General features: G+C 46.9%; 1 protein-coding gene across 1 annotated transcript; it reads right to left on the bottom strand.

Moving 5' to 3' along the window:
• Window positions 1-28,848: 28,848 nt before the first annotated feature.
• LOC144757370 (glutathione S-transferase P 1-like) lies at window positions 28,849-88,946 on the bottom strand. Its single transcript, XM_078646375.1, has 5 exons — window positions 88,794-88,946; window positions 84,778-84,865; window positions 84,276-84,379; window positions 47,341-47,442; window positions 28,849-29,104 (listed from the first exon to the last, which is right to left on the bottom strand). Exons 1-5 carry the CDS (start codon window positions 88,944-88,946, stop codon window positions 28,916-28,918), a joined length of 636 nt encoding a protein of 211 aa, XP_078502501.1. The 3' UTR covers window positions 28,849-28,915.
• Window positions 88,947-144,179: the final 55,233 nt, after the last annotated feature.

Raw genomic sequence — 144,179 nt, 5'->3', positions numbered from 1 at the left:
GAGAGCAGAGGCTGAGCTCAAGGCTCTCAGAGATGACGGAGAGCGGAGGCTGAGCTCAAGGCTCTCAGAGATGACAGAGAGCGGAGGCTGAGCTCAAGGCTCTCAGAGATGACAGAGAGCGGAGGCTGAGCTCAAGGCTCTCAGAGATGACAGAGAGCAGAGACTGAGCTCAAGGCTGTCAGTGATGACAGAGAGCAGAGACTGAGCTCAAGGCTCTCAGAGATGAGAGAGCGGAGGCTGAGCTCAAGGCTGTCAGTGATGACAGAGAGCGGAGGCTGAGCTCAAGGCTCTCAGAGATGACAGAGAGCAGAGACTGAGCTCAAGGCTGTCAGTGATGACAGAGAGCAGAGGCTGAGTTCAAGGCTCTCAGAGATGAGAGAGCAGAGGCTGAGCTCAAGGCTCTCAGAGAGCGGAGAGCAGAGGCAGAGCTCAAGGCTCTCAGAGATGACAGAGAGCGGAGGCTGAGCGCAAGGCTCTCAGAGATGAGAGAGCAGAGGCTGAGCTCAAGGTTCTCAGAGATGACAGAGCAGAGGCTGAGCTCAAGGCTCTCAGAGATGACAGAGAGCAGAGGCTGAGCTCAAGGTTCTCAGAGATGACAGAGCAGAGGCTGAGCTCAAGGCTCTCAGAGATGAGAGAGCAGAGGCTGAGCTCAAGGCTCTCAGAGATGACAGAGAGCAGAGGCTGAGCTCAAGGTTCTCAGAGATGACAGAGAGCAGAGGCTGAGCTCAAGGCTCTCCGATGACAGAGGCTGAGCTCAAGGCTCTCCGATGACAGAGGCTGAGCTCAAGGCTCTCAGAGATGTCAGAGAGCGGAGGCTGAGCTCAAGGCTCTCAGAGATGACAGAGAGCAGAGGCTGAGCTCAAGGTTCTCAGAAATGACAGAGAGCAGAGGCTGAGCTCAAGGCTCTCAGAGATGACAGAGAGCAGAGGCTGAGCTCAAGGTTTTCAGAGATGACAGAGCAGAGGCTGAGCTCAAGGCTCTCAGAGATGACAGAGAGCAGAGGCTGAGCTCAAGGTTCTCAGAGATGACAGAGCAGAGGCTGAGCTCAAGGCTCTCAGAGAGCAGAGGCTGAGCTCAAGGCTCTCAGAGATGAGAGAGCAGAGGCTGAGCTCAAGGCTCTCAGAGATGACAGAGAGCAGAGGCTGAGCTCAAGGTTCTCAGAGATGACAGAGAGCAGAGGCTGAGCTCAAGGCTCTCCGATGACAGAGGCTGAGCTCAAGGCTCTCCGATGACAGAGGCTGAGCTCAAGGCTCTCGGAGATGACGGAGAGTGGAGGCTGAGCTCAAGGCTCTCAGAGACGACAGAGCAGAGGCAGAGCTCAAGGCTCTCAGAGATGACAGAGGCTGAGCTCAAGGCTCACGGAGATGACAGAGAGCGGAGGCTGAGCTCAAGGCTCTCAGAGATGACAGAGAGCAGAGGCTGAGCTCAAGGCTCTCAGAGACGACAGAGAGCAGAGACTGAGCTCAAGACTCTCAGAGATGACAGAGAGCAGAGGCTGAGCTCAAGGCTCTCAGAGATGACAGAGAGCAGAGGCTGAGCTCAAGGCTCTCAGAGATGACGGAGAGCGGAGGCTGAGCTCAAGGCTCTCAGAGATGACAGAGAGCAGAGGCAGAGCTCAAGGCTCTTAGAGAGCAGAGGCTGAGCTCAAGGCTCTCAGAGATGACAGAGAGCAGAGGCTGAGCTCAAGGCTCTCAGAGATGACAGAGAGCAGAGGCTGAGCTCAAGGCTCTCAGAGATGACAGAGAGCGGAGGCTGAGCTCAAGACTCTCAGAGATGAGAGAGAGCAGAGGCAGAGCTCAAGGCTCTTAGAGAGCAGAGGCTGAGCTCAAGGCTCTCAGAGATGACAGAGAGCAGAGGCTGAGCTCAAGGCTCTCAGAGATGACAGAGAGCGGAGGCTGAGCTCAAGGCTCTCAGAGATGACAGAGAGCAGAGGCTGAGCTCAAGGCTCTCAGAGATGACAGAGAGCAGAGGCTGAGCTCAAGGCTCTCAGAGATGACTGAGAGCGGAGGCTGAGCTCAAGGCTCTCAGACGACAGAGAGCAGAGGCTCAGCTCAAGGCTCTCAGAGACGACAGAGCAGAGGCTCAGCTCAAGGCTCTCAGAGATGACAGAGCAGAGGCCGAGCTCAAGGCTCTCAGAGATGAGACAGAGAGCGGAGGCTGAGCTCAAGGCTCTCAGAGACGACAGAGAGCAGAGGCTGAGCTCAAGGCTCTCAGAGATGACAGAGAGCAGAGGCTGAGCTCAAGGCTCTCAGAGATGACAGAGAGCGGAGGCTGAGCTCAAGGCTCTCAGAGATGACAGAGAGCAAAGGCTGAGCTCAAGGCTCTCAGAGATGACAGAGAGCGGAGGCTGAGCTCAAGGCTCTCAGAGATGACAGAGAGCGGAGGCTGAGCTCAAGGCTCTCAGAGATGACAGAGAGCAGAGACTGAGCTCAAGGCTGTCAGTGATGACAGAGAGCAGAGACTGAGCTCAAGGCTCTCAGAGATGAGAGAGCGGAGGCTGAGCTCAAGGCTGTCAGTGATGACAGAGAGCGGAGGCTGAGCTCAAGGCTCTCAGAGATGACAGAGAGCAGAGACTGAGCTCAAGGCTGTCAGTGATGACAGAGAGCAGAGGCTGAGTTCAAGGCTCTCAGAGATGAGAGAGCAGAGGCTGAGCTCAAGGCTCTCAGAGAGCGGAGAGCAGAGGCAGAGCTCAAGGCTCTCAGAGATGACAGAGAGCGGAGGCTGAGCGCAAGGCTCTCAGAGATGAGAGAGCGGAGGCTGAGCTCAAGGCTGTCAGTGATGACAGAGCAGAGGCTGAGCTCAAGGCTCTCAGAGATGAGAGAGCGGAGGCTGAGCTCAAGGCTGTCAGTGATGACAGAGAGCGGAGGCTGAGCTCAAGGCTCTTAGAGAGCAGAGGCTGAGCTCAAGGCTCTCAGAGATGACAGAGAGCAGAGGCTGAGCTCAAGGCTCTCAGAGATGACAGAGAGCGGAGGCTGAGCTCAAGGCTCTCAGAGATGACAGAGAGCAGAGGCTGAGCTCAAGGCTCTCAGAGATGACAGAGAGCAGAGGCTGAGCTCAAGGCTCTCAGAGATGACTGAGAGCGGAGGCTGAGCTCAAGGCTCTCAGACGACAGAGAGCAGAGGCTCAGCTCAAGGCTCTTAGAGACGACAGAGCAGAGGCTCAGCTCAAGGCTCTCAGAGATGACAGAGCAGAGGCCGAGCTCAAGGCTCTCAGAGATGAGACAGAGAGCGGAGGCTGAGCTCAAGGCTCTCAGAGACGACAGAGAGCAGAGGCTGAGCTCAAGGCTCTCAGAGAGCGGAGAGCAGAGCTCAAGGCTCTCAGAGATGACAGAGAGCGGAGGCTGAGCGCAAGGCTCTCAGAGATGAGAGAGCGGAGGCTGAGCTCAAGGCTGTCAGTGATGACAGAGCAGAGGCTGAGCTCAAGGCTCTCAGAGACGACAGAGAGCAGAGGCTGAGCTCAAGGCTCTCAGAGATGACAGAGAGCAGAGGCTGAGCTCAAGGCTCTCAGAGATGAGAGAGCAGAGGCTGAGCTCAAGGCTCTCAGAGATGACAGAGAGCAGAGGCTGAGCTCAAGGCTCTCAGAGATGACAGAGAGCAGAGGCTGAGCTCAGGGCTCTCAGAGATGACAGAGAGCAGAGGCTGAGCTCAGGGCTCTCAGAGATGACAGAGAGCAGAGGCTGAGCTCAAGGCTCTCAGAGATGACGGAGAGCGGAGGCTGAGCTCAAGGCTCTCAGTGATGACAGAGAGCGGAGGCTGAGCTCAAGGCTCTCAGAGATGACAGAGAGCAGAGGCTGAGCTCAAGGCTCTCAGAGACGACAGAGCAGAGGCTGAGCTCAAGGCTCTCAGAGTTGACAGAGAGCAGATTCTGAGCTCAAGGCTCTCAGAGATGACAGAGAGCAGAGGCTGAGCTCAAGGCTCTCAGAGATGACAGAGAGCGGAGGCTGAGCTCAAGGCTCTCAGAGATGACAGAGAGCAGAGGCTGAGCTCAAGGCTCTCAGAGATGACAGAGAGCAGAGGCTGAGCTCAAGGCTCTCAGAGATGACAGAGAGCAGAGGCTGAGCTCAAGGCTCTCAGAGAGTAGAGGCTGAGCTCAAGGCTCCCAGAGATGACAGAGAGCAGAGGCTGAGCTCAAGGCTCTCAGAGATGACAGAGAGCGGAGGCTGAGCTCAAGGCTCAGAGATGACGGAGAGCGGAGGCTGAGCTCAAGGCTCTCAGAGATGACAGAGAGCGGAGGCTGAGCTCAAGGCTCTCAGAGACGACAGAGAGCAGAGGCTGAGTCAAGGCTCTCAGAGATGACAGAGAGCAGAGGCTGAGCTCAAGGCTCTCAGTGATGACGGAGAGCAGAGGCTGAGCTCAAGGCTCTCAGAGATGACAGAGCAGAGGCTGAGCTCAAGGCTCTCAGAGATGACGGAGAGCGGAGGCTGAGCTCAAGGCTCTCAGAGATGACAGAGAGCGGAGGCTGAGCTCAAGGCTCTCAGAGATGACAGAGAGCGGAGGCTGAGCTCAAGGCTCTCAGAGAGCAGAGGCTGAGTTCAAGGCTCTCAGAGATGACAGAGAGCAGAGGCTGAGTCAAGGCTCTCAGAGATGACAGAGAGCAGAGGCTGAGCTCAAGGCTCTCAGAGATGACAGAGAGCAGAGGCTGAGCTCAAGGCTCTCAGAGATGACAGAGAGCGGAGGCTGAGCTCAAGGCTCTCAGAGAGCAGAGGCTGAGCTCAAGGCTCTCAGAGAGCAGAGGCTGAGCTCAAGGCTCTCAGAGATGACAGAGAGCGGAGGCTGAGCTCAAGGCTCTCAGAGATGACAGAGAGCAGAGGTTGAGCTCAAGGCTCTCAGAGATGACAGAGAGCAGAGGTTGAGCTCAAGGCTCTCAGAGATGACAGAGAGCAGAGGCTGAGCTCAAGGCTCCCAGAGATGAGAGAGAGCAGAGGCTGAGCTCAAGGCTCTCAGAGATGACAGAGAGCAGAGGCTGAGTCAAGGCTCTCAGAGATGACAGAGAGCAGAGGCTGAGCTCAAGGCTCTCAGAGATGACAGAGAGCAGAGGCTGAGCTCAAGGCTCCCAGAGATGAGAGAGAGCAGAGGCTGAGCTCAAGGCTCTCAGAGATGACAGAGAGCAGAGGCTGAGCTCAAGGCTCTCAGAGAGCAGAGGCTGAGCTCAAGGCTCTCAGAGATGACAGAGAGCAGAGGCTGAGCTCAAGGCTCTTAGAGATGACGGAGAGCAGAGGCTGAGCTCAAGGCTCTCAGAGACGACAGAGCAGAGGCTGAGCTCAAGGCTCTCGGAGATGACGGAGAGCAGAGGCTGAGCTCAAGCCTCTCAGAGACGACAGAGAGCAGAGGCTGAGCTCAAGGCTCTCAGAGAGCAGAGGCTGAGCTCAAGCCTCTCAGAGATGACAGAGAGCAGAGGCTGAGCTCAAGGCTCTCAGAGACGACAGAGCAGAGGCTGAGCTCAAGGCTCTCAGAGATGACAGAGAGCAGAGGTTGAGCTCAAGGCTCTCAGAGATGACAGAGAGCAGAGGCTGAGCTCAAGGCTCTCAGAGATGACAGAGAGCAGAGGCTGAGATCAAGGTTCTCAGAGATGACAGAGAGCAGAGGCTGAGCTCAAGGCTCTCAGAGATGACAGAGAGCAGAGGCTGAGCTCAAGGCTATCAGAGATGAGAGAGCAGAGGCTGAGCTCAAGGCTCTCAGAGATGACAGAGAGCAGAGGCTGAGCTCAAGGCTCTCAGAGATGACAGAGAGCGGAGGCTGAGCTCAAGGTTCTCAGAGATGACAGAGAGCAGAGGCTGAGCTCAAGGCTCTCAGAGATGACAGAGAGCAGAGGCTGAGCTCAAGGCTCTCAGAGATGACAGAGCAGAGGCTGAGCTCAAGGCTCTCAGAGATGACAGAGAGCGGAGGCTGAGCTCAAGGTTCTCAGAGATGACAGAGCAGAGGCTGAGCTCAAGGCTCTCAGAGATGACAGAGCAGAGGCTGAGCTCAAGGCTCTCAGAGACGACAGAGAGCGGAGGCTGAGCTCAAGGCTCTCAGAGACGACAGAGAGCAGAGGCTGAGCTCAAGGATCTCAGGACAGAGAGCAGAGGCTGAGCTCAAGGATCTCAGAGAGCAGAGGCTGAGCTCAAGGATCTCAGAGAGCAGAGGCTGAGCTCAAGGCTCTCAGAGAGCAGAGGCTGAGCTCAAGGCTCTCAGAGCAGAGGCTGAGCTCAAGGCTCTCAGAGAGCAGAGGCTGAGCTCAAGGATCTCAGAGAGCAGAGGCTGAGCTCAAGGATCTCAGAGAGCAGAGGCTGAGCTCAAGGCTCTCAGAGAGCAGAGGCTGAGCTCGAGGCTCTCAGAGACGACGGAGGCGGAGCTCTAGGTTCTCAGCGAGTGGGGAGCAAAGGCTGAGCTCAAGGCTGTCAGATATAGCAGTGTACCCCGACAGTCTCTTGACATCGGGTGGGTTCCCTGAGAGATCCACAACATTACACAGGGGAAAGGAAGCTCACTGAGGGGCACAACAATCTGACTGGACAAAAAAGTGAACCTTCCTCAGGTTAGTTTGTCATTGCTGGGGTTCACAGAGCCCTGCAGAAATACTTTTAATCACAGATTATTCACCTTAGATTATTCCCCAAAGTAGATGCTGAGATATTTTGCAGCAGTGCTCCTTCACACCGCTTGTAGTGTAGTGTAACTCTACATTTGCTTCACACCATCACAGAAGTGATGGACCAGAGCTGCATAGAAGTGCCATCCTTGAGTGCTGATGCCAGCTCAAGTCTTTCCACTCCTGACTTCCTCCCAAAGTTTTCTGCACTGTGCTAGGAATTATGAACCCATCGAAAATGATAAGATTCAAGCCAAGCCAAGACTACATGAAACCGATGTCAGTCACAGATCTCCACCAGGTGTATCTTTCGAGCCTAAGGATATGACTCCTAGTATTGGACAAGTGACCCAATGCACCCAAATGGTATTCAAAACTGCGAGGTGACGTTGCATGTCACTGAACACTAGAAGTCATGGCCTTCATGCAGATCCTGCTCCCACTCCAAGCTGAAGATCCAGTCTTGGCCCTTGGGCCATTCCTGTGACCAGTCCACGCCAGCTCAGAGTCCTGCGATAAGTCAAACATAAGCTTAAAAAAAGGGGAAGTGGGTCTCAACCACATCTAGCCATTCTGACTCCAAAAAGGAGGCACACAGGTGTTGAGGTGTCAGTCTCACTCCGTCGAGGTCCGCAGAGCCACTTCCTTAGTTGATTCTGATGCACCCAGAGTGTTCCCGACGGATGTATGACATTACAACGCATGGTTTTACCACGCATGCCTTTACATCGCAGTTTTTACAATGCATGCTGTTACAACGCATAGCGTTAAGGGGTGCTGGATAGTGAATAGTTTAATTTACTATTCGAACTCCAGTCCCCGTGGATAGTAGGGAAGGTGTTGGATAGTAAATTAAATCTATTCCCTATCCTAGAGCGTCCCCCAGCGCTATGCGTTGTAATAACATGCTGTTTATGTTTCACCCTTAGCCCTGAAGAAGTCTCAATGTGTGAGACAAAACGCGTCGGCTAAGAAGAGAATCCAAATGTGATCTTGGATTTTTTCCTGACTTTGTATTATCACAATAAAGAACTTTGTAAAAAGCAAACTTCACTGAAATCCGGACTTATTTTTACAAGACTATATACTTTGGCTTGTGTTATGGACTTTTGAAATTATTTAAGAAAACACTTTCGGATGGGTGCTGATTCCTTATCGCTCATTGTAATAACATGCGTTGTAATAGTTGCGTCCTAAAGGCACTGCGTGGTAAAAGTTGCGTTGAAAAGGATGTTCCCCGTTCCCGACTATCATCGATCCCGCAGTTCATTGCGATCTTCAGATAAGTTATGCTGCAAATTTGCAGTACACTTCCAGCTTCCTCTGGTGTGCCCTCGGGCCCCATGGCACCACAGGTTCCTGCTGTTAGGCCAGTAAGTCTCTCCCTGGCACCATCACTGCCCCCTTTGTACTCATTATTGAGTCAATACAGACTCTGCTCAGATTACTACTCTGATACAATGATCCACACGGGTTCCTGGCCCCCCAACGGTGGTGCTTGTGCCGGTGAATGTTCCAGATATAGCGCCTATGACAGATCCCTAATCTATGTGCGTGCAAGCATGAATGCTGAGCGCTTTGAGAGATAAAGGTGCCATTTACTGTCTTTGACTCAAATCCTGTAACTCTACTGTATAGCAGCTGTCAACAAAGGCTTCATTATATTTTTGGCTTTGCCGCTCATCTGGGGCCAGAGTGGGGCGTTCCCCAGTATATTGTTGATGAGAGGGGAGGATGGTTGCTCCACCCTCATTGCACTGATGGTGCCTTTTGCCTTAATTTAATGCCATTCGGTTTGATACCTCCCCTGAGACAGGGCTTGAGGCGCCAGATGGGCCACGAATGGACACACGTGCCTTTTTTGCAGTGGTGGTTAGAAGGGCATCCGAAGTGCTAGAATTACAGATGCCTCCACTGAGACTAAAATAAATATTGTGACAGAAATTCTGCAGCATGGGCCGGGACGAACCGAGCCCCTACTTCCATTTAATGATCTCCTCATGCATACTCAAGGATACTGTGAAAAAATGCACCTTTTATGTGTGGTCACCACATTTTTAGCTGCCTTTTATTGCTAGGTTTTAGAGTCTCCACACTGGGTCACCTCTGTTCAGCACCCAGTATGTGTGCTCTGAAACCTAGAACATGTAGCAATTGGTGAATCCCTGAATGGCTTATTTACACTTACTACAAGGCCATAGTATTTGGTGCAGAAATACACCCATGGCTTGAACAGTTAAATACCACTTGTGCATTGCAGCATTTATTGTGCTGTCTACTATGGTGACAAAGGACAACATGGCTTTGGGCATGCCATTGTAGCCTGACTGCTGAAGTGTAAAAACTAAGCTTGGGCGGAGTTTGCTCTGCGAAGTGCAAAAAAAACTCCACTTGGCTACGCAGAGCTCCACAAGTGGCAGAGTGCATTAGATAAATGCCGTTCGCAGTGATTTTCAGTGACTGATGTTTTTCCGCACTGTGCAATCATCGCGAACGGCACCATGCACAGCGCAAGAGGGTTCTGCTTCCTTTCTGTAGATTTTTTACTCGAGTGGCAGCTTTCTCAACACAAACGGACGGTTTCTCAGCGCGAGCGGTCACGAGCACATGTGTCCACTCGCAATGAGACATCCGACCACCCGTGCTGAGAAACCTAGCCGGGCGGTTGATTTTCCACGCTCGCCAACTTGACATTTACAGTTACGAATGAGGAAATATCTTGCCGGTAGGTAGACTTTCCTCGCTCGCCAACTTGATGTTGACGATCGAGGAGTTCTTCGGAACTCCGCAAGCTCCGCATAACTCAGAGTGCGGAAAACTCCACAAACTTTGTGAGCGGAGCAGAGTTCACAGCCCAGGGTTAGTAAAAGCCTGCAGTGCAAACTGTTAAAATAACCTACCAAACTTGATACAGCAAGTCAAAAGAAGTACACCACTGTGTGCTTCTGACGCACGTCCCCAAAGAGCAATCCCCCAAAAGAGCCCAAAACTGTGAGTCTTTATGCTCAAACGGTAGAAACCTCCCTTTTATATTCTAAGTCACCCCAGTGTAGGGTTTGTTGCCCACAAGGTAGTGTGAATGATAATTAAAATTGGGACATGTAGAAAATTAATATCTTCATGTTTCTACAATGACAAGGTCTAAAAAGCTATTTTTACTGTGACAGCCCTGGCTATCCTGTGTAGAAAACCACAGCATGGATAAAAATACTAATACTGCTAAGTCTGGAAGAGGACCAGCTAGCAAAGTAAATAAACTACTATTAATACTTATTCAAATCAAATTCAATGGTGAAGTCGGATTTTTCATAAATATTAATGAAAAGTTACTTTTAGGAAGTTATCCTTTACCTGCGTGAACTCCAAGAAGGCTTATTATCATAAGGCTCTGCCAGTTCCAAGCCTGTGCTTGAACCCTGGAATAGGTGTAAAAGAGGTATGAAATGCCTGCCTGAGCAAACAATAGGACGGCCTGAATGGCCAGAGAAGACTCCTTTGAACACCTCAGGATGTTCAGAGTGGAGGCACTTGGGGCGCTCTTGACAATTCTTGTGTATCTCTTGTCTGGTTGCAGAAGATTCTGTGTTTGTCCTATCAGACGTCTGTCTCTGGGTTTGTGGGTGGCAAAGTGCCTGCTTCTTGCTAGATTTTAGTGTTAGATGTGGCAGGACAGTGGTGATTTCCTGTGACACTCCCACGTACACCCCAAAATCTCAGAGTCCCTCTTCAGTGTGGCTGAAGGGAGGATTTGGTCTCTTGAAAATGCAATTGAACATGGCATTGTGGGCTGGTTTGAGGTAAGGCAAAAAGGAAATACTGAAAAAGCAGCTAGGGTCGACAGCACAAAGCGCTGCATACCTTTCTCTGTTTCAAGTAGGTGTTCCATGGGTGTTAAGGTGGGTGTTCCCAACTCAACACCCATGGATTTTGACTCTGCCCTAGATTTACAGTCACAAAAACCTGGGTCAGTGCCAAAACCTTACCCCTCCCCAGAGCAGGCGTATTAAGGAGAAATATTTCCATTTCTCCTAGTTTTTTTCTCTTTCCATGTGTGCTGCATTCTGCAGCACCCGTGCAGCAATGACAACGCCTCAATGGGTTATTTTTCTGCAGGAAGCTGTCCATTCACAAAAACAATCAGGCCAACAACCCAGAACAAGGTTGCCTGTGTTGGCGCTAGGCACCAAATTGTGTGCTGGCTAAAAGGACAGGAATGCACCGTATCTTGTAGATAGGGTGCGTTCCTGCTCTTTTGATTTGGCTTCTGGCAGCAGTACATCAAAAAGACTTGCAGCGCTGCCCTACGCCAAATCTTTGTAAATGAGGCCCTTAGTGCAAGAAAGAGTGAGAGAACCCTTCAAGAAGAAGCTCATTGGAATTCAACCAAGGATTACACTCACCACTTTTAAAGGTCACCAGCCGCCACTGTATGCAGGTAAGTGCAAATCTGCAGTGTGCAGCTCCATATATGTATATGGGCGCTATATAGTTCATGTTTATTACCACAGTATAGCAAAATAGACATGAGAAACACAGGTTTACTGCCTCACAGATGGCATATAACAATTACTTTACACTTGGAAACGACTCTGATAGCCACAATGTTTCTTCACTGTGATTTTACGATGCCGCACAAGCTTAACCCCCCGCATTCCGGTTGCAGTAAAATACCTTTTGTTAATACAAGTGCACATGAACAAAATGCCATGGCATAAACCATATTTGAAAGTGCACAGACAATAAAATTCAAGTTATTACTACTGTTAAGAGGGGAAGGCCCATCATGAGTCACTTGAGGCATCGACTGACATGTATAATAAGCATTTGCAGTGGAATCGGTCTCGCATTTGCGAGATTTAAAGCTATTGGTGTTGTAATTGACAATGTCTTTTACCTGTGTATTTTGGAGTGGAGGTGTGTGGTTTGGAGTGAAATGACAGGAGTTGAATTGGAATGGTTAGTGGCAAAGTTTTGTGGGGTGGGATTGTGAGGTGTATAATGTATTTGTGTAGTGGAATTATGTGGCATCGTAAATAGACCGGGGTGAGGGTAGACAGAATAGATAGAAAGGAAGACTGAGAGGGGTAGGTAGTTAGTGCATGAAGTGGTGAATGAATTCCAGACACAGGAGCAAAAAGAGCCTGTGAGAAAGAGAGAAAGAAGGGGAGAGTAGGCCATAGAGACATAAAGAGGTCGTGCACTGTGTTGCGCGGGCCACATTTTACGTTACAACCCCTTGTTTGTGTGGCAGAATGAATGAAAAGAGTGTATTCATCGCCAGTCTTTTTTTGTGCATCTCTTGTTTCTAAGGTTAGTTGCTTCAACTTTCCAGAGCCAAGCCTGAGACGAGGCTTTCCTGTTTTTGTTTTTATGCTTTTTTTGTAATACATCCTTAAATGCAAGGATAAAGAGCGTTCATCTGTGTCCAAGCAGTGGGATGAGCAGGGGGGAGCCCTGTTTGCACCCCTGTTCTTTGCCTGTTTCTGATTTTGTAGCTCAAGGTGATGGTTTGGATTTTTAGGACAACAGTCATCTGTCTGTGAGCAGGAAACTGCTTGTCAGTCTTTATTACAGCGCACAAAATCAGTGGTCAAAGTGGGGAAAAAATAAGGGAACTGTGGACAGACAATCAGAGGGCGGGAATAACCAGAGAACTGGATCATTGGGCGGAGTCTGAGGTGTGGCTAGAAAAAGCAAAGCATCCCACTTTTTAGTATTTGTTTGGCATTTCACTGACCAGTTACATCGTATTACGTTATTCATTTAACCAGTGGATACACCTGTTTATTTAAAGTTTAATATGAGTTATTGACATTAAAATACATTCACAAGATGGGTAGGTTTCCAATCACAGAATGTCTGAAATATGCTTAAATGTGGAACCACAAGCCATTTCTCTCTGAGCCATGCAGTTTCTGTCATCAGCAGTTCCCCACTGAAGCAGTTCAAACAATGATGGCAAAATATCCTAGTTAGCAAATGTTTTCCATATAATTATGGATCTGCCATACTTACCACATAATACATCATCCACTGCATGTAACTAAAAAATAGTTTGTAGCTCAAATATTTCAAACGTTACTTAAAAAATGTGACTTATGTTGCTGTGAAGTGGACGGGCCTTTGCAAAGGTTGTCTGATCACCTTTCTCACTGCTGCATTTGCATATTACACCGGTTCTAATGAGGCAAACTCTTTGCATAGACTGTGATCATGTATAAAAATGTAAAAATAATCAAGTATCAGAAAATGCACCGCATTACACTGCAGCCTTTTTTTGCTGCATAATTTAGTCAAGATGCGTCATCATTTTGTCCTCCATTGCTGCATAATGAACGTGATAGGAGGTTTGGATTTTATTAAAAACACAGAGGTGAAGATTATGACTTACCTTCTTTACTTACAGCTCTAGCAGAAAAGTGAAACATAACATGACATGGAAGAAAATTCTAAGCAAAAGTATGGAGGCGGTCACCTGTCTAGATCAACTGTGACCTTGTGCAATCCGCAAAAACAACAGGTGATGGACAGAATGCAGAACAATGTCATACATTCACCCCAGTACAGAGATCTGGGCCTAAATCCATCGTTTTTTAGTTCACCATGCCATTCCAGTTTGAACCCAGCTATATGCAAATCAGTCTTGACTCTGTGACTCATGGGAACAGTCCAGCCCGAACTGCCAAGCCATGTCTTTCCTGGACCGGAATCAAGCATCCAAGGACCGGTTTCTGGCTTTCACCCCTCATCAGCCAGGATAGCTTGACTCCAGTGGCATGGAGAGCACAGGACCCACGTCTGGGCACACCATGCAGTCCACCACTCAGTGAACAGTCTGGTACAATTAATCCTGCTGAGCAGCACCCGTCCTCTTCTTTTCCATAATAGCAGAGCAAGCCAAAAAAACAAATGATGCCCCCTGTGGAGAAAATGATTTATTAACAACATTAAGGGCCAGATGTAGGTGAGGGACATTTACCGATTCGAAAATTCCGAATTTTACCGATTCGGTATTTTCGAATCGGTAAATGCTATGTAGCAAATTATTCGCTAAAAATTACCGAATCGTTAAGATTCGGTATTTACCAAATCGGTAAATACAGATTCAGTAAAAGGGGGAAAACATTGAAGGGTGGCAGGGTGTTACTTTGACACCCTGTTGCACCCCTCATTTGTGTATGGGTGCACATGTGGCACACACACATGCCCTAAGGGCTTGTATGTCTGCAACATGGCACTGAAGTAATTTGCTTGAAAATGCTTTTTTGGGTTTTTTCGTTATTTACCACCAACTTGTTGTTGGTGGTAAATAACGAATCCTAACATGGGATAAGCACTCATTTAAGTGCTCTCTACATTAGGAATTCGGTAATTTACCGAATCGGTATTTAAGAATTCAGTAATTTACAGATTCCTTAAATTACCGATTTGGTAAATTACCAAATACTTAATTATGGCCCTTACATCAGAAAAGCCTATTACCCGTCAGGAACGGACAAAATTCGTTAATTTCGGGCGTTTCCGACCGGTAATAGGCTTTTTACATCTGGCCCTAAGTGCTTTAATATCAGAAACTCTTCTAAAAGATAACAAACATAAGAGAATTGTTAATGTTGTAGACAATTGTTTCAAAGAAAGTAATTAATGATGAGGCCAAGGAAGAAAGAGATCCAATACCACCTTTACACACCAAGGAGTTGAACATTTCGATTTTGGGGGAATTTTGAGTCTAAGTGAATTTAGATCTCTGCATACTAAAAAATGTTCTCCTTTCACAAGGACATGTCCTGCAGAAATAGCCGAGCTGTAAGGATTGCTGGTTCTGCAGACTTTTCAGCCCCAGAAAGGGTAACAAGGAAATTCACTATATCTACAGGAGATACAGATATGGGCTCAATCTCGCTCTCCACACACCAGCTAACCGAGGAAGCCCAGGCGTATTTATAACTCAATTGAGTGGAAGGAGCCAAGGAATCGTTCAAAACTGACAATGCGTCTGACGAAAGTCCTGAGACATGCCAGGCTGACCTGGAATCTTCTAGGTCATCCGATCCAATTGCCTTTTTTGATCAAATCGTGAGGATGACCTTGTAGGTTCAAGACTAACTTGGAAAATGTGGGAATTCTTCTTGCAAAGTCCACTGCGAGTTCTAGAAGTTGATGGAACCACACTTGTGAGGACCAGAAGGGACGTACTGTTATTATTGTGGCCCAGTCCTTTCTGACATGAAGGAGTGTTCGAAGAATCATTGAAAAAGGAGGAAAGGTGTATGCTTGGAGAGAGTGCCAGGGTTGAAGAAAAGCATCCACCGCTTCTGCTGCTGGATCGAGGAAGCTTGTGGTTGAGCCGGGATGCAAATGGATCTACTTGTAGGGGGCCCAAATATGGAGAATTTTGTGGGAAACCTGAGGATGAAGGTTACCAGTCGCTGTTGTCTACAAGGAATCTGGAACCCCAATATGCCACTGCATTGGAAAGTCCTGGAATGTAATCTGCTTTGAGGGAAATTCATTTTTCTAGGCAATAGTGCCAAAAATAAATCTTTATCAATATCTGCCAGACCCTTGGACTTTACTCCGCTCAGTTTGTTTATGATACGTACCACTGAGACATTGTCCACCCGCAGAAGAATACAACAATGTGCTTTTGATGGAGCTAGGCTTTTTACAGCAGAGGAACGTGCAAGCAGCTCTGAGCAGTTTATTTGCTATTGCATTTCTTCTGGGGACTATTTCCCTCCTGCTACAACATTTCCGCATCGTGTTCTCCTGCCTGATCGTCTGGCGTCTGATTCTAACGTGATATCTAGGGCTTGGCCGAAAATGGATCTTCCATTCCAGGCTTCCATCTGGGCGAGCCACCACTTCAACTCCTCCTCTGCCGAGAGGGAAACTTACACAGAGTTAGTGAGGCCCCATTGAAGACGAGGAGCTTTGAGGCGTTGGAGCGCTCGATATTGAGGAGGAGCCGGAAAAGTTGCTTGAATGGATGCCGAAAGAAGGTCCACAATTCTTGCCAGTCTGCAGGGAGAAAGTGTGTTTAGTTTTAGAACAGAAGAACTCTCTTTTTTGATTACTTTGATCTTCAGAGGGAGAAAGAGAGCTGATTTATTGGAATCTATTTAGAAACCTAAGACCTGAATTGTATGAGATGGAATAAGAATTGATTTCTTTTGATTTATTACAAACCCTAGATTCTGGAGAAGAGATACTGCCCCCATGGTCTGTGTTTGTAGGAATTTTCTTGAGTTGACCATTATTAACATATCTTCCAGATATATAATTAATCCTACTCCATGAAGGCTACCAGTGGCTTGAGAAGTTTGGAGAAATAGTAGGGGGCTGAAGACAGGCCGAAACATAATGAGAGGAATTGGAACTTGCAGCCTTGCCAAATGAATTGTAGGTAACGTGATTGTAAATGATGAATGGGAACGGATAGATAAGCATCCATGAGATCTATTTGGATCATCCAATAGTTCTGCTGAAGAGAATCTCTTAGGCAATGTATCCCCTTCATCTTGAAATGCCTGTACAAAACAAAATCGTTCAGGGATCTGAGGTCTATTACCCATCGAAACTCTTTGTCTGCTTTCTTTACGAGCAAGAGATTGCTGGAAATACCTGGTAGTGGGATGGGACTTCTTGCATTTCTCCCTTGGATAACAAATCTAGAACCTCCTGAGATATTGGATCAGTTTCTTGGGAACTGAACTTCATGGGACGAGGAGGGACCAGTTGGATTGGAGTGTAATAAAATTCTATCTGATACCCCTGAATTGTTTGTAAAACCTACTGGTGTGAACGTAATTTGTCTCCAGTTGTTGACAGAGAGAGTGAGTCTGCTACCCAGCTTTCTTGGGGGGAAAAAGATTTAAAACAACATGACCTACCTGTATTTGCACGGAATCTTCCTCTACCCCATTGGAAACGGCTTCTGTAGTGGTTTCCTTTTTGAGATAGAACGGAGCAGATCCTGTTTTTTTCACTGAATCCAGGTGTGTGCCCACCTCTGGGCACATAAAAGAATGGACTGTATGAGCTCTGTTGGGAATTGGCGGGGGAGCGATCTCTTCCTCATCTGGCTCTGTCAACAACACGAGGGGTAAAGACTTTCTTGGGATTTTGTTGCGACTTTTCCAGAGAGGTGAAGGTTTGTTCGTAGGCAGATATGTCCTTGACAAAGTGATCACCAAAGAGATGACCTTCTGCTTCCGAATCAAGTTACTTCTGTGACATGTCCGCCAGCTTAGGGTACAATCTCATGAGGATAGTTTTCCTTCTCCCTGCTGATAGAGCAGCATTGGCATTGCCCAAGAGACAGATAGACCGTTGGCTCCAATCTTTCAGAATCTTTGAGAATAGGCAAATTAACAGGACTGCCTGTAAGCACAGAACCTTCTGATATCTCTAAAATGTTAGTCATGATGGCTAATAATGTATCCTGGCAGTGTCTAAACACTTTATCAATTTCTTTTTGGGATCTTTACTGTTACCTTTTTTTAATTTTTATTATTTTTTAGAATGAAAGGCGACCATAGCTGGGTCAATGTCTTGAGTAGATGCCAATTTATTAGGGAGAATAGGTCTGAGACGCTCTGCATGCAGTTTACTGCAATATGATTTTTCCATAGGCTTTCGAATCCAGTGGGCAAGGAATGCAGCGTAAGGAGTAGAAGGGGTCCATTCTTTTTTGACTGTTATAACTTATGAGGCCTACTTCTCGCATAGGCTAGCATTGCAAATTCCCTTATATACTTTTAAGTGGCAATTCTTGATCAGAAAGAAGTGGGGTTGCCATGCTTGGTATGTTTAGAATAGTGGTGATAAATTCGACTTACTAGTGTATTTGGATTTTACATTCGTATTTTAGAAATGCCACTTTTAGAAAGTATTTTGGGTACAAAGAGGGGTGTGGCCCTGTTGCACTCAGCTAGAATGGGCCTATAATTCTAAAAAACACAAAGGATCTAGCTGTCATTTATTGCCACGTCTGGTGCTTTCACGCTAAGGGTAGTAAGTGTTCCCCGCCCGCCACTTGTTTAAAGATAAGAAGTTTAGGAGAGAGACTTGCCACAGCCATGGCCCCCCTGGGATGTGGTGGGTGTCGAGTCGGTGGACTTCTCTCCTCGAAGACACCCGGCGTTGGAGGCACTGGTATTGCAGTTCAGAAAAGGGCAGTGTCGAGTCTTCCGCTCCTTGACTTGCGTCCTTGTCTCTGCTCCTGGCTCTCCCGGTGCTCCGTGTTGGTTCCTCACCCTCCTCAATGCTGTTGTCTTCCTCATCTCTGTTCGCGCCTCCTCCCGTGCCCCACGTTGGTTCCTCTGCCTTCTCAGCGTTGTCGTCTGGTCTCTCTCTCCCTTTCGGCGTTTTCAACACTGACGAGACGCTGCCTCCGGTGACTGCTGCCGTTTTTAGGTCTCGCATAGCGTTGCAGTGCGAATGCGCTGCTATCGCTTTGCGAGGCATGTAGAATACACTATAGTATGGAAGCTTCGTGGAAGCTCCGCCCACACTCTGGCACATCTTCATTGGCTTAGGCTTTAAATCTGCCTTCCTATTGGTTGTAGGCTTCTAAGTCCCTCCTTATGACGACCATGTGGTCATTGGTGTCCTTCCATGGCTACTGGCTCCTTTACTGGACAGACTACTTTCTAAACGTGCCCCCTCCTCTCTCAGCCCAATGCCTTCTCGTGGCCGCCCCCCTCCGTGCCTTGTTTCACGCACGCTGAGCACTCCGTTTGCAATGCAATAGGTCTCACGTAAAAATCGAGTCCTGTTGCATTGCCAATGCTTGTTATATCTTGGTATCGCATTCGACTGACTTTGTAGCTACTTCCTGCGCTGGTTTTATAGAATACTCCATTTCGGCTTCCACATTATGCATGACGTCCAGAACATGCGCACTCGGAGCTCTCAAGAGTAGACTTGGGAGAGCAGACTGCCTAATGTAATTTTGAATTCTTAAACAAAGCCCTTACGTTTTGTAAAAATGTTTTATTTTATTTTATTTTGTTCCACACAAGCAATGCAATGCTAGTGTAGCTCCAGAGTCGGTGAACATTGTGTATGCCTGCATATTCACACAATGCCAGGGGCGGCTCTAGGCTCATGGCGGCCCTGGGCAGGGAGCGTATGTAGGGGGCCCCCGGAGGAGGGACCATGGAAGAGGAGGCCCTGGAAGAGGCACGGAGGCCAGTAAAGAGGGGAGGGGGTCAGGGTGTTTGGAAGTGGAACAGAGCCGGAGGCTGCCAAATCCCTGCCATCGGGCCGCCACGCAAATATGTATCCATCGTCAGAGGATTTTTATATTAAGGATATATATAAGGATATATATTGGCGTGGTGGCCCCTGGGGTTTGGCGGCCCTGTGCAGGTGCACAGCTTGCACATGCCTAAGGCCGGCCCTGACAATGCTTCCAATTTGTCAGTGAAACGAAGTGACTTGAATGCGCGCACTACAAGCTTCTTTGTCATTGAGGCATCGCGCTCATTTTAAGGCAAAGATATGGGCTGTGGTGTATATGGTAAAGAAAAAATGTACAATAGCCCATGGGCTTCCAGCGGCGTGCGGAGATTTATCAGTGCACAGGCGAGATAGAGTGGTGGCTTTATGTTACTGCGTTGCAAGCTGACAAAGAGCTCACGCCTGCGCCATTGTGGGAGCTCGGAGGCCCCGAGTGCGGCCCTTTCCAGCTGCAGGGACCCAGCCCGGCTCAGCTGCACTCCCGGCCGGGCCTGTCAATTCCTATTCACCAAGGAGCGTTTTCATGCCTGTGTATACATTGTTATTCCGCATCTTGAGAAAGGGACTGTATGCCGAGGTTGAGTCCCAAGTCGAGGGGAGAGGAGATGGTCCGCCAGCTAAGAGTGACGACTTTGGTGCAGGAAACCAGGGTTCGAGCCTCGGAGTTGTGTCCACATTCGGTAATTCTGGGCAAATCATTTACTCTCCCCGGGCCTGTAGGTGTAAGGAAAATACAATACTGTACTCATGTAAAGCGCTCTTATACATTCAGGTCAAGTTCCCGCTATATAAATATGATTCCACTGCTGCTCTCCAGTATGGGGTGAACTGAGTTATATCCTAATAGAGAATTTAGTGGAGGCTGGTGGGTGATTAACAACATGGTATTGGAACATATTGCCAGTCAGAGGAATTTTAAGCCTCATTGAAAGCGGTTGGCCAGAATATATCATGAGCTTCTGGTCAGCTTGATTAAATATAATAGGGCAAGAATTATCACATGTGCTTGGCTAACATGTGTTTACTTCCTGGAGGTGTCTTGCAATGTCATTCACGCTTATAAGGATTGGGCGATGCACACGCTGGAACGGGACTGGGGGACAACGACGACAACGCAGCAGCGGTCAAGGGATCAGAAACACAGGGCTCGGCCGGGAGCACTTTAAAACTTGTCTTTCTTTTTACAGGACGAAGAGTCAATCGCTATTGAGGGAAGGACGCAGGCGGTCGTGCAAATAAAGGGATAAACAGCGGGGTTTAATAGCAGGTATGGGTCATGGGGCGGCAGGAAGAGGGGTGCAAGGGAGATAGCATCTGGCCCACAGTTGGGGTACCAGAAGCATAATGAGGAAGTACTCTGATGGTATATGGTATAATGTATGTTTTCTCATCCTAGCCCCCTCTCCATCCTCGCACGCAGAGGACTAACCGCACCGATTCTTGAGCACGTTGCACCCCACATCCACTTACGCAACACACGATAAGTAAGTATAAGGGAAGGTGGGGGTCACGGAACGTCTGCAACAACAGGGGACTTAGAGATTCTCCCTAGGAGAACAACACCGTGAATCCATTTTGCTGATCCAAATATTTTCTCCTCAGATTGATGTTCTGTGTGACGGCAGAACTCAGCATGGACAGCTAGTGCTTCCTCCCCCCCCTTTTCTTGGAGACCTCCCAGGTGGAGGACTTGATGCCGGGCACTTCACAAGATGCACAATGGGCGTATTTTTTCGAGATGGCCAAGGTTAAAGGCCCAGCGTGGGCGAGCAGCATTATGAACACCCCTGAGCAGGAAGACTCTGGGATCGTCGGCGATTCACCCCTCCAGAGCAGCAGCCCAGCGAAGAGGCAGGTCCGCAAGCCCGCGATCAGGGATTTCCCGCAAGACCCGCTGCCACCACCTAGAAGCAGAACAGTGATGACCCCCAAGGAGGTCACAGCACCGTTGGTTGTTCCCCCGCCCCAGGGGCCGCCCACCCCGACGGACAGTCCCGCTGTCCAAGGTAACTAAGCTACTAGGAATGATCTGGCTAAACTCATGGACACTATGAACAATTTCGTGTCACGGTTACAAGCAGGCACTGTTGGCTCCAGCCCTGCGCATTTGGGCAACAGCGTAAGGGTTAAAGAGGGGGCCACGTTAGCAACAGCAAGTGTATGGTCAGCAGGCGAGCCAGTGGGACAGTTGGGGGTCACAGTGGCTGTGGGTATTCCAGAAACTACTACCACCGGGGGGCAAATCACGGTGACAGCACCTGTCTCACTCCTCCCTCAAACATCCAGCCTGGTTCCGCCCCCTGTGAACAGTAGTGCGGGGGTCACTTCAGTAATGTCCACCATCACACCCGCACCCACACCCCCCATGGTCCAACAAGTCACCACCGCCCGCTGCTGTGTTGTTTTCACGAAGGCTTTAAGATCACCTACATGGGCGCCCTGGGCAGCAGAGAGGCCGTCAACCTCCAATCGGCGAGCGAACAACCAGAGGTAGTCAGGGCAAAGATAGAGAAGGAGAGGTCATTGGGCCGGGTGGCGGGTCCATTCTTGCAACCCCCGCTGGAAAACTTTGTGGTCTCGCCCCTGAGGGTGGTGCCCAAGAAAGAACCGGGTGTGTTTAGATTAATTCACCATCTCTCAAACCCAGAAGGGGCTTCTGTTAACCATGGGCTAGAGGAGGGCACCTGCTCTGTGTCTTATTGTACTCTGGAGGTGGCATTGGACCTAGTCAGAAGGGCGGGCAGAGGGGCCTGGTTAGCTAAGGCGGACATCGAATCTGCTTTTCGCTTGCTACCAGTCCACCCGAGCAGCCATCACCTGCTGGGTTTCAAGCTGGAGGACAGGTACTTTTATGACAAATGCATGCCTATGGGTTGCGCTGTGTCATGCGCATATTTCGAGGCGTTCAGTTGCTTCCTATAATGGGCCCTCCAGGACACCTACAGGGTGGAGGGGGTGACACATTACCTTGATGACTTCTTGTTCATAGGGAGTTAAGGCACGCAGGACTGTAAGCAGGCCCTTGTAGATTCTGAACAATTAGTTTGTCATTTAGGGGTCCCTCTCGTGCCAGGTACAACGGGGGGTCCAGTGCAGGTCTTAACTTTCCTGGGGATCGAGATTGATTCCATTGCAGGGGAGTCCAGATTGCCGACAGAAACAGTTTGTGACCTAGTACAACACATACAGTCCATGGCTGGGCAGGACAGGGCCACCTTGGAATGCATCCAAAGCCTACTGGGGAAATTGAATTTTGCAGCCAGGGTCACCCCTGCGGGCAGGGTGTTTGCCAGAAGGTTGGCCAGGGCACCTGCCAAGGTCACTAAGAAACACCACATGGTTAAACTGAGTAAAGGCTTGCAACAAGACCTGGCCATGTGGGCAGAGTTCCTGGCCAACTTTAACGGCTCAGTAATTTGGAGGGCTCCCTGGGCAGGCAGCCCTGACCTAGCTTTATACACAAAAGCATCAGGTAGGGAAGGATTTGGGGCCACTTTAGACAGGGAATGGTGCACGGAGAAATGGCCCAACGCCCGGCACAAGTAAAAGATCACGGTGTTATAGTTGTTCCCGATTGTGGTGGCATTCCACTTGTGGCCTGCAGTGCTGGCAGCTAATTGGGTCCTCTTGTGGTCGGACAACCTGGCGGTAGTTCAGGCCATTAACTCCCAGTCTGCGAGTTGCCCCCTGGTTTTGTGCCTCCTGAGGGAGTTGGTGCAGGTGTGTCTGTACAGTAATGTTGAATTCAGGGTGCAACACATTCAGGGCGTGCCGAACACAGCGGCTGATGCTCTCTCTCGTTTTCAGTGGTGCCGATTCTGGGAGGCGTGGCCGAGAGCGAGAGAGGAGGAGACCCCTTTCCCGGCACATCTTTTCCATAAGTGGAAAATCGAATGAGGGGGCTGGGTGAGCTTTCCCTAGCACCAAGGACAAACAAGAGATACAAGGCCTGCGTTCAAAAAAATTTTTCAGTGGTGGGAGCATGAGAAGAAGGCGGGTCCTCCTTATAAATATGAGTACAGTCATTCATATTGTGGGCAAAAGACAGAGTCACTCTTGGATCTCAGGTCATCTGGCAGCAATCAGCCACCACGCTAGACTAAGGAGCCAATCAGATCCCACCAAATCCTTTGTGATTAGAGCAGCATTAAAAGGGTGGGCCAGGAGCGAATCAAGGGCCCCGGACAATAATCCCCCATAGACTTTGAGACACTGCAGGGGATGCTAGATTGGGTGCACAAGGCTAGTCACTCGGCTTTTGAGGCGGCATTGTTTGCTGCCACGTTCAGCATGGCTTTCTTTGGGGCATTTAGGATTAGTGAGTTGGTGGCCAGAGCCAATAATGACATGTCTGGGGTGGCTTTGAAAATACAAGTTGTGTTGCACTCAGGCAATTCCCTCAAAATAACATTAAGAAGGTCAAAGACGGATCAGCGTGGGGAAGGGAGGGTGTTTTGGCTGCACAGCCTGGGAGAAGGCAGGTATTGGCCAGTCAGTCTAGTCCCCGCCTATCTGGCCCTGCACCCGGCAGCAGACGGTTACCTTTTTCTCCACGCAGACAGCAGTCTGGCAACAATGACCCTAGCAAGCGTTTCTGCAGCCATTCATTTCGCATAGGGGCAGCAACTGCAGTGTTTAAGGAAGGCTTGCCAGCAGAGGGTATCAAACAGGTGGGGCATTGGGAATCCCATTGTTTCAAAAGATACATACGGCCATGAGCCCATGAACTATCATATTTGTCAACAGCTGTTTCCTGGCGACTAGCCAAAGTGGGTTTTGAAGTGAACATTGCTTTTGCAATTTTGTATGGCCTGTAGCCACTAACGTTAATTGGCTGGCAGAAACCGGTTCACTGTTACTAACAGCAGTGTGTTGTGTGGTGTATATTACGGTTTGTATTGTGGTGTTTTGTTTTGTCAATAAACGTTTTGCAACATCACATCTCTTTATTTGCCAGGAACAAAGGTCTGGGTGATGGGCCACTCGGGTGTCTCCAGGTTGGCACAGTGGGCGGAAAGCAGGAAGTGAAGGCATGGTTTTTCCAACCCCGAAATAACTTGGCTGGGATACCCGGGCATGCGATGGAATGGGTTGTTGGGCACGCTACAGCAGGAACTGGGTAGAGTCTCCCCTCCCCCAGATGTGTTAGTTATACACCTGTGGGGGAACGACCTGACGGCCCTGGGGAAAAGGACACTGCTTCAGAACATGAAGGCCACACTTTGCAAACTAAGCAACCTGTTAGGGGCATGTGATCTGTGGTGGTCCGAGTAGCACTCCACGGATCTTGTGGCAAGGAGCACGATCTGGGCAAGCAATGGAGGCTGCGTGCAAGAGAGTTAACTGCGCAATGCGAAAATTCACAGAGCAAATGGGATTTGGATTCATAGGACACGGGCTGCTGCAGGCCAAATCCACAGGGTGTTTTGAGGACAATGGAGTACATCTTTCCAGAGTAGGCATGGATTTGTTCCTCCTAGATCTAGGGGAGGCACTGGAAGTAGCGGGATGTAAGTAAGAGAGCCGGCCTTGGTGGGGGGCCCTGGTTGCGACGGTCTCCACACCCAGGGCTGTGGTGGAGTTACGGGATGATCCAGAGGCGGAAAGGTACTCAGGGGTACCCTCTTCAGGAGCACAAAGGATGCTAAGGCCTAATATCCCCAGGAAGTCTGTGCAGTGGACCCTGGGGTGCGTCGGCGCCCCATCTGTCCTACGGGCGGTTGGAAACCTTTACAACCGGGGGTCGCTTGAATGCTACGCCCCGCGTAGGGGGGGTTGTGAGTAAGAGGGTGGCCCGATGGTTCACCAGAGGTGGGAGGGTCTATCCCCTCACCACAACCGCTAAGCACCGATTGGCTAAGGCCACGATGCAAGTTGGCCCATCAGGTGGTAGGCCGCGAGGGGGCCGATTGCCTTTGGATCGTCTGTAGGATAACCTACCATGTTGGCATATTTGGTATGCTAATAAACCCGCAGCAATTTTTTCCCATCAAAAGGTGTCTTGTCTGCTTATTTATATGACATGTATATTGCTGCGTGAAGGCTGGTTTGTGGCCGATATTGGCACTATGTGGGCTGACCCACACATCCCCGCAGGGGACCCTCATAAGAGGGTGGCCCCCATAGTGCCACAAGATGGCACACTGGACAACCTAGTGTCCAGGGACCCCTCAGGGTCAGGCGCGTCATTTCTGGCTGGGGTGGGGGTAGGGGGAGGTATATATGCCTCCCCCTCCCACCTGGCGGCCTCTTTTGTCTTCCCCCTGACACAGTTTCCCTCCCTACCGCTTACCTGGCGTTATCAGGGTGGGGTTCTCCTAATCCTCTTTATTTGTGTTGCAGGCGGAGTTACAGGGCAATCTAGAGGTGGAAAGGTACTCAGGGGTACCCTCTTCAGGAGCACAAAGGGTGCTGAGGCCTAATATCTCCAGGAAGTCTGTGCGGTGGACCCTGGGGTGCGACGGCGCCCGTCTGTCCTACGGGCAGTTGGAAACCTGTACAAAGTTGTCTTGTCTGCTTATTTATGTTTGTTTGTTTGTTTTTGTACTTGTATAGCGCACAGCTACCCGCAGTGGGTTTCCCAGCGCTTGTACAAATACCGCAAGGGAACCTTTCCTGGCTTTCCCTGTGAAGTGTCCACTCCTGGGCACCCCCATGGTGCAGACCAGGCATCCCTCGCATTGTGGGGGCCGTTGTGGAGACTAAGCAAGCTATTGCCCAGAGTTGCAGCGCGGGACCCATGATCAGAATAGGCACCGAGGCGAGAATATCCGGTCAAGGGAATTAATGAGCCCGAGACCTGCCGAGGCGGGAATCGAACCCTGGTCCCTGGCCAGAGCTCTGCATCGAGGTCTGCCTGCTCTAACCATTGAGCCACACTTCTCCACACTTCTTTATGTGACATGTATATTGCTGCCTGAGGGCTGGTGAGTGTGGCCGATATTGGCACTATGTACGTGAGACAATGATTTAGCTTTTGTCTGGAGTATAATACATTCTCTTGGGCTGTAGCCGTGTATGGGTTTGTTTTCTTTCATATATTCAGGCGTCGTAACTGGGAAACAACCTTTATTTCTTATTTTTTGCAATTTTTTTCCAGCGCACAGTAGTCTACACTGTATAACTCTAAATAGAGGAAAGCGTCGGGAAACCTTCGGGTAGCTGTTGCTCTGTATAAATGTAATAAATAAATAAAATAAATAAAAGTCAGATCGTTGTACAAATGCACATTATATTCGCCTTTTTTTTTCTTCTTGAAGAAAAATATTTTCTCAAGGCAAACCACGTCTACACTCGCTCCCAACCCCTTGCGTTTAGTTTACTACTGCACAGTTGGAAGCAGTCATGGCCTAAAATTGCACAGCAATAAACTATACGCAATTTCCTTTCATGTAGGTCGTCCACCTTCTCATGGGACGAGATGATGGTCTTAGCTGTGCTCCAGTGCACAACCCTCTGCTGCCTGGTGGGGCATCCCTGCTTCCTGATAGACACACTCAGAGTGGGGGGGGGGGGGCGGTTCACAAAAAACACCGAAGTCAGATAGACTTCAGCAGTCCGCCGGTCTGTTATGCGGTGGACCATGGACTTTATCCAAAACGAGCTGAATAATATTGTATGACTCACAAGAGATTCTTTATCAGGCAGTGCCCTCGGACGTATCTGGCCCATACCTAACGCATAGAAGCCACAGAGATGCGCCTATGTAAATGTCTCCACTCCATATGGGTTAGCTGTTGTGAACCGCAGTGGCTTCAGGGTGTTGGAGGCCGATTGGGGCGGGGTGTCACAGTATTCTTATGAATATGCACATCCCGTAGGGGTGTTGTTCGGCCTGCCCTGTACTCTTAGGGGCAGATTAGCAAGGGCATTATCGCCGCTTTAGCAGGACTTTCACCCCCTAAAGAAGCGATAATTTTATCACCCTATTAGCAAGCTGTCGCTTACAGCATTTAGCGACAGCTTTTAGGCAAAAGCAACCGGTTTGGGGCCCGCTTTGCATGTCATTAGCGATATTTATCGCTAATGACATGCAAAGTGGGCGTACCCAACCTATTAGCGACTGAAAGCAGACGCTAACACAGCTATCGCCTATTAGCAAGGCAGGCGAAGCAATAAAAAAATGTGCGCTAAGCGTGAATATCGCCAAAACCTAACGCCTGCTCAGACCACTTCTTAACCTGTATATCCAATGGGAGGTGGATATTCAGGTTAAGTCCCTTTTAGCGTTAATGCCTGAATATCGCTGGATATTCACGCATTGAGCCGCTATCACCGGATATTTTATCGCTTTAGAGATAAACGTTGCTAATAGCACGTTATCTCAGTGATAATATCCGGCGATGCGCAGCGATAAAAAAATGCGCTAAGCTCATTTAGCGATAAATATCGCTATTTGTGCCTAATATGACCCTTAATGTCCTGTACGCATCTGTGTGCTGTATTCGTCATCCGCAGAGTCTGGTGGGTCCATTTGTCTTACAGCGGCCCCTTTATTTGATGAAATCTGGGCATCCCGCCTCAGAGTCCGCTACGCCATTCGCCTGATTTCTTGACTTTGTTCTTCGTAGGATTCAATCTCTTTAAAACTTGCCAACTTTATATTGGAAAATTCATAGAGGATTTATTTGGGGTCTCCTAGATTTATAGTGGGGGCTGCTAACTTTGATTGTGGAATAACCGAGAAACGGTCTGCCACATTTCAGAAACCTTCAGGTCTCAGTTGGAGCAAACTGAGCTTTTAAAGGGACCGAAATATGATGAGTTGTAAGTTGTTTATCAAACACATTCTCATGCACCCAATTTATACTCACACACACCTGTCTCTTGCACATGCTTTCACACACCCCTCCTTTTTATCACACGCACAGTTTCACCCTCACAGACACACACTCTCGCTAAAGCTCTCTCACGCACACTCGCAGCTCGCCCTATCTGAACATTCCATCACCGGTGACCCTCGACATTTTGAACAGGTGAAAGAAAACAATACTTTTTTCCAATCTTCATTCTCCCCTTAAATATGTTGCTTCAGGCAACCCTCAACTTTGGAAAGAATTCAATGTTAAAGAACAGTAGATGTTGCAGTGCCCAAAATAATGTGCTGCACTGCTAAATACTTATAAGATCCCAAAGGCGAGACCGATTGCATTGCAAAAGCTTGTTCTGATATGCGCCTGTCATACACTGGAACGCTGACATCACACTCCCTGGTCTACCGTTCTGGCTAGGTTGGACTACTGCAATGCGCTGCTCCTCTGCTCTAACAAGTCGGTGATTAAAAGGCTCCAGCGAGCCCAGAATGCAGCGGCACGTACCCTCTTCACGCTCCCCAAGTACTCCCATGTGTCTGGCCTCCTTCACCGGCTGCACTGGTTGCCAGTAGAGCAAAGAATCCATTTTAAGGCTCAATTTTTGTCACTCCTAAAATTATCATGGGCTTTTGCCCTGCAATTTTGAGTGATCTGTGTCTTCCTGCCCGGGCCCTGCGTTGGGCTGATCTCTACGTTGCCCGCGTGCCCGGGTTCGTAGGACCAGAGCCGGCATGCGCTCCTTCAGGGCCATGGCTCCCACTCTCTGGAATTCCATGTCTCCTGCCACCATGTCTTCTGGCACTCTCGACAATGGGGCTTTTAGTAGGGCCGGGTAGACCTGGCTATTCTTTGATCACAAGCCGCCCCCATTTCACCCGACTCCACTCTGCAGGTTTTAGCACTGGGACGCCCCATTGCGGGGCAGCCATGCGCTTTACAAGAATTTTAACATAACATTGTAACATATGTGATATAATCTATGTATTATGTCTGTACACACTAACTATTCCATAACATCACTTCTACATGTAACTACCAATATTCCTTTGTTCCACAATTTACAAAGTGCATTTCTTCTTTTTAAAGAGCTTTGCTTTGAATAAATGCAAATAAAATTAAAGATGCATATGGAAAGACAACACTCTTTGACAAATCTTTTTATTTTCAGTATCTTCCTATGAGGCCAGAGTTTGCACACACTTTTCCCTGGATGGGCCAGGTGGGCTCATCTTTCTGTTGAGGTGGTAGAGAGGTTTGATGAGGTGGCACATTAGATGATAGTCCGACTACAGCTTCTTGGTGACGAGGAAGGGGCGATTCTTGTGATCATCCGACTGCAGGTAGATCTTGAGTTTGGGACGAGATTCCATCTTTCCCTTGAAGGCCTTCAGATGGGGGAAGCTGCTCAGGCAGTCTGGGTCAAGGAACAGCTGGTTATGGATAATGTCCAGAAGATTGTAATCAGCAAAGGAGACCTGTCCAGAGCAAAAGACATCCGAGTTATGAAGGGATCCCTCATGGGATAAGAGAGAGTAAGAGGGGATCAGCAAAGGAGACCTTTCCAGAGGAGAAGAGGGAGAGAAGAAGGAACCCCCTGTGTGACCAGGGTGAGTAATAAGAGGAAAAACAAAGGAGATCTGTTTATTTGTCATCAGAAAAGCCAGGTCTTGTAGGTTAATTAAATGAGTAGTAATGAACGTTCCTTTCTCATATGGAGAACAAGAGTAGCCAAGGGATATCCCATCTGCCAAATTGTAAATCTGAATGGACATAATGGAATTTATATTTCAGCGGATGGGATATCAACACCCTTGTGACCGAGTAATCCATCCTCCGGTATCTAAATAAGGCCCCAAATCTAAGTTTGAGCAACAGAAATACTTGGTTTCTGTGTCTTTTGTGTTCTCTTTGTGGGAATGCCAAGAATGAGGTCAACCTGATCCCCTGCGAAAAAAGCATGGGACATTTTGTAGCAGTCGACAGTAAACCCCCCTGTGGACTTTGTTCCTTTTGGGGGAGCTTTCTAAAGGTGAAGACAAAGGAACCCATTTAGAGTTTGGTGGCTTGGATTTTCTTTGTCAGGGTGCTGGAGTAAAGTACTCCGTTACCCTAATTTAGAGATGCCCGCTGGTCCAGAGAACATTTCTCGTATTAGCAGAAACTGCCATCATAGCTGTTCTTGTCAATGCATTAAAAGTTTGATGGACAGCTCCGTAAACATGCTGGAGCTGTGCGGAAAACTTTCACTGATTTTTTTTCTTTAAAAAACAAAAGTGTAAGCCAGAGTTTGTTTTTGAAAACAAAAAAACCAATGACAACAAAAGGTCATTTTGGTGTTTTCACTGCCCTATATCGCTACTCTAAATAGAGTGGGCTGACAAATTGCAAAACCTCCGACGCCCTTTACTCTTTTTGGTCGTCAGAGGTGTGTGTCGGTGGAAGCGACAGAATAATCTCCATCATCAACATACTGAAGCGGAACTTTAAATAAGTACAAAGTCCCTAAGTACAGAGAGCACAACTTCTCAAACTAACAAAAAAAGGATATTCGTGCCATACTGATAAATAAACCACTCTATAATCTAAAAACCATTACATTATACAAATTACAATATTCATGAATATCACCAAATCCACCCTTCCAGTCTTGAATAAGAACATCTTTTGAAGTGTTCACCCTTTAAGAAACTGTCCTGAAGAAGGTGTAAGAATAAAAAAAAATACCGAAACGCTGCGTCGACAACTACCTTTCACGAATATTGTAACTTGTATAATGCAATGTTTTTTAGACAACTACCTTTCATGAATGTTGTAACTTGTATAATGCAATGTTTTTTTAGACAACTACCTTTCACGAATATTGTAACTTGTATAATGCAATGTTTTTTTAGACAACTACCTTTCACGAATATTGTAACTTGTATAATGCAATGTTTTTTTAGACAACTACCTTTCACGAATATTGTAACTTGTATAATGTAATGTTTTTTAGACAACTACCTTTCACGAATATTGTAACTTGTTGTAACGGGCCGGGTCTGTCCCTAAACCAGGGGAACATACTAAGAAGGAAGGAACAGAACGATGATACCGTTTACTCCCAACAGAACGTCGACGACGAACTGGAGCAACAAGATGAGGAGACGGGTCAGTGGCCCTTTAACTTTGAATGGAGTGGCGAGTGGGAGGAGTCACGTCAGGACGCGGAGGCGTCATATGCAGAGAAGGGCGAATCAACGGTGTGCTTGTTCACCCGGAGGCAGAGTGGAGAAGGCGGAAGGAGAAACCGAGGAGAGGACAACGCGGAGACGAGGTCGGAGCAGGAGAGACAGACGGAGAAGCGACGCCAAGAAGCAGACGAGAGTCAGGAGACGCCAGGAGGCCAACGACCCCGCGACTCGCCCAGCCATACACCCGAGGGAGGTGTATGGCTAGCACAGGTACGAGACAAGATCAGGGGCTGGGTGTATCATAAGGGGAAGCCCGCTGGATAACCTGAGCACTCCCACATCCTTAGCACTGTGTTACCCCTCCCTGAGCACTTCCCTCTCACGGCGTCGGTAGTTACTAAGATGCGTGGCACGTGTTATTAGGTCCTCACTCCCTTCCCTATTAAAGCACCGTAGATACAGTGAACCTGAAACTGACACGGTGTATTCTCCTTTTTGTTTGCATTGAGCTACAAGACGGATCCGGACAAATCCTTGTATCGACGGACACCCGAAAGAGGCCGTCGAGTAGAACACCCCGAATCTCAGCATAGAAGAGCAGCCAGGAGCCGTTCACCTTGTGGAACTTTACCTAAGGGAAAGAAAAGCTCAGACTTGTTATTCTTTAAAATAAAAGATAAGAAAACTAGAATACATTTGTTACCTATTCATCCCGCACCTGTAACAGTGGTGGAGAATGCGGGCATAGATACCATCTCTGAAGAAAAGATGGAAACGGTAGTACAACAACTCGTAAAAGGGCAGGAAAGACTCGAATGGGTACTAGAACAACATTTAGTGTCCGCCCAAGCAGATAGAGAAACACTAAAAAAAGCCATTGAGGAAAAACCGGATCTACCATGGAGTGACCCAGTGGTTAGGGGAGGAACAGCCGAAAGACCCATGGCACATGGAGCTCCATCAGTGTCTCTACAAAAATACAGGTCAGGAGAAGACCCGGATGCCTTCTTATTAAACTTTGAAAGGGCAGCTAGAGCATGTGGGTGGCCGGTAACAAAATGGCCTTTTTTCCTAGCCCCACTACTAGGGGGGGAGGCGCAAGCCGCCTATCAAGTGGCCAACCCCAACGGAGACACTACATATGTAGAAATAAAAAGAATAATACTAGACCATCTAGGACTAGATCCGGAGGCTTACCGGCTGCGGTTTCGTAAGGAGAGAGGCACGGTGGGCGAAAATCCAAAAACCTTGTTCGTACGCTTAAAAATGGCCGCGGATAAATGGCTCACCCCTGCCACTAGTAGCAAAGAAGAAATACTTGACAAAATATATCTGGAGCAGTTTTTGGAAGCTCTCCCCTATGCTACCCAAAAATGGCTTAGACAACACCATAGCCTAACCACCGCCCAAGCCGTAGAGATGGCATCATCCTTTTCCAGAGCCCAGCCAAGAAACGTCCCGTTTGACATGGAGAGAGAAAAAAAAATGTTTACACGACCGGACAGAAATGTCCCTAAGGGAAAAGAACCAGTAAGAACCCGTACATGGCGGACAGAGACCCCAGGAACATTTGGCCCTCAATGTTTCGATTGTGGTCAGTGGGGCCATATCGCCCGTTTATGTCCAAAAAAAAGAGTGGATGAGGAGCCTATGGAAGTTGGGTATCTCCCAAGAACTGTTCTCTATTCGGCGGAGCTTGGCAGTGCCTTCCGAGTAAGTGTGAAAGTTAATGGGAATTCACTATTAGCGTTGTTAGACTCCGGCTGTCGACAGTCAGTCATACAATCACAATACGTTACCTCAAAGCAATACATTCCTAGGGGCACTGTTAATATTAAATGTGTTCACGGGGATATCAAGTTATATCCTATAGCTAACATTGAGATAGTACCTACAGGGGGGACTCCCCAGACAGTGAGGGTGGGGGTGATGTCCAACTTGCCTGAAGATATAATCATTGGGACAGACAATCCCCGCTTCTTGAACATGTTTAGAAAAGAATTGGAAAATACTCCCAAGAAAGGGATAAATAACTCCATCCCTACACGGGAGAGTAGCGACGAACAGGGGGTAGGACCAGGGTTGACCTGTCTGAACTTTGTAAAGTTATCAGCAAACGCAACATCACCCACCAAGGGTTCGGACAAGGCTGCCGGATATGACTTGTACAGTGCGTATGAATACGAAATACCGGCCAAAGAAAAAGCCTTGGTTAAGACCGACCTACAAATCGCAGTCCCGCCCGGCTGCTATGGCAGAATCGCTCCTCGTTCTGGTATAGCCGCTAAATACTTTATAGACGTGGGGGCAGGAGTGATTGATGGTGATTACAGGGGTAATGTAATTATTCTCCTCTTCAATTTTGGGACGGAGACTTTTTTGATACGAAAAGGGGACAGAGTGGCACAAATTATATGTGAACGGATAGCATCACCTATATTACAGGAAGTGGGGAAACTAAACGACACTGGTCGCGGAGATAAGGGATTTGGGTCCTCCGGACTAAGTAGCGAACCGATACATGCGGTTCTGGCACAGGACCCCTGGGTTCTCGATAAAAGTTTTAAGTTCGCTCAAATAAATGACACCACTCTCTTCAATGCATGGGAACAGGCACACAGGAGGCCCGAGGAGGCAACTTCATATCCCGGGTTTGTTATTCAAGATGAGCTGTTGTACAGGATAGGAAAAAGGGGGGATTCACCTCAACTCCTGGTACCTGTCTCATTTAGGGAGCAAGTGCTGTTTTTTGGTCATAGCCATCTGATCGCCGGTCATGCTGGCGCAGAAAAAACGACCCAAACTATACTCAGAAATTTTTTTTGGCCAGGTATTTATAAAGATACCGAATCGTATTGTAAGAAGTGCGAGATTTGCCAACGGTTCAATATGACTAAACCCCCGGCTGTCCCACTCCAACCGTTGCCGATAATTGGGAAGCCATTTGAACGTGTTGGTATGGACCTTATTGGCCCTCTACCTAGGACAAAAAAAGGCTTCCAACACATTTTGGTCATAGTTGACTATGCGACTCGATTTCCGGAAGCTTTTCCATTATCAGTGGCGAACTCCAAACAAATTGGGGATAAGATGATCGAACTGTTTAGTAGAGTCGGTTTTCCCAAAGAGATTTTAACGGACCAGGGTACTCCCTTCATTTCACAACTGATGAAGGAAATTTGCAAAATGTTGGACATCCACCAGATCCGTACCTCTGTTTACCATCCCCAGACGGACGGACTGGTGGAACGTTACAACCGCACCCTGAAGGCCACGCTACGAAAAATGATGGTGGTCAGCGGAACGGATTGGGATAAAATGCTACCCCTTGCTCTCTACGCCATAAGAGCTCAAAAACAGTCCAGTATGGGGACGTCGCCATTCGAGTTGCTTTATGGCCGACAACCACGCTCGCTTTTGGAGATGACTAGAGATGCATGGGTGAATGAAGCTACTGAGGAAACGGCTGCGGCTCTAGACTATGCTAGGGATCTGAAATCTAAATTGGGAAAATTGCGGGACCTTGCCTTTACCACTTTGGAAGATAGTCAGCGCAGACAAAGGGTTGCTTATGACAAAGGAAAAAAATGGAGACAGCTCAAGGTCGATGACTGGGCCTTGGTCCTACTGCCCTCCTCTTCCCACAAATTTAAGGCCGAGTGGATGGGTCCATATAGGGTCGTAGAAGTGATTGGTCGCACTAGCTATAGGTTACAGATTCACCGTGACAAACAACAGTCGTACCATATCAACCTTTTAAAGAAGTGGCTAGGACCTCCCCCATCTCAGGTGAACTTGGCGGATGCCTCCCGCCCCGGTGTCTCAACTATGGAATTGCTTACGCATAATGAGGAATTGACAGATGTACAACGGGGTGAACTAATGGGTACGTTGAAACAGTATGAGAGTGTCTTTTCCAGTCAACCGGGACGTACGTCCCTGGCTGAACACTGCATTGTGACCCCTCCAGGCAAGAAAGTTAGAATTAGACCATATCGAGTCCCTGAAGCAAGGAGAGAGGCCATTAAAAATGAGGTGGAGGAAATGCTTCGTCTAGGGGTCATTCGTCCTTCTAAAAGTGACTGGTCTAGCCCCATTGTCATGGTGCCCAAACCTGACGGTAGCAGGAGGTTTTGCATGGACTTTCGGGCTTTGAATGAAATCTCCCTCTTTGATGCATACCCCATCCCCAGGGTAGACGAGTTGATTGAAAAACTGGGCAACTCGAAATACATCACTACCCTGGATTTGACTAAGGGTTATTGGCAAGTTCCATTACATCCGGATGATGCCAAGAAAACTGCCTTTTCCACACGGGAGGGACATTTTGAATTTACGGTGCTCCCCTTCGGGCTACATGGGGCGCCCGCAACGTTCCAACGTCTAATGAACACTGTCCTGGATGGCTTGTCTGAGTTCACATCGGCATATCTAGACGACATCGTGATATTCAGTCCGGACTGGCATACGCATATGGGCCATCTACACACAGTGTTCACTGCACTACGGAAAGCGGGGCTCACTGTCAACGCAAAAAAATGTAAGATGGCCTTTCAAAAGGTTAAATATCTTGGCTACGTTCTGGGCCACGGACTCATTGAACCTCAGATTGAAAAGGTCCGGGCAATTGCCGACACCCCTTTTCCATCAACCCGAAAGGAAGTCAGATCCTTTTTAGGGCTCGTCGGCTACTACCGGCGCTTTATTCCTCAATTTGCGGAAATTGCCGCCCCCCTTACAGACGCATTGAGGGAACCTGGGAAATCGTCCACACCGGTGAGACCTTCCGATAAAATGCTGGAAGCCTTTCGAGTATTGAAGTCCATCATCACATCTACTCCGGTCCTGTCTTCCCCAGACTTTTCTCGGCCATTTTCATTGCATACGGATGCTTCTGATTATGGTATTGGTGCTGTGCTTTCCCAAATGGGTTCGGACGGGCACGACCACCCAATACTTTATGTCAGCAGGAAACTGTTCCCACGTGAACTGAAATATGCTACAATTGAGAAAGAGTGCCTCGCGATTAAATGGGCTATTGACAAACTGGCCTATTATCTCGAGGGGAGGAAGTTTGACCTCTTTACGGATCATGCTCCGCTACTGTGGATGGCTCGCAACAAGGCCAATAATGCTAGAGTTTTGCGCTGGTTTCTTTCGCTACAACCCTATGTATTTTCCATACATCACAGAAAAGGCATTGAGAACGTAGGCGCTGACTTTTTGTCCCGTCATCCACTCACCGATCGTGAGTGTCCTGAGGGGGAGGTATGTAACGGGCCGGGTCTGTCCCTAAACCAGGGGAACATACTAAGAAGGAAGGAACAGAACGATGATACCGTTTACTCCCAACAGAACGTCGACGACGAACTGGAGCAACAAGATGAGGAGACGGGTCAGTGGCCCTTTAACTTTGAATGGAGTGGCGAGTGGGAGGAGTCACGTCAGGACGCGGAGGCGTCATATGCAGAGAAGGGCGAATCAACGGTGTGCTTGTTCACCCGGAGGCAGAGTGGAGAAGGCGGAAGGAGAAACCGAGGAGAGGACAACGCGGAGACGAGGTCGGAGCAGGAGAGACAGACGGAGAAGCGACGCCAAGAAGCAGACGAGAGTCAGGAGACGCCAGGAGGCCAACGACCCCGCGACTCGCCCAGCCATACACCCGAGGGAGGTGTATGGCTAGCACAGGTACGAGACAAGATCAGGGGCTGGGTGTATCATAAGGGGAAGCCCGCTGGATAACCTGAGCACTCCCACATCCTTAGCACTGTGTTACCCCTCCCTGAGCACTTCCCTCTCACGGCGTCGGTAGTTACTAAGATGTGTGGCACGTGTGATTAGCTCCTCACTCCCTTCCCTTTTTAAGCACCGTAGATACAGTGAACCTGAAACTGACACGGTGTATTCTCCTTTTTGTTTGCATTGAGCTACAAGACGGATCCGGACAAATCCTTGTATCGACGGACACCCGAAAGAGGCCGTCGAGTAGAACACCCCGAATCTCAGCATAGAAGAGCAGCCAGGAGCCGTTCACCTTGTGGAACTTTACCTAAGGGAAAGAAAAGCTCAGACTTGTTATTCTTTAAAATAAAAGATAAGAAAACTAGAATACATTTGTTACCTATTCATCCCGCACCTGTAACACTTGTATAATGCAATGTTTTTTAGACAACTACCTTTCACGAATATTGTAACTTGTATAATGCAATGTTTTGTTAGACAACTACCTTTCACGAATATTGTAACTTGTATAATGCAATGTTTTGTTAGACAACTACCTTTCACGAATATTGTAACTTGTATAATGCAATGTTTTTTTAGATAACTACCTTTCACGAATATTGTAACTTGTATAATGTAATGTTTTTTTAGACAACTACCTTTCACGAATATTGTAACTTGTATAATGCAATGTTTTTTTAGACAACTACCTTTCACGAATATTGTAACTTGTATAATGCAATGTTTTTTTAGACAACTACCTTTCACGAATAGTGTAACTTGTATAATGCAATGTTTTTTTAGACAACTACCTTTCACGAATATTGTAACTTGTATAATGTAATGTTTTTTTAGACAACTACCTTTCATGAATATTATAATTTGCATAATGTAATGTTTTTTTTTATGTCATGGAACTTTTTAGCTGATTTTAACCTGTATTCTTTGCAATGTATATGATTACTTTTGGGGTAAAATCTATTTTTAATGTGTATTATATTTTATAAAATGAACAGATATACCTTGGTATAGTAAGCAAACACTGATCCATTTAGATTATAGAGTGGTTTATTTATCAGTTTGGCACGAATATCCTTTTTTTGTTAGTTTGAGAAGTTGTGCTCTCTGTACTTAGGGACTTTGTATTTTTTCAGCTTATTTATCCCCTTTCCCTGATCGGAATCTTTAAATAAGGCCGGCGGACCTTTCGTTTGACTTAGAGGGTACACTGCCGCCTGTGCCGGACCAGAAGAGATGAAACGATGAGCTCTATGAGAGAGAGAGAAAAAAGAAGAACTCTACGGCAAAGGCGGCTTGCCTGGACAAGGAGAACAGACAGGAGTTGAAGGAATCGCCCAGGGACAGGAGTGAATAATAGGGGAAAAGGAAAGGTGACCTGCCAGAAGAAGAAAACACTGGAGAAGAAGCAATAACCAAGTGACAAGACTGAGTAACAGGGGAAAAGGAAAGGGGACCTGCCAGATGAAGAGGACAAAGGAGATAGAAAAGTTAAGTGAAGGACACCTTTGAGAAGAAGATGACACCAAAGACATGAATGAGAAGCCAAGAGATAATGGAGTAGACCAGGAGCGCGGAAGAGGGATGCAGCAAAGGATGCCAGTCTGAAGGAGATGAAATGGAAGAGATGAAGGAACTTTCAATAGACACCAACAAGGGGAAAAGGTCACTGAAATGTATCCAGAGATGAAGAAGAGGAGCTGTCCAGGGGAAAACAGACAGATGGAGAACATGAATGAACAAAGCTACCATCCCCTTTCAACCGCCCTCCCTTGAGCTCTTCTCTTTCGGGGTCTTTACACCCACAGGTAGGAGTTACATACATGACAACAGACTCAGGCAAGAGGAACCCGATTCTTAGAGACAACATTGGCTTTCTTTCAGGTGCCTCTGTTTCAATGTTAGAAACAACAGAGTGCCTGTGTGGGCCCTTTCAAGTGAAAAAACATTTATACAAAAACCACCTTGACTATTAGAGTGGTTTCGTGTATTAATTACCAAGAAAGACAACACAATTTGTTGTCTGTTTTGGCCCTGATATGACTTAAAAAATAAATGGTTTTGCTGAAAACTGAACAATTTATGAACATTTAATAAATGCACGAAACCACTCTAGTAGTCGAGGTGGTTTTTGTATAAATGTTTCTTTCACTTGAAAGTGCCCACCCAGACACCCTGTTGTTTCTAATTATTGTAGAGGCCCAGTTTAGGTGGAGATTAGGGCCCAACCTCTTTGTTGTAAATCTGTTTCAATGTTAGTCACTGAGGAAAATACATTCCTTAACTTTTTTTCCACCAACTTCCTCTGTCCTGTTTTAAAATGTTTGTGTGCATGGGGTTAGCCCAAGTACACCATATGCCCACTCTGTCTCTCTGCCCAGTGGCGGCTCTTCCACAATAGTTGAGGAGCGTCGCCCCACTGTCTGGCTCGGACCCGGCATATTAAAAATTAAATTATGTTTCTGCATCGTTTTATTTTGCATTTGCCGACTCTGAGCAAGCACTGTAGAGAGGGGCCGGGCCAAGGCATGGAAGGGGGAGCAGGAGTGCTACGTGCACTCCACTCCCTAAGTGCTATGTGTGTTTGGCTGGCCGCCTCAGGCGACCATAACACACATGCGCACTTACGTTTTCCCCAGCCCGGCTGCATTGAGCAGCCGGGCTCGAGAAACCCCACAGTCTCCCGGATCTGAGTGGAGCTTCTTTACGTCCCGCTCAGGCCAATCCCCGCGCTGTTCTGCAGCAGGGGGATTGTATGGGAGCAGTGCTTTAAATGGACCGGTACTCACCGGTACTGAGTACCGGCACTTTTTAATTTTTAACCTCCCGAGTACCGGCACTTTTTTCATCGCCATGGAGCGTCCCGGTACTCATGACTGGTAGGCTCAGCGGTACATGTGCTGTTGAGGATGAGGCTGTCTGAGTGCCACTCAGACAAAGCGCCACCGTAGCCCTGTGCCGAGCCGCGGCTGAATCATTCAGCGGTGGCTTATTACATTTTGTTAGTGTGGCAGGGGAGCAACCTTAGTATCACGCTGTGAGTGACAGGGGGGCACGCTCAGTATCACGCTGTGAGTGACAGGGGGGCACGCTCAGTATCACGCTGTGAGTGACAGGGGGGCACGCTCAGTATCACGCTGTGAGTGACAGGGGGGCACGCTCAGTATCACGCTGTGAGTGGCAGGGGAGCAACCTTAGTATCACGCTGTGAGTGACAGGGTCCGATCAGACCCTGCACTGTAAATCACAGGTGTGAAATGTCGCAGCCACTCAAGGTCCAGACAACTGGCTGAGATTCTGCAAGGAGAACGCCGTGGGAGGTAGGAACTGGCGGCATTCACTGTGTGTGCGATTGAACTATTCCTTCGGGCAGCGCGCGATCGGCAGCTGCCTGCAGTCAGTGGTTCAGAAGATTTATTTATTTATTTACGATATTTTTATTGCGCATACAAATACCCGAAGGTGTCTCGGTGCATGTGGAGGCAAGAGGGACCAAACATCAGGCTCACTGGTTGAACAACCATGTCTTTAGGAGCCTACGGAAGCTCATCAAATTAGGGGCAGTTTTGATAGTGAGTGGCAAAAGGTTCCAAAGCTTAGGCGCAGCAACCAGGAAGCGTCTATCTCCCCAAGTTGCTGTTCTTGTGCGAGGTACCGGCAGGAGGCAGATGTTAGCAGATCTCAGCTGCCTTTTAGGGGTGTACAACTGAAATGCTTCAGTCAGAAACTTAGGTCCGACGCCGTGTACTGCCTTATATGCAATACAGAGGGCCTTAAATGTAATACGGCCCTCTACTCTTAGCCAGTGAAGATGACGAATGGCGGGAGTGGTAGGCTGACGGCGAGGGATGTCTGTAGTGTCCTGGCGTGGCTGCCTGATCTAATGTCGATCGACACCCTTTATTATATAAATAATATAATTTTACTCTGCTCCACGGCTGAAAATGTCACACGTGCATTCATTCATACGGGCCCAGCTGGATTCTCCCCTGATGACTTTCCCTAATTACTAACCTTCATTCCCATGCCTCTGAGCTGACCTGTACCTTCTGACCCATCCCCATGATCCCCTCCAGTTTTGCTCCGTAGCCATAGAGCCGGTCACGCTGCACTATGGTCCAGGGGCTGCCTCTCACAGTCACAGACCTAGAACAGAAGGAAGCTCTCAGCCGGCCCCTCCGCCTCACGCTCACAAATATAATAATCAGAGAAACAGACTCGGGGCCTCATTTATGAGGCCTTGCGTCAGTTTTGCGCTTCCGATGCGTCACTTTTTGTGACGCATCGGTGGCGTAAAACATGCCTCCTGATGCGCACTATTTACAAAGTGACGCATCTAAGCAGATGCGTCACTTTGTAAACCCCTGCGCTACATTATACCTGCGCCAGGTATAATGTATGCAGAGGGGGCGTTCCCCCGCAAAAAGCCTCGTAATAGTGACGCAGTGAAATCTATGAGATTTCACTGCGTCACTTTTAGGATGCTGTTGTGTCAAAATCTTGCGCCTGCCTCGCAGCGGGCGTAAGACTGACGCAAGCCCTTTTACATGGGGCTTGCCCCATGTGAAAGGGCGCATTGCTGGAGTTGCGTCACTTTTGTGACACTCTCCAGCAATGCGTCACTTTTGCGCCTACAGATACGTCAGAAATACTGACGTATCTGTAACTCCTTGCGACATGATGCGTCATACTGTAAATATGACGCATCAATCATGTCGCAGGGAGAGCGCAGTGAAAAGTGACGCATCGCGGTTTTCACGCAGCGATGCGTCACTTTTCATAAATGAGGCCCCGGGTCCCTTCAGCAAAGATGGAACACTTTTTGTATGACCCACATTTGGGGGTCCACAGACACTACTTATCGGAGGGTGCCGGGTGCTCGTCCAGCTTCCAGGCAACAGTACAGTTATTCACAGCAGAGCGGCACACTCGTTCTCCATCCCATAACCGAGATCGTATCTATAAATGAACCAAGCAGGCCCGCGCACCTCTGGCTGTATTTACTTTCTGCAATAGCCATGTCAAATGCCTCACATTTGCTTTTCCACATCCATTTCAGATTTTTGCCCATCTCTCTCGCTCCTCCAATATCACCTATACCCTTTCTTTTTCTATCTCTTTCCCTCTATCAACTCCTCCTTTTATCTACCTCCTCCCACTCTCCCTACTCCCATTGTCTCCCTCCTTCCCTCTCTTCTACCGCCTCCTATTTTCTTCTTTCTTCTCATCCCTTTCCCTCCACCTTTTGCAAATGTATACATGTGTAGTCTGCAGTTAATGGCATGTGATGTCTTAGTGAACAGCCTGTAATCTACAGCATGTTCAAAACAGGACAGTCTAGTCTGCAATGTCACTGTCCTTGTCAATTTAATGCTAAAAGAATGAGAACAGCTAATGGGCAACTGGCTGACGGCCGTGGTTGGAGCTGTGACCAGGTGTGGGTTTCTGTCTCCTCCTTTACGTTTGCGGTAATTTAAAGCAGGTTTCTGACAATAACAAGGTGTCGGCCATGTTGTATTGGAGATTACTGCGCCGACCTCAGCCTGTGACTGGACAATGCACAATGCTGCTCGTCAGCCTGTCTGCGCGTGAATCCGCTGAGAGTGTGGCACTTACCCAGCTGAGATGCCTCTGTGTGTAACTTGTTCATGTTTCGGCCTCACACATCCTTCCTGTTGGGTCAGGTCCCACATGGACAGAGAGAACATTTCTGGTGTTTTGCAGGAGTTTTAAGATGTTCCTGGAGTTTTTTGTTGCCCAAATGGGTGTAATTTCTGATATTTATATGTGTCCCTCGTCTTCATTGCTTGATTTCACTCGTAAGAAAGTGTCACTCAAAGTCATTGAAATGTCACTCATAATTACACTGAAATTATTAAAATGTCACACATAGGAATTTGAAACCTTGGCAGCTATGGCATTGATGCTCTCCTGACCGGGTGAGAGGGGTGTTGGGAGACACTGCCTCTCTCCCTTTTCTGTAGTGCAGGCTTCACTTGTCTGCTGCTCCTTCACTTTTCGCCATTGAGATGTCTCTACTGGCTCCGTCTAGTTTCTACACACTCTCAAGGGGTAAAGGGGGAAGGGATAGGCGAGGCAGCCCCCCACTCATACAGTGTTCAAACAGTTAATGCCTCACCTATATATAACTACATCCATATAGAAGACCAACAGGTGGCGATTTCATCAGGGCATATGAGGGGTTTTCTATTCTCAGTCTTTTCAAAACATTCTGGACCTGGAGTGCGCTATGTCAGCACATACCAGCGTCACTCATTAGGACCCCGTGCCAAATGTTCACGTGTCCACAAACGTGACCCGAAAAAATCACAGTCACTATTGCCGCGTCCCTCCGGCGCTTGGAGGACCGTCAGAATATGCCCTGATGAAATCGGCAAAAGAAGGAGCGATGAAACATGTCGGCTTGAGGACATCAATTTTGATGGTATACAAGTAACCATTTTTAACCAGTAGTGCTTTGCTGCATCAGAATAAAACGGCAATGTAAATGTAAATGTATTGCGACTTATATAGCGCACGTATCACCCGAAGGTATCAAGGCGCTTGCTTAGGGAACCCGTCCTGGTATTCCCCTGTGAGATACCCCGGCAGGGTATCCGCAAGGTGAAAGCCAGGCATCCCGCCGCGAGGGGCCGTAGTGGAGATTAAGCAAGCTATTGCCCAGAGTCGCAGAGTGTGACCCCGTGAGTCGAGTAGGCACTGGAGCGAGAATTGTCGAGTCCGTGGAATTTTTGAGCCCGAGACCCGCCGAGGCGGGGAATCGAACCCTGGTCCACGGCCGATCTCAGCTTCCGGGTCTGCCACCTCTAACCACTGAGCCACACTTCTCCACTAGCAAGCAAAGCACCGCTACACAATTTATTTGTTTTTGTTGTGGTTTGTTAGGGGTCTTGTTATGTGTCTCTGTACACTATAAACAGGTGTCAGTGTTTGATACGTTGGTCACTATTTGTGTTTTCCTTTACTATTCTCACGTCCGCACTACTTCTCTGTTGAGTGCACGTTTGTCTTTTCATAGAGAGTTGCCAGTGATGAGAAGCGGGTATACCAGCAATTGCTAACCGGGAACCCCCTCGGGTTGTTCTACCGTGAGGTACTCTCTCTATCTCTCACCATTTTTTTGGGTGTATTGTTGTGGTCCTGTGTGATTTTATATTGGCAAAGAACACATCCAGACCCGTGGATTCATGTTATTTGACATACTCCAGGCAGTACTGATAATTAATATCTCTACCCTGTTGCTCTTCTATATGGATGTAGTTATATATAGGTGAGGCATTAACTGTTTGAACTCCGTCTAGTTTCTACCATTTACCGGTAGCCACCGAAGTAAAGAAAAAAAATGCGTATTCACCGGCATCTGCAGAAGCATTCTGGATGGGAACCTCAGTGGTGTATGTGGTGTTAGTCAGGGATGGTTCCACTCAGCAGTCCGTATATTATAATCAAAATAACATTTTTACAGAATTGTGATCTGGATGAATTTAAGGTATTTTCACAAATAATGAGGCTAAAGTTTGTATACTGCACACCACGAAGCATAAATACATAAAACTAGGGTTTGGGCGAATCCTGATTATTGACAAGAGTCGCGAAAACGGGTGTATAGTAAAGGAATCGTGTGGGTTCTTTATTTGAAAGTGAAAGGAGCTAAAGACGTACATATTTAAGGCTCTGTTCCTGTTGACACACAGCTTACCGCCATGGTCTGCTCCTAGTAATTAACCCCTTCCATGCTCATGACAAGGTCAGCTCGTCATGCAGTGCAGCTATGCTGATTACGAGCTGACCTTGTCATTTCAATGGCAAATCTGGAGTAACAGCGGGAATTGCCTTAGCACCAATGTGGTTAAGATCCATGCTGTCCTGAGCCTGGCCTTTGGCCTGAAAATCCGAGCAAGGTTGAGCTGTGGTTGGGGTGGGGTCGGAGTTGAAATCTTTTCAGGTTTCAAAGCTGAACTGGGCTGTGATTTAGGGTCTCTGTGGGACTGGGGGTGGTCTATAGTTTTAGGCTGAAAGACAGGTAGGCCTGGGCTGCGTTTTGTGCCCAGCCCGAGAGATTGATGAATTATGTTCTCGTCTAGGCTCTGAGCTGGACAAAAAAACTGAACTCTAAACTTGGGTGAGCTCTGAGCTGTGCTGGTTCATCAACTGGTCAGTGAATGGGCTAGAATCATTAACCCTCACCCGGTTGGACAGAGAACAGGACTGGAGTGAGCTGCAGACCTGGGCGCGCTGAAAACGGGTGATAAAAAGGAAGCACGTGGGAGGCTGAAGCTGGAGTTTACTCACAGAAAGCACAACTGGGACAGATCTGCACCTGCCACACACTTTCCGAAGACGGACAGACAACACTTACTACTCACACATCGCCTCACAAGAACAGGGAGCGGCTCGCAAGCAGCTCCTGTCTCTGCCCCGGCTGGGTTATGGGCTGGGTCATTTTGGGTAGGGTTGGGTTCTGCACTGAGTTCTTCTGGGCACGGATAGGTTCTGGACTAGGTTTTTGGGTTCTGGACTGGGTTCTTCTGGGCAGGGTTAGGTTCTGGACTGGGTTCTTGGGTTCTGGACTGGGTTCTTCTGGGCACGGATAGGTTCTGGACTGGGTTTTTGGGTTCTGGACTGGGTTCTTCTGGGCAGGGTTAGGTTCTGGACTGGGTTCTTGGGTTCTGGACTAGGTTCTTCTGGGCAGGGTTGGATTCTGTACTGGGTTCTTTTGGGCAGGGTTAGGTTCTGGACTGGGTTTTTGGGTTCTGGACTAGGTTCTTCTGGGCAGGGTTGGATTCTGTACTGGGTTCTTCTGGGCAATGTTGTGTTCTGGTCTGAGTTCTTCTGGGCAGGGTTAGGTTCTGGACTGGGTTCTTGGGTTCTGGACTAGGTTCTTCTGGGCAGGGTTGGATTCTGTACTGGGTTCTTCTGGGCAGGGTTAGGTTCTGGACTGGGTTTTTGGGTTCTGGACTAGGTTCTTCTGGGCAGGGTTGGATTCTGTACTGGGTTCTTCTGGGCAATGTTGTGTTCTGGACTGAGTTCTTCTGGGCAGGGTTAGGTTCTGGACTGGGTTTTTGGGTTCTGGACTAGGTTCTTCTGGGCAGGGTTGGATTCTGTACTGGGTTCTTCTGGGCAATGTTGTGTTCTGGTCTGAGTTCTTTTGGGCAGGGTTAGGTTCTGGACTGGTTTCTTGGGTTCTGGACTGGGTTCTTCTAGGCAGGGTTGTATTCTGGGCTGTGTTCTTCTGGTGAAGGTTGGGTGCTGCACTGGGTTCTTCTGGGTAGGATTGGGTTCTGGACTGGGTTCTTCTAGGCAGGGTTGTATTCTGGGCTGTGTTCTTCTGGGCAGGTTTGGGTTCTGCACTGGGTTCTTCTGGACACAGCTGTGTTCTGGGCTGGGTCCTGTGTTAGGCCCTGAGCTGGACTCCACCCTCGTCTGAGCAGGGGACAGACTGGCTCTTGGCTGTGCTGTGAGAAGGAAAGGGCTGAGCCAAGGGTGGGATAGATTAAAGGGCAGGGTTGGGTTGCACTTGCAAAGAGAGGTGAGCTGAGGGCAGGACTGGTTCACTGAAGGAGATTCGCTCTAGACTTGGCTGGGGTGGGTTGGACCCAAGGCTGGGATCATCCCTGAGCTGAGCTGGGTTCTGGGATCTTCAGACTTGGGCTTGAAGTGAGATGTCTCTGTGTTGGCACAGCCAATAGGTCTCGCTTTTGGGACCTCATAAGTATTTAGTTTTGCAGCACAATATCCTTGGCGCAACAACATCAGCTGTTACACTTTTAAGGTCCCTAGGGCGAGACCTATTGGCTATGCCAATGGTTGTTAATTCTGTGGTGAGCCTTTTGTGTCATTGAATATCTGCTTTTGCGTGAGAGAGCGGAAGCGACAGAGAGCGCATCAGGACATAATGTGAAGGTATTTTAACTGAAAACGTGAGGAATGTTTTGTGTGTGCATGTCTGCTTGTTCTTGGGTCTGTGTGTGGCAAATGCTCATAGGCAAGAATGTATGAATGCTGTACCAAAATAAAACAAATAAGAACTGAAGCTGCAAATATAAAAAAAACAACACAGAAACTAAAGCATAACACATTGTTTGGCCTTGATGTAATTTTTTGTGAGGAAATAACTACTTTATGTTGATACATTCAGCATGTTTTTGGTGTGTGCTGAAACTGCTTTAACTAACATGTTCCTTTAAATGCAGTGAGCGGCTTGCACAGTTGAAAGGGGCAGAGTAGGAGACACGTTATTCATTGGCTCATATGCCATGCGCACATGTGCAGAGGTCATTTGCACATGCAGGCCATTTGAGACTGTTGATAAGTGTTTAAGGGCAAAATGATTACTTGACAGATGGCAGTAGTGTCTTTATATAATTATGCCCGCCCTCAGCTCCGCCCCTTGCCCCGCCCCCTAGCTGAATTTGATGAGTACCTGCACTTATTTTTCCCCATTTAAAGCACTGGATGGGAGTCTGTCCCAGGGGCTGCTGGGACCAGGCAGGAAGAGGAGCAGCGGCGCAACGCGACACTAGAAGTGGTTAAAGGGACGTTTTTTTAAATATTGTATTTCTAACACCCCCCCACCCCGCTGTCTCTGCCACTCTGTGAATCAGACACACTCCACAGACCACATACCCACTATGTCTCTGTTCCCATAATGCATTGTGAGGGGCAGAGTCCATGGGCCCTTGGCCCCGGTAGTGTCTCCAGCACTGTGGTTTCCTGAAGCCCAACCTCTCTTTTACCTGCAGTACATTATCACCCCTCCAGAGGGCAGTCATGCTACTCACCGTGCTGCCAGCGATGAATCCAGACGCATTCTGGGAGAGAAGATGCTCAAAAGGCCTCAGCTGATTGGGCAGATCTTCCACATACTTCGGCCTGCCAGTGTCCTGTATCGAAATAAATCAAACATTGACAAGCCCCATAGATGTATGTTATGTATAGTGTATGTATAGACACAGTGCCAATATATAGGCTCACATGCACACACAATGTATGTATATGTGCTGACACCTATGTACACAGAACAACAATCCCAGCCGCACAACCAACAACTATCCATGCAAATATACCAATATACATACAGGCATCCATGTACGCAGAACAGCAAACAAACAGGTACTCCACCAAATAGACCTACAGACATCTGTGTCCAAAGACCAACACGCAGAGGCAACCATGCAACTAGACCAGCAGACACACAGGCAATAATGGATACAGGAATCTCTGTACTCAGACCAACAACTGATACAGGAATCCATGCACCTAAACCAGCAGTCACACAGACACCACTGTGTTCACAGACCACAGAGATACAGGAATCTCTGTGCACAGACCAAAAATCCATACAAGAATCCATGCCATTAGACCAGCAGTCACACAGAAACCACTGTATACAGAACAGACATAAAGTTATCCATGCGCAATATCGAACAGGCCTACAGGCACTTATGAACATGCACAAATAGACTTTCAGGTAGCCATGCACACAGGCCTTAAACAGATACTTCTTGTACATTGACCAACAATCTCACGCATGCGTGCAGACCTAAAGATTTACAGGCACACAATTAAATGCAATCACTGATGCGGACACACAAAACACATACAAGCATCCAATTATGAAGCAAACCACAAAGGTACACATGCAAAGGGGTCATTATATAGACAAACACACAAGTCATATACAACACAGTCAGTAACAAACTTATGGGCACCCATGAACATAGCACAACAACAGACATCAAGGCGTCCATGTACACAGGCCAACAGACATCAAGGCGTCCATGTACACAGGCCAACAGACATCAAGGCGTCCATGTACACAGGCCAACAGAGCTAAACAGGTACCCATGCAAACAAACCAACAGACATCAAGGCGTCCATGTACACAGGCCAACAGAGTTAAACAGGTACCCATGCAAACAAACCAACAGACATCAAGGCGTATATATACACAGGGCAACAGAGCTAAACAGGTACCCATGCAAACAAACCAACAGATATCAACGCATCCATGTACACAGGCCAACTGCCAAACAGGTACCCATGCAAACAAACCAACAGACATCAAGGCGTCCATTTACACAGGTCAACAGCCAAACAGGTACCCATGCAAACAAACCAACAGACATCAAGGTGTCCATGTACACAGGCCAACAGAGCTAAACAGGTACCCATGCAAACAAACCAACAGACATCAAGGCGTCCATGTACACATGCCAACAGAGCTAAACAGGTACCCATGCAAACAAACCAACAGACATCAAGGCGTCCATGTACACAGGCCAACAGAGCTAAACAGGTACCCATGCAAACAAACCAACAGACATCAAGGCGTCCATATACACAGGGCAACAGAGCTAAACAGGTACCCATGCAAACAAACCAACAGACATCAAGGCGTCCATTTACACAGGTCAACAGCCAAACAGGTACCCATGCAAACAAACCAACAGACATCAAGGCGTCCATGTACATAGGCCAACAGAGCTAAACAGGTACCCATGCAAACAAACCAACAGACATCAAGGCGTCCATGTACACAGGCCAACAGACATCAAGGCGTCCATGTACACAGGCCAACAGACATCAAGGCGTCCATGTACACAGGCCAACAGAGCTAAACAGGTACCCATGCAAACAAACCAACAGACATCAAGGCATCCATGTACACAGGCCAACAGCCAAACAGGTACCCATGCAAACAAACCAACAGACATCAAGGTGTTCATGTACACAGGCCAACAGACATCAAGGCGTCCATGTACACAGGCCAACAGCCAAACAGGTACCCATGCAAACAAACCAACAGACATCAAGGCGTCAATGTACACAGGCCAACAGACATCAAGGCGTCCATGTACACAGGCCAACAGAGCTAAACAGGTACCCATGCAAACAAACCAACAGACATCAAGGCGTCCATTTACACAGGTCAACAGCCAAACAGGTACCCATGCAAACAAACCAACAGACATCAAGGCGTCAATGTACACAGGCCAACAGACATCAAGGCGTCCATGTACACAGGCCAACAGACATCAAGGCGTCCATGTACACAGGCCAACAGAGCTAAACAGGTACCCATGCAAACAAACCAACAGACATCAAGGCATCCATGTACACAGGCCAACAGAGTTAAACAGGTACCCATGCAAACAAACCAACAGACATCAAGGCGTATATATACACAGGGCAACAGAGCTAAACAGGTACCCATGCAAACAAACCAACAGACATCAACGCATCCATGTACTCAGGCCAACTGCCAAACAGGTACCCATGCAAACAAACCAACAGACATCAAGGCGTCCATTTACACAGGTCAACAGCCAAACAGGTACCCATGCAAACAAACCAACAGACATCAAGGCGTCCATGTACACAGGCCAACAGAGCTAAACAGGTACCCATGCAAACAAACCAACAGACATCAAGGCGTCCATGTACACAGGCCAACAGAGCTAAACAGGTACCCATGCAAACAAACCAACAGACATCAAGGCGTCCATATACACAGGGCAACAGAGCTAAACAGGTACCCATGCAAACAAACCAACTGACATCAAGGCGTCCATTTACACAGGTCAACAGCCAAACAGGTACCCATGCAAACAAACCAACAGACATCAAGGCGTCCATGTACACAGGCCAACAGACATCAAGGTGTCTATGTACACAGGCCAACAGCCAAACAGGTACCCATGCAAACAAACCAACAGACATCAAGGTGTTCATGTACACAGGCCAACAGACATCAAGGCGTCCATGTACACAGGCCAACAGCCAAACAGGTACCCATGCAAACAAACCAACAGACATCAAGGCGTCAATGTACACAGGCCAACAGACATCAAGGCGTCCATGTACACAGGCCAACAGACATCAAGGCGTCCATGTACACAGGCCAACAGACATCAAGGCGTCCATGTACACAGGCCAACAGAGCTAAACAGGTACCCATGCAAACAAACCAACAGACATCAAGGCGTCCATGTACACAGGCCAACAGAGTTAAACAGGTACCCATGCAAACAAACCAACAGACATCAAGGCGTCCATATACAAAGGGCAACAGAGCTAAACAGGTACCCATGCAAACAAACCAACAGACATCAACGCATCCATGTACACAGGCCAACTGCCAAACAGGTACCCATGCAAAACAAACCAACAGACATCAAGGCGTCCATTTACACAGGTCAACAGCCAAACAGGTACCCATGCAAACAAACCAACAGACATCAAGGCGTCCATGTACACAGGCCAACAGAGCTAAACAGGTACCCATGCACACAAACCAACAGACATCAAGGCGTCCATGTACACAGGCCAACAGAGCTAAACAGGTACCCATGCAAACAAACCAACAGACATCAAGGCGTCCATGTACACAGGCCAACAGAGTTAAACAGGTACCCATGCAAACAAACCAACAGACATCAAGGCGTCCATATACACAGGGCAACAGAGCTAAACAGGTACCCATACAAACAAACCAACAGACATCAAGGCGTCCATTTACACAGGTCAACAGCCAAACAGGTACCCATGCAAACAAACCAACAGACATCAAGGCGTCCATGTACACAGGCCAACAGAGCTAAACAGGTACCCATGCAAACAAACCAACAGACATCAAGGCGTCCATGTACACAGGCAAACAGAGCTAAACCGGTACCCATGCAAACAAACCAACAGACATCAAGGCGTCCATATACACAGGGCAACAGCCAAACAGCTAACCATGCAAACAAACCAACAGACATCAAGGCGTCCACGTAAACAGGGCAACAGCCAAACAGCTACCCATGCAAACAAACCAACAGACATCAAGGCGTCCATTTACACAGGTCAACAGCCAAACAGGTACCCATGCAAACAAACCAACAGACATCAAGGCGTCCATGTACATAGGCCAACAGGGCTAAACAGGTACCCATGCAAACAAACCAACAGACATCAAGGCGTCCATATACACAGGGCAACAGAGCTAAACAGGTACCCATGCAAACAAACCAACAGACATCAACGCATCCATGTACACAGGCCAACTGCCAAACAGGTACCCATGCAAACAAACCAACAGACATCAAGGCGTCCATTTACACAGGTCAACAGCCAAACAGGTACCCATGCAAACAAACCAACAGACATCAAGGCGTCCATGTACACAGGCCAACAGAGCTAAACAGGTACCCATGCAAACAAACCAACAGACATCAAGGCGTCCATGTACACAGGCCAACAGAGCTAAACAGGTACCCATGCAAACAAACCAACAGACATCAAGGCGTCCATGTACACAGGCCAACAGAGTTAAACAGGTACCCATGCAAACAAACCAGCAGACATCAAGGCGTCCATATACACAGGGCAACAGAGCTAAACAGGTACCCATGCAAACAAACCAACAGACATCAAGGCGTCCATGTACACAGGCCAACAGAGTTAAACAGGTACCCATGCAAACAAACCAACAGACATCAAGGCGTATATATACACAGGGCAACAGAGCTAAACAGGTACCCATGCAAACAAACCAACAGACATCAACGCATCCATGTACACAGGCCAACTGCCAAACAGGTACCCATGCAAAAAAACCAACAGACATCAAGGCGTCCATTTACACAGGTCAACAGCCAAACAGGTACCCATGCAAACAAACCAACAGACATCAAGGCGTCCATGTACACAGGCCAACAGAGCTAAACAGGTACCCATGCAAACAAACCAACAGACATCAAGGCGTCCATGTACACAGGCCAACAGAGCTAAACAGGTACCCATGCAAACAAACCAACAGACATCAAGGCGTCCATGTACACAGGCCAACAGAGTTAAACAGGTACCCATGCAAACAAACCAGCAGACATCAAGGCGTCCATATACACAGGGCAACAGAGCTAAACAGGTACCCATGCAAACAAACCAACAGACATCAAGGCGTCCATTTACACAGGTCAACAGCCAAACAGGTACCCATGCAAACAAACCAACAGACATCAAGGCGTCCATGTACACAGGCCAACAGACATCAAGGTGTCTATGTACACAGGCCAACAGCCAAACAGGTACCCATGCAAACAAACCAACAGACATCAAGGTGTCCATGTACACAGGCCAACAGACATCAAGGCGTCCATGTACACAGGCCAACAGCCAAACAGGTACCCATGCAAACAAACCAACAGACATCAAGGCGTCAATGTACACAGGCCAACAGACATCAAGGCGTCCATGTACACAGGCCAACAGACATCAAGGCGTCCATGTACACAGGCCAACAGACATCAAGGCGTCCATGTACACAGGCCAACAGAGCTAAACAGGTACCCATGCAAACAAACCAACAGACATCAAGGCGTCCATGTACACAGGCCAACAGAGTTAAACAGGTACCCATGCAAACAAACCAACAGACATCAAGGCGTCCATATACACAGGGCAACAGAGCTAAACAGGTACCCATGCAAACAAACCAACAGACATCAACGCATCCATGTACACAGGCCAACTGCCAAACAGGTACCCATGCAAACAAACCAACAGACATCAAGGCGTCCATTTACACAGGTCAACAGCCAAACAGGTACCCATGCAAACAACCCAACAGACATCAAGGCGTCCATGTACACAGGCCAACAGAGGTAAACAGGTACCCATGCAAACAAACCAACAGACATCAAGGCGTCCATGTACACAGGCCAACAGAGCTAAACAGGTACCCATGCAAACAAACCAACAGGCATCAAGGCGTATATATACACAGGGCAACAGAGCTAAACAGGTACCCATGCAAACAAACCAACAGACATCAACGCATCCATGTACACAGGCCAACTGCCAAACAGGTACCCATGCAAACAAACCAACAGACATCAAGGCGTCCATTTACACAGGTCAACAGCCAAACAGGTACCCATGCAAACAAACCAACAGACATCAAGGCTTCCATGTACACAGGCCAACAGAGCTAAACAGGTACCCATGCAAACAAACCAACAGACATCAAGGCGTCCATGTACACAGGCCAACAGAGCTAAACAGGTACCCATGCAAACAAACCAACAGACATCAAGGCGTCCATGTACACAGGCCAACAGAGTTAAACAGGTACCCATGCAAACAAACCAGCAGACATCAAGGCGTCCATATACACAGGGCAACAGAGCTAAACAGGTACCCATGCAAACAAACCAACAAACATCAAGGCGTCCATTTACACAGGTCAACAGCCAAACAGGTACCCATGCAAACAAACCAACAGACATCAAGGCGTCCATGTACACAGGCCAACAGACATCAAGGTGTCTATGTACACAGGCCAACAGCCAAACAGGTACCCATGCAAACAAACCAACAGACATCAAGGTGTCCATGTACACAGGCCAACAGACATCAAGGCGTCCATGTACACAGGCCAACAGCCAAACAGGTACCCATGCAAACAAACCAACAGACATCAAGGCGTCAATGTACACAGGCCAACAGACATCAAGGCGTCCATGTACACAGGCCAACAGACATCAAGGCGTCCATGTACACAGGCCAACAGACATCAAGGCGTCCATGTACACAGGCCAACAGAGCTAAACAGGTACCCATGCAAACAAACCAACAGACATCAAGGCGTCCATGTACACAGGCCAACAGAGTTAAACAGGTACCCATGCAAACAAACCAACAGACATCAAGGCGTCCATATACTCAGGGCAACAGAGCTAAACAGGTACCCATGCAAACAAACCAACAGACATCAACGCATCCATGTACACAGGCCAACTGCCAAACAGGTACCCATGCAAACAAACCAACAGACATCAAGGCGTCCATTTACACAGGTCAACAGCCAAACAGGTACCCATGCAAACAACCCAACAGACATCAAGGCGTCCATGTACACAGGCCAACAGAGCTAAACAGGTACCCATGCAAACAAACCAACAGACATCAAGGCGTCCATGTACACAGGCAAACAGAGCTAAACAGGTACCCATGCAAACAAACCAACAGACATCAAGGCGTCCATGTACACAGGCCAACAGAGTTAAACAGGTACCCATGCAAACAAACCAACAGACATCAAGGCGTCCATATACACAGGGCAACAGAGCTAAACAGGTACCCATGCAAACAAACCAACAGACATCAAGGCGTCCATTTACACAGGTCAACAGCCAAACAGGTACCCATGCAAACAAACCAACAGACATCAAGGCGTCCATGTACACAGGCCAACAGAGCTAAACAGGTACCCATGCAAACAAACCAACAGACATCAAGGCGTCCATGTACACAGGCAAACAGAGCTAAACCGGTACCCATGCAAACAAACCAACAGACATCAAGGCGTCCATATACACAGGGCAACAGCCAAACAGCTAACCATGCAAACAAACCAACAGACATCAAGGCGTCCACGTAAACAGGGCAACAGCCAAACAGCTACCCATGCAAACAAACCAACAGACATCAAGGCGTCCATTTACACAGGTCAACAGCCAAACAGGTACCCATGCAAACAAACCAACAGACATCAAGGCATCCATGTACATAGGCCAACAGAGCTAAACAGGTACCCATGCAAACAAACCAACAGACATCAAGGCGTCCATGTACACAGGCCAACAGAGCTAAACAGGTACCCATGCAAACAAACCAACAGACATCAAGGCGTCCATATACACAGGGCAACAGCCAAACAGCTACCCATGCAAACAAACCAACAGACATCAAGGCGTCCATATACACAGAGCAACAGCCAAACAGGTACCCATGCAAACAAACCAACAGACATCAAGGCGTCCATTTACACAGGTCAACAGCCAAACAGGTACCCATGCAAACAAACCAACAGACATCAAGGCGTCCATTTACACAGGCCAACTGCCAAACAGGTACCCATCCAAACAACCCAACAGACATCAAGGTGTCCATGTACACAGGCTAACTGCCAAACAGGTACCCATGCAAACAAACCAACAGACATCAAGGCGTCCATATACACAGGGCAACAGCCAAAACAGCTAACAATGCAAACAAACCAACAGACATCAAGGCGTCCACGTAAACAGGGCAACAGCCAAACAGCTACCCATGCAAACAAACCAACAGACATCAAGGCGTCCATTTACACAGGGCAACAGCCAAACAGCTAACCATGCAAACAAACCAACAGACATCAAGGCGTCCATATACACAGGGCAACAGCCAAACAGCTAACCATGCAAACAAACCAACAGACATCAAGGCGTCCACGTAAACAGGGCAACAGCCAAACAGCTACCCATGCAAACAAACCAACAGACATCAAGGCGTCCACGTAAACAGGGCAACAGCCAAACAGCTACCCATGCAAACAAACCAACAGACATCAAGGCGTCCATATACACAGGGCAACAGCCAAACAGCTAACCATGCAAACAAACCAACAGACATCAAGGCGTCCACGTAAACAGGGCAACAGCCAAACAGCTACCCATGCAAACAAACCAACAGACATCAAGGCGTCCATGTACATAGGCCAACAGAGCTAAACAGGTACCCATGCAAACAAACCAACAGACATCAAGGCGTCCATTTACACATGCCAACTGCCAAACAGCTACCCATGCAAACAAACCAACAGACATCAAGACATCCATGTACACAGGGCAACAGCCAAACAACTACCCATGCAAACAAACCAACAGACATCAAGGCGTCCATATACACAGGCCAACTGCCAAACAGCTACCTATGCAAACAACTCAACAGATATCAAGGCGTCCATGTACATAGGCCAACTGCCAAACAGGTACCCATGCAAACAAACCACCAGACATCAATGCGTCCTTGTACACAGGCCAACTGCCAAACAGCTACCCATGTAAACAACCCAATAGACATCAAGGCGTCCATATACACAGGGCAACAGCCAAACAGCTAACCATGCAAACAAACCAACAGACATCAAGGCGTCCATGTACACAGGCCAACAGAGCTAAACAGGTACCCATGCAAACAAACCAACAGACATCAAGGCGTCCATGTACACAGGCCAACAGAGCTAAACAGGTACCCATGCAAACAAACCAACAGACATCAAGGCGTCCATGTACACAGGCAAACAGAGCTAAACCGGTACCCATGCAAACAAACCAACAGACATCAAGGCGTCCATATACACAGGGCAACAGCCAAACAGCTAACCATGCAAACAAACCAACAGACATCAAGGCTTCCACGTAAACAGGGCAACAGCCAAACAGCTACCCATGCAAACAAACCAACAGACATCAAGGCGTCCATTTACACAGGTCAACAGCCAAACAGGTACCCATGCAAACAAACCAACAGACATCAAGGCGTCCATTTACACAGGTCAACAGCCAAACAGGTACCCATGCAAACAAACCAACAGACATCAAGGCGTCCATTTACACAGGCCAACTGCCAAACAGGTACCCATGCAAACAAACCACCAGACATTAAGGCATCCACATAAACAAACCTACTGTCATACGGGTTCTTACACACAATGCACCTCAGTACACGGGGACACAGACATACTTGTTGCCATGCACACCACTTCTCACACATTGATCCACAGTCTCACCCATGCATAGATACATAAAGACTTACAGGAGCATGAGAAAATAGGACAGGTAGTAGTGGTTCTACAGACTACACTTCCTTTATAATGTGCCACAATTTTGAAGAGGTGCAAATCATATCATTTAGGTGCTTTTTTTTTGTTTACACGCACCCTAGTACCATGGATGCATAAAGCACAGTAGTACAGAATACAAGATACTAAAGCATTCCCCATTCACTTTTAAAAAGAACACTTGTCAATCTTTGTATTGTTTTAGCATTGTTTAGTATATTCGCACTACAATTGAAGACAAGTGCCGAATGGTTTGTTCAGCGTAGCTTGTATCAGAATTCAAGGCTGTAATTACACATATATATACAGTTGTTTTCATGTATAACATTTTTTTCTAAAAACCATCACCATAGTAAATGTTTTATAGTGTGGTTTTATGACAAACCTCTAGGAAGAGAGAGAAACCTTAGTTTCCCTGTCATGCAAAAACTGCTCTGTATATCAAGCATTACACATGCATTATGTGCAAAGAAATGCTCCTGGTCCATATAGGTTATGTGGATTTCTAAAAATAAATGTTTAAATTTAAGAGGAAAAAAGAAAAACAGGAGAAGCCCTTTTTCTTGCTTGACAGGCAGTCAGTCTGGATCCTTCACCAAAAAACATGGAAATAAAAAGTTAAAAAGAAAGGGAGAAAAAAATGTACCCTTACTGACCTAGTCAGCAGCCAAGTAGTCTCAGGCCGTGTGGTACTCTACAAAGGTCAAGATAATTCTTTGGACCTATGTAGTTACTGGTAAAAAGAGAGTAGCGTAATAAGTCATCTGGTAATTGCGGTATGCCTAAAAGTAGGAAAGAACACAAGATGCGAGTCTGTCTTACAATTGATGGCAGGAATTTGTACATCGACACAGCGGTTACAGAAGTGATAGCAGGACATATGAGGTGGGAATCATAATTAAAATGACGTATTGAGTTGATTTCACAAAGAGGGGTACAACATATTGAAGAATATAATTTGTGAATATCATTGAACCATGAGCCCTGATGATGTCCACATTGGACGAAACGTGTTGGCTGGATTGATTCGACTACTGACTGGATTCTTTTGACATCTTTTGTTGATGTTTCATGGATTACATTAAATTTGTAATTGGATAAATCAACTAAAAGACTCCCAAGAAAACATTTATGATTGGATGGACAAGAGCACATAGATCGAGAATTTCCCATGTTTATCAATAATGCCCTAATTTTGCAAAGCCATATAATCTTATGAAAAGTATCTGCCTTGATTATATCCCTAAGGCCTTCAGCGTATTGTAACAGTTCTGATGTGCTCCAGGTTCTGCACCAATACAGAATAGGGCGCTCCTGGCAAGATAAACCAGCGCTTTACGGCCAAGGTCTAACAACAAAGGCAGTGTCGGAGTGCTTTGTGGAAGAGCAGTAATGTTCAGAAGAAAACGTTTTTCAGCTACCGTAAGCTGGGGCATGCGCTCAAGACCCCAGAGTTCTGCCCCATATAACACCGAGCTCACAACCATCATTTCATATATTTGTAAAACTGGGCTAATTGGCTTGGTGAGAGAAGCATTGAACTCTTTTTGTAGAATACCTGACAGCTGTCGGAGCTTTAGTGTGGAGGCATCTATTTGGCAGCTCCATCGCATATCTTTCTGCAATAACACACCCAGATAGGTAAAAGCATTCACTTGCTCCAATAAACGATTTTCTAAAATTATTCCTCCTTTCAAAGTTCTTTGCGGATTGAACGCCATAAACTTGGTTTAAGTTACGTTAATTTCCAAACTCTGAGTGGTGCAGAAGTTTCCAAAAAGGTTTAATGCTTTCTGCAAACCACTCGGGGTCTTAGAAATTATCAACGTATCATTAGGCGAACATCAAAATGGGTATTTTGATACCTGCAAGGGTTGGGGCATCAGTGGGGGCAGGTGTTAGATGTTTGGCAACGCCATTGATAAAAAGCGAGAATAATGTAGGGGTCAACACACAACCCTGTCGCCCACCCTTAGCGACATGGAAAGGAGCAGTAACATTTCCCTGCTTTCCCCAGAGTATTTGGGCAAAGTTTTCCTCATGGAATCAAGCTATGAGGGATAACAGATCAGGCGGCATCCCTAGTTCCTGAAGCACAGCCCAGATTTTACTCCGAGAGACAGAGTCAAAGGCGGACTTGAGGTCGACAAAGTCAGCATACATGCTGCCCTTGCCTAAGACCACGGTCCACCAGTGTTTTAATCTAAACCTAAATACCTGGTCTATCGTGCTGACATGCTCTTGAAAGCCGGCTTGTAGAGGAGTAAGGATGTCCTGATCCTTAATCCATTCTTTTACTTTGCCTAACACCAACCGTGCAATTGCTTCTACCACAGAGCCGCCTCCAACCATTGCACCGGAACTACAACGCACTATCAACACCACCCTCGAAACACGCACTTTCCCAGACAACTGGAAACGTGCAGAAGTCAGGCCCCTGCTCAAGAAGTCGACGGCTGACTCCACTGACCTCAAGGTCTACCAGCCCATCTCACTCCTCCCCTTCACGGACAAAGTTGCAGAGAAAACAGTCAACATGGAACTGACACTATTCATCAAAGACAATGCCATCCTTGACCCATCCCAATCCGGATTCCAAAGCAACCACTGCACAAAGACCATCCTACTCGCTGCCACGGATGACATCGGCACCCTCCTGGACCAAGGCCACTCTGCAGCCCTCATCCTACTCGACCTATCAGCGGCCTTCGACACCGTCTCTCAGCGCACACTATTCGCCAGACTACACCACGCTGGCATTCGAGGAACAGCCCTAGAATAGATCCGATCGTTCCTCACCGGAAGAAGTCAAAGAATCAGACTGCCGCCCTTCCTCTCCTACCCCACGGAAACCACCTGCGGATACCCACAAGGGTCATCACTGAGCCCTACCCTCTTAAACATCTGCATGGCCCCCCTCACCGCCATCGTCCGACAACATGGCCTTAACATCGTCTCCTATGCTGACGAGACCCAGCTCATCCTCTCCTCCTCAAAGACCCCCCACCGCCAGACTCAACTTCAAGAAATAAATGCAGGATGTCGCAGTCTGGATGACCAACAGCTGCCTTAAACTCAACACAGAGAAGACAGAAGTCCTTGTCCTCGGATTCACTCTCTCGGCATGGGACAACACCTGATGGCTGACCGCCCTCGAAAGCCTACCCACCCACCCCCTCAAATCACACCAAAAACCCTGGCATCGTACTCGACTGATCCCTCACCATGAACCGACAGATCAACACCGTCACCTCCAGCTGCTTCAACCCCCTTCCGCATTCTCCGCAAGACCTTGAAATGGATCCCCCTGGAGTCAAGGAAGACAGTCACCCACGCACTCATCACCAGCAGACTGGACTATGGAAACGCTCTCTACGCTGCCATAAACAAGTCCCTACTCCGAAAACTCCAGACGATCCAGAACACCGCCGCCAGACTTGTCCTAGGCAACCCCTGCAAGAACACATCAGCCTCCCCGTGGAGAAAAGAGTCACTTTCAAAATCCTGAACCACGCCTACAAATGCCTACACAACACCGCACCCAAATGCCTCAATGACAGAATCAATTTCCACGTGCCCAAAAGAAACCTCCAATCTTTCAACCTTGCACTGACCAAAACCCCACGCATCCACAGAACCAGAGCAGCGGGAAGATCCTTCTCTCACATTGCAGCAAAATCCTGGAACGAGCTCCCTCCCTGAACACCTTCAGGAAGGTCCTCAAGACCTGGCTCTTCAGCTAATCAGATCTGTGACCCCCCCCCCCCGTCAGTGCCTTGAAATCCTCACGGGTGAGTAGCGTGCTTAATAACCTCTGATTGATTGATTGATAGATTACACTGAAAAAGTTATGTACTATGTTATAGAGATATTAAGAGAGTTGTACATGCTATTATACAGTTGTTTAGATATAATGCATTTAGTGTGTTGAACATAATTAATTTTGCAGTTATAAGTTTTGACTCTGGTGGTGGCTATTGAATGTCTGCCTTTGTTTTGTCATTCAGTGATGTATTCGCGGTGATTGCGGCTACAAATTTCATTGCGACAACTGGTTTCACTGAGGAAACGGAAAACCAGTTTAAATGGTTGTTTTCATGCAAACTCCACACAAAAATATGACTTTAAACAGTGCAGTAATAATACCCCTGTGTCTAAAATACTGTAAAATGTGTGCATATATGTTTTGCACCTCTTAAAATAGGCGCAATTGTCTCAATTACCGGAGTGATCGCTACTCTCTGTGTAATTGCAAAAACGGGAAGGTAAAAACACAGTTTTCAAAAAAGTTACTTCAAATATATGTGATGTGGTTAGAAATATGTGTATTGTTATAGTTACAATTCATTTTTAAGTAAACATTTTTTAATGTAGTTTTGGTAGTTGAATGTCTGCATAAGTTTTGCGATTTTGCAACGTGATCATGATCATTGCGACATCGTTCCAGATTTTTAACAATTTAAAAATAATTATTTGACAAGATAATGAACAACTTTGGCCTTTTGGGTGGCTCTGACTCAAAAAATGTCTTTAAGTTTATTTTTCAGTATGTGAAATACATTTGCTTATCACAGATTTTCCACAGTAAATGCGACAATGTTATACCGACTTAAAAAATTCTTACGAATAAAGCCAGTTAATAATGTACTTTCTGATAAACACATACCAAATTTGTGGTATATAATAGAAATATAATCTACAATATCCAATTATATAAAGAAAATACAAAAATCCTTTAGGCTCACTCAAAAAAATGGACGTTATAATTGAGAAATAGAATTTTTTTTAAACTTAGAAATTCACTGAAAAAACCAAAGGTTACATGGACGTTATAGTTAGGAGCTAGCATTTTAAAAGCTTAAAAAATTTGCTGGAAAAAAACCAAAGGTTACAGGTGTGTTATAGTTAGGAAATAGAATTTAAAAATACCTTAGAAATTCACAAAAAAAACAACAGGTTACAGAAACTTTATAGTTAGGCAGACATTTTACTCATACAAAACCAGAGAAATTCAGCAGTTATAGTTAGCTGAGCTTACTATAACTCGTGCCCATGCAATGCACTGCTTGCATGGTGGGGGGGTCCCAAAATGCAAAATCCCCATGCATTTTCCATGAACGTCTTTAGGCAGAGTTGCAGTAAGAACTGCTGAATGGAATAACACCAAATGTTCCCTTTACTAGATGAAAGGTGGACGCTAGAGGAAGCTCGTTCTTGGTCCGCAGATTGTGTTTTTTATGATTTAGTGTAAATCTGTTCAGTAGTTTTTCAGAGATTAGGGTTAAAAAATATTTGTACATCTGGACTGTTGGGTTCGAGAGACTCTCGCAAGAGTCCCACAAACCCAATTTAAAGAAAATAGAACACTTTGGCTCAAAAAGCTTTTTTCCCTTGGACCATCCTACTCCCACGTGAGTCTAAGTGCTCTGATTTTCTGCCAGCAACATGAGAAAAATGTTGCTGGCAGCCATTACAGGACTCAGGGACTTAGAGCCTGATAAGTGTTTGGTGGTGTGGGTGTGGGAGTGGGGCGACAATGCCAACGCCCACTCACGCAGCAGCAAACTCTCCCAACAGATTACGAGTTTTCTCATTGTCTGGTGGGCGGTCCTTTAGCTTTCCTACAGCTGTGCCTTTTGAAAAATGCACCGCAATGGGAAGGCCAAAGCCCTTTTCTACACGGCATGGACTGTACACAAAAGGGGGTGTATGCACACAGGGGGGAACAGCTTGTGCCGCCGTGCATGCACCCAAGGGCCCAGAGGCAACCCTTTGTTTCCTCACTGCCAGAATTTAATGGTGTGAAAACTGCAATGAAATCCTGCAAGTGAGGAAAACTCGTAATATGCTTGGCAGTGTGCAGCGGCACCACCAGCATATTAAGCGCCTCTGACCGCCACGTCCCCTACAGGAAACGCGGTTCCCTGGCGGTTGCGGCAGTCTAATGGAGGTCCTACCGTCATTGTTGTAATATGGCAGATGGACCACTGGTGCGGTGGTCCCCGACCTCCACAGCACCTCCACCAAGTGTTCGGCGCTCCATCGTAATCAGGCCCTTAGTCCCCTGTCCTGAAGTAAGTTTAATACAATAATGTATGGGGGAAGGTTAGGGATACACTGCCCTCTTAGGCCCGGTGGGGCTTGACTTTCCCTCCCCACTGCATTACAAGGCTTTGGGGACCCCATCTCAAAGGCCTGATGTGTTATTTTTGTGAGAAGGACATATGCGTCCCCTCCCAGAGTCACTAAAAGTCACCTGCTACCTCATCTCCAAGGGCCAATGCATTTATTTTGGGAAGGGTCTCCTTCGGCGGCCCCCAATCATAATGTATGCTGCTGATGCCCCAGGTGGGCAAACACTAAAATGATATTTTAAAAAGCTAAAAATAAAACAGAGCTGGCACAGGGCTCCCCACGCTGCCATTTGGTACATGACAGCTTCAACAACTGCATTAGTTATTGGTTGGGACTGGGGCACCCAAAAAATGTAAACAAAATTCAAACCAGGTGCATGAATTTGAAATCATCAAAACAGCTGCTCATTTCATATTTGCTGTTCCTGACAAGGAGTTCTGCATAATGCCCTGTGACTGCCATTACATACATTTAGACATCCTTGTGGGGTTCCTAGTAGGGACAAAGGCACCACAAAGCACTTTTGTTAAATGTTGTGGGGGGCTACAGTGAGTGCAGCTGCTCCCTAGGAACATTGGAAAAAAGTTGCAGTAAGTCTCAGGGGTCATGACCCCAGGATATCTTACCATATTTGTTTAAAGCACTCCGCGCTTGAGGTGTAAGTTCTTCAGCTGGAGTACAGGGACTCCCTGTGGTTGGTTTTATAGCTACATTATGTGGCCTTAATAGTGTAAAAAAAGTTTCAATTCATGTTCATTGTTTGTTTGAATGAAAATGCTTTGTTTCAAATATTTTGCAGTTTATGAAAAGGTGCCATGGGGCAGCTGAAGATGTAGTTATCCATCATAATGCAATATTATCTGCTCTTCTCACACATTGAAAAGTATTAAAAAATATATTTCCCTCATAGAGAAAAATATTGTTATGGAGGAAAATGCAGGTTATATTAAAACCAGGTGTTTTGGAAGGATGTGTGGAAGCAGGACCCACAGCATCCTTGAGCATCTTCAGCATCCTACATCCATTGTATCAGGACCACTTCCATGGGAATTAAAACAAAAATAATTTTCAATGTGTAAGAAGAGTAGTCAATATTGGATTACGGCGGATAACTACATCTTCATAAACTCTAACAGAACTGAGTCTTGTTTCCAGTGAGGACTGCCATTTTGACCAGGGTAGTGGTCTAGCTTCTTTCAGAGCATGAAGACGCAACGATCCTGGCGGGAAACATCCTTTACAATGCAACTTTTACCACGCAGTGCCTTTACGACGCAACTTTTACAACGCAAACCATTACAACGCATTGCGCTGGGGGGCGCTCTAGAATAGGGAATAGATTTAATTTACTATCCAACACATTCCCTACTATCCACGGGGACTGGAGTTGGAATAGTAAATTAAACTATTCACTATCCAGCACCCCAAAGCGCTATGCGTTGTAAATACCGCGTTGTAAAGGCATGCGTTGTAAAAGCATGCGTTGTAATGTCATACATCCATCCTGATGCACCGCATCATTCTTTATCCTCCGGTGGGCACCGCTCCGACAATATGCTGCCCCCAGAGGAATATCCAAGTAGGTGGAAAAGAAGAGGTGTCGCCTTGATGCGGTAAGTGCGCCCCCAAATAAACACTCTTTTTAGCTCGTAAAACTGCTCTTCTTGGGTGGCTAGGATCACAACAGACATCCACTGTCCCATGGAGCCTCAGAGTTAACCTTACGAATATGTTTATTGCTTTTAAAAAAAAATCCGGATCACTAACAGACCGCAGAGACATTTTGCTGTATTTTTTATCTAAGGAGTGCATATTTATGTCTCTCGCACCAACAACAGGCCACACTCTCCACCATGATGCAACATTACAGAATCCTATATGTATGTGGTGTTTTCATTCCAACTTCGATTGCATATATATATATATATATATATATATATATATATATATATATTACCTACTGGCGGTCGCCAGTAGGTATATATAGTTAGGATTTTTTCTCTATGGGTTTTTTGAAAATTCTATGTCTAATAACTTTGGCGTTTGTGGACGGAATTGGCTGAAATTTTCAGGAAAATGGCACATTTTGTTTCTGAGCAGCCCTTGAAAATTTGGGGGGGTTCGTCCAGTGGGGGCCGAGAAAAAAGGGGGGTCCCAAAACGTGTTTTTAACATTGAGTTTTCCATAGGGCGGTTGGCCTCACTTTTAGCCCGAACGGCTGAATGGATTTGCACGAAACTTGGCAAAATTGTAGGGACTGGTAGCCCGATGTGCCTTTTGTAGGTCTCAATATATGTGCTCCAGTGGATTTTGAGAAATTAACGTTTAAAAAAAGATATATATCTGTAACAGCGGACCGGTTAGCGCTCTGGTTCGCGGACTTTTCGCGCAACGGAGCTTTGTGAAGCGAAGCTGATTGGTTCTCCGGCGTCTGTCAACATTCCAAACAGTCCGTAGCGGCCGCCATCTTGTCTCTCGGTAGGATCGAGAGACAAGAGGAGGTCAAAACAAAGGGGGAAATAACTATAAGGGGGCATAGTAGATCCTCGCTGACCCCCTAGGTTTGATGTGGAGGTTTTAAAAGGGCCCCGCGGGGCAAAAAAAAATAATAAAAATAATAATTGAACGGCTGAATGGATTTGCACGAAACTTGGCAAAATATTAGGGACTGGTAGCCCGATGTGCCTTTGCTAGGTCTCAATATATGTGCTCCAGTGGATTTTGAGAAATTAACGTTCAAAAAAAGATATATATCTGTAACAGCGCTCCGCTTCGCGTAACGGAGGTTTGCGAAGCTGATTGGTCATTCTGTCACTGGGCTATAGTTGGGCTACATCTGGCTGATATTTGGGCTACATTTGTTTTTTTGTGTGTCTGGCGGCCATCTTTGGGCTACATTGGGCTACATTGGGCTTCATTGGGCTACATTCGGCTAATTAGCAAATAGCTCATCGCAAACTAGGAATGGTAAAGAATCGCTATTTATTCCTTAAAGTTCGCTATTTAGGAAATGCAAATAACTTTGATGATACATATGGCGGTTCATCTCTAACAAGATAAGAAGCATAGGGATAGATTTATGATGACTGGCGCATCACCAGGGATGTGTTAGTCATTCTGTGCCGCTGTTCCGTCACCTATGGTGTGCTGCATTTACAATGCGGCGCATCATGGGGCAAAAACAGCACAGATGCGTGATGTATCTGTGCCGTAAAGGTGGCGCATTGCTGGAGTTGTATCGCAAGTGTGATGAAGCTCCAGCAAGGGTCGGGGGTGCCCCTGTCGCAGGGTTTCTGTTCTCACACAGAACTGTGGACAGAGGATTGGAACCTCGGCGAATTAGGGTGTCCCAAAACTCACGTTAGTAATCAAAAACTATTTAGCAAGCTAGGTACAGTGTCACATTGGATATAACAAACTCTCAATGTTTAGACAATCCAGAATATGAACTTATAGTACCTCAGGATACGTGGAACTCATGAACAGTCGGTCGTTATATATTTCTTAGAAACCAGAACATGGAGTTAAGAAGAACACATGTGTATTTGAAATGTTTATTTACTAATGCCGTCTTCTCAGGCGTAGTATCTTAGATAATACAAGTACAGATATTATCAGTAGCAAAATTACCAGCATAGTTACTAGTACATAAAAAGCGAATGGTGATAGTATGTTAACATGCTGTAAATGAATAAGAGTTAGCAACACTTATAAGCAGCCGCGGGCCGTGGAGGGAGTTACGGTGAGGCAGGGAGGCGGGGAGGGGGAGAAGCAGGGTGGAGAATACAAGTACACATATTATCAGTAGCAAAATTACCAGCATAGTTACTAGTACATAAAAAGCGAATGGTGACAGTATGTTAACATGCTGTAAATGAATAAGAGTTAGCAACACTTATAAGCAGCCGCGGGCCGTGGAGGGAGTTACGGTGGGGCAGGGAGGCGGGGAGGGGGAGGGGCAAGGTAGAGAGGGCTCCACCCTGCTTCTCCCCCTCCCCGCCTCCCTGCCTCACCGTAACTCCCTCCACGGCCCGCGGCTGCTTATATCTCACCCTCCCTAATACACATATTATATTATTTGCTAAGAAGGTCTCTTTGTGTTGGTTTAGGGCGTGCCCATACTTTAGTGTCTTAGATTTGAAGGAATCGCATCAGCATACACCAGCTCTCTCTTCATGTGAACCGCATCAACTGTTGTGTATGTGTGTTCGGCAAAGCAATATAAAACCCGCCTCATGCCCAGAATTGGCAGAAGTTGCACTTATGTTATGAGTATGAAGTCGTGGAGATCAGACCTCATAACAATTCTGTATCGTGTTGTTCTTGAAACTTTAGCACTCGCTGTACAGATATAGTTTAACAAGTAAAGCAGATAGTAGACCAATAACATATTATTCTCATGTAAACCACGATGAACTACTAGGTGGAAAGCTAAAGCAACAACTAAGTGTCGTGTGCAGAAGTTGCAAAAAAGGAAAAATGGCGTTTAAACCGGTAATGAGCCCATGCTAACTTAACATGGTGTAAAGATATCCAGGACCTAGATGACACCTCCTCATGATCCGGAAACGAACTGAATAAGATAATAGAAGTGCCATCTCATGAGAGCAGATTGCAAGTTTATATGTGGACGGTCCGCAAGGTAAAGCATTAAAAACTAGGAAAATTCAATGCTAAAGAAAAATAAAACAGCCAAGTACTTTATCGAGTCTTAAGCCAATAGGCAAGGTAAATAATAAAAACTTGACAAATAAGTCAATGAATTGTCAATGAAATGCTAGTACTCAGCATATGAAACATGAAAAAGGTCTATGACATAACTGTGTATGCAAAATAAGCTGCAACAGCCTCCAATAGGAAGTCACCGTCTTCATCCGAAAACAGTTCAGCCATCCAATTTAAAAGCGGAAAAGAACATACGTGCTCTCCCAGCACCGGATCCTCTATCACCATCAGAGGACAGCTCGGTGGGTTTTCAAGAAAGCTGTGTTCCAAGAAAGACTGTGCTGCCGCCAGTAAATTCCAGGGACCAAGTAGTCCATGCATCAATGCCACAGCCATAATCCTTTCGCCAGGACAAATCAACTCGTGAGTAATGATAGGAGTCATCAGCTGATTAAAGTCGACGTCAGGAGAAACCGGTCCGCAGAGACACAAATCAATGGCCCAATCGAAATCACAGGTCAGGCAGTGAAATACAGGCTGGACACAGGTGAAGTAGGAGAACCGAAAAGATAATCCATATGCCGTGCTTAATATCGCCAACGGCATTGTGCCATAATATTCTAGCATGCGATTGCGGAACAGTGTCAGCAGCTGCAGGGTCGGAGGTTGCATAGGAGGGACATCCATATTTAAAAATGTAAAAAAGCACAAGAGCGTCCGCTGGTAATGCAAGTAAAAATGCAATCCACGAACCAGAGTGGAGAAAATGGAATGAAAGGGAGCAGGGATGACTCCAAAGATTTTCTCAAATGAAGTCACGAGACCACTGGTAACAACTTTAAAAAAGTGTGCCAGGGATTTTGTGGAGGATGCGTTAAAGATAGTCGGAAACATGTTGCTGAAATTGAAAGGCAAACCTGTGTACGGGTGTTCGCTATGTGAAGTACGAAAGTTTCACGGGCCGAACTCAAGGCCACCTCTCTCTGAGACAAAAGAGCTCTTATTCTTGTCATGCCGTTGAAACGTGTCCCAAGGTTGGTATTTGTGGCCAGATTGAAAACTCCCTATGTTCATGTGTGGGAGGAAATAGAACATTTCTGCAGCAAATAACCCGTTCACTTACTGTTACGATAAAAGGAATACTTTTAATTAACTCAGAACAATCTTCATTATTGAGCATCAAATAACTACCATTTTCCAACAACTTGAACGTGGGGATGATAGCAGGAACTGGCGTGCCTTGCAACACGCAAGCCATATTTGGTCGGTGTTTGTTGCATGAATCGTGTAACTGTATGTGCCTACACATTAGTGAATGATCTGGCGTCTCAGTGCATTCCTCTCCATTCAGATAAACTTCTTGATCATCTTTGAAACATCTGTATGTGTATGGAAGCGACCAGACCTCATGAACAAAAGCACTACCTAAAGGTTCATAAAGACCTATTGGTATATATTTCATACAATTTGAAAACTTATATAAAGCAAAAGGCAGCGTTATTAAACCGTGGATAAGGCATGTTGCCAAAAAACCCGCAATCCTCTGCTGATGATGTCACTGAGCATGTCATGAATGATGTAATATGTGACATCATCAGTAGTGGATTATGGGTAATAGTATCTCTAGTTTACTCCCCTATAGCTGTCTTTCTTTTAACATAAGTGTGTGTTTCCTTCCCTTATACTTACTGTTTTTGGTTCGCTTCCAGTTCGCGTACCAGCGAGCGAACTAGGAAGCGAACTAAGAGAAATAGAGGTTGGCACAGTTCCAAATATTGTACCAATTTTTTAATAACGGGGAGGTAGTTCTGAAAAGAACTTTTTTTTTTATTTTTCTGAACATTTTTTTACTGTTTTTGAATTTTTCGGAACAGTTTTATATTTTTTTGGGTTTTTCTTGGAGGGGGCAATGAAAACGATTCATTGTAAAGGGCTCAACAGGAGCAACAAAACAAAAAAAAGAAGTATTTATTATTTTGGGCGTTTCGGACAAACTTGCATATGATAGTCAATAGCTCTGTTGATCAGAGTGATGCTTCTTTCTCCGTAGGAAATGAATCCATCGCAAAATACGCAGGTGTGTTTTACTTCACCAAATCTCATTTGTATATTTGGCACCATCTCCCTGCCCTCTGGTCCCGTTACTTCCGGTACAACAGATCTTCTGGCCATAATAGGGAGATTATCTAGGTCGTTCCGAAACTGTGCAGCACTGTAGTTGTTAGGATGCCACCTAGTCATATGGCGATGCATTGTGTAGTTTCCGAAACTGTATTTTTTGTCGGTCCCTCTGGACAGTCTATCTTGACATATAAGGCAAGTTACGTATCTTGCATTTACTTTTTTCTGACCTTTGGGAATTTTAAAAAATTGCCAAATGAAGTTTTCTTTCCGGTGAGACGTCTTGGGCTGCTCAGGCAAAAACTGCCTCTCTTCGTGCTCGTCCTCCTGTTCCTCTTCTTCTTCTTCTTGTTGAATTACAACTTGAGCAGGTGGTCCACTCTTCCTTGGATGTGGTGGAGGTGGTGGGGAAGCACCAGCTGAAGCTACTAAAGAAGCCATTGCTCAGTGATCACAAAGGGTCTTTCTCTCACAATGATGAAAGTCAGAGTGAGGAAAGAAGGAGGGATTTTCATCATTTGGGAAAAACAAGAGTTCTCAACCAATTAAAAGTGTTCATTTTAGATTATATGACCTAGTCTTACATCATTAGGAAACCAAAAGTGAAATGAACCAATGAAAAGTGTTATTACCAAGTCACATGACTTGCTGTGTTTACGTTAAGCGCTTTGCAGGGCCTCCCTGTTTGCTTCCAGAAACCTGCGCTTTGGCACTCGCTTCGCGTACCAGTTCGCTAACGTAGCACGTCATATGACGTATCAAGCGACAACGTGGAACGTCATGCGGACGGGAGGCGTCACGATGTTGTTTTCTAACGCGGCACTTGCGGTAAAGAAACGTTTACCGGCTCGCGGTCTATTTCGCGGCATCAAGGTCAGCTAACGGGAAGCTTCCCGATTCGCGAAGCGGGAACGAAGAAAAAAAAATATTTAAAAAAAAAATTATTCATAAACATATAAAATATATTTTTGGATTTAAAGAAGAATACATTTTACAGCTACAGATATTAGCTGTTAAAAAACCAATGAAATTCACAGAAAAAACCATAGGTTATAGACCATATATAGTTAGGAATTAGCATTTACAAAACCTTGAAAATTCACTGAAAAAACCATAGGTTATAGACCATATATAGTTAGGAAATAGCATTTAGAAAACCTTATTTTACTCACACAAAACCATTGAAATTCCATATATAGTTAGTTGCACTAACTATATATCGCGCACCTGCAATCCACTGCTGATGATGTCACATATTACATCATTCATGACATGGTCAGTGACATCACTGATGACATCACTGATGACATCTCAAATGACATCACTGATGACATCACTGATGACAACATCCAGTGACTGTATGCTTCTATAAAGTTAAAATATGTCTTACATATTGAAGAATGAGTGGATGTATAAGTGTCTGGATGAAGGATTTAGTAGGTGCATGACTGACTGTATAAGTGAGTGATTAAATGTGTCTCACTGAGTGCATGGGTTAGTGACTAAACTGTTTTAAATTGTGCATCATTGTGTCTGTTGTTTTGTAATCTGATGCATGTGTTGATCATTAGCTATATGACTAACTATATGGGTTATTGATTAGTTGCCCAAGTATTTGTATGGGAGACTGAGTGTGTGTGTGGGTGTCTGGGAGGTGTATGACTCTGTGCATAGATGTGTGAGCAGTTGATTCACTAGATGTATGGGTTCAAAAGTGCATGTGGAAACATCTGTATGGGCGGTTGACTGTGTGCATGAGTGTATTGGTGAGTGAATGGATATCTCAGTGCTACATGTCAAAGTAAGTACATATGTAAAACACAGTACATGTGATAGTTGACATATATAAATAACTGTGCATAAGAGCCAGTGAATGTGTGAGTGGCTGTATGGATTATTGTGAACTTGTATCAGGGATTGTATAACAGAGTAAATATGTGTTATTATATGTTCCAATAAGTAAGGTGTGTATAACTATATAGTTGAGGAAATCGAGGTGTGATTGATTCTTTGCAAGACTGACTAGGTGTGTGAGTAACTCCATGGATGAGTGACAGTCTGTGAGTGTCTGTTTACACTGAGTGTATCTAAGGTTATATTAGAGTCTGAAGAGGTTCATTGTATCATCACATGAATGATGTCATCAGTGATGTGATCAGTAATGTCAAATGAGATGTCATCAGTGATGTCATCAGTGATGTCATTTGAGATGTCATCAGTGATGTCATCAGTGATGTCACTGACCATGTCATGAATGATGTAATATGTGACATCATCAGCAGTGGATTGCAGGTGCGCGATATATAGTTAGTGCAACTAACTATATATGGAATTTCAATGGTTTTGTGTGAGTAAAATAAGGTTTTCTAAATGCTATTTCCTAACTATATATGGTCTATAACCTATGGTTTTTTCAGTGAATTTTCAAGGTTTTGTAAATGCTAATTCCTAACTATATATGGTCTATAACCTATGGTTTTTTCTGTGAATATATATATATATATATATACACCATGCAATACTTCAGTCCAACAGCTATATATATATATATATATATATATATATATATATATTCACTGAAAAAACCATAGGTTATAGACCATATATAGTTAGGAATTAGCATTTAAAAAACCTTATTTTACTCACACAAAACCATTGAAATTCCATATATAGTTAGTTGCACTAACTATATATCGCGCACCCGCAATCCACTGCTGATCATGTCACATATTACATCATTCATGACATGGTCAGTGACATCACTGATGACATCACTGATGACATCTCAAATGACATCACTGATGACATCACTGATGACAACATCCAGTGACTGTATTTTTCTGTAAAGTTAAAATATGTCTTGAGTGGATGTATAAGTGTCTGGATGAAGGATTTAGTAGGTGCATGACTGACTGTATGAGTGAGTGATTAAATGTGTCTCACTGAATGCATGGGTTAGTGACTAAACTGTCTTAATTTGTGCATCATTATGTCTGTTGTTCTGTAAACTGCTGCATGTGTTGATCATTAGCTATACGAGAGGCTATATGTGTTATTAATTGGTTGCCCAAGTATTTCTATGGGAGATTGAGTTTGTGTGGGGGTGGCTGTAAGGTGTGTGACTCTATGCATAGATGTGTGAGCAGTTTATTCACTAGGTGTATGAGTTCAAGAGTGCATGTGGAAACAGCTACATGGGCAGTTGACTGTGTGCATGAGTGTATTGATGAGTGAATGGATATCTCAATGCTACATGTCATAGTAAGTACATATGTAAAACACAGTACATGTGAGAGTTGGCATATATAAATAACTGTGCATGAGAGCCACTGAATGAGTGAGTGGTTGTATCGATCATTGTGAACTTGTATCAGGGATTGTATAAGAGAGTAAATATGTGTTAGTATATGTTTCAATAAGTAAGGTGTGTTTAACTGTATAGTTGAAGAAATGGAGGTGAGATTGTTTCTTTGCATGACTGACTGGGTGTGTGAGTAACTCCATGGATGAGTGGCAGTGTGTGAGTGTCTGTTTACACTGAGTGTATCTAAGGTTATATTAGAGTCTGAAGAGGTTTATCGTATTAGCACAAGAATGATGTCAAATGAGATGTCATCAGTGATGTCATCAGTGATGTCATTTGAGATGTCATCAGTGATGTCATCAGTGATGTCACTGACCATGTCATGAATGATGTAATATGTGACATGATCAGCAGTGGATTGCGGGTGCGCGATATATAGTTAGTGCAACTAACTATATATGGAATTTCAATGGTTTTGTGTGAGTAAAATAAGGTTTTTTAAATGCTAATTCCTAACTATATATGGTCTATAACCTATGGTTTTTTCAGTGAATTTCAATGGTTTTTTAATAGCAAATATCATAAGCTGTCGAATGTCAAGTACGTGGTAAGTAAAAACATTTTCGTGTTTATGCACACTGATCTGCTTTGAATACTGCCCCCCACCCCTCATTTCTATTAGGAGTACTCTCTCTTTGCAGATAGTGAAGGGTAGTTAACGCAGCCCTTTGCCCCCTTTGTAATACGTCGTGCCTGCTTCTCTCTCCATTTGATTGATTGTTCTCTTTGGTTCATTCTCTATTTACAAACAAGCACAGAGTCGCAATACTCTGTTTAGTCTTTGCAGATAGCGAAAAATCGTGTAAAAAAACAAAAGGAATCGAGCAAAATCAGTAGGCCACTAATGGGATCTCTTTTTGACCTCGCTAAAATAGAAACATTAGGAACAACCTGTTGAAAATAGCAATGCGTATGTACATAAGCGGCGTTCATTTGTGTTCACAGTACCCCTTGTTGATTGTTTCAATCGAGCATTGAATTGTTCGAAGTTAATTCTCTTAAGGATCTTCTCTACCTGCAAACGAGGAAGAATAGGAATATTCTCTCTCCCTTTGCAGATAGTGAAGGGTAGGTAACGCAAGCCTTTAACACGTCGTACCTATTTCATTCCTCATTGATTGATTGATTGTCCGAACATTGACTGTTTGGGAATTAGTTCTTTTTGGAGGTATTCCCTGTTTGCATATAAACGTAGGAAAATCTTTGCAAGTAGTGAAAGGGTACGTAATGCGGACCTTTCTCCCCCGTTGTAATCTGTCATGCCTATCTACTCCCCACTGATTGATGCACCTTTTTCACCCGGACCATTTACTAGAGATACGTCATCTGGCCCGACCAGAGAGCACCCCTAGTGAAAAGGACATATGCAATAATAACGAAGTGATCACTGTATCCTGTTAACAGAAACTTTACCATGAAACAACCTGGAAAGAAAAAAATAGGAAAACGAAAATCAGTAGGCCACTGATGAACATGAACTTTTATTAAACAACAAACAAAGAAACGATAACATAACGTAATGATAAAACCTATTAATGTCCTAGAAACAAGAAAACGTTAAAGTATGCCAGTGGTGAGAGACCAGAAAAACAGTCCGAGAAACCAAATCACCCCTCGCTGTCCCAACTCATGCACTCTGAAAGTTCAAAGTTTTGAGGAGTGCTTGTAACATTGTCTGAAGCCTATTTGCAATTGCTTCATCTTCACTATTCTTAAAGTAAGTGGGGGCTGTTGTGATGCGGTGCCACCCTGAACCGCTTGACGGAGGCCCCCGAGGGACGGTGTCATGTCGCGGACTCGGAGGGGGCGCTTGGCTCCGGCCCCCTCCCCAAGTCGTGTTGCCCTGGTGTGGCCTGAGATCGCCCCCGACATAGGTGGCCGGCTCCCGGGGTCAAGCGGAACTTTTTTCCTTTTGGTGACTCTTCCATTCTTCACCTTGTCCCACAATCCGTTTCACCTAAAGACACGCTGTAGTGGGGCACCCCTTTTCCATTTCATTTGCCATTCAGCCCGCTTTTGCTACACTGTGCCTCTTCCGCTATTCAGCTGTTTACCGCCCGCTCTTTCGACTACAGCGTCTCGCTCACCATGTACTTGAGTTGCTCCCGCTCTTGCGGTGCAGCGATAGGCGGCTGCCACAGGACTCTCAAAATGGCGGCCATCTCTTCAGATTTGGGCGTGGTCCACTAAAATGGGCCTGCGACACCTTGGAACTCGGACGCTTGTCTGCTAGAGCTTGGGCTCCATTCTCGAAACCGTCCCCTCATCCTTGAAGATTCTACAAAAGTCTTGGGGGCCCCCGACTCCCGCAGGCTTCTGGTGGGGAGCGCCTAGCATGATTGCTCGTGGAATGGCCACGACGGAGCTACGAAATGGTGGTGCTCTCATGCTAACGCCAGCTTCAGTCTGAAACATCCAGAAACACTGTAGACTACCAATTCGATCAGTTCCGGTAGCGCTCCAACGTGACCCGGTAGAGAAGAACTTGCCCTCCCCTCTTTGACTGATGGTTCTTGTTGCCTGTCCCTTCTGTTGTCATTTAACAGAACTATTTAGCCTGCTGAAAGGGGTTGTGTGCCGTCCGCTGGTTGGTGGAGACATTTTCACTATATTCTGGACCTGCGTTGTCGCGTAATGCGTCATATGACGCGCCGCGTTAGAAAGTTTAATAAATTATTAAACACAATAAACAATCCTTAAAAAATAAAAAAAAATAAAAAATAATCAACAAAACCAACAATCAATTAACAACAGTATTTGAAAAGTCTATCATTCATTTTTCATTGCAGTACGCTGCCCAGAAAGCTTCCCGGTTCCCGGACCGGGCGCTACCCACGCAAAAAAACAAAAAAAAATTATTTTTTTTTGCCCCGCGGGGCCGTTTTAAAGCCTCCACATTAAACCTAGGGGGTCAGGGAGGATCTACTATGCCCCCTTATGGTTATTTGCCCCTTTGTTTTGGCCTCCTCTTGTCTCTCGATCCTACCGAGAGACAAGATGGCGGCAGCTACGGACTTTTTGGAATGTTGACAGACGCCAGAGAACCAATCAGCTTCGCTTCACAAAGCTCCGTTGCGCGAAAAGTACGCGTCCTGGAGCGCTGCCCGGTCCGCTGATACAGATATATATCTTTTTTTAAACGTTAATTTCTCAAAATCCACTGGAGCACATATATTGAGACCTACAAAAGGCACATCGGGCTACCAGTCCCTACAATTTTGCCAAGTTTCGTGCAAATCCATTCAGCCGTTCGGGCTAAAAGTGAGGCCAACCGCCCTATGGAAATTAACATGGGAAAAACGCGTTTTGGGACCCCCCTTTTTTCTCGGCCCCCCCTTGACGAACCCCCCCAAAATTTTCAGGGGCTGCTCAGAAACAAAATGTGCCATTTTCCTGAAAATTCCAGCCAATTCCGTCCACAAACGCCAAAGTTATTAGACATAGAATTTTCAAAAAACCCATAGGGAAAAAATCCTAACTATATATACCTACTGGCGACCGCCAGTAGGTAATATATATATATATATATATATATATATATATATATATATATATATATATATATATATATATATATATATATATAGCTGTTGGACTGAAGTATACTCAATAAAGTGATGGATGGAAAACTTGGAATAATCTCAGACACTGGTAATTACACAGGGCCACACCCTCCTTATTTTAAACACCACGCCACCTCAGTTTGTACCCAGCTATATGCAAGCCAGTCTTGACCCTGCTCCAATAAGAACAGCCTAGCCCAAACTGTCAGGCAGGCCCTCCCTTACCCAAAGCACAAGCAGCTCAAGGCCATTGTTGCCCTGATTGGGGGCCATCAGGCAGGTGCAGCTTGGTTCCAGTGGCAAAGTGAGCAAGGACCCACGTCTAGGAATACTCGCCCAACTTAGGGTGTTTGACGGAAGGATACAGAAAAGTGATTGGTGGAATGCTTGAATGAATGCCAGCCACTGGTAATTACTCAAGCTTCTTCCCAGCCCACTGTTATTTTGAACACCATACCACCTCTGTTTGAAGTAGCCATCTGCCAATCAGTCTTGCCCCTGCCCCAGTATTAGCAGTCCAACCCCAACTGCCAGGCCAGGTCCTCCCTGAAGCGCAACACAAGAAACCCTCAAGAGTACACCCAGACTTGGGTGCCTAGCTCGTCATGCCACTGTGAGCGCTACACCTGACTGTAGAGGTCCAATCCTGTCAAAACCGGTTCTGGGGTGCCTGCCCTCTAGTTCTGAGAGGATCTGGCTTACAGGTTTGGGCTGGACTTTTCCTACTGGAGCAGGACAAAGACTGACCTGCATGTGGATGGGTATAATCTGAGGTGGCATGGTGAGCGACAACACATTGGCCACCCCAAGCGATTGGCAGGTGTAAGACAAATTGCAATCCTTTCTCCCATCACCTTTTGTGTGTTTGACAACAAAATAAAAATACACTGGCAAAGAAAAAATTCGTCCAGAATGAATTTCGATACATGAGGGGGCATATCATCAATAGCCAGCGACAATTATTGCTGGCCGTGTTTAGCGTGCACAATAATAACGCCCCCTATCGCCCGGTGAGTGCACTATCAGCAACGCGCATCACCGAGGCGATAGAAATCTCTGCAATTGCGGCGATTAGGGGTAATAGCAAAAACATTGGTGATAGGACTCAGCATGATGATCCACCTCCCATGTTAAACATGACTAAGTCAAATATTCAGCAGGCGTAAGGAACCGGCTATATAGCCAGTTAGGGCAACTTTTAATGTCGCTAGGCCGGTTAGATTCCCTTATAGATAGGGAGATCCTTCCTTAACGATTATTTACGCTGTGTTTCTCACTGGAACGCCTACCTTTCATTTCATTAGCGATGCGAAAAGAAAATGGGCGCTAAAGCATGGAATCACGCGTTAGCGTGTCTATGCTGTTAGGGCGATAAAATAATCGCCGCTTTTCGTCAAAAAACGGACGCAAAAGCAGCGATAATTTTAACGCCGACCCTTGATGCTATGCCTCTTAGTTTTTTTAATGCATCCACTTTGTCTTTAGCAGACAGGACCTGGCCTGGCTGCTTTTGCTAATGAAATGTTTGCATTTCAATCTTAAATGCATGCACTTGAACATCATTACTGGACCAGCAGCCCAGGGAACATGAGCACCCTGGGAACATCCCAGAACTAACAGCCTCTCAGGGGAGCCCCTGGCACTTCTTGGCCCCCATGACCTCGGCCACTGCTTACCCCCAGGGTTGAGATGTCTGTAGCAGGAGAGTGCTTTGTGAGGGGACATGTGTGAATATGAGCACTTGGTAGTGTTTTTTTGTGTGCTTGTGCATCTGGTGTTTGTGGGTGTGCGTGAGTGGTAGTGTTATGTGTGTTGGGCATGCAAGTATGATGTGTGCAAGTGATTACGTTTTTTGTAAGTGTCTGTTAATTTGTGTTAGTGCATGTTGCTACATTTCTGTCAGTGACTGAGTGTATATGTGGGTGTATTTGTGTGTTTGTTTGTGTTATTGTTTGCATGTATTTTGTGCATGTATGTGCATGTATGTGCATGAATGTATGATGCATGTGCATGTGTTTATGCATGTGTTTGTGAATGAGGCTGTGTGTGTATGTGTGTGCTTGTGTGTTTGTTAGTCAGTGTTTGTGTGTGTATTTGTACATGGATTTATAACATATGTATGTGTTTTAATGTTTTTGTTAGTGTTACTGTTTACAGTATGTTTGTGCATATGCGAATGAGTGATGTGTTGATGCGGGCATGTGATTGTGAATGTTAATATTTATATGTGAATCTATGCATGTATACTGTGCATGCACACGTTGTAGTGTTTATATGTGCGTTTGTGTTGCATTTAGATGGTAGAGTGTAGATCTCAGCAGTGACTGTCTCATCTCATCCCATTCCGTGTTCATGACGTGTTTCTTCTTGTCCCCTCCACCCCTACCCAGGCCAGCGTATCTTGGGTTCATGTATATCAGATTTGGTTAGACAAGCTAACTGGCGTCGATCAGCGATGCAAGTCTTCCTGCCATGCTGCCCTACCTCAATGTGAAAGTCCAGCAATGCACTGTATTTATAAAATACTGTGAATTCCTGCCCTTTCCCCGTGTGCTGGCGCACTATGTGCTGACTAGCGCCAATCTAGGCCCCCATGCACGATGGTGCAAGGTGGCCTTCGTTGCAGGCAGGATTGTTTTTGTACAGGAAGGAACAACTTTTGGCACAAAAACAATCCCTAGAGAAGTTTTCCTCTTTCTATGTGAATGCAACACACATGGAAAGAACCAAAAAATGAGACATAAAGATATTTCTCCTTACTATGCCTGCTCTGGGGAGGCATAAGGTTTTGGCGCAACCCAGATTCATGTGAATAGGTAATTCTGGAGCAGCATCAAAATCCATGGATGTTGCGTGTGAACACCCACCTCCCTATGGCATGCCTCTTTGACAAAGAGTAAGGAAACACAGTGACTGGAGAGGCTTGAACCGCCGGAGCATAAATTTTTGTACACCTGCACTTTTGCTACTCTAAAAAATTTATTTGTTTTCTATAGTATATGTAAATATACCAAACAATGCCGATAAATATACCGATGCTGGTCACTGCTGATGGATGAATATCGCAACTTTTAGTAAATGTCTTGATTACTATGGAACACTTGTGAAGTCAACTTAGTTAAAAAGTGCTTAATTTGAGCCGGAGCTTGCCGGTGCTTAGCACCGGCACCTAATTATGAGGGCCGCGTCTACAGTCAGGAGGCATTAAGTGCACCTGTCCTGCCTTAGTAATTCATTTATGAGAGTCGTGACTCGTGCATGGCACTAGCACACACAGAGAGCGTGTGCTATGCTGCTGCCTGTGACTGTCACTTAGTTAGTTTAAGTTACCGACTGATTCGATGCATGCAGTTAGTAAATTGTAAACTCTTACTGCTGTCGGTGAAGTGATTCGATTCTCGAGTCAAATTCCTCCCCTTTCCTCCTTACTCTGTTCAAGATTTCCGGGCCGCGGATCAGGCCCAGTGGGCGGGACACTGTAGTTACTAGTTGTTGTTGGGCAGGGCAGGGCAGGGCTTTGCTGTGACACATATGATGCAGCACTGAGAGGTACGGTGGGTAACACTCAGAGGATAGCGCCGAGAGGCGAGCAGGAGCAGCGCTGTGAGCAGCAGGGTCGTGTACAGGGGCAGCACTCTGAGGTGCAAAGGGTATAGCGGGGGAGGTAAGTACACTGTGCAGCGAGGTACACAGGGTGTGCGGCACGCAGCCAGTAGCATCTGTGAGACCTGATTTTAGAGCAGCTGTCGGAGCGGCTGTCAGTCTGTCTGGAGCTCAGTCCGTGTGTCCATCGCCTTATTCTTTCCAGTCACCTCTTTCTTTACCTCCCATTAATGAAACATCGTGCTTCGGGCCCCCTCTCTCCTCGCTCTGTCTCTGCCTCTCCACCCCGTGGGCTCCTCTGTGTGTCTCCCTACCTCGGGCGCCCCCTGTCTCTTGGTCTTATTTACCATCTGTGCCTCGAGCCAAAGCACCCTGCAAACACAACATAACCCAACACAAATAACATAACGTAACCTAACATGACATGGGTATTTGTTAAGCACACGTTCACCCTTGGGTGTCCTGGCGCTGATAACAGATGTTTATTGTTACCCAACTCAATGAGACGCATTTTATCGACCACAGATGAATAAAAGGCTGAGTGGACCCGGTCTACTTACCTCTGTCTGTCGGTGTCTGACCGTGCCGTGGGTCTTGGAGTGTCTGCAAACTGTCTAGTTACCTCTGTCTGTGTCCGACCATACTGCGTGTCTCAGAGTATCTGTAAACAGTCTAGTAATGTCTGCCTGTCTATGTCTCACCCTGCTGTGTATCTCGGAGTGTCTGTAAACTGTCTAGTTAACTCTGTCTGTCTGCGTCTGACTGTGCTGTGGTTCTCGGAGGATCAGTAAACTGTCTAGTTACCTGGGTCTGCCTGTGTCTGACTAGACTCTGTGCCTGACTGGGCTGTCGGTCTCTGAGTGTCTGTAAACGGTCCTCTTTAGTTTCCGCTGTCTGTCTGTGTCTCAAATAACGTCAGCCCGCCTTCAGGTGTCTCTGAAGCACCTCCAGCCATGCCTCCTTTCCTCTTTCTATCCTTGCTTCCTTACACCCTCATCCATTCCCCATCCTCCCTTCCTTGGTGCATTTCTTCCTTCTTCCTCCTTTCATTCAATATTTTCTTTTTATCCCTGGTCCTTCCTTTTATCCCTTCTTTAATTTCTTCTTTTCTTACCTTCAACCCTTCCTTCTGCTTTTCTTCCTCATTTCTTTTCTTCTTTCTATTTATCCATCACACATCATCCACTTCCTTTCTCCCTCATTCCTTTATCCCTTAATTACTTCCTTTCACATTCTTTTCTTATTTCCTCCTTCTTTATCCATTACTCATTTAATTCCTCATTCCATTACTCACCTTCCTGCCTGAATTTGTTGCTGTCTTCTTTGATGTATTCCTTCCTTCATAACTTTCTTTCTTTTAAACAGTACAAGCACATTCGCTTTAGTTTATAAAGCTGCCTCGGGCCCTCAAATGACCCTACTAATGATAAAGTTTGAGTTCACACACATTTTCTAATTTGAGTTCACTTTAAAGTTGTTGCCATAGGCTTCTCAAAGGTTACAATATGTTATATTGATTCGCATAGCGCACTAATCAGGTGAGGTCTTTGATGTGCTTATGTGAAGAACTAGGTCTTCAGCTCCTTGCGAAACTCAAGTGAGGAGGTAGCTCTAATGTGTTTAGGCTTGTGGATGTGGGTGGAGGTCAAAAAAGGAAGTGGGTGTAGCCACTGGAGGTTGTGGGCGGAGCCGGGGAAGTGGGTGTGGCCTCCTAAAAAATGTGAGCACCTGCACTTCATATTTTACAAATCAAGCACACTTCCTCCTGTGTTCACCATATCAAATGTACCTGGAGATTAAGGTATGTGGGTAGATCTGAGAAGAAAATCAAAGCCAGCCTAATCGAACACAAAAGCACCGAAAGGAAATAAAATTCCAAAACTTGGCTTTCATATACTTCACCGAACTCAACCATGGTGTGTCTGACCTATGATTCTGGGTACTGGACAGAGTACTACATATAACTGAGGGAGGAGCTACTGCAATTATTTTATTGCAAAGGGAAATCTTTAGGATTAACTAGTTGCATACTTTATGTCCGAATAGAATGAATGTGATAAAACTGTCTTTTTATGTTACTCACAAGCTTGTGATTTAATCTGTTCTAGCTTGCCTCGTTAGTTTATTTGATGCTTCCATACATTGCATGACTCACATTTTCTTCTCTTCGTGTATTTATGTGATTCCACTATGTTTATGACACTTGGAAACTTCTTGGATGATGTATTAGTTTCTTTACTTCAAGCTAATCAGAGAGCTTGAAGCCTGTTTAGGGTTCCTTATATCCCCTTTCTTTTTCCTTACTTTGGTTTCCCATTGCTGACTCACTTGAGTGGGATGTAGTCCCCTTAATGTGAGGTTAATTTACTATTTTTATTTGAAAGTTGGGCTTGTAATCTTCATTTCCACACCAATCACTCCTTCACACAATGGTAGTTCGGTTCTGTACTCTTTTTTCAATTCTGTATTTTGGATATTTCTTCGTCAGCCTTTATTTCCACTTTGTTAATTTTGTTTCTCTTTTTTCTTTCCTCTGCCCACAGACACATGGTTAGTATGCGTTTTTCTATAAAATTACATCTTTGTAAGGTGGCCGTGAATTCTCCTCTTAGGTTCTGACCATTACTACACAATCACATCACTTTTCCTTTCTATACTGTTATTGAGACACTGCAGGGCATATTTGCAAGCCCCTATGTCCACTAATGCGTATTTTTTTTTACTCTCCACTGGTTTAGCATAATTTCCCATATGTACAAGGATTAATTCCACCTTTCCGCCATAGTGCACCTTTCTGCCACAGTCCTGTACGGCAACGGGGCGTACAATGGATGCTACTGTGGGCGTTCCACCGCAACAGTCATTGCTTTTTGACGCTGCCCCAGATATACAGGGCTGAGGCCGCGCCAAAAACAAACACCATGGATTGCTAGGTGTTTGTCAGAGGCTTACCGACCGACGTCCTTGGCTTGAAGTCTGACTGCCATATTTCAATGTTGGCAGTCAGAGTGCAAACCGGCCGGGCACAACCACCACATAATCCTGCTGTTTTCGCCATCCGCATTATGATGTCGGTTGCCGACAGGCTTTCCTAGCAGGGCCCCCACCTTCCGCTGCCTCTGGTTGTTGGCCTGGGGAGTACCTATGGTGCCCCCGGGTAAATCCCTGCACCGTGGTGCAGGGATTTATAGTTATTCCCATTGCTCTATGGGAGCTTGTGCTGCAACCGATTTCCGACCGCCGCACAAGCTCCCATTGGGAAATGGTGCGGTTGCATCCTAACTGCAGTTTTGGACTGCCGGCTCCAGGTCGGTCAGTTTTGAAACCACAGAGATGTTGGTCGGAGGCCACTCTGACCTACATCATAATCAGGCCCATAGCCTCATAATGTGTCAGAGTTGGAATGGTTTCTATGCACTTGTCTGATGTGACTTACTCTGCACCTTACAGAGCAATACATTGGGGGGAGGGAGGGAATTTTCCTGCTTCCCAATAGCCTAGCCTGTCTCTGCGGACTGTGGCAGATTTCTCAGTTGGGGTCATGAGTTACTCCCTAAGAGGAGAGGACTCAGGGTTCAGGTGTCCACCTTGACGTAACCATAGACACAAGCCTACCCATTCGTGAAGAATGAGGTGAAGAAGCTTCTCTCGCAGGTCCTCCATCCCGTCGTTGGCCATGTCGATGAGCGCGGCTTCCTTGTGGTTCTTCCCGTAGAGATCTGTGAGGGAAGGAGAGGTGTTAGAAGCGTGGAATGGGAGTGAGACGCACCACGGGTGGGAATTGTCAAACATTAATACATCTGGGGAGATGTAGGCTTCACAACCAGTCGATGCTCGTACAGCCTCTTATGAGGACAGAAAAAACAATTGGAAACCTTCCCTTCTTAGACTTCTTTCCTTCACATCCTGGTGCTAAAACCTTCATTGAACCCTGGTGAACGAAGGGCTTCATTGCTTTCTGAGACAATCAGAATTTGTTTGAGCTGAGAATTTGTAAGACCTTCAACTCCCTCTAAGTTAAGTCTTCACCTCACTCCTTACTTGCATCTACCAGAAGAAATGATTCTCTAAACCCCACAGTGAGTCTCTGCCCCCCACTTCCTTGGATGGTGCTCACCGTATTTGCGCGCCAGATGTCGGAAAACAGCTTTGGACTGGAAAAGGATGAAATCACCATCGGCAAACATGGGTAACTGCCCAAAGAGCTGAAAAGAAGGAGAAAGAAGAACCTGTCAATCCACTGGAATGGGTTTGGTACCTGATGCAAAGGGTGCAGTAGATCAAACCTCAGAGGATAAGAGCACCCGATCAAGTGGCTACCGGTCAGCCCAGGTGATATCCTGAGTCATGAGCCAGAGGTACAGTTCAAATACTCAGCCTGGGCACCCATAAGTCCCTGTGTGTGTTGTTAGCAAGGTGCACAACATAGAACTGTCAGGCCATGAGGCAAAAACATCTGGGGTTCCCTCCCTATCAGTGAGAGCCCATGAGTATGCACTCAAACCAATCTGATACAGTCTCAGTGTTCAGTGCAGTTCTCCAAAGAAGCCATCATTGCAGCCTGTGTCTAGCTGGAAGACAGACGCGCCCTGACTATGACTGCATTCCCCTTCTTCAGACTAGTGGACACATCCTAGCCCTGGCTTTTTTTTTTATGTGTTAATTGAATTATATGTATATAAAGAGGCAGCTGCTATAATCGGCGCTGCAGACAGAAATCTGCTGCAACATGCAGCGCATGCAAAAACATGTCAGGCTATAGCTATAGCATTAGTGGTATCTTTGTGTCCGCTACAATATAGTCAATAATAAACACAATAATAGTCAATAATCAATAGTCAATAATATACACAATAATAGTCAATAATCAATAGTCAATAATATACACAATAATAGTCAACAGTCAATAATATACAAAATAATAGTCAATAATCAATAGTCAATAATATACACAATAGTCAATAGTCAATAATCAATAGTCAGTAATAGTCAGTAATATACACAATAATAGTCAATAATCAATAGTCAGTAATAGTAATATACACAATAATAGTCAATAAGCAATAGTCAATAATATACACAATAATAGTCAATAATCAATAGTCAATAATATACACACTAATAGTCAATAGTCAATAATCAATTGTCAGTAATAGTCAGTAATATACACAATAATAGTCAATAATCAATAGTCAGTAATATACACAATAATAGTCAATAATCAATAGTCAATAATAAACAGAATAATTTCAACCACAACAGTCCAACAAAGGAAAGAAGGAAAAGCAAAGAAGCTGATGAGACTGCACATAGGAAGCAAGAAGTCAGGCCTCAGGAGAGGGTGGAGAGGTATATCAGAAAGGCATCCATCACTGGCGAAACATAGGCCATGTGTGTATATATGTCTTCTAGTGGGTAGGGAGGGGGGTTAGAGGAGCCCCTCTCTGGATAAAATGGGGGAGGAGGATGCGGCATATGCATGAGGGGGTGGCAGTGCTTGCTTGGCAGATCGTGAAGGGGCACAGGGATCACATCACTACTATACCGAGTAGGCTACGCGCTTTGTAACTGGGGCGGTCAGTTTTGTGCACATCCACACATATTCCTTGACACGTGCCTAGATGAGTTGGGGGTTCAAGGTGCGCGTATATCATTTTTGGCTTCCACATTAAGTAGGACGGTCTCCCAGCATTGGCCACTAGCACGGGAGAGCCATCACACTCAGAGCCCCTGAAGGCTAGGAACCTCCGCACGAGTCCATGCCAGGAGGTGGTCGCGGAGCCATCGGTGATGGTCTGGTGCCACTAGAGGCCACCAGGTCATTTCAACTTGACGGCTGAACATATCGAAGGCAAGATGAATGCATCTGTGTAAGTGCTTGTCTACCTTGCTACGAGGGCAGAGCCCTAACAGGCAGGAGGGTGGCATAGGAGTGAGGGTATGTGCTGCCATTTGCACCACTGTCCCAGTTACCGCATGCCAGACCGGTTGCAATACCGGGCAATCCCTCACCACATAATAAAACCCTGATTCCTGCAGTGCACATCAGGGCCAGAAAGGGGCAAGCATCAGCAACATACGCTTGATGCGGTGGGGGTGAGGTAGGCTTGATGTACATATTTAAAACCTACACCCTTAACCAACTGTAGAGCCTGGGACCAAACTCCATCCATCAGGGGTAGCTGCAAAACTGCATCCGAGGGCACGCGCACACATCGCCTCGTCCAGTGTTGTTCAGAGAGTGGTGATGCCATGTTGTGTGCTGCCATAGGATAGCCAAGCATGCAGCGTCGCCGAGGCAGGAGGTTCCTCATCTCCACTGCCCCTTGCAACAGGTTAGGAACTGCCCGGCAGGAAGGACATAGGAGTTTTTTATGTCTTGGAAAGACATACTAACACCCTCCAAGTAAAGGTTCCCAATTTGCGCGATGCCCGCTTCACCCCAGAGATCTCAGTCAGTGTCTTGAACTGCACCGTGCAGTATTGGTAAGTCCCAGGCGGCCATTCGCATAAGGAGTAACTCCGGGCAAGTAATGGTGCTTACCAGGCCATTGGCCACTGCAGCTGTGCCACTAAATAGTACAGTTCAAAGTTTGGGGCCTGATTTTCGCCAGAGCCATGCAGCGACAATTGTTACTCCACGAAGTTCAAGGAGTAGGGCATTAAGCATCCAGAAGAAACTCGATGAAAGCACGATCAGCAGAGCTACGAAAAATTATAGCAGTTGCGGCAGCACAAACATTTTGGAGATGGCCACCAGACCTATGGGAGATAGAGGCAGTGATCACCAAAAAGTCTAAAATAGGTGGATAGAACCAACCGCCATGCAGAGCTTGCCCTCGCGGATGTCTCCCTGTGTGTGATAGATCGGCACCCCCAGGTATTTGAAGGGGTCGTAGCACCATTGCAAGTGAAGAGACCTGGCACCATTGGCGTGGGTCTCCCCAGCATTTTTGCCTTTGCCTCCTGTGTTTTGGCTGTGGGTTGGACTCCGTTTTGCTGGTCTAGATGCTTTCGGCACTTTGCCACTGCTGTTCAGTGCCAAAGTGCAAGTGCTCCCTTTGTAAATAGTTGTTATGGATAAGTGATTCCATGATTGGCATATCTGATTTACTTGTCAGACACTAGTATAGAGCACTGTGTGTGCCCAGGGCATGTAAATCAAATGCTGCTAGTGGGCTGCAGCACTGGATTGTGCCACCCACCGAAGCAGCCTGTAAATTGTAACTCTGGCCTGCCATTGCAGAGCCTGTGTGCAGTCTGCTACTGCCATGTTGACTGGGCAAGTGCACACACTTACCAGTCCCTAAACCTTCCCTTTTCTACTTATTAGTCAACCCTTAGGTAGGCCCAAGGTACCCCTGTGGGCAGGGTGCATTGTATTTGAAAGGTGGGACGGAATGGGGACTCTGTTTATAACATCTTATAAACAGAACTGGCCCTGGGAAACATGTAGGAAAATAAAGTTTAGCATGCCTGAACTCAGAATGTTAAAATGCATTTTTTAGTGGGGGTGATTTACATTCTGTGTTTGAAAATACCACTTTTAGAAAGTAGGTATTTTCTTGCCTAACAATCCGGTGTGCCTCTGCTAGGTTTGTGTATTGCATGTCTGACTTTTGGATGGCAGGGGCTGGAGAGGGGCAGTGGCTCCAGAAGTCTGATGAGTCAGAACTGGACTAAATAGACCTGGGCTGCATTCAGAGTAGGGGGAGGAGATTTCCTTTCACAAGAATGGGCCTGGTCTGCCTTCAACAATGCTGTCTCCACCTCCTTCCAGGAAGCTGCACCCGTGAGGACAGAACTGGTTTTGGCTGGGTACAGGCACTCTCTGCCTTCAGATAACAAAGTATTTGTGTGTATAAAATAAGGGTCCCAGACCCCAAACAATTTAGATCACTTCTGGGAAATCAAGAGGAACCTTTGCCAAGGAGAAGATCAGGAGAAGCTGAGGAGGAATACTGTTTCTGTGTCATTTGCTGTCTGCGGTTGGCGTGCAGTGGCCACTTGCTGCCAAGGAAAGGGGAAAAGGACTTCACTGTTTACTTTGTCACCTGCTTGAAAGAAGATCTCCATAGGCTTGAAACTGAGCTTGCCTCCTGTCCTGAAGTCTCAGGGCCACAAATACTTCACCACCAGCTCCCCTGGATTTTCTTGCTGAGAATTCTCATCTGCAAAAAGGTGCCTGCTGCTGTTCTGGATCTCTAGAGACTGTTTTCCGCTGGGGCTGGAAAATCGACGCAACTTCGAAGAAGCGAGACTCGCCTGCATCTGTTTCTGACGCATCGCAGAAGAAACCGGCGCCGCTCCTGCAGCGGCTCAAGAATTCGCCACACGCCGCATTGAGTGCACCAATCTCCGAAGTCTGAGATCATCGCACCGAGTTCGACGCAAGGCCTGCTTTGCGGCTGTACGATTTCACACTTCGTCACCGGATCGTGGCATTGCATCGAGGTGGCAGGTTTGTTGCATCATTGGGGGACACAGTGATTAACCGACGCATCACCTCCCTGCGCAGTAAGAAACCAACGCATCACCTCTTCTTTGGTAAGCAACAGATGCATCACCTCCCCATCTCCAGTAAGCAACCGACGCATCACGTCCCCTGAAGCAATAAACCAACTCATCACCTTCCCTGAGTGTAAGGAACCGGAGAATCACCTTCCCTGAAGTTTGTTTGCATGAAGCATCCCAGGTATTTTGTGACAAACGTGTTGCATCTGCAATTTGCTTTGAACTTAACTATTTCTACCGACTGAAAGTCATATTTGTATTACTGTATTGTGGATTTTTTAAATTTGGTCTTGTTTTGGTTTAGATAAAAATTACTTACGTTTCTAAACTGGTGTGGTGTCCATTTGTAGTGTTTTCACTGTATTACTGTATGTGTTCACAAATGCGTTACACACTGCCTCTGAGATAAGCCTGCCTGCTCGTGCCAAGCTACCAAGGAGGTGAGCAGGGGTTATTTTAGAAGTGTATCCCCCTTACCCTGCCTAGAAGCAAGGGTCCCAATTTGGACAAAGGTACCTACTTCTGCCAACTAAAGACCCACATTTCTAACAAAACCCAGCCTGAAAGCCCCGGCCCGAACCCCGGTGAGAGTCAAAAAGAGAAAATCTCACCCCAGAGTTTCAAAGTTTTTTTTTATATCCAATGATTCGGCCACCTGATTGTAAGCATCTGGAGGGTGTTGTGCATGAGCCGCAGCAACTTCCTTATGTAGACAAACGTGCTGTGACCCGGTATAAAACGGACTGGTCATCATGCAAAAACTAACATCCATCACATCACATCCAGGCTTGAGAAGGACCACGTTCAGAGCTTCTCGGAGGGAGTCCTGGAGTTCGCCATGGACCCTGGCTTCATGGAACATATTCAATAAATGTTGGGCAGTGTGTGCGGAGAAGTTGGCAAAATACTCGATCGGCCGTCCATCAGAGCCCAGAGTCTTAGTCCAGGTGATCTGAGAGGTAGCTGCATGGATCTCCTCAAACTGTAGAGGTTCATCAAGATCAGCGAGCTGCAGAGGGTTGCACTTAGGGAGGTAGAGTCCATTCAAGAACCCGGATATGTTATTCAGAGAGGTGTTTGAAACATATAGTCCACAAGAGTAATCGCAAAAAGCTGCATTAATGGACATCTGGGAAGTGATAAGGTCACCATCATGGCCACAAAGTACCACAATGGAGGCGCATTGCTGCTCTTCACCAACAAGCCATGCAAACAATCTTCCGGAGCGATCGCCCTGGGCATGTTGCAGGGCCATCCTCCCACAACAGTTGTGATGACAATATGTTGACTCCACCTCACATTGCTGTGCATGTAGCAACCTCAGCCGGGCAGTAGACGCCGCCCGGTTGGCCATGTTCAATGGGCATGAGGTCCTCGGTTTGGCACAGCAGATGCCCCAGGAGGCTGCCATGTAGTGGACGTGAACCACAACCTTAGGTGCATCTCATTCCCGGGCGCGTGTTGAGGCAGAATCCTGATTTTATGTAAAATAAATAGTAAGGCAAAGTGACAGATCCTCAAGGAAGGGAGGGTCTGAAAGAGCTTCGACCTGCAGTCACCACCTAGGTATGGTGGGGCACTGCCTGCCCCAGCTCAACGCAATCGGCAGGGGGCAGTGGTCCTACAGAGAGCGTGACAAGTAGCTGTGTACAAATAGAGGTTGATCCTGGTATGTAAATCATGTACCGTAGAATAAAAATAGTAGTTGTGGTCATATGGGTGCCCCATACGCCATGCTTCATGTAGGTGCATAAGCGAGCACCACTGTTCAAAGTGTCATGTGGTGCAGGTAATGGATGATGCGTGTAGGGGTGGGGAAGGGGATGAGTTGTAGATTAGCCACACAGTTAAATCAACCCCTACCCTCCAAATCCTGGGGCTGAGTGGGTCATGAAGGAGAGCCGGGGTAAGACTATCTTGGAACTCTGCTTGGTTGGAGTTGGGTGCATACAAAACCACCAGGGTGAGGGGAGCCCCATCCAGGTGTCCCTCCAGAATGACATGCCTCCCATCTGTTTCCACCCGCTGTGCACAGGGGACCCCAGGTGCTATCCAAATGAGAACATCCCTTGCATAAGCACACCCTGGGATCCCATAAGTCTGCCCTCTCCCTTTAGAGTGCACGTTGTGCGGCTCGGGTGCCGTGAGATGGGTCTCCTGTAGAATGGCAATGTGAGCATACTGGCATTTGAGATACGCATACATACAGTAGCGCTTGGCCGAAAGTGGACATACCCCAAACATTCCATGTAATCCTTGCCCTGGATTAAGTGAAAAAAGTCACCATACATCCCTGGAAGGTGACCTTGTGGCTTCCAAAGTCATGAATCCCCACTCCTAAAGGATGCTATCCAAGCTTCCATTGGGCAAGTTGCTCTTTGCCCCACCAGGCAGCCCTAGCAGCTCCTACCCTCCATAAAGTGTTTTGGTTCCCACACTTCAGGCAGGCTGAGTCACACTTAGGACCTAGCATGCAACACACACACAATCCATTGGATCTTACTGGGGGGCACCTTCAGTGAGTGAACAGTGGTGAGGCCTAGTAAATGCTAATGGACCTGCTGCAGGTCCTGGCCCCTTTGCTCATGCCATGATGAAGACTCGCCTTAGGGAGAGGCGCGATAGGAACAGAACCCTTCATCTCATCAACACTCACCGTCGTCTTCTTCAGCGCCACCTTTCCAGCACGCCAGTCTATGAGGGACACCTTGTCCTCCTTCCACTGGCAGCCCTGGTCTGCCAGCAGGTACCGCATGGTCTCTGTGCGGCCTGGAGGGAGGAAGAGAGAGGAGAGTTAGGATCTTGCAAACACATTACAAGGCATTGCATGTGGGGGTACATTATGAGCTGCATCACAGAGCCATAGATGGGAGCCTGCACTGCCCCATAATGTCCTTATGACAGGAAAGTCACCTACAAGAACCACATCATTTAGCTGCTCAACTGCAATAACTCTTTACAGTTGAGTAGATAACTCATATCTCCTCCTGCCCAAACCTGTGCCAAGAGAACAGGCAGGTCAGAGAGCGTCATTGCAGCTGCAGTTTAAACAATACAAATGAGAACTTGCTTTTCATTTTTATGATCTAACTTTCAAAAAGGAGCAGTGATGAGTGGAGAAGAGAGATTTATGGTGATGTGCTTATTTTTGTAACATAGTTCATTACATAAAAGAAAGAATGTCTCTACAAGTTAATGCTCATTCTGGGCTACAGGTTTTTTTTACATCTGATTTACTTTAAAGTGATTCTAACATAGTATTCTAATATATTTTGAAAGAAATTACCAACTGCCTTTGGTTTGTTTAATTTCTGACTAAATATTCTGCTTGTATTCTTCCTGTCTGCAACTATAATATATGTTTCATATGCAAGAGACCATGGCTTTAAGGAAGGGTGTGTAAAAGTGGGGTTCTGTGGCAGTACCCCCCCACCACACTTTTTGCTTGGCTTTGAGCAACTTGTACTTGTTGTCAAGATTCCCAGTCAGTACCAATCTTCTTTCCCTAAACACATGTCCACAATGGGTAAATCTGTCCCCCTGTAAGCCTCTAGTGAATGGAAACATGAGTACCTAAGGCCAGTGGGCTGAAGAGGGTTTCCTGGAGCCCCCTGACTAGGACTATGCCCCTGCAGCTGGCATGCCCCTGTGAGGTAAACAAATAACCAAGTCGACATGGCACACTGCCTGTGTGCCACGCTAGTCAACGCGCCAAATATATGGGTAAGTCACCCATCAGGCTTACCAGCCCTACGGCAGGGTGCACTATATCCCAGGTGTGGACTTACCTGCATAGGCAGAGATACCCCTTCAATATTAGGATCTATTCCTTAACCCCTTGCATGCTGATGACGACCCCCGGCCGTCATGCATCACGGTGGGCGTGTGCTGATAACGGCTGGGGGCCGTCATGATCCCGCCCACTCTTCAAAACGGCCGCACAGCGCGAAAATTTGCGCCGCATGCAAGGGGTTAATACTGTAAGTGCCAGTGCAGCCAAAAAGATTACGTGGGCTGGGAACTCGACAACTCAACAGCACCATGATGGCTTCACTGAACTCAGGAGTGTTTGGCACCAAACAGCTGCTTGTAATAAATCCACACTGATCCCAGTGTCAGATTTATGAAACCATGTACTCGGGGGGCACCTCAGAGGTGCCCCCTGAAAACCTACTGACCCTGGTGTGGGCACCGACTGGCTTTAGGCATCCTGTAACACACACACAGACATGTGTCTGGACCCCTGGGTGGCGAGCCTCTGCTCTCTGGAACCAGAAACAATGCACATCCTAGGCAGAGGTGTCACATCTCCTCCCCCAGGATGGGCCACTGCTCAAAGGCGAAGTTTCAAAGGCCTGCCACCTTTGTAATGCGACCCCCAGCCCCTGCTGCTAGCAGCAGGTGGAAGCCCCCGGTTTACACCCCCACCTTGGGTGTGAAAACTTAGAAAAGCTAGGTGTGCCCACCTTTGCCAACTCCAATCCTCTAGTGCAGGAGGCAAAGTTAGGCACACTTTTCAGTCCCCTGCAATCAGGGCTAGGTCTATGCTCCCTCCGACAGGAGGATGGCATAATTGTGGGTGTAGTCACCCCAGATATGGTGCTCATTGACCCTACTTGCTACTCCCCTAAAACACCTCCTACATTTGGTATTTAGGTAGCTCCCCAGACCTACAAACTGTGATGACCTAAGAAGAAAGAAGACATCCGAGAAGACTGAAGAAGACGACTGCCTTGGCCCCAACCCTACCGGCCTATACGTTATTAGTCTCCCTCCTGCAGCCTGTTTGCCAAAAGCAGCATGTCCATTGAAAAGCATTTGGCGCCCAATGCTGATTTTGTACCCTGCACTCAGGCCGCCCCTGTGCTGCTGATGGTGTATGTTAGGTGCTGCTTTGTGGTCGCCCTGTGCTTGTGCTAATCCCCAAAGCTTGGCCCCTGCAACCAATCTACTTACCTGCAAGCACCCCCAGTCTCCATTGAAAAGCATTGGGCCAAACTTTGATTTTGACGTCTGAACCAAGCTGCTCCTGTGCCGCTGGTGGTTCAATTTTGATACTCACCTGACCTTTGTCCCTTGCTGACTTTGGGTCCCACAGACTGTAATTGTAAGAGTAATACTTACCTATTTAACTGGATATTGTTTTCCCCATAGGATAGCATTGAACTGTTCTGAAACGTTTCTATGTGAACATTTTTCAAAGTGAAAAGTATTTTTATTTAAAAACACACTTACCTTGGGGGAGGAGCCGTGCCAGCGACCAAGATGGCCGCTTGAGCATCGGCTCCGCCGGCCGCCACATCCTGACTAGCCATTCGGCACATCATCCTGAGCCCCATCACTACCTTCGGGTGGGGGACCAGCACCTGAGCCACTAGGTGAAATTCTGGTTCGATTGGGTGCTTCGGCGACAGACTACGGTCGTCTGTAACTTTGGGACCTACAGGCGTGGACACCGGGACTCCGCGTGAGGCGCTGCCCGCTGTGGAGTGCAACAACATCGGCATCTGGGACCGGAAGTGGTCGGTCATAACTTTGTCTGTCGCCATAAAGTCGCGACTGGGGTGTCCTTGGTCCCCCACCTATCCTGGTTTGAGATCACGCTGCTGAGGACGCTGCCTGGACCCGCTCGAGCGGAGGTGGTTTTGCCCTGATTCGGAGGTGACAATGGCGTCAAGAGGGGACCCTGAAAAACCTCAGACGAAATCGACAAAGAACACTCGGCAGGTCCAGACCAACAAAATTAACAAGTATGCCATTTCCAAGGGTTCCCCAGTCGATTTGAAGCGTACCACGACGAGGGGCAGGGAGGGCGATCCGGTCGAGGAGGACCCTACAATGAAGGATCTGATGGCAGCGATCACTGGGGTCCAATCTTCCTTGGGTAAGATGGATTCTAAACTGGACTCGGTGTCGATCGAAGTGGGTCTTATAAGGGCTGATCTTATGAAAACGACGGAGAAGGTCAAGACCTTAGAAATTAAAATGACAAGTCTTATCGAAGATGTGTCGGAATTGCAGAAAGAGGTGCGGGATCTCAGGGCGGCCCGGACTCAATTTGACTGTAAGCTGGATGAATATGAGGGACGTGCGAGACGCAACAACGTTCACATACTGGGAGTGCCGGAGAAGCCGGCCTGACTCCGGACCTATTCGTTGAGGAACTCATCCTACAACATCTCAAGCCTAAGGGCCTCAGTAACTTTTTTACATTGGAGAGGGCCCATAGAGTTCCCGGTGGTCGTCCGAAGACAGGGGCGCCTCCTCGTCCCATGATAGCCCGGGTCTTGAATTATAGGGACAGGGATGCCATCCTACAGACTGCGAGGTCCTCAAGCCCGCTGGCCTTTAAGAATGCTTCATTGTTGTTCTTCCCTGACTTCACCCAGTCGGTACAGAAACAGCGGCAGAATTTTATGTCCATCAAACGGCGGCTGAGGGATTTGGACATGAAGTACTCTATGTTGTTTCCGGCTCGCCTCTGGATCGAAAATGATGGGAAAACTTGGTTTTTCGATAATTCCGAAGTTGCCGCGGACTGGCTGGACCAGGTCAGAGGATCGGACTCCGGGGCTCAGGCCCGGACGGATAGCGAGGGACAATGACTTGTCGTTACGTATGTGTCGAACTGACATTGATGGTGGCGTTATGGGACTGGTTGGGGCTGATCTTTGTCCCCCCCTGGACTATTTTTGTCCGTGACTCTTTTTAAACTTTACCGGGTGGGGGGGAATGTGGTTGGGTTCGTGGTGGTGGGGGCTGGCGGCCTGTTGTAAGGTCCTCCTCCGTTTTTCTACGTTTAGATACTTGTAGTTAGTTTGGGGAGACAGGCACACTCCGAGTTGGGGATGTGCGTAAGCTACATGCAGGGGTGCAGGGTGGGGGGTTGCGGGGTTTGGGTTGGTGGGTTTTTGTTTGTTAGTTTGTTTGTTCTGTGTGACCAGAGTCCGCTATGGGTGCTTTTGAATGTCCTGGAATGTTTTGGAGATATGAATGGCTTCCGCTGGGTTGGGGTTCTCCTTCCTCAGTTGGAATGTGAATGGTTTGGGAGATAAGATCAAGCGCACTATGGTGAGTCAGCTGGTTAGACGGCACTCGCCGGATGTGGTATTGCTGCAGGAGACCCATCTCATGGATAAGCGCTGCATGACGCTTCACAGAGGGGGCTACAAACTTGTGGCCCATGCTGGTTTCACTTCTGGCTCTAGGTGGGTGGGAATCCTGGTGAAAAACTACTTTCCTCTCACTATCCAGTCGACGTGGTCTGATAATAGAGTTCGTTATGTTGGTATCTCGGGGCTCTGGGAGGGTATGACTGTCACGTTTTTGTCTATTTATGTCCCCCCAGCGCTAGAGGTGGATACTTTTTGCGACTTGGGCTGGGTGTTTCTCACTCTGCCCCTTGGAACTGTGGTGCTGGGTGGGGACTTTAACGCAGTGATGGATGGTGAGCTTGACAGGCATCCCTCTCGTGTGTTGTTGCCTTCCCGTAGATGGCTGGCGGATTTTGTCTCCGCATCTGGTTTGGTGGACGGGTGGAGACTTCGGCACCCTAGTGATGTAGGTTATACGCATGTCTCCGCGGCGCACCACTCTCTCTCTAGGATAGATCATGTCTAGGCTGTCCGGATTTCGGTTTAAACCGACTCTGCTCGAATTTACACTACAGACTGCAAATTAGCTGACCAGGTTTAAACCGAGTATCGCTGATTTCATCCAATTTTATTCACCACTTGGCCACTTGCACCTTTTGGCCACTTGATGGCGCCAAAGCATTAAGCCAAGCTCCAATTTTCGCCCGAGAACGAGCATTAGGAGCCCTTTGTAGCCCGGTTTGGATTACATAGACAAGTGATACATCGTCAGACAGCGTACTGTAACAATGGAAGGTGTTCAGATGTCGGTGCAGACGGGCCTCGCAACCTCTGAGAAGTCCTGTCCGTCATGCTGGGTCCTTCATGGGAAGGGGCTGTTTTGTTGCCCTTTTCTGCAGACATGGAGCCCGGTGACGATTGTGTACTTCTAGGCGCTGTTTGGAGCATGAAAGCAGCAGTCTGATGCAGCACTGAGGTCTACAGCGCGTCAGCTGCCAGGCGCTAGTTCAGAATATAGCGCCTTGACGCAACAGCCTTCCTTTTCAGAGCAGCGTATTCAGGGCGGGCACCACAGGGCTGCAGTCTTCACTTTCATGGCCGCCAGGAGCACACAGCAGGGTTGGCAGTGCCGCTGTCGTGCCATCCAGGGATGCAGGCAAGCAGCGTGTGTCATGGTTATCGATCAGTCACCCTTCCACACATGCCACCGAGGCGATGACGGGGAAGGACCAATCAGAGAGCTTGGGGGTTAATAGCTTTTTATTTTTATGGTTAAGTGGATTGAGAGACTCTGCAAGTTCTTTTAAACCAAGGTAGGCCCAGGAGTAACAAATCAGTGCTGGATTATTATACATTTTTTTGCGCAAACAAGGCCAGGAGGTATTAGAGCGCTTAACATGAGCACCAGTTGCGTTACAACCTCTTCTGACATTGCACACCCGTTCTTCACAGTATGAGAATAATTGAAGATATACATTATTTACGTCTCTCTGTGAAGTAACGGAGTGTCCCACTGTTTAGTGCATCACAGAGTGCAGGGGGCGAAGACAGACAAGAGAATGGGGAGCCGAGGTGTGAATGGCCAACGGGCCAAAGCAACACCAGGCCCCCTGCCTGGCTCACGTGGGGAGGGGAGAGGAGCTATTGTGTCCTGGCGTCCGTCTTACTGCAGCCACACCCGAGTACTTAACAGGTCTGTAAAAGGCCATTTTCTTAACGAGGAGTTCTTGTTTTTCACCCCTTCTTAGAGCCCCTGCATCTCCATTATGCCGATTGCTGGAAGAATCTCTCCTTACCCCCACCCGAAATCTGCATATACACCACAGGAACACAGACAGACTAAACAGTTGCTAAAAAATGTGCATTATTCAAAAGCCAAACACGACCAGGCACTACTGTTGCACAGAAACACCCTGCTCTGTCCCTCTGCACCATACGTGTTTCCGTCTGCAGTGCATACTATGTAACTGCTGGACATATTCACTCCGTTTCCAGAAGTAATACTCCCTGAAAATAATATTTTTCACCCAGTGGGCGAAAATTGCAGCATTTCGGAAGAGAGTGCCAGGCTTGGGTAGAATGAAGTATCTGCATATACAATTCAGGGCCTGAGATGAAGCATGCTGTAACTACAAGTATTGCTCATATAATGTATTTTGTTTAAGAGTACGACTTTCTTGGTGCACTCGATCTGTCTACGGCCTGCAATTCAGAGGTTCCAATCAGCGTCAGAGAGCTTGGGGGTTAATAGTTTTTCATTTTTGTGGTTAAATGGATGGAGAGCCTCCGCAAGTTCTTCTAAACCAAGGTAGGCCCAGGAGTAACAAATCAGTGCCAGATTTTCTGTACTGTCACTAACCATGTAAATGAGTTCCATTTATAAATGATGCGTGTGAATTCTTGCTCCATAGTTTTTTAGGGAGGAGGGTTTTATATAGCGCAAACAAGACCCGTAGGTATCAGAGAGCTTTACATAAGGACCAGTTGCGTTACAACCTCTTCTGACATTGGACGCCCGTGTTCTATACTATGATATGAACAATTAAAGATATACATTAGGTCTCGTCTAACTGAGAAGTAACTGAGTGCCCCTCTGTTAAAAACCATGATGGTTAAAAAGCATTAAGGGTACCAAGGATACAGATTTTTAGAGTTTTAACTCAAGAGCACTTAGAAACTGCAATTTGGCAGTTTTCTTGAATGTGCCTGTTAGAGTCATGATGGCTGAAGGTTTTGCTTCAAGGTCAGCTATTGGAACAAACATGTTTTCAAGACTTTCCAATCCTTAGTCAATTCAAGGCCAAGGGGACAAGGGAGAGAGTCCCAGAGCGAAAACCTGAGACACATTGTGCCCTTCTTTAAAACTAATTTTTCATGTGTGATTGGACTGAGAGTCTCATTTAGGGTGGCTGGTTAGACTTTTTGTTTGGGGTCATCAGGCTTTAAAGATAACATGGCTTCTTATGCTAGCCTATGCCTCAAATATGTGTTCTTCAATTTCACCAATTGGTTGGGAGACTGTTTAGTGGCATCTCCAGTACGCAACCGGTTTCTAAGTGTTTTTTTTGTATTGATCTTGATCTTCGGCCGCATATTGATAGTGATGTGAAAAAAAGTAGACTCTACTGCATTCTTAGGTTTTTCCAGGAAAGCATGACTGCTGTAGTGGACAGAATCAAAAAACTAGAGTCAGGAAATACCCTTGTCTACCAAGTGTTCAGCATAATTGGTGTAGATGTGAAACATCTCCTCGAAAGTAGGCTGGGCGACACTTTTAGTGACTTTGGCACTGCAACATGTTCCATGTTAGAGTGCTTGAAACTAGTCAAGCAAAGAAATGTTGAGGACCAATTCAGGAAATGTTATTTTACTATGCATGAGAAATGGCTAGCAATGATGCATAGAAATGTCCCTTCCCCAACCATGTCGTTTGAAGTCAATGAAGTCTCACTGTGGTACTCTGCGCAAGTGTTAGACCCCTTCCGTAAAGGGGAATTATCTCCAGACTTTGAAAAGTACAGCTTCATTTTTGACCGCTTTAATACCGCTGAGGGCATATGCACCCAGTTCAACGCATATATTGCAAAACCTGTCGCAGGGACCTTCAGGCGCACCAGTATTGGCATGGAAAGCTACGTCAGTGGCCAAAGTTGGCAAATTGTGTACTGGCTGTTTTGGAGTTGCCAGTCTCAAGTGCCAAAGTCGAGAGGGCCTTTTCACAAATAAACGTTTCATGGGAAGGAAAGAGAGAGCGCGAATGACCAAAGACTCATTGACGAAATATTGTATGGGTTATTACAATAAGTTCTACTTGTAAAAATGTATGTGGACCTCATATACACTGTACGTACACTGTCTATATACCATGCATCAATGAAGAAAACAAGCAATAATAAAAGCAAAGCGTTCCACAAACACCGGTAAAACACTGTTTCAGTTGTTTTTTATGGCGCGAAAATGAGTAATCACTGAAAAGCACTGTTTTTTTGAGGTATTGAAATCACTGGAAAACACTGAAAAAACACCACCAGAATTTACCAAAAATAGAAACTGAAAACAGGAAAGCCTAATCATGTCTTATTACCAGCATCTCAGGCGGCATTTATTCAGGAAGTGAGTCACTTGGCGCGGGGAGTATCTGATCATTCACCGATTTGGCTTCGCTTGAGGATGGGACAGGGTGATGTGGGTAGGATTGCACCGATTAATGCGTGGCGTTTGAAGGACCCCGCTACTAAGAAGGAACTAGTGCATGTTGCGGATCGTTATCGTTACTTTCAGGAGAACGAGGGAACGGTTGCTTCAAAGTGCTCCCTGTGGGAGGCCTACAAAACTGTTGTTAGAGGGGAGGTTCTCTCCCTAGTCTCTGGGCAGAAGAAGAAGAGCAGGGAGGAGATCGACCGGGTGGAGGCGGAGCTTTTGGTTTTGGAGAGTGCTGTTTCCTCTGGGAGTGACCCTGGGGCGGGGCACCGCCTCGGGTTGCTTCGGGATGAGTATAGGACTCTGGCAAGTGACAGAGCGAAGACGCAGCATGCTACTACACAGAGTATAATAAATGAACATGGCGATAAGGCCGGGAAATTGATTGCTTGGATGGAGAAGGGTGATTGGGGGTCTCGTCTGGTGCCGGAGTTGCAAATCGCAGGCGCGACTGCCACGACGGATCCACAGTTGATTGTGGACGAATTTGCCCGGTATTTTGAGGAGGTTTATACATCGGCAGGGGGCTATACTGAGGAAGAGAACGCCGACATGATACGTGATATTCCGATGCCCGTTTTGTCTGTCGAGCATAGGGAGTTTTTGGACTCTGCTCTCACAAATGATGAGGTGGCGGTGGCCATTAGGGGGGTCCGATCCGGGAAGACTTCTGGCCCGAACGGTCTCCCCATTGAATTGTTTAAACCACATGCCAATCGATTGGCCCCATAACTGAAAGACATGTATATTGAGAGTAGAGATAGTGGTGTCTTGCCCTATGACCAGCGCCTTGCGAATATAGTAGTAATTTATAAGGAGGGTAAGCCGCGATTGGATTGTTCGTCTTATCGACAGATCTCCCTTTTTTTTTTGATCAAATATATTTTATTGACAGTTGCATTCAAGTAAAACATTTCAGCCAACAGATAGACAAAGCCCTAGTGCAGTGCCGCCCCAAAATCCAATGCATTTAGCAGGAAGCCAGTTACGGAGCAGAGTACCTTGAGTCCGCGCAAGAGGGCTGGAGTCCCGCACCTAATTTAACTGTCTTTCAAACCCCCCCCCCTTACCCCGCCTCCCAGAGGACCTCTGTCAGGTCCATGCCAGTTTCGGTACCTTTTTATAAGGTCCGTGGTTACCCCTTGCCCCATTTTCCCATTTGGGGTTTGATTCAGAGACAGGCCCAAGCGGGTCGTCAAGTAGATTGAGGAGACACACTTCCTGATTGTGCCATTTAGTTTTTAGGTTAGCGCTCTAGTCTTTTCCCTGAGGTCCGCCATTTCACGCTCTCGCACATCTTAGGCTGCGCACTTCAACTGACACTCTGGAGCAGTCAGACGTTCTGTGCAGAGCTCCCGTACTTCAGGCATTAGTTTTCTCACTAACTCCTTCCCTCATATACTGTTCCTATTTTCCATCCTTGCGAGGGTTCCCAGGGATTTATTTGAGTTCCTGCTCTGGGTTCACTCTTCCGTTTTCTCCCGCTGAAGCTCGCCTGTCAGAGGATATTTCCGCGAGTTCAGTTCCTGCTTTCGGCAGCTTCCGTCAGAGGTACCCGTTTCTTGGTGACACTACTCCCGCTCCCAGTCAGAAGCTGAGCGGTAAGAAGTTTCTTCTTTCCAATTGTGACCAAATTTCGGAACAGCTAATTGTTCGCCTGTGCAGTAGTTTCTTCTGAACAATTTTGCAGTATTGCATGCGAGGAGGAGAAAAATTGTTACGCATGCTTGGACATTATCTAAAGGTTTCCAGGTGTTAAGTCAGGCTCTTCACGGGGCATTAGAGTCCAGAGGCGTCAGTACTTATTTGAGCACTTCTTCGTCCAGTGACACAGCGTAAGGAGTTCAATTCAACTATTGAGCATTTCAAGGCAAGACATTTCGTAAGGCAGCATGTAAATGTTAGTATCAAATATATGCATATAGTTATACTAGTGTTTACCACCACAGCTACGTTCTTCCACAGCCTTGACTCCTTTGATCGAACTATCCAAGCGCTTCTGCAGCGAGACAGCATACATAGCTGCAAAGTGTCATTTTCAGAGAGAGGCAAAGGTCCACACAGTAACAGGTAAAATTTGGGATTTGTAGAGCTGACAACTGTAATTCCACATGTTTGTTTGAACGGTAGTAATTCTCTGTTAAATGTTCACAGGTGTCTACCAGCTTCCAATACTGAAGGCAGCGATAGAAGACACCCGTGTGGCAGTCTCTCTTTGTCATCCACTTCCCCTTTCCCTTCCAGTCCTGTGCCTGGATAGTCTCCGGGTGCAGGGGTGTTTGGGAATTTGGAAATTTTCAGCTAGAAAGCCTTGGTCATTCGCTTCCACGGAATCAGGATATTTCAGGTACTGCTTCTGACAGATTGAAGTGCCCGACTTACCTTCCGTCCGAGCGAGATGGCTGAAGGTTTAGATGTCAAGGCCTTGGCTTCCATTTTAGAGGGGTTACAAAAACAGTTGAGTGAGACCAGGGAGGAGGTCAGGAAATCCAATCAGCAAGCCAGTTATTTGCGACAGAGATTGGATGAGCTGTCAGTGAGTCCAAGTCCAAATTTTGGGAGTATTAAGTCACAGCCTTTTACGTCATCCCCATCTACCTCTTCCGAGTTAACTACGCAGGTAGTGCATGCTATGTCCCCCACGATTCCGTTGGCCCCTCCCGAGAGATTTCATGGAGATCCCCTTAAGGCGCAGATTTTTCTCACACAGTGCTCCTTGCATTTCCTTTGCAAACCCATTCTGTTTAAGGAGGATCAGTCTAAAGTGGCGTTTGTGCTGTCCTATCTGAGTGGCGATGCCGCTGCATGGTCTTTGCCATTTGTTTCTTGCAATGATTCGATGTTGTACCATTTTGAAGACTTCAAGGCGGAATTTCTGCGCATCTTCGACCGAAGAACAATTTCTCAAACTACAGATAACGAGTTGTTGGACTTAAAACAAGGAAATAGGGATTTAGTGGCGTACCTGGCGCAATTCAACAAGTTGATAGTAGAAACCAGCTGGCCAGAAGCAAAAAGAGCAGCAATTTTTTACAGAGGATTGAAGGATGAGTTGAAGGATGGTTTGGCTCAGATTCCGAAAAGACCAACCGAAGTATCAGAACTCATAGATCTTGTACTGCAGATTGACCAGCGACAAGCAGAGAGGCGTAATGAACGGCGGAAAGAAGTCCGAGTTCCCCCACCACGTTTTGATCGCGTTAGGACAGAAACCGCCAAGAGTGCAGAAGGACCTTCTAGTGAAGAGCCAATGCAAGTGGGAACTATTCGCGGTCCTCTTACTAAGGAAGAAAGAGAGAAGAGGCGTCTGGGAAGACTGTGCATGTATTGTGGACAATCGGGCCACTTTGTCAAGGAATGTCCAAAGAAGCCAAAGACCAGCTCGTGGGTAAAAGACAGGCTCCACCAGTAGACGGAGTTGCACTGGTGGAAGCAAGAGGAGAGACAACTCCAAAGCCTCAGTTTTTGGCGAATACATTACAATCTGCAGCTCCGCATTTGGTTTTACCCAGCAGAATCACTTTTGGAGCGGCTCGAGTGGAGGAAGTTTCGGTCATGGTTGACTCGGGGGCAACAGGGAACTTTTGTGACATTCAGTTCGCCAAGACGATGGGAATTCAATTTGAAAAGAAGTTAAGACCTGAACCAGTTCGAGCTGTGGACGGCACAAATTTGTCCTCGGGACCCATAGTTTTTGATACTGAAGTGATAACTGTTTTGGGTCCGGGAGAACATCGGAGTTATATCAGATTTAACCTCATTGATGCTCCTCAATTTCAGCTCATTCTCGGGCTGCCCTGGCTCACCGAGCATAATCCACAGATTGACTGGGCCAGACGCACAGTGAAAATGAATTCGGAATTTTGTCATGAACATTGTTTCCACTCTTTATCTGAGGCCCCGAGCTCCACCATGTCATCTACTCTAGCTAACCAAACTCAGATGATTTGCGCTTTGGAAGTTCCAGAAATTCCAGATGAATACCAGGATTTGAAAGAGGTCTTCAATGAAAAAGAAGCAAAGAAATTACCGCCTCATCGTGAGTATGACTGTCGGATAGAACTAGAACCTGGGGCCTCATTGCCGTGCAGTCGAATCTACGCCTTATCAGAGCCAGAGAATATTCACCTGAAAGAATACATTGAACAAAATTTAGCAAGTGGATTCATTCGCCCGTCCCAATCCCCTGTGTCATCGCCTCTGTTCTTTATTCCAAAGAAAGATGGGTCCTTGAGGACCTGCATAGACTATCGGGCATTAAATCTAGTCACAAAGAAAAATCGCTACCCGTTACCACTCATTTCAGAACTCCTCGATCAGGTCAAAGATGCGTGCGTCTATACTAAATTGGACTTACGAGGGGCCTACCATTTGGTTCGTATGGCTGAGGGTGAAGAGTGGAAGACGGCGTTTCGAACCAGACTGGGATTGTTTGAATACCAAGTGATGCCTTTCGGTTTATGTAACGCCCCAGCCGCCTTCCAGCATTTCGTGAACGATGTGCTGCGGGAGTTTCTCGACCGATTTGCCGTGGTCTATATAGATGATATCCTCATTTTCTCCAACAGCCTTGAGGAACATATTTTTCACGTACGAGCAATTTTGGAGCGGCTATTTGAAAATCAACTGTTTGTGAAGTTGGAAAAGTGTGTTTTTCATTCGTCAAGAGTTGAGTTTTTGGGCTTCATCCTTTCTCCTGAGGGAGTCTCCATGGACGACACTAAGCTTCAGGCAATCAAGTCTTGGCCAGCTCCCAGGTCCGTGAAAGAGATACAAAGCTTTTTGGGATTTGCCAATTTTTACCGACGCTTCATTCAAAATTTTTCAGAAAAGGTGAGTCCAATCACTCGACTATTAAAGAAAGATGTGCGATTCACTTGGGGACGTGAATCTGAAGAGGCATTTCAGCTCTTAAAAGAGACCTTCATTACTGATCCAGTACTGCAACATCCAGATTTGAAAGAACCTTTTTTCATAGAAGCTGACGCGTCCAATTTGGCAATAGGAGGAATTCTGTCTCAGCGTCAAAAGGATACTGGTCAACTTCATCCTGTGGCCTATCATTCCCGAAAATTGTCACCAGCAGAGGTCAATTATTCCATTGCGGATAAAGAACTCTTGGCTGTGAAAGAGGCCTTTGAGGTTTGGCGGCATTACTTGTTTGGAGCAAGACACGTGATCACAGTCTTCACCGATCATCGGAATTTGCAATTTTTAAGGTCCGCTCGTACACTCACCCCAAGACAACTGAGATGGTCTCTCTTTTTCGCGGACTACGATTTTGTTTTGACCTACAAGCCTGGTTCAGCAAATGGAAAAGCAGATGCTCTTTCTCGTTTGAGTCTGGGGGAAGAACCTGTAGCCAAAATGGAGGGCTTTATCATTCCAGAGGAAAAGATTGTGGCCATCACGGTCGAGGATGAGTTGGAACTTCGGATAAAGAAGGAGTTCTCTAAGGAGGAGTTTTCCAATTGGGAGAAGGAAGGCCCAGACCGGCAGGTGAAGGATGGGAAACCATACTTGCAAGGAAAAATATTCGTTCCAAGTGAAAGTCTTCGAACAGAGGTCATTCAGCAATTTCACGATCATCAGTTGGCAGGTCATAAAGGGGCCAAGAAGACTCTGGAGTTGATCAAGAGAACATTTCTTTGGTCAGGCATTGACACTCGGGTGAGACAGTACATCGCCACTTGTGAGCAGTGTGTAAAAGGGAAAAGTTTGAGACAATCTCCACAGGGTTTCCTGATGCCACTGCCCGTGGCCCCAGCCCCTTGGCACACCTTATCCATGGATTTCATTGTAGACTTACCCTCCAGTCAGGGTTATTCAGTGATTTGGGTGGTGGTAGATCAGTTTTCCAAAATGAGCCATTTTATTGCGTTAAAGGCTCTACCCACTGCTTCTCAGTTGGCCACTCTGTTCATCGAACACATAGTCAAATTGCATGGAATACCCAAAGTGGTTATCTCAGATCGTGGATCGCAATTCATTTCTCGATTCTGGAGGTCTTTCCTAAAGGGGTTGGGTGTTGACTCGCGTCTGTCCACTAGTTACCATCCAGAAACTGATGGACAGACGGAAAGAGTAAATCAGGATTTGGAACAGTATCTCCGCATGTACCTAATGGATCAGGAAGGGGATTGGCCTTCTTTGTTGAGCACAGCAGAGTTTGCCTACAATAATTCAGTTCATTCAGCCACAGGGTTCTCTCCATTCTTTTTGAATTCAGGTCGCCATCCCAACATGTTGGTAGGGAGGGTGGAGGTAGAAGTCCCAGCTGCTGAAGAGGTAATTCGAAATTTACAAAGATCTTATCAGATTGCTTCCTCCAATCTCTGTAAGGCAAAAGGGGAGTATAAGGTTCAGGCTGACAAGAAGAGAAGAGAGAGTCCCGTCTATAAGGCTGGGGATCAGGTGTGGATTTCCACTCGACATATGCGGTTGAGTGGGAATCGGAAATTTCAACCGAGATTTGTGGGTCCATATGCAGTGATCCGTATGGTGAATCCAGTGAGTGTCAGAGTAGCACTGCCCAAGTCCTTAAAGATCCATCCTACGTTTCATGTCTCTTTGATTAAAAGAAACCCACCTAATTTCAGACAAGTTCAACCACCAGCTCCCATTCAAGTTCAATCCACGGAAGAATTTGAGGTCAAGAGAATTCTGGACTCCAAAAGGAGAAAAGGGAAATTATTTTATTTGGTGGACTGGAAAGGTTATGGTCCTGAGGAGCGGTCGTGGGAACCCAGTAGCAATGTTCACGCTCCCAGATGTGTCTCAGACTTCCACAAGACCTATCCGCAGAAGCCCAGGGAGGGGGCTTTGGTGGGGGGTACTGTCAGGTCCATGCCAGTTTCGGTACCTTTTTATAAGGTCCGTGGTTACCCCTTGCCCCATTTTCCCATTTGGGGTTTGATTCAGAGACAGGCCCAAGCGGGTCGTCAAGTAGATTGAGGAGACACACTTCCTGATTGTGCCATTTAGTTTTTAGGTTAGCGCTCTAGTCTTTTCCCTGAGGTCCGCCATTTCACGCTCTCGCACATCTTAGGCTGCGCACTTCAACTGACATTCTGGAGCAGTCAGACGTTCTGTGCAGAGCTCCCGTACTTCAGGCATTAGTTTTCTCACTAACTCCTTCCCTCATATACTGTTCCTATTTTCCATCCTTGCGAGGGTTCCCAGGGATTTATTTGAGTTCCTGCTCTGGGTTCACTCTTCCGTTTTCTCCCGCTGAAGCTCGCCTGTCAGAGGATATTTCCGCGAGTTCAGTTCCTGCTTTCGGCAGCTTCCGTCAGAGGTACCCGTTTCTTGGTGACACTACTCCCGCTCCCAGTCAGAAGCTGAGCGGTAAGAAGTTTCTTCTTTCCAATTGTGACCAAATTTCGGAACAGCTAATTGTTCGCCTGTGCAGTAGTTTCTTCTGAACAATTTTGCAGTATTGCATGCGAGGAGGAGAAAAATTGTTACGCATGCTTGGACATTATCTAAAGGTTTCCAGGTGTTAAGTCAGGCTCTTCACGGGGCATTAGAGTCCAGAGGCGTCAGTACTTATTTGAGCACTTCTTCGTCCAGTGACACAGCGTAAGGAGTTCAATTCAACTATTGAGCATTTCAAGGCAAGACATTTCGTAAGGCAGCATGTAAATGTTAGTATCAAATATATGCATATAGTTATACTAGTGTTTACCACCACAGCTACGTTCTTCCACAGCCTTGACTCCTTTGATCGAACTATCCAAGCGCTTCTGCAGCGAGACAGCATACATAGCTGCAAAGTGTCATTTTCAGAGAGAGGCAAAGGTCCACACAGTAACAGGTAAAATTTGGGATTTGTAGAGCTGACAACTGTAATTCCACATGTTTGTTTGAACGGTAGTAATTCTCTGTTAAATGTTCACAGGTGTCTACCAGCTTCCAATACTGAAGGCAGCGATAGAAGACACCCGTGTGGCAGTCTCTCTTTGTCATCCACTTCCCCTTTCCCTTCCAGTCCTGTGCCTGGATAGTCTCCGGGTGCAGGGGTGTTTGGGAATTTGGAAATTTTCAGCTAGAAAGCCTTGGTCATTCGCTTCCACGGAATCAGGATATTTCAGGTACTGCTTCTGACAACCTCCCTAACCCCAACTACCCCGTTCTCAGAACTAACCCTTACCCCCCCCCTTCCGTCCGGTGTGTATAGCTATGTAGGTGTATGGTGTACAAGTGTGTCCTCCACTGACTCCTCACGTCCCATCTCCTGGCGGCATATGGAAGTCATCAACTAGTCTAAGGACTCTAAGATACTTGGGGCAGGTGAGTTCTCGGAATTCTTGGGACAACAGGGAGATCAAAGGTGCCCATGTTTCTTTAAAGACGTCTGAGGACTGTGTGAGGGACGCCTGTATCCGCTCCATCCCCAGTGTATACCACAATCTATGGAGCCACCCTGTGTGAGTGGGTTTCCTAGGGGTACCCCAAAGAGAAAGAATATGTTGCGATGCTGCCCCTATGGCCAGTCCCATTTGGCAACCCCGAATAGATTTGAGTGGAAAGGTGAGTTTGTTGGGCAGGCCCAGGATCGCATACGCAGGAAAGCGGGGGATCTCTGTATCGAAGCAGTCATCCACATCCCGAAGGACCTCCACCCAGTAGTCCAGCACCATCGGGCATTCCCATAGCAGGTGAAGCATGGTCCCTATGTGTCCACAGCCCCTCCAGCACAAGGGGTCCCTGCGGGGGTTGCTTTTGTGTAGGCGCTCTGGCGTCAGGTGCCAGTAATAGGCCACCTTCACCGCCGCTTCCCGGCTGGCTACATTACGGGCCGTATGATGCGCCCGGTATTAGATGTCCTGCCATTCCCTGGGTGAGAGCTCGCGTCCCAGTTCCCTCTCCCATCGCTGCTGGCCCGCGGATTTATTCGGTGGCTGGGGCGGAGTTAAAATCTTGTACAGTTCAGTGATCGCCCTTTTATCCGAGGTCTTGGCAAGAAGCCATCTCTCATAAGGACTGAGAGCACGGCCCACGTGCGGTATGATGTCCTTTCCAGTGAGCCAATGCCTCAGTTGGAAATATTGATAATTGTGCGGGTTATTGATTGAGTACCCTTCCTGTACGTCCCTAAGTGACATAAAGCCCTGTGTGTCGAATAGGTGGCCTGCGGAACTGCACTCGGTCAGTCTCCACTGCGGGAGACAGATCTCCCTTTTGAATGTTGAGCCCAAAGTGCTGGCCAAATTGCTTGCTGCCCGTCTGGTGAAGGTTATCACAACGCTGGTACATGCGGATCAGTCCGGTTTTATGCCACGTCTGAATACCGCCCTTAATCTTCGTCGGTTGCATGGAGTTGTGGCGGCCGCGTCGCGCATACATGAACCGGTGGTGCTGTTGTCCTTAGATGCCACCATGGCTTTTGATAGTGTAAAATGGTCCTACCTTTTCGCGGTGCTGGAGAAGCTGGGGTTTGGCCTCGAATTTACGAGTTGGGTTTGTCTTCTTTACTCTGCTCCCCTGTCTCGCGTGGTTGTTAACAACCACAAGTCCCGGGACTTCCCGCTTGGGAGGGGCACTCGTCAGGGTTGCCCCCTCTCACCACTTTTGTTCGCTCTGGCCCTGGAGCCGCTCGCGGCTTGGGTACGATGGGACCGATCCAATAGAGCATTGTGCTGGACGTTGGAATGGGAGGATAAGATATCACTGTATGCTGATGACATTCTGTTGTATTTGACCTCCCCCCGCAGTTCACTGATAGTCTTTATGGATATTCTCGCTATCTTTGGGAGGTACTCCGGCTTCGCCATTAACTGGGCGAAGTCGGTCCTCTTTGTGTTGAGCGGTGATCCGCCCAGGGTGCCGGTGAATTGTCCGGTGAAATTGGAGTTGGTAAGTATTCGATAATTGGGTATCCAGATATCGAAGGATCCTAAGGTGCGTCTTAGCTTGAATCTGGTGCCCCCTTTGGTCAGACTGCGTAGTGATGTTGCGCGGTGGAAAGCGTTGCTGCTCTCCCTGTTGGGCCGGCGGTTTTATTCAAGATGATGGCTCTCCCACGATTTTTTTATGCCCTGCAGAATTCCTTTGATCCGGTACCCCCTTCGTATTTTAACAAGATTGAATCTTTGCAACGCGGCCTCCTGTGGGAGGGGAGGCCGCGTTTCGCATTGTCAAAATTGATGCTGCCTTGGTACGACGAGGGTATTGGTTTGCCTAATATTAGGAAATATTTTTGGGCTTCCCAGTTGGCTCCTATCAATCACGCAATTTATGACTCAGCGGTAGACCCGGGTTTCACGATGGACCGTGGCCAGGTGCCGGGGGGAGAATATACTAGAGTATATTTGCAGTCACTCTGGGCGCTCTGGTCAGTTTTGATTTGTGTATCGTCTTTCTTTGTTTAATAAAAAGATAATTTAAAAAAACACACACACTTACCTTAGTGTGAAGATCTTGGTCTTAAAATAAAGTACAAAGAATATTTTTCAAAAATTGGTCTGGATCTCCTTTATGAGTCATGTGTCCATTATTGATTAATGTTTTGCAATAAATGTCTTACACTCCTCTGGGTTAGGCCCAAGGCTGCTCGCCCACACTACCACTAATAGAGCACTCTGGGCTTTGCATTGAGCCCATTACACTTTTGGGGAACCCCTGGCCTCTGCGTACGGTATCACCATCTAGTGGCATACCATATACATAGCCAGCTTCCTACATTGGTGGTGCAGCATTGGGGTAAAAGACTTTGACGTCTGGTGTACCTCTTAATTAGTAATTGATTTCACTTGAGGATATCCAAAATTTCTTTAGATAGAAATCATTACCTTTTCGTCTCCAAATGTTTTAAAAATAGTGTTAAGTCCTTGGCTTAGTCCCTCACTGTTTAAGAATTTAAAAGTCTGTAAAGTAGTTAGGCCTTAGAAATCCTTGGAGTTTTTCTAATCTATAATAAGACCCCAACTACTTTAACCTCTTCCACTACCTGGCTGGTGGTGCCGTCGGCCAATGGCCGACGCGGCCCCGCCTGTTTTGCGGAAGTGCTGCACTTCCGCAAAATCGCGGCCGCATGGATGGTGTTAAGAACCATGTCTGAAAATCCAGGGACCAGCCAGGAGCACAGCCTGGCCCCCTAGGCTCTCGTGAAAGTTACTCAACTGAAGAATTTGTGCAATGCATGGAACTTTGCCATGGGCTCTAGATACATAAAAGATCATCACCTGCAGTTGCTGGGTAAAAATGACAGGGCCATGGCAATAAAACGTCCCCCAATGGGGAAGGAGGTGATGATGAATCCCAAGAAGTAGAAGAAGGGGGCTGACTCTGAGTCAGTCACTACCCCCTCAGATAGTAACACCAGTGGAAGTGACCGCAGAAGTGTCCTAGAGGAGGTAGACACTGAAGATGCAAATCTTCAAAAACTGGACAAGAGGGTAGTTCTAGAAGTTAAATGCATGGCCATAGAGAAAGAAAGAGCGATGATGAGCCTAGGATCCATCTCTGGTGGCAGCAAAATAATAATCAATAGGGAGGTACATTTGGTTGATCCCTAAATATTTTGAAGGTGATAATATCACTAAGTGGTTCAGATCCACATGAAGCAGTGCGGTGCTATCCTGTCGGAAATGTTCTCAGGAAAGTGCAGGGACAGAGTCCTGACACTCAGTGAGTAAGATGCTGCATCCTATGACCTCATGAAGGGTACCCTGATTCAGGGCTTTGGATTCAGCCCTGAGGAGTATAGGATCAGATTCAAGGAGGGCAAGAAATCCCAAGGCCAGTCCTGGGTAGATTTTGTAGATTACTCAGTGAAAACACTGGGAAGGTGGTTAGATTGTAACAATGTACATGCATCCATTCCTGGTAGACCTGGGGCCAGTCTCTCCCGAAGAGTTGGGGAGGAAGAACCAGAGTGTCCAAGACAGGTTATGGAAGGGGAGACGAAAAGAGAGAGGCCAAAACATCCCCCCATGAGATAAAGGGCCCGATGTAGGTAAATTATATTTACAGATTCATAAATACCGAATTTTACCGATTCAGTATTCGTGAACCGGTAAATCTAATGTAGGTAATTTTTCGGTAAAAAATACCGAATCGATACGATTCGGTATTTACCGAATCTGTAATTACAGAATCGGTATTTGTCATTGATTCCTATGGGCCTTGAAGCCCATAGGATTCAATGGCAAATACCGATTCGGTAATTACAGAATCTGTAAAATTACCGAATTGCCAAGGGGGACAGGGTGTCTCTTTGACACCCTGTTGCACCCCTGATTCTGGCCCTTAGGGCATGTATGTGTGCCACATGGCACAGGTGTACATGCACAGATGTGCATGTACACAGGTATTCGTTATTTACCATGCAATAGTATTACATGGTAAATAACGAATCGGTAAGGGCCTGTGGCACTGTTTTCAGTGCCACCTACATATTGATTTACCGATTCTGTAAATTTACAGAATCAGTATTTTACCGAATCGGTAACTTTACCGATTCGGTAAATATACCGAATCTGTAAATTTTAAGGCCCCCACATCTCCATTTGCAAATACCGGTCGGTAACGGCCGAAATCGGCCGTTACCGACCGGTATTTGCCGACCTACATCTGGCCCAAAGTCCCTTGTAGACCTCCATAAATCGACCCAGGAGGGTCGGCCCGAGACACCTCACAGGCTAAAACTGGATATCAAGGTAAGAATTGGGATCCCAACAGGGTATGATGTCACAACTGTCAAAACATAGGACCCCACATCAAGGGCCCTATCTGTCCTAAAACCAACCCCCTACCGTAGTACCAGGGGTTACCAGTGTAGTTTTTGCGGGTGATTCCTTAGATTAGGAAGTCCTCCTAGCCTTCAACTGACAAGTGGGCCCAAAAGGTGAGTTGCAGGTTCCAGGGGGGAGTAGACACTTCCACCACCTACTGGTGAATGGAATTCCAGCCATTGCCCTGGGAGATACCTATGCCAGTCACACTGTGGTGCATGACAGGTTGGTACTCTCAAACCAGTATGTCCCAGGAGAAACAAAACGAGTAAGGGCTATCCCAGGGGAGGTCACAGTTAGGCCTGTGGCTGTAGTGCAACTAGAAAAAGCTGGGTCCTTGGGTTGGAGAAATGTGGTAGTCAGTAAAGACCTCCTTGGGAATGACCACCCAGAGGCAGGCGCGGCCCATGCTGGTCAGAGCGGTGGGGCGGAGTCGAAATACGACAACGAGGGAAACTTACATTAAAAAAAAGAAAAACTTGTTTTTCTCTTTTTTCAGTTTCCCTCATTGTTGTATGTGGACTATCCCCAACACCGCCCCCAACCTCACCGCTATTACCTGCACAGGCAGCGCCTGCCCAGAGGTTGGTCTGAGCCAAAGTGAGGTACTGGTCCAGTGCCCGGCTTTACCCAAGGAATCTGGAGCAGCAGAACCTGAAACTGGTATAGGTAAACCCTAAAAGAAAAAGAAGGGAACGTGTAGGAAAGATGGATAACTGTTAGCCGAAGTTCCAGTGGACAAAGGAGATTCTGCCCCAGTAAGGGAGAACTCCAATTTGGTCCCACCTGACCCACAAGAAGACCTGACTAATCAGGCAGCTGACCAGCCTGAGCTGGTTGCTCCTCAGCTGACACAAGAGAGGATGGAAGAAGGGTGTACTCTACAAGGTGTAGTGACCCCCCTCTAAAACAGCAGACATGCAACCAGAACCCAAAGAAGACTGTAAGTTAGCTCTATCAAGAAGAAGGAACCGGGAGGTTTCGGTAAGGTCCTGCACAATCAGCCAGATGCATCAAGCTAAAAACCGGTCGCAAAGGGGCAGATTCTCAGAATCTGCCCCTTTGCGACCGGTATTTTTGCATTTGGGATGCATCATCCCAAATGCAAAAATCGCAATTTGAGAATTCGCTAAATTGCGATTCTTTGCATTTAAGGAATCACAAATTGAGATTCCTTAAATGCAATGCATGAAAGTTTCAAAAATAGCAAATTCGCTAATAGGGCACGCAAATGACCATGAAGTACAACCTCATGGTAAGTTGCAAAAACTTTGAAAAATGCACCAAGTGCATTTTTCAAAGTTTCATGTTGCGCACACACATGCCCTAAGGGCATGTGTGTGCGCCCATTCATTCCTATGGGCCTCTAGGCCCATAGGAATAAATGGGGGGGTGGATTCCTTAATTGCGACTCCCAATTTGCGAGTCGCAATTAAGGAATTCTAAGAAATGGCTATTTTTTAAGCGATTTCTTCATGCATAGCATTTTGCTATTCCCTATTAGCAAATCCTTATTTTTTGCTAATAAGGAATCGCAAAATGGATGCTTGATACATCTGGCTGAATGCTCCTAGTAAGTACGTTAATCAAAGGGATATGCAGTTCCTGAGGGGAGTGAACTGATCTTTTATCGATTGCCCTCATACACCCCGAAGGATGTCTTGCTTCATCATTGGGCTGTGCTCCTCGTTTGGCCGGTGCTACAATGCCCGATGGGCTCCCACGAAGGGGCTCTTTGCCGGAGATCTTTTAGGAGCCAAAAAAGCGGAGATAAAACGAGCGCCCTATCTACAAGGGGATGCTAACATGCATTAGCGCATATTAGCAACCGTTTTCCCTACGCTTCGCTTTGCATCTCTGGGTTTCACTGGGCAGTACTCCTTGTAAATTATCGCTGATGTTCACATCTCAATATTTACAAGGAGGCCCACGTATTTTAGCAGACGTTAGTTTTTGGAGAAAACCACGTTTTTTGCCAAAAACTAACGTCTGCTAAAATTCAGACTTAGCTATACTTACCATTGGGGATGGATTATGCTGATACGACCACAGGATCGTTTCAGCAAGGTTATTGCCGTTTTCCATGGAACATCGCTCAAAAACAAGCGATGTTCCATGGAAAACATCGCTATCGCTGGGATAATTATCGCCATTGGGCTATGCGTTGTTAATACAGCGCTGGCATGGCGATAATTATCAGCGATAGCCGGCGATAAACATTTTCGCGGTGAGATCGGCTAGCGATAGTTATCGCTGCCGCTTGGTAATATGCCCCTTAGTACTTAGAAACACCTTATTCACCAGTTTTAGGAACCAAAGACATTTTTGACGCTAACCTTTCCTTTTTCCCTTGGGTGGAGAGGGCCTGACTTAGCTGTAGTTCCACTCAATGACACTAGAGGGCAGCACAGGGCATCACTTTACACTTCCACTCACTGACTGGAAAGACAGCTCTTGAAATAGCTGCATCTCTAAGGAGGCCATGGAAGGCTGACCAGGGCAGAACTGCTCCTAGACAACACTGGGTAGACCAGGCTGTGGCTCAAAGTTTACAGCCTGGCTAGAAAGAGCCTCTTAATAACATGGCTACACACCCCAGGATTTTTGTTGAATAGGAAATTTTATGGTAAAAAAAGCAACATTTTCTATATTTTTGCAGCAGGCAGAAAATGAGCTTGTGACAAACATAGAGATCAAACTCTCTGGTTTGTGACTCCTGGAAGCTGTGCCAGGGCACCCAGCAGCATCAAGACTTGCACCAAGGGATGTCTGGTGCCAAAGAGTGCAGATTTCAATGTGAAAACTCTGCCATCCTTCAACCTCCATTCCAAAGGTGTAAAGGGGAACAGCGGATGAACTGAGGGGGGCAGCGAAAGTTGGAATTAGAGGAGGAACGCAACACCTCTGCCGCCAGCTGCCTGTTGCTCACCTTACTTTTATTGGGATAGGGCAACCTGGAGACGGTAAAAGGGAGGGGGGAGGGGGGGTCAGCCTCATTTTCTTTTAAATAGAATTTTGTGAGCATGTTTGTTAACAAAAGAGCTGATTCACATTTTTTTGTGTTGTAAACTAGACAATTGCAATATTCTGGGGGTCTGACTCAATGACCAAGTCATAGCAGGTAGACAATGTCATGGTTGTAGTTCCACTAACTGACCATGGGGGGAGACACTTTGCTAGCTTTAGTTCTGCTCACTGATAACATTGAATTGCTGTATGTCTGTTCTTTAACACAGACAGCACATAATGCCATGTCTGTAATTCTATTATTAGGTAATGGAGAGCAGTCCAAGCCAGTAACTCGATTGTAGTAGCAGCGATCCTTGGTCATCGAGGAAACGCAATGACATGGTGTTGTAGTAATGGGGCCAGGGACAGTGAACCTAAACAACATAGCTTCACTATAGCAGCAGGGCCGTTCCCGGGCCACTGAAGTCACAGAATGGCAAAGCCGCAGTACTTCTCTGTAGTGAAGATACAAACTCCAACTTGGTGTACAAAGGATCCTTTATGCTCAACTCTGCAGTAAATGGGAACAGCAAGGTAGCAGAACCTTCTACATCCAAACTCCTAGTTCCAACCGCCCTCCGCACAATCTTGTCTTATCCCACACTTTGTATTACCTCACAGATAGCTTACCTCAATGCCATAGATGGGAGGCGGTGTCATTGCTGCAGTACACGCTGTTGGCCACAGAGGGCAATCATTGCCAAGGCTGCTGTAGTACTCAATGACACAGATGGGAGGTGGTGTCACTGCTGCAGTACACACTGTTGGCTACAGAGGGCAGTCATTGCCATGGCTGCTGTAGTACTCAATGCCGTAGATGGGAGGTGGTGTCATTGCTGCAGTACACACTGTTGGCCACAGAGGGCAGTCATTGACAAGGCTGCTGTAGTACTCAATGTCACAGATGGGAGGTGGCGTCACTGCTGTAGTACACGCTGTTGGCTACAGAAGGTAGTCATTGCCACGGCTGCTGTAGTACTGAATGCCACAGATGGGAGGTGGTGTCACTGCTGCAGTACACACTGTTGGCTACAGAGGGCAGTCATTGCCACGGCTGCTGTAGTACTCAATGCCGTAGATGGGAGGTGGTGTCACTGCTGCAGTACACGCCGTTGGCCACAGAGGGCAGTCATTGAATATATATCTTTACATCGCATGTCTTAGATTGCATGCCTTTACAACGTGAACCATTACATCGCAAGTCATTTTAACGAATTGCTGTAGGGGCCGTGCTGGACGAAGATATAGAATAATTTATTATTCTGACTCCAGTTTGTGAAACACAAGGGAAGGTATTGGCTTGTAAATGCAACACCAGTGCGCCCCCTAGAGCAAGTCGTTGAAACGACTTGCAATGTATTGGTTCGCGTTGGAACAACGCAGTCGTTGTAATGACCGCGTTGTAAAGGCATGCGATGTTAGGTTTGTTTTCCACAGTCATTCCAAGGGCTGCTGTAGTTCTTAATGCCACAGATGGAAGGTGGTGTCACTGCTATAGTACACGCTGTTGGCCACAGAGGGCAGTCATTGCCAAGGCTGCTGTAGTACTCAATGCCACAGTTGAGAGGTGGTGTCATTGCTGCAGTACACACTGTTGGCCACAGAAGGCAGTCATTCCAAGGCTGCTGTAGTACTCAATGCCTTAGAGGGCAGATGGTGTCACATTCAATGACCTCACCTCTCTTTATAAACAGTGGTTCTTCCTGAGGGCTCTAACAAATTATTTATTGCAGACTCAGCAGAGGAATGAGATCAGCTTTCCGCTGTGAGCTCAGGGCAAGAAAGATGTCAGCGGTCACACTGGTCATGCTAAGGTCACGCAGGTCACGCGGCTCCTCAGACGCCCCCCATCCCGCCCCTGTGAACTTGAAAGAGGTGATGACACCATACTTACCGCGGACGTCGAAGTAGGTGATGGTGTACTGTGCCACTGCAAGAAGGAAAACAAGAAATTAGTATGTGTAATGTACATAGATAAACAAACACAGCTGGAGAGGTAAGCTGGTTCCTCTCCCAGAGACAGCACTGAGCACACAGGACACAACCACAGTCTTGTGACATTAACCCTGAGGGAGCATCACGCACTGTTGTGTGGGGACGCGCGTGATTGCCTCCTTGGCACTGCCAAGAGTGTTCAAACACCTTGTATGTTTGTTTTCAGGGCTGCCATGGCTCAGAGGATTCAGGAAACCCAACAAATGTTTAAGAAACATTCAATATAATTGGACTATGCTTTATAGAGCTCACTACGGTGAGCACAGATGGCAGAACGTTGTTAGTGCCAGTAAACATTACCAATGAAGAGGAACCCCCACTGACCACACGTACAGGCCCCCCCATCAGATGCTGCTTCCCAGAATGAAGTGTACCTCAATACCCTCTGAGGGGTTGCACCATCACACACAAAAGGAGTACAACATTCGTGTTTTCTTCAATAATGGGGTGAGGACACAGGAGAATCCTGGGGCCGCTGCAGAACCTCCAGCCCTCCACCATCACTGAATTCTAGAAACAACTCATCCACTTCCTGTCTCACCCAAGCGAAAGAAGTCCCCAGGGAGGCCAGCACCCCTTTAGATGGAAGGTAGGAGAGATTGTAAAATGGGGACCCGGGTGTACACTGGGCATTGAAGAAAGACTAAAGTGAGGTAGCAGCCACAGGAGCACCAAGCATTGGCAGAGCCAAGCGGTCTAGCTTTAGCATTCGGAGACAGAAGTTGCTAGAGATAGGTAGATATGTCACAGGCCTACAGAGGGATGGGACATTGAGAGAGGTGCAGGATGAAAGTGTGTCAGTCAGATGCAGAGACTGTTCAAGAACAGGGAATGGACAGAGACACATGCGAAGATGGGTGGAGGTGCAGCCACACATGGGTACTGATGGCTGTAGACAGTCATGGGGTTCAGCCCTAAGGTGGGATACTGCATGGAGAAAGGAGCCGGGTCAATAAGACGAATGACAGAGACAGGAGACAATCAGTCGCGGGGCATACAGATGGACTGGACTGAAGGATGAAAGGGGCAAGACTCTGGGATCATCTGAGCTGTACTGAAGGATGAAAGGGGCAAGACTCTGGGACAATCTGAGCTGGACTGAAGGATGAAAGGGGCAAGACTCTGGGATCATCTGAGCTGGAATGAAGGATGAAAGGAGCAAGACTCTGGGATCATCTCAGCTGGACTGAAGGATGAAAGGAGCAAGACTCTGGGATCATCTGAGATGGACAGAAGGATGAAAGGAGCAAGACTCTGGGATCATCAGGGCTGGACTGAAGGATGAAAGGGGCAAGACTCTGGGATCATCTGAGCTGGACTGAAGGATGAAAGGAGCAAGACTCTGGGATCATCTGAGCTGGACTGAAGGATGAAAGGGGCAAGACTCTGGGATCATCTGAGATGGACTGAAGGATGAAAGGGGCAAGACTCTGGGATCATCTGAGATGGACAGAAGGATGAAAGGAGCAAGACTCTGGGATCATCTGAGCTGGACTGAAGGATGAAAGGGGCAAGACTCTGGGATCATCTGAGATGGACAGAAGGATGAAAGGAGCAAGACTCTGGGATCATCTGAGCTGGACTGAAGGATGAAAGGAGCAAGACTCTGGGATCATCAGGGCTGGACTGAAGGATGAAAGGGGCAAGACTCTGGGATCATCTGAGATGGACTGAAGGATGAAAGGAGCAAGACTCTGGGATCATCAGGGCTGGACTGAAGGATGAAAGGGGCAAGACTCTGGGATCATTTGAGCTGGACTGAAGGATGAAAGGGGCAAGACTCTGGGATCATTTGAGCTGGACTGAAGGATGAAAGGGGCAAGACTCTGGGATCATCTGAGATGGACAGAAGGATGAAAGGAGCAAGACTCTGGGATCATCAGGGCTGGACTGAAGGATGAAAGAGCAAGACTCTGGGATCATCTGAGCTGGACTGCAGGATGAAAGGGGCAAGACTCTGGGATCATCTGAGCTGGACTGAAGGATGAAAGGAGCAAGACTCTGGGATCATCAGAGCTGGACTGAAGGATGAAAGGGGCAAGACTCTGGGATCATCTGAGCTGGACTGAAGGATGAAAGGGGCAAGACTCTGGGATCATCTGAGATGGACAGAAGGATGAAAGGGGCAAGACTCAGGGAACATCTGAGCTGGACTGAAGGATGAAAGAGCAAGACTCTGGGATCATCTGAGATGGACAGAAGGATGAAAGGAGCAAGACTCTGGGATCATCAGGGCTGGACTGAAGGATGAAAGGGGCAAGACTCTGGGATCATTTGAGCTGGACTGAAGGATGAAAGGGGCAAGACTCTGGGATCATTTGAGCTGGACTGAAGGATGAAAGGGGCAAGACTCTGGGATCATCTGAGATGGACAGAAGGATGAAAGGAGCAAGACTCTGGGATCATCAGGGCTGGACTGAAGGATGAAAGAGCAAGACTCAGGGATCATCTGAGCTGGACTGCAGGATGAAAGGGGCAAGACTCTGGGATCATCTGAGCTGGACTGAAGGATGAAAGGAGCAAGACTCTGGGATCATCAGAGCTGGACTGAAGGATGAAAGGGGCAAGACTCTGGGATCATCTGAGCTGGACTGAAGGATGAAAGGGGCAAGACTCTGGGATCATCTGAGCTGGACTGAAGGATGAAAGGGGCACGACTCTGGGCTCATCTGAGCTGGACTGAAGGATGAAAGGGGCAAGACTCTGGGATCATCTGAGCTGGACTGAAGGATGAAAGGAGAAAGACTCTGGGATCATCTGAGCTGGACTGAAGGATGAAAGGGGCAAGACTCTGGGATCATCTGAGCTGGACTGAAGGATGAAAGGGGCAAGACTCTGGGCTCATCTGAGCTGGACTGAAGGATGAAAGGAGCAAGACTCTAGGATCATCTGAGCTGGACTGAAGGATGAAAGGAGAAAGACTCTGGGATCATCTGAGCTGGACTGAAGGATGAAAGGGGCAAGACTCTGGGATCATCTGAGCTGGACTGAAGGATGAAAGGGTCAAGACTCTGGGATCATCTGAGCTGGACTGAAGGATGAAAGGGGCAAGACTCTGGGATCATCTGAGATGGACAGAAGGATGAAAGGAGCAAGACTCTGGGATCATCTGAGCTGGACTGAAGGATGAATGGGGCAAGACTCTGGGATCATCTGAGCTGGACTGAAGGATGAAAGGGGCAAGACTCTGGGATCATCTGGGCTGGACAGAAGGATGAAAGGGGCAAGACTCTGGGATCATCTGAGCTAGACTAAAGGATGAAAGGGGAAAGTCTCCGGGATCATCTCAGCTGGACTGAAGGATGAAAGGGGCAAGACTCTGGGATCATCTGAGCTGGACTGAAGGATGAAAGGAGCAAGACTCTGGGATCATCTGAGCTGGACTGAAGGATGAAAGGAGCAAGACTCTGGGATCATCTGAGCTGGACTGAAGGATGAAAGGAGCAAGACTCTGGGATCATCTGAGCTGGACTGAAGGATGAAAGGAGCAAGACTCTGGGATCATCTGAGCTGGACTGAAGGACGAAAGGGGCAAGACTCTGGGATCATCTGAGCTGGACTGAAGGATGAAAGGGGTAAGACTCTGGGATCATCTGAGCTGGACTGAATGAAAAAAAAGGGGCAAGACTCTGGGATCATCTGAGCTGGACTGAAGGATGAAAGGGGCAAGACTCTGGGATCATCTCAGCTGGACTGAAGGATGAAAGGGGCAAGACTCTGGGATCATCTGAGCTGGACTGAAGAATGAAAGGAGCAAGACTCTGAGATCATCTGAGCTGGACTGAAGAATGAAAGGGGCAAGACTCTGGGGTCATCTGAGCCTGACTAAAGGATGAAAGGGGAAAGTCTCCGGGATCATCTCAGCTGGACTGAAGGATGAAAGGGGCAAGACTCTGGGATCATCTGAGCTGGACTGAAGGATGAAAGGGGCAAGACTCTGGGATCATCTGAGCTGGACTGAAGGATGAAAGGGGCAAGACTCCGGGATCATCTCAGCTGGACTGAAGGATGAAAGAGGCAAGACTTTGGGATCATCTGAGCTGGACTGAAGGATGAAAGGGGCAAGACTCTGGGATCATCTGAGCTGGACTGCAGGATGAAAGGGGCAAGACTCTGGGATCATCTCTGCTGGACTGAAGGATGAAAGGGGCAAGACTCTGGGATCATCTGAGCTGGACTGAAGGATGAAAGGGGCAAGACTCTGGGATCATCTCAGCTGGACTGAAGGATGAAAGGGGCAAGACTCTGGGATCATCTGAGCTGGACTGAAGGATGAAAGGGGCAAGACTCTGGGATCATCTCAGCTGGACTGAAGGATGAAAGGAGCAAAGACTCTGGGGTCATCTGAGCTGGACTGCAGGATGAAAGGGGCAAGACTCTGGGATCATCTGAGCTGGACTGAAGGATGAAAGGGGCAAGACTCTGGGATCATCTGAGCTGGACTGAAGGATGAAAGGGGCAAGACTCTGGGATCATCTGAGCTGGACTGAAGGATGAAAGGGGCAAGACTCTGGGATCATCTGAGCTGGACTGAAGGATGAAAGGGGCAAGACTCCGGGATCATCTCAGCTGGACTGAAGGATGAAAGGGGCAAGACTCTGGGATCATCTGAGCTGGACTGAAGGATGAAAGGGGCAAGACTCTGGGATCATCTGAGCTGGACTAAAGGATGAAAGGAGCAAGGCTCTGGGATCATCTGAGCCTGACTGAAGGATGAAAGGGGCAAGACTCTGGGATCATCTGAGCTGGACTGCAGGATGAAAGGGGGAAGACTCTGGGATCATCTGAGCTGGACTGATGGATGAAAGGGGCAAGACTCAGGGAACATCTGAGCTAGACTGAAGGATGAAAGGAGCAAGGCTCTGGGATCATCTGAGCTGGACTGAAGGATGAAAGGAGCAAGGCTCTGGGATCATCTGAGCTGGACTGAAGGATGAAAGGGGCAAGACTCAGGGAACATCTGAGCTGGACTAAAGGATGAAAGGAGCAAGGCTCTGGGATCATCTGAGCTGGACTGAAGGATGAAAGGGGCAAGACTCTAGGATCATCTGAGCTGGACTGAAGGATGAAAGGGTCAAGACTCTGGGATCATCTGAGCTGGACTGAAGGATGAAAGGGGCAAGACTCTGGGATCATCTGAGATGGACAGAAGGATGAAAGGAGCAAGACTCTGGGATCATCTGAGCTGGACTGAAGGATGAAAGGGGCAAGACTCTGGGATCATCTGAGCTGGACTGAAGGATGAAAGGAGCAAGACTCAGGGAACATCTGAGCCTGACTGAAGGATGAAAGGGGCAAGACTCTGGGATCATCTGAGCTGGACTAAAGGATGAAAGGAGCAAGGCTCTGGGATCATCTGAGCTGGACTGAAGGATGAAAGGGGCAAGACTCAGGGAACATCTGAGCTAGACTGAAGGATGAAAGGGGCAAGACTCTGGGATCATCTCAGCTGGACTGAAGGATGAAAGGGGCAAGACTCTGGGATCATCTGAGCTGGACTGAAGGATGAAAGGGGCAAGACTCTGGGATCATCTGAGCTGGACTGCAGGATGAAAGGGGCAAGACTCTGGGATCATCTGAGCTGGACTGATGGATGAAAGGGGCAAGACTCAGGGAACATCTGAGCTAGACTGAAGGATGAAAGGAGCAAGGCTCTGGGATCATCTGAGCTGGACTGAAGGATGAAAGGAGCAAGGCTCTGGGATCATCTGAGCTGGACTGAAGGATGAAAGGGGCAAGACTCAGGGAACATCTGAGCTGGACTAAAGGATGAAAGGAGCAAGGCTCTGGGATCATCTGAGCTGGACTGAAGGATGAAAGGGGCAAGACTCTAGGATCATCTGAGCTGGACTGAAGGATGAAAGGGTCAAGACTCTGGGATCATCTGAGCTGGACTGAAGGATGAAAGGGGCAAGACTCTGGGATCATCTGAGATGGACAGAAGGATGAAAGGAGCAAGACTCTGGGATCATCTGAGCTGGACTGAAGGATGAAAGGGGCAAGACTCTGGGATCATCTCAGCTGGACTGAAGGATGAAAGGGGCAAGACTCCGGGATCATCTCAGCTGGACTGAAGGATGAAAGGAGCAAGACTCAGGGAACATCTGAGCCTGACTGAAGGATGAAAGGGGCAAGACTCTGGGATCATCTGAGCTGGACTAAAGGATGAAAGGAGCAAGACTCTGGGATCATCTGAGCTGGACTAAAGGATGAAAGGAGCAAGGCTCTGGGATCATCTGAGCTGGACTGAAGGATGAAAGGGGCAAGACTTTGGGATCATCTGAGCTGGACTGAAGGATGAAAGGGGCAAGACTCTGGGATCATCTGAGCTGGACTGAAGGATGAAAGGAGCAAGACTCTGGGATCATCTGAGCTGGACTGAAGGATGAAAGGGGCAAGACTCCGGGATCATCAGAGCTGGACTGAAGGACGAAAGGGGCAAGACTCTGGGATCATCTGAGCTGGACTGAAGGATGAAAGGGGCAAGACTCTGGGATCATCTGAGCTGGACTGAAGGATGAATGGAGCAAGACTCTGGGATCATCTGAGCTGGACTGAAGGATGAAAGGGGCAAGACTCTGGGATCATCTGAGCTGGACTGAAGGATGAAAGGGGCACGACTCTGGGCTCATCTGAGCTGGACTGAAGGATGAAAGGGGCAAGACTCTGGGATCATCTGAGCTGGACTGAAGGATGAAAGGGTCAAGACTCTGGGATCATCTGAGCTGGACTGAAGGATGAAAGGGGCAAGACTCTGGGATCATCTGAGATGGACAGAAGGATGAAAGGAGCAAGACTCTGGGATCATCTGAGCTGGACTGAAGGATGAAAGGGGCAAGACTCCGGGATCATCTCAGCTGGACTGAAGGATGAAAGGAGCAAGACTCAGGGAACATCTGAGATGGACAGAAGGATGAAAGGAGCAAGACTCTGGGATCATCTGAGCTGGACTGAAGGATGAAAGGGGCAAGACTCTGGGATCATCTCAGCTGGACTGAAGGATGAAAGGGGCAAGACTCTGGGATCATCTCAGCTGGACTGAAGGATGAAAGGGGCAAGACTCTGGGATCATCTCAGCTGGACTGAAGGATGAAAGGGGCAAGACTCTGGGATCATCTGAGCTGGACTGAAGGATGAAAGGGGCAAGACTCTGGGATCATCTGAGATGGACAGAAGGATGAAAGGAGCAAGACTCTGGGATCATCTGAGCTGGACTGAAGGATGAAAGGGGCAAGACTCTGGGATCATCTCAGCTGGACTGAAGGATGAAAGGGGCAAGACTCTGGGATCATCTCAGCTGGACTGAAGGATGAAAGGGGCAAGACTCTGGGATCATCTCAGCTGGACTGAAGGATGAAAGGGGCAAGACTCCGGGATCATCTCAGCTGGACTGAAGGATGAAAGGAGCAAGACTCAGGGAACATCTGAGCTGGACTGAAGGATGAAAGGAGCAAGACTCTGGGATCATCTGAGCTGGACTAAAGGATGAATGGAGCCAGACTCAGGGAACATCTGAGCTGGACTGAAGGACGAAAGGGGCAAGACTCTGGGATCATCTGAGCTGGACTGAAGGACGAAAGGGGCAAGACTCTGGGATCATCTGAGCTGGACTGAAGGATGAATGGAGCCAGACTCAGGGAACATCCTTACTACTGATTAGGCAGTTTCCCATTACATTTGAAGACGTCCAGTGTGCTGCATCATCCTCAGGCTGATATATTGGTGCTTGTATGGCGAGTGCTCCTGGCTGAGGGGGTGTGGTCGTCAAGGGGAGGAGGGCACATTGAATGTGACACATACCCTGTTGGTGGTACTGCCTGAGCACAGTGTAAGGAGCACCTGTGGTAGGAGATGCGCTGTCATGGAAACAGAAGAAACATTGCAAAATGTGGGACCCCTCTGGCTCTTGAGACAAATCCCATCAACTAAGATGGTGGAGGCCTCTCATACTGATGCAGCCGCCATCTTACATGAGGGGATTCCTGTCATGAGCCAGGCCAGGCTGGTTGTAGGTCAGTGCTCTAGTTTTTGGATGTGCTCTGCTGCAGCTCAGATGTGGTGTGTTCCTAGAGCAGCTTCCTGGGAGGCTGGAGTGAGGCAGAGGGGAAAAGGGAGCAAGTGAGGTGACAGAGTGGAAACATCAAGGATAAGACAACCTCACATAAGTTGAAGGATTCTCTCCAGCTGCGTTGGTGAAAATAAAAGTTACAAATAACTTAATATTGAAAAGAAAGCAAAGGTAATGGGCCTTGGGTTGCACTTCGCGCAATGGCATTTAGGAGCACGTGTACTCATACAGAACATAGCATGGAATAAACTAAAGTAAAACATATTTGCATTAGGTGCAACACTGCTCGCAAATGTATTTTGCTAGATGGTGCTGCTGCTCCTTAACACAACACACCTCATGTCCTGCAAGGGGGCACTCCCCAGGAAGTGGAATATGAACCTAACAGCCAAAACTGGGACAGTGACAAATCCCCCAGTGTAGCCCTATCTATGGGGATTGTAGCAAAGTAGTGACAATAAGTTTGAATCAAAACAAAACAGGTCCCTATTTCAGGATCTAAAGAATCGCTCTGAGATCACTACCATCTGTTATAGTACAATATATAAGAGGCAGTAGGTAACAGTTACCTGAGTATGAATAAAAGCCCAAGTTAAGTGGACAAACCAATATCCATAGAGAACAAACAGATTCACATTCTAATAAAAAAATATATATGTACACAAAAACGTCAGGGGAGCACTGTAAGCTTCACTACACAAGAAACTGATTCATTATTAAAAAAACATCAGATATTTATTATTAAAAAACAAGGCTTAGCCTTATACACAATACATAAATAACACAATATACAATACATACGTAGAAAAACCAAAACCCGGAAGCTGTGCGGACGTATGATGACAGGGAGGCCGTGAATTTTAATCAAGTGAAATTGACGCCAACTTCCAGATTGACTACAATATAGAAGTAGAGCCTGCTCAATATTGCGCAAGACCGTTTTATGGAAGTTAAGAAACATATTGTCTGGGCATAACTAAGAAAAAGAAGCCAGCCACTCTGAAGCTCGTTTGCAGTATGAGATTATTTAAGGTACTGCCAGATCCCAGTATAGGACCACGCTTAATACCCCAAAACAAGTGTTGTCTATATTATCACGAAAATATACACACGGTGGTCATCTCTTGCACAGCTTCCTTCTTATCCATGAGAGATTATCTACAGGTGGATTACTCTAAGACTAACGTCGAGAATTGACAACAGCGCAATTGATTAAGCAGCTTTGTCCTTTGTAAACAATACTAAAGACTAGTCCCCAGAGACTAGAGAGAAAACCGTCCTGAAGAAGGTGTCACATCCGCACAAGCACCGAAACGCTGCGTCGACTTTTAATGGTTTTTCTACGAATGTATTGTATATTGTGTTTGTTAGAACCGGGGTCTCTAGTTGGCAGGGGTATGTACCCTAGTCCAAGTAGGGACCACCGCTTCCGACCTGGTAGCTTGGCGCAGAGCAGCAAAGGCGTAACTTCAGAGGCAATGTGTAAAGTATTTGTGCAACACTCAGCAGCAGTGACGCAATAAGAACACTCATAAAAGGACACCACACCAGTTTTGTATAAGAATAAGAATTTCTTTATCTGAAAGATATGCGAGAACCAAAAGCAGGTAAATCCAGCTCCAGGCAAGATCAATAATGAAAAGGATTCCAGTTCCCAAGCAAGATCAATAATCAATAAGAATGAATCCAGTTCCCAGGCCTGATCAAATCACCAAAAGCTCAGGTGTGCCAAGGGCTCCTGCTGGTAATGTCTTTCCCACAGTGTCCTTGGATGGCAAAAGTTCACTTGAGGTAGGTTCTTATGGTCAAAATTCACTGGGGGAAGGTTCGTAGGCTAAAGTTCCCTCGTAGCGTAATAAGTGTGCCTCTCATAGAAATGATGTTACCAGCCAAGCACAAAGCTCACACTCCAGGTACCCGGCCAACCCGCACCCCGCCCCCTCACGGCAGCCTGGTTGCACTGAGGCGTTACCTGGGGTGGTGGTTGCGGGCGCGGGTGCGAGGCTCCTCTCCCCCTGGGGCCTCGGGCTCAGCAGGCGCTGCACGGGTGGGGGTCACGGCCACACAGCGCTCCTTTAGCACAGCGTTTAACAGTGCCTCCAAGTCCTGGGCAACGACGGAGCCTCCTGCCACACAGCGCTTCGCTTCTCAGCGCTACACAGCGCGCTCCGGTCCCAGCGGCGGTGACCTCAGGGCCAGTTTCAGTCGGCTTGCGCCAGAAGCAGAGGCAATCACAGAGCCCTCGGGAGGATCACGGGGCAAGCAGTGCTGAGGGCAGGCACAGCGTTGCAGGGCAAATCTTGAGAGTGTTGTTGCTGTTCCAAAGGGCAGTCTTTAAAACGCTGTGGTCCAAGGACAGGTAGTTTCCTTTAGCTTAAAAAGGGCGCAGTCCCAAAAAGGCAATCTTTAAAAGGTTGAAGACTCTTTAAAATGTTGTTCAAAGAAAAGTATTTCCTTTGGGATGTTGTGGAGACACTCTGGTGGTGATGTTGCAGTCTCCCCTGCAGGGCAGGATCAGCAGACAGTAGGGCAGCTCAGCAGGTTGTGGGGCAGCAGTTCCTTGGAGCAGTCAGCCTCCTTCCCAGTGGCAATCCTCTTGCGCAGCAGTCCTCACTCCAGCAGGGATTCTTCCAGGTCCAGCAGTGTAACAAGAATGTGAGGCCAGGACCCTCCCTTATATATCTTTTTAGTCTAGGGGCTAGAAAGTGGTGAAAGTCTCTGGAAGGGTCTGGGGGCAGGGGCTTCTGGAAGAGTCCAGGGAGTTCTGGTATGTTCCCTGCCTTCCCTGACCTAGCTGTCAAAGTGACGAGAGACAGGCCGTTAAGGCTACAGTGGACAGCCCATCACAGCTCATCCTAGGGAAGAAGGTGTGAATCACCACTCCCACCTCCCAACCCAGGCAGGCTATCAGTATGCAGAGGGGAGGGGGAAGTCTGCAGCCTAATCTAAGTGTAGGCAGGAAAAGGTCCCCTTTATAAAAGTGGGATCCCTAGTGTAGTAGTGCCCAAACCCTATATATCATATGAAAGCGTTCCCCGCCCCGAGTCCAACAAGACCGAACATGATAGACTTATTAGGTCCCTGTCAGAAGTTAGTCCATAAGGGGAGTTTCCCAATGTTAGCCTATGGAGGATTAAGCCTTACTGCGTTAGCGGTGGCTTGTGGCGGATATGCCAGCCTCACAGGGTTTTAGGGGAGAGCACCTGCACCTCAGCACTGTTTAGCAGTGGTGAGGCGCCCAGAGTCCTAAGTCCAACAAAATATAGGATAAAAATGGGAGGCAAAAAGGGCAAATATGTAGGGGAGACCACCCTAGGGCTGACAGGTCTAACACGAATGTAGGGGAGACCACCCTAGGGCTGACAGGTCTAACAGTGTTATTTATGTATTGTGTATAAGGCTAAGCCTTGTTTTTTAATAATAAATATCTGATGTTTTTTTAATAATGAATCAGTTTCTTTTGTAGTGAAGCTTACAGTGCTCCCCTGACGTTTTTGTGTACATATATTTTTTTTTTATTAGAATGTGAATCTGTTTGTTCTCTATGGAGATTGGTTTGTCCACTTAACTTGGGCTTTTATTCATACTCAGGTAACTGTTACCTACTGCCTCTTATATGTTGTACTATAACAGACGGTAGTGATCACAGAGCGATACTTTAGATCCTGAAATAGGGACCTGTTTTGTTTTGATTCAAGCTATACCCCGTCCCTTATTGGATTTGAGGGCACCTCCTTTTTGTGTTTAAAAGTGCCAATACGTTTGCCAGAGAGCTGACGCTGCCTGTAGCCAGACTTTGAAAGGACATCAAACACCTTATTGGGATAGCAATGTCTTCTGCATGTGTTACAGTTGTGTTCCACTGCCCTGGGGTCTCAATTGTGCTCATCTGGTTTCCAGGTTCTTGGTTCATGAACCTAGCCCCACACTAATCTAGTTTGTGTGCAGGGGCCAAGGCCTGTCCCAGAACCAATCCTGTGACCTGGAGGGGCGCAACCAGTGGGTGCCCATTATACACAGACCGATTACCATTCCTGTCACTGTTTAGTAGATAGAGCTGTGGTGGCAGCAGAACTGAGTTTTCAGTGGTGGGCGGCCTGGATCGCGGGTGGCACTGGGGGGGGGGGGGGAGAGGATTCGAGAGGGCGCGTGGGGCAGGAAGGGGTTATGCACAATGTAAAAAATAAAAATAAACATTTACCTTGCCCCCGGGTCCCGCGTCTCTGCTCCTGCACTGCTTGTCTTGACTCGAGGAACAGGAAGCACAGCCAGGCTCCCCTGACCAATCACAATGCTGCAATGCTGTGTTGTGATAGGTAAGCACCCAGGCTCCCCTGACCAATAACATTGTTGCAATACATCGTTGTGACTGGTTTGAGTGTCCTGGTTCGATGCTCAGCCAGGGAATGGGGGACTTGGCATGTTCTTCGAGCAGGCTCTAATGAAGCCTTCATGGAGAACAGGGACTGTGGGCATAACTGTTTTGGGCGGCCCGAGAGGGCGGTCAAACAGTCATGTGCACTTAGGAGTGGGCAAACCACTCCTCCCCATCTCTGCTCCGAGAGCAGAACAGCTCCGCCCACCCGCCCAAAAGCAGCACAGAAACAAAAAATTATAATAACTCAAAGTTATTATCAATTTATATTTCTTTTATGTTGCACTGCTTAAAAGCAGTGAGGCCACGCTCCTCCGCCATAGTGGAGGAGCCACCACTGCCAGTTTTGTGAATCCATAGTAGTGACCGGAACTTTTTATCTGTGCCACCCAGAAAGGAAGCGTACTGACCCACTGATGTATAGTCCCACTTCTAGACACTAACATCCCAAGTGGATGTTGTGCCTGTGTGTGTGGTCTGTGGGAGCCATGTCTGGATGCCCCTAGCTGGCCTTCTAAGCTAGTTGCATGTGTGGGTCTTTTCTCAGACTGTGGAAGTGTATTGTTGACATACGTGAAGGTGAAGCGAGGAGACCTAGACACTAAGTGGGGTGAGATGTTGCCATACGTAAAGCTGAAGCGAGAAGACCTAGACACTAAAGTGGGGTGAGATGTTGCCATATGTAAAGCTGAAGCGAACAGACCTAGATACTAAAGTGGGGTGAGATGTTGACATACGAAAAGCTGAAACAAGGAGACCTAGACACTAAAGTGGGCGTAGACGTTGCCATACGTGAAGCTGAACCGAGGAGACCTAGACACTAAAGTGGGGTGAGATGTTGCCATATGTAAAGCCGAAGCGAGAAGACCTAGACACTAAAGTGGGGTGAGATGTTGCCATACGTAAAGCTGAAGCGAACAGACCTAGATACTAAAGTGGGGTGAGATGTTGACATACGAAAAAATGAAGCAAGGAGTCCTAGACACTAAAGTGGGGTGAGATGTTGCAATATGAAAGCTGAAGTAAGAAGACCTAGACACTAAAGTGGGTGTAGCCGTTGCCATACGTGAAGCTGAACCGAGGAGACCTAGACACTAAAGTGGGGTGAGATGTTGCCATATGTAAAGCCGAAGCGAGAAGACCTAGACACTAAAGTGGGGTGAGATGTTGCCATACATAAAGCTGAACCGAGGAGACCTAGACACTAATGTGGGGTGAGATGTTGCCATATGTAAAGCTGAAGCGAGGAGACCTAAACACTAAAGTGGGGTGAGATGCTGACATACGTAAAGATGAAGCGAGGAGACCTAGATACTAAAGTGGGGTGAGATGTTGACATACGTAAAGCTGAAGCAAGGAGACCTAGACACTAAAGTGGGGTGAGATGTTGCCATATGAAAGCTGAAGTAAGGAGACCTAAACACTAAAGTGGGGTGAGATGTTGACATCAGTAAAGCTGAAGCGAGAAGACCTAGAAACTAAAGGGGGGTGAGATGTTGCCATACGTAAAGCTGAAGCGAGGAGACCTAGACACTAAAGTAGGGTGAGATGTTGCCATACGTAAAGCTGAAGCGAACAGACCTAGATACTAAAGTGGGTTGAGATGTTGACATACGTAAAGCTGAAGCGAGAAGACCTAGACACTAAAGTGGGGTGAGATGTTGCCATACGTAAAGCTGAAGCGAGGAGACCTAAACACTAAAGGGGGTGAGATGTTGACATACGTAAAGCTGGAGCGAGGAGACCTAGATACTAAAGTTGGGTGAGATGTTGACATACGTAAAGCTGAAGCGAGGAGACATAGATACTAAAGTAGGGTGAGATGTTGACATATGTAAAGCTGAAGCGAGGAGACCTACGAGGAGACCTAGATACTAAAGTTGGGTGAGATTTTGACATATGTAAAGCTGAAGCAAGGAGACCTAGACACTAAAGTGGGTGAGATGTTGACATAAGTAAAGCTGAAGCGAGGAGACCTAGATACTAAAGTGGGGTGAGATGTTGCAATACGTAAAGCTGAAGCGAGAAGACCTAGACAGTAAAGTGTGGTGAGATGTTGCCATACGTAAAGCTGAATCAAGGAGACCTAGACACTAAAGTGGGGTGAGATGTTGCCATACGTAAAGCTGAAGTGAGGAGACCTAAACACTAAAGTGGGGTGGGATGTTGCCATACGTAAAGCTGAAGCGAGAAGACCTAGACACTAAAGTGGGGTGAGATGTTGCCATACGTAAAGCTGAAGCGAGAAGACCTAGACACTAAAGTGGGGTGAGATGTTGCCATACGTAAAGCTGAAGCGAGGAGACCTAAACACTAAAGTGGGGTGAGAGGCTGACATACGTAAAGCTGAAGCGAGGCAACCTAGATACTAAAGTGGGGTGGGATGTTGACATACGTAAAGCTGAAGCAAGGAGAACTAGACACTAAAGTGGGGTGAGATGTTGCCATATGTAAAGCTGAAGTAACGAGACCTAGACACTAAAGTGGGCTGAGATGTTGCCATATGTAAAGCTGAAGCGAGAATACCTAGACACTAAAGTGGGGTGAGATGTTGCCATACGTAAACCTGAAGCGAGGAGACCTAACCACTAAAGTGAGGTGAGATGTTGGCCTATGTAAAGCTGAAGAGAGGAGACCTAGACACTAAAGTGGGTGAGATGTTGACATACGTAATGCTGAAGCTAGGAGATCTAGACACTAAAGTGGAGTGAGATGTTTAATTACGTAAAGCTGAAGCAAGGAGACCTAAACACTAAAGTGGGGTGAGATGGTGCCATACATAAAGCTGAAGCGAGAAGACCTAGACACTAAAGTTGGGTGAGATGTTGCCGTACGTAAAGCTGAAGCGAGGAGACCTAGATACTAAAGTGGGGTGAGACATTGACGGACGGAAAGCTGAAGCGTGGAGACATAGATACTAAAGTGGGGTGAGATGTTGACATATGTAAAGCTGAAGCGAGGAGACCTACGAGGAGACCTAGATACTAAAGTGGAGTGAGATGTTGACATACGTAAAGCTGAAGCGAGAGGACCTAGATACTAAACTTGGATGAGATTTTGACATATGTAAAGCTGAGGCGCGGAGACCTAGAAACTAAAGTGGGTGAGATGTTGACATCAATAAAGCTGAAGTGAGGAGACCTACATACTAAAGTGGGGTGAGATATTGACACACGTAAAGCTGAAGCGGGAAGACTTAGACACTAAAGGGGGTGAGATGTTGCCATGCGTAAAGCTGAAGCGAGGAGACCTAGACACTAAAGTGGAGTGAGATGTTGCCATACGTAAAGCTGAAGCGAGGAGACCTAAACACTAAAGTGGGGTGAGATGTTGACATACGTAAAGCTGTAGTGAGGAGATCTAAACACTAAAGTGTAGTGAGATGTTTAATTACGTAAATCTGAAGCAAGGAGACCTAAACACTAAAGTGGGGTGAGATGTTGCCATACGTAAAGCTGAAGCGAGAAGACCTAGACACTAAAGTGGGGTGAGATGTTGCCATACGTAAAGCTGATACGAGGAGACCTAAACACTAAAGTGGGTGAGATGTTGACATTGGCAAAGCTGAAGCGAGGAGACCTAGACGCTAAAGTGGGTGAGATGTTGACATAAGTAAAGCTGAAGTGAGGAGACCTAGATAATAAAGTGGGGTGAGATATTGACATACGTAAAGCTGAAGCGAGAAGTCCTAGACACTAAAGTGGGTGAGATGTTGACATACGTAAAGCTGAAGCGAGGAGACCTAAACACTAAAGTGGGGTGGGATGTTGCCATACGTAAAGCTGAAGCAAGTAGACCTAGACACTAAAGTGGGGTGAGATGTTGCCATATGTAAAGCTGAAGCGAGGAGACCTAAACACTTAAGTGGGTGAGATGTTGACATACGTAAAGCTGAAGCGAGGAGATCAAAATACTAAACTGGGGTGAGAAATTCACATACGAAAAGCTGAAGCAAGGAGACATAGATACTAAAGTGGGGTGAGATGTTGACATATGTAAAGCTGAAGCGAGGAGACCTACGAGGAGACCTAGATACTAAAGTGGAGTCAGATGTTGACATACGTGAAGCTGAAGCGAGGAGACATAGATACTAAAGTGCGGTGAGACATTGCGATACGTAAAGCTGAAGCGAGGAGACCTAGATACAAAAGTGGGGTGAGATGTTGGCCTAAGTAAAGCTGAAGAGAGGAGACCTAGACACTAAAGTGGGTGAGATGTTGCCATACGTAAAGCTGAAGCGAGGAGACCTAAACACTAAAGTGGGGTGAGATGTTGGCCTATGTAAAGCTGAAGAGAGGAGACCTAGACACTAAAGTGGGTGAGATGTTGCCATACGTAAAGCTGAGGCTAGAAGACTTAGACTCTAAAGTGGGGTGAGATGTTGCCATACGTAAAGCTGAAGCGAGGAGACCTAATCACTAAAGTGAGTGAGATGTTGACATACGTAAAGCTGAGGTGAGGAGACCTAGATACTAAAGTGGGGTGAGATGTTGACATACGTGAAGCTGGAGCGAGGAGACAGAGATACTAAAGTGGGTGAGATGTTGACATGCGTAAAGCTGAAGCAAGGAGATCTAGACACTAAAGTGGCGTGAAATGTTTAATTACGTAAAGTGGAAGCAAGGAGACCTAAACACTAAAGTGGGGTGAGATGTTGACATACATAAAGCTAAAGCGAGAAGACCTAGACACTAAAGTGGGGTGAGATGTTGCCATATGTAAAGCTGAAGCGAGGAGACCTAAACATTAAAGTGGGTGAGATGTTGACATACGTAAAGCTGAAGCGAGGAGACCTGGATCTCCAACCAAATTCGTCTCTTCCTTGATTCACTAACTTTTAAGGCCTTTTTTCCAAAAAATAGCTCAAGGCTACACACCATTTCTTCTATAAGGATTTCTTGTTCCTTTTCTGTAAATCTTTGCTTCCTTTTCCTCTTCCCACCAGACATTTCCTCCTGTGTATTCTGTGACTCCATTGCACTCCAAACAGGTCTGCTCTGCCTCCAAACAGTGTTCCAACTGACACTGGGTGTGGCTCAGGCAAGCAGGTGCAGGCAATCACTCCAACTTCCTGTGTGTGATGTCATCAGCCTGTTCCAGCATTGCAGATTCACGTTTTTAACGATTTCTTAATTTGCGAATTTCGCAAATTAAGAAATCGCAATTTATTCTCAGAATTATTAGCAAATTTTAAGTAATCGCTAATAAATCGCAAAAATGTACATACAATCCATTTTGCAATTCCTTAATTGCGATTCGCTAAAAAGCGCAATTAAGGACTCACAAAACAGGAAGATGATACATCTGCCCCCTAGACACTAAAGTGGGCTGAGATGTTGCCATATGTAAAGCTGAAGCGAGGAGACCTAAACACTAAAGTGGGGTGAGATGTTGCCATATGTAAAGCTGAAGCGAGGAGACCTAAACACTACAGTGGGGTGAGATGTTGACATACGTAAAGCTGAAGCGAGAAGACCTAGACACTAAAGTAGGGTGAGATGTTGCCATACGTAAAGCTGAAGCGAGGAGACCTAAACACTAAAGTGGGTGAGATGTTGACATGCGTAAAGCTGAAGCGAGGAGACCTAAACACTAAAGTGGGGTGAGATGCTGACGTACGTAAAGCTGAAGCGAGGCAACCTAGATACTAAAGTGGGGTGGGATGTTGACATACGTAACGCTGAAGCTAGGAGATCTAGACACTAAAGTGGAGTGAGATGTTTAATTACGTAAAGCTGAAGCAAGGAGAACTAGACACTAAAGTGGGGTGAGATGTTGCCATATGTAAAGCTGAAGTAACGAGACCTAGACACTAAAGTGGGCTGAGATGTTGCCATATGTAAAGCTGAAGCGAGAATACCTAGACACTAAAGTGGGGTGAGATGTTGCCATATGTAAAGCTGAAGCGAGGAGACCTAACCACTAAAGTGAGGTGAGATGTTGGCCTATGTAAAGCTGTAGAGAGGAGACCTAGACACTAAAGTGGGTGAAATGCTGACATACGTAACGCTGAAGCTAGGAGATCTAGACACTAAAGTGGAGTGAGATGTTTAATTACGTAAAGCTGAAGCAAGGAGACCTAAACACTAAAGTGGGGTGAGATGGTGCCATACATAAAGCTGAAGCGAGAAGACCTAGACACTAAAGTTGGGTGAGATGTTGACATACGTAAAGCTGAAGCGAGGAGATCTAGAAACTAAAGTGGGGTGAGATGTTGCCATACGTAAAGCTGAAGCGAGGAGATCTAGACACTAAAGTTGGGTGAGAAATTGACGTACGTAAAGCTGAGCGTGGAGACATAGATACTAAAGTGGGGTGAGATGTTGACATATGTAAAGCTGAAGCGAGGAGACCTACCAGGAGACCTAGATACTAACGTGGAGTGAGATGTTGACATACGTAAAGCTGAAGTGAGGAGACCTACATACTAAAGTGGGGTGAGATATTGACATACGTAAAGCTGAAGCGAGAAGACCTAGACACTAAAGGGGGGTGAGATGTTGCCATGCGTACAGCTGAAGCGAGGAGACCTAGACACTAAAGTGGAGTGAGATGTTGCCATACGTAAAGCTGAAGCGAGGAGACCTAAACACTAAAGTGGGGTGAGATGTTGACATACGTAAAGCTGAAGTGAGGAGATCTAAATACTAAAGTGTAGTGAGATGTTTAATTACGTAAAGCTGAAGCAAGGAGACCTAAACACTAAAGTGGGGTGAGATGTTGCCATACGTAAAGCTGTAGCGAGAAGACCTAGACACTAAAGTGGGGTGAGATGTTGCCATACGTAAAGCTGATACGAGGAGACCTAAACACTAAAGTGGGTGAGATGTTGACATATGTAAAGCTGAAGCGAGGAGACCTAGACGCTAAAGTGAGTGAGATGTTGACATAAATAAAGCTGAAGTGAGGAGACCTAGATAATAACGTGGGGTGAGATATTGACATACGTAAAGCTGGAGCGAGGAGACCTAGATACTAAAGTTGGGTGAGATGTGGACATACGTAAAGCTGAAGGGAGGAGACATAGATACTAAAGTAGGGTGAGATGTTGACATATGTAAAGCTGAAGCGAGGAGACCTAGATACTAAAGTTGGGTGAGATTTTGACATAAGTAAAGCTGAAGCGAGGAGACCTAGACACAAAAGTGGGGTGAGATGTTGGCCTATGTAAAGCTGAAGAGAGGAGACCTAGACACTAAAGTGGGTGAGATGTTGCCATACGTAAAGCTGAAGCGAGGAGACCTAAACACTAAAGTGGGGTGAGATGTTGGCCTATGTAAAGCTGAAGAGAGGAGACCTAGACACTAAAGTGGGTGAGATGTTGACATACGTAAAGCTGAAGCGAGGAGATCTAGACACTAAAGTGGGGTGAGATGTTGCCATACGTAAAGCTGAAGCTAGAAGACCTAGACTCTAAAGTGGGGTGAGATGTTGCCATACGTAAAGCTGAAGCGAGGAGACCTAAACACTAAAGTGGGTGAGATGTTGACATACGTAAAGCTGAAGCGAGGAGACCTAGATACTAAAGTGGGGTGAGATGTTGACATACGTGAAGCTGGAGCGAGGAGACAGAGATAGTAAAGTGGGTGAGATGTTGACATGCATAAAGCTGAAGCGAGGAGATCTAGACACTAAAGTGGAGTGAGATGTTGACATACGTAAAGCTGAAGCGAGAAGACCTAGATACTAAAGTTGGGTGAGATTTTGTCATATGTAAAGCTGAAGCGAGGAGACCTAGACACTAAAGTGGGTGAGATGTTGACATTAGTAAAGCTGAAGCGAGGAGACCTAGACACTAAAGTGGGGTGAGATATTGACATACGTAAATCTGAAGCAAGAAGACCTAGACACTAGAGTGGGGTGAGATGTTGGCATACGTAAAGCTGAAGCGAGGAGACCTAGATACTAAAGTGGGGTGAGATGTTGACATACGTGAAGCTGGAGCGAGGAGACAGAGATACTAAAGTGGGTGAGATGTTGACATGCGTAAAGCTGAAGCAAGGAGATCTAGACACTAAAGTGGCGTGAAATGTTTAATTACGTAAAGTGGAAGCAAGGAGACCTAAACACTAAAGTGGGGTGAGATGTTGACATACATAAAGCTAAAGCGAGAAGACCTAGACACTAAAGTGGGGTGAGATGTTGCCATATGTAAAGCTGAAGCGAGGAGACCTAAACATTAAAGTGGGTGAGATGTTGACATACGTAAAGCTGAAGCGAGGAGACCTGGATCTCCAACCAAATTCGTCTCTTCCTTGATTCACTAACTTTTAAGGCCTTTTTTCCAAAAAATAGCTCAAGGCTACACACCATTTCTTCTATAAGGATTTCTTGTTCCTTTTATGTAAATCTTTGCTTCCTTTTCCTCTTCCCACCAGACATTTCCTCCTGTGTATTCTGTGACTCCATTGCACTCCAAACAGGTCTGCTCTGCCTCCAAACAGTGTTCCAACTGACACTGGGTGTGGCTCAGGCAAGCAGGTGCAGGCAATCACTCCAACTTCCTGTGTGTGATGTCATCAGCCTGTTCCAGCATTGCAGATTCACGTTTTTAACGATTTCTTAATTTGCGAATTTCGCAAATTAAGAAATCGCAATTTATTCTCAGAATTATTAGCAAATTTTAAGTAATCGCTAATAAATCGCAAAAATGTACATACAATCCATTTTGCAATTCCTTAATTGCGATTCGCTAAAAAGCGCAATTAAGGACTCACAAAACAGGAAGATGATACATCTGCCCCCTAGACACTAAAGTGGGCTGAGATGTTGCCATATGTAAAGCTGAAGCGAGGAGACCTAAACACTAAAGTGGGGTGAGATGTTGCCATATGTAAAGCTGAAGCGAGGAGACCTAAACACTACAGTGGGGTGAGATGTTGACATACGTAAAGCTGAAGCGAGAAGACCTAGACACTAAAGTAGGGTGAGATGTTGCCATACGTAAAGCTGAAGCGAGGAGACCTAAACACTAAAGTGGGTGAGATGTTGACATGCGTAAAGCTGAAGCGAGGAGACCTAAACACTAAAGTGGGGTGAGATGCTGACGTACGTAAAGCTGAAGCGAGGCAACCTAGATACTAAAGTGGGGTGGGATGTTGACATACGTAACGCTGAAGCTAGGAGATCTAGACACTAAAGTGGAGTGAGATGTTTAATTACGTAAAGCTGAAGCAAGGAGAACTAGACACTAAAGTGGGGTGAGATGTTGCCATATGTAAAGCTGAAGTAACGAGACCTAGACACTAAAGTGGGCTGAGATGTTGCCATATGTAAAGCTGAAGCGAGAATACCTAGACACTAAAGTGGGGTGAGATGTTGCCATATGTAAAGCTGAAGCGAGGCGACCTAACCACTAAAGTGAGGTGAGATGTTGGCCTATGTAAAGCTGTAGAGAGGAGACCTAGACACTAAAGTGGGTGAAATGCTGACATACGTAACGCTGAAGCTAGGAGATCTAGACACTAAAGTGGAGTGAGATGTTTAATTACGTAAAGCTGAAGCAAGGAGACCTAAACACTAAAGTGGGGTGAGATGGTGCCATACATAAAGCTGAAGCGAGAAGACCTAGACACTAAAGTTGGGTGAGATGTTGACATACGTAAAGCTGAAGCGAGGAGATCTAGAAACTAAAGTGGGGTGAGATGTTGCCATACGTAAAGCTGAAGCGAGGAGATCTAGACACTAAAGTGGGGTGAGAAATTGACGTACGTAAAGCTGAGCGTGGAGACATAGATACTAAAGTGGGGTGAGATGTTGACATATGTAAAGCTGAAGCGAGGAGACCTACCAGGAGACCTAGATACTAACGTGGAGTGAGATGTTGACATACGTAAAGCTGAAGTGAGGAGACCTACATACTAAAGTGGGGTGAGATATTGACATACGTAAAGCTGAAGCGAGAAGACCTAGACACTAAAGGGGGGTGAGATGTTGCCATGCGTACAGCTGAAGCGAGGAGACCTAGACACTAAAGTGGAGTGAGATGTTGCCATACGTAAAGCTGAAGCGAGGAGACCTAAACACTAAAGTGGGGTGAGATGTTGACATACGTAAAGCTGAAGTGAGGAGATCTAAATACTAAAGTGTAGTGAGATGTTTAATTACGTAAAGCTGAAGCAAGGAGACCTAAACACTAAAGTGGGGTGAGATGTTGCCATACGTAAAGCTGTAGCGAGAAGACCTAGACACTAAAGTGGGGTGAGATGTTGCCATACGTAAAGCTGATACGAGGAGACCTAAACACTAAAGTGGGTGAGATGTTGACATATGTAAAGCTGAAGCGAGGAGACCTAGACGCTAAAGTGAGTGAGATGTTGACATACATAAAGCTGAAGTGAGGAGACCTAGATAATAACGTGGGGTGAGATATTGACATACGTAAAGCTGAAGCGAGAAGTCCTAGACACTAAAGTGGGTGAGATGTTGACATACGTAAAGCTGGAGCGAGGAGACCTAGGTACTAAAGTTGGGTGAGATGTGGACATACGTAAAGCTGAAGGGAGGAGACATAGATACTAAAGTAGGGTGAGATGTTGACATATGTAAAGCTGAAGCGAGGAGACCTAGATACTAAAGTTGGGTGAGATTTTGACATAAGTAAAGCTGAAGCGAGGAGACCTAGACACAAAAGTGGGGTGAGATGTTGGCCTATGTAAAGCTGAAGAGAGGAGACCTAGACACTAAAGTGGGTGAGATGTTGCCATACGTAAAGCTGAAGCGAGGAGACCTAAACACTAAAGTGGGGTGAGATGTTGGCCTAAGTAAAGCTGAAGAGAGGAGACCTAGACACTAAAGTGGGTGAGATGTTGACATACGTAAAGCTGAAGCGAGGAGATCTAGACACTAAAGTGGGGTGAGATGTTGCCATACGTAAAGCTGAAGCTAGAAGACCTAGACTCTAAAGTGGGGTGAGATGTTGCCATACGTAAAGCTGAAGCGAGGAGACCTAAACACTAAAGTGGGTGAGATGTTGACATACGTAAAGCTGAAGCGAGGAGACCTAGATACTAAAGTGGGGTGAGATGTTGACATACGTGAAGCTGGAGCGAGGAGACAGAGATAGTAAAGTGGGTGAGATGTTGACATGCATAAAGCTGAAGCGAGGAGATCTAGACACTAAAGTGGAGTGAGATGTTGACATACGTAAAGCTGAAGCGAGAAGACCTAGATACTAAAGTTGGGTGAGATTTTGTCATATGTAAAGCTGAAGCGAGGAGACCTAGACACTAAAGTGGGTGAGATGTTGACATTAGTAAAGCTGAAGCGAGGAGACCTAGACACTAAAGTGGGGTGAGATATTGACATACGTAAATCTGAAGCAAGAAGACCTAGACACTAGAGTGGGGTGAGATGTTGGCATACGTAAAGCTGAAGCGAGGAGACCTAGATACTAAAGTGGGGTGAGATGTTGCCATACGTAAAGCTGAAGCGAGGAGACCTAAACACTAAAGTGGGGTGAGATGTTGGCCTATGTAAAGCTGAAGAGAGGAGACCTAGACACTAAAGTGGGTGAGATGTTGACATACTTAAAGCTGAAGCGAGGAGATCTAGACACTAAAGTAGAGTGAGATGTTTAATTATATAAAGCTGAAGCAAGGAGACCTAAACACTAAAGTGGGGCGAGATGTTGCCATACGTAAAGCTGAAGCGAGAAGACCTAGACTCTAAATTCGGGTGAGATGTTGCCATAAGTAAAGCTGAAGCGAGGAGACCTAAACACTAAAGTGGGTGAGATGTTGACATACGTAAAGCTGAAGCGAGGAGACCTAGATACTAAAGTGGGGTGAGATGTTGACATACGTGAAGCTGAAGCGAGGAGACATAGATACTAAAGTGGGTGAGATGTTGACATCCGTAAAGCTGAAGCGAGGAGATCTAGACACTAAAGTGGAGTGAGATGTTTAATTACGTAAACCTGAAGCAAGGAGACCTCAACACTAAAGTGGGGTGAGATGTTGCCATAGGTAAAGCTGAAGCGAGAAGACCTAGACACTAAAGTGGGTGAGATGTTGACATACGTAAAGCTGGAGCGAGGAGACCTAGATACTAAAGTTGGGTGAGATGTTGACATACGTAAAGCTGAAGGGAGGAGACATAGGTACTAAAGTAGGGTGAGATGTTGACATATGTAAAGCTGAAGGGAGGAGACCTACAAGGAGACCTAGATACTAAAGTGGAGTGAGATGTTGACATACGTAAAGCTGAAGCGAGGAGACCTAGATACTAAAGTTGGGTGAGATTTTGACATATGTAAAGCTGAAGCGAGGAGACCTAGACACTAAAGTGGGGTGAGATGTTGCCATACGTAAAGCTGAAGCGAGGAGACCTAAACACTAAAGTGTGGTGAGATGTAGACCTATGTAAAGCTGAAGCGAGGAGACCTAAACACTAAAGTGGGTGAGATGTTGACATACATAAAGCTGAAGCGAGGAGACCTAGATACTAAAGTGGGGTGATATGTTGCCATACGTAAAGCTGAAGCGAGGAGACCTAGATACTAAAGTGGGGTGAGATGTTGCCATACGTAAAGCTGAAGCGAGGAGACCTAAACACTAAAGTGGGTGAGATGTTGACATACGAAAAGCTGAAGCGACGAGACCTAAACACTAAAGTGGGGTGAGATGTTCCATAAGTAAAGCTGAAGCGAGGAGACATAGATACTAAAGTGGGTGAGATGTTGACATACGTAAAGCTGAAGCGAGGAGATCTAGACACTAAAGTGGGGTGAGATGTTGCCATACGTAAAGCTGAAGCGAGGAGATCTAGACACTTAAGTGGAGTGAGATGTTTAATTACGTAAAGCTGAAGCAAGGAGACCTAAACACTAAAGTGGGGTGAGATATTGCCATACGTCAAGCTGAAGCGAGAAGACCTAGACTCTAAAGTGGGGTGAGATGTTGCCATACGTAAAGCTGAAGCGAGGAGACCTAAACACTAAAGTGGGTGAGATGTTGACATACGTAAAGCTGAAGCGAGGAGATCAAAATACTAAACTGGGGTGAGAAATTGACATACGTAAAGCTGAATCAAGGAGACATAGATACTAAAGTGGTGTGATATGTTGACATATGTAAAGCTGAAGCGAGGAGACCTACGAGGAGACCTAGATACTAAAGTGGAGTGAGATGTTGACATACGTGAAGCTGAAGCGAGGAGACATAGATACTAAAGTGCAGTGAGACATTGCCATACGTAAAGCTGAAGCGAGGAGACCTAGATACTAAAGTGGGGTGAGATGTTGGCCTATGTAAAGCTGAAGAGAGGAGACCTAGACACTAAAGTGGGTGAGATTTTACCATACGTAAAGCTGAAGTGAGGAGACCTAAACACTAAAGTGGGGTGAGATGTTGGCCTATGTAAAGCCGAAGAGAGGAGACCTAGACACTAAAGTGGGTGAGATGTTGACATACGTAAAGCTGAAGCGAGGAGATCTAGACACTAAAGTGGGGTGAGATGTTGACATACGTGAAGCTGGAGCGAGGAGACAGAGATACTAAAGTGGGTGAGATGTTGACATGCGTAAAG

This window comes from Lissotriton helveticus, chromosome 1_1 (genome assembly GCF_964261635.1).
Source record: "Lissotriton helveticus chromosome 1_1, aLisHel1.1, whole genome shotgun sequence".
In the NCBI taxonomy this organism is placed as follows: Eukaryota; Metazoa; Chordata; class Amphibia; order Caudata; family Salamandridae; genus Lissotriton; species Lissotriton helveticus.
The sequence above is the reverse complement of the archived record's forward strand: the minus strand, read 5'-3'. Positions and strand labels throughout refer to the sequence as shown.

Excerpts from the sequence above, each read along its gene's own strand:
- LOC144757370 (XM_078646375.1), bottom strand. The coding sequence starts at position 88,946 with ATGCGTCAGAAACAGATGCAGGCGAGTCTCGCTTCTTCGAAGTTGCGT. Across the intron at positions 84,866-88,793 it reads AAAATCCAGGGGAGCTGGTG|CTCTTTGGGCAGTTACCCAT; the intron begins GTGAAGTATTTG and ends CCTTCTTTTCAG. Across the intron at positions 84,380-84,777 it reads ACATCTGGCGCGCAAATACG|ATCTCTACGGGAAGAACCAC; the intron begins GTGAGCACCATC and ends CTTCCCTCACAG.